The 134,635-nt window shown below is 38.9% G+C and overlaps 3 protein-coding genes across 3 annotated transcripts; 1 reads left to right on the forward strand and 2 right to left on the reverse strand.

Annotated features, from left to right (window-relative positions):
• Nucleotides 1–8,023: 8,023 nt before the first annotated feature.
• cnksr2a (connector enhancer of kinase suppressor of Ras 2a) lies at nucleotides 8,024–77,060 on the reverse strand (the record flags this gene model as incomplete). The annotated part of the gene is made up of 24 exons (XM_079260180.1): nucleotides 8,024–8,221; nucleotides 13,429–13,616; nucleotides 17,275–17,499; nucleotides 19,125–19,266; nucleotides 20,532–20,747; nucleotides 21,182–21,279; nucleotides 22,268–22,335; nucleotides 23,958–24,029; nucleotides 24,152–24,225; nucleotides 25,459–25,634; nucleotides 27,962–28,013; nucleotides 31,991–32,205; nucleotides 35,220–35,309; nucleotides 35,665–35,819; nucleotides 35,944–36,056; nucleotides 38,010–38,156; nucleotides 40,147–40,215; nucleotides 40,488–40,547; nucleotides 43,013–43,132; nucleotides 45,678–45,719; nucleotides 46,137–46,224; nucleotides 56,855–57,057; nucleotides 57,995–58,158; nucleotides 76,997–77,060. 24 exons carry the CDS (start codon nucleotides 77,058–77,060, stop codon nucleotides 8,024–8,026), a joined length of 3,039 nt encoding a protein of 1,012 aa, XP_079116306.1.
• Nucleotides 77,061–94,455: 17,395 nt separating this feature from the next.
• On the forward strand, nucleotides 94,456–122,176 carry LOC306770951 (uncharacterized protein; the record flags this gene model as incomplete). The annotated part of the gene is made up of 11 exons (XM_079259971.1): nucleotides 94,456–94,533; nucleotides 97,355–99,227; nucleotides 100,888–101,005; nucleotides 102,477–102,699; nucleotides 108,528–109,073; nucleotides 109,141–109,417; nucleotides 109,485–109,627; nucleotides 113,531–115,400; nucleotides 118,508–118,625; nucleotides 120,341–120,565; nucleotides 122,134–122,176. The coding sequence occupies 11 exons, from the start codon at nucleotides 94,456–94,458 to the stop codon at nucleotides 122,174–122,176; spliced, it is 5,514 nt and encodes a 1,837-aa protein (XP_079116097.1).
• Nucleotides 122,177–128,022: 5,846 nt separating this feature from the next.
• On the reverse strand, nucleotides 128,023–129,172 carry ccl20b (chemokine (C-C motif) ligand 20b; the record flags this gene model as incomplete). The annotated part of the gene is made up of 3 exons (XM_079259972.1): nucleotides 128,023–128,101; nucleotides 128,876–128,978; nucleotides 129,091–129,172. The coding sequence occupies 3 exons, from the start codon at nucleotides 129,170–129,172 to the stop codon at nucleotides 128,023–128,025; spliced, it is 264 nt and encodes an 87-aa protein (XP_079116098.1).
• Between the last annotated feature and the right edge of the window lie 5,463 nt (nucleotides 129,173–134,635).

Raw genomic sequence — 134,635 nt, forward strand, 5'->3', positions numbered from 1 at the left:
TTTTCAATGTAAGCCATGTTAGCCATGTTTAGCCAGATAAGCACGTAAAGTGGGGTGGGGGGGAGTATTTGCAGTGAAAACAACACCATAGTTAAACAGATAATTCCAATTAAAAGAGGTTTCCATGTTTGAGTAATTTTTATTTACAAGTGGGCTATCTATCTTTTCATAACCCTTACATTTCTTCATTTTGTTTTCATGCATTATCAAATTTGAACTGACACATAAATGGACAGGATAAGTTTAAGCGTAGAAGAGAAAAGCACAAGTGTTTTCTGCATCATTTGTGGGTAACAACCAGGCAATTCTGTCACACGTTAACTAATTTGGAATTTGGAACACCATGTGGACAACACATTTTTAAGCACATTTTAAGATAAAACATTTTATATGAATCGCCTCAATATTTTCTGCTGTCAGTGAAAATACATTTTAAATTTTATTTCAACACTTTTTTGAATAATGTATGGACATTAGATGCAAACAAATAAGTGTAATATCAGAATAGGCACAAATTATTTTCATGTAATTCTAGAAAACACGATTGCATAAAATGTGATTTATTCATTTATTTATGTTTTTTTTTTTTTTTTTTTTTTTTTTTTTTTTTTTTTTTTTTGCAATTTCACATTCCAATTGGTCAAATAAGATCTGGTAGATATTTATTCACTGTGTATTTAGAGCCAATAAAACACAACTGAAAATGTGGTTATTTGTTGTGTCTTTTCAATATTACTACACATTTTATCAAGAGTTATATGGGTATTATTCTGTCGTTAACATTTTCTCAGTTATGATACGGATGTACTGCTTTAAAAATGTGTAGCTATACCTTTAGCCACACTGGTACTTTATCCTTGTTTATTACTATTTCAAATTTTTCCTTCAATGAATAAAAAATCAAGCCAAAATTATCAAATTTGGGAATGGCATGCTGAAACTGCAGATAAAATTACTATTTAACAATTTATTACTGCCACATTCCATTCATAAGTAAAGCACCAATGCCACCAAAGACATGTCAACCATAATGTTGCTTAACATTGTAGACAACCAATATTAAGCTGTAAACCATTTAATTTTATGCATTTGTTCAGATTATTTGGCATACTCAATGTGCGCTACTGACTACAGGAAATTATCCACAGGTTGTAATTCTGACCAACACTTCTAATGTGACTTTAACAAATCTGCAGCAAAAATGCATCTTACTGATGACATAAACTTGATCCACCTAAAAACCCTCTTAGAAAGAACAGACACTTTCGATTCTTCTACCCAATGTTTTCATTTAAGAGGTTTACAGTTTCATTGAACTAGCCCAGTTATCACAATGTAAGAAGACTAAGCCAGTAAAACTTATGATCTCAACAACCCTCAACCTGTGATATTCCTTTTATAGCTCTAAGCTGATGAGGCCATTTCAAGAACCAAGAAAAAACAGGTCCAGTTGAAGTCATTCAAGCTCTTGGTTTAAAAAATATTCTTGATTTTACTGACACATATGCATGTTTATTATGATGTCTCACACATTTTACAGTTTGAAGCAAAATTTCTGCATGTCTTCAGATATAATTTATATATGTTTGCAAACTGCAAACTACAATAAGCAAGGAGCAGTTTAGGGACCAATGTGACCAGATTCAGCTCCAAGGGATCAACAGTGATCAAAAAAATATGTAACGTTTCCAAGACAAGGCGTGCTTGGTTAGAAACCTATATATGACTGGTGGTTATTTTCTGCCATCCAACATCCTCTTTTGTCACTAGGTTTGTCATCTTGTATACATTGTAAAATTTTGGCAAATCTTCTAGTCTGAGCTCTTGAATGTGCCTCCAAATGAAAACCTCCGGTTGGCGTAGTAGAAGAGCAATTATGTGAATGATTTGCACTATGGAGCGGGGTGCAGATCGAGGTTAAAGTGCAAGAATGCAGTTTAATTTGGGCAACCCTGCTGAAGTACAAAATTACTTTATCATACCACACTGAAATGATTAAGATGAGAAAATCCTCGTATTTTTTTTTTTTTTTTTTTTTTTTACTTTTCTGATAATAAATCTATAAAGGAAGACTTTTAATTTAGGGCATATGCTGTAACAATTTGAACCTAAAATAGGATTTGAATACTATCCCTCCCCCCACTGTTGTGTTCTGTCATGATCTCTTTTTGTCTGACTTGCTGGAGGAAATATTTCTGCAGCTGTTACCAGTCATAACAAACCACAAAAAAGACTTTATCCAAATGACCAAACTTTATTGATACACCCTCATCTTCCAACAGAACACAAAGAATGATCACATAAATAAATACTGTTTTTTTTTTTATCATAATTTACTGATTTAACACTAAACAACTTTATTCAACAACAGTCTGCCCATAAAATAAATAGATAAATAAAAATAACCTTGATAAGATTAGAGATCATCTAACACAGTTAGTCTGCACTCTATAAACAGGGATCTACAATATCTAGAGATTTTAAGCACAAAAACAAAAAAAAAGGATTTTTTTTTCTTTTTTAACAACAAAGACATGCTACTACAACCAACCACTGGCAGCAGCATGGAAAGAGCATTTAAACTGAGGGTTTATCAGTGCGTGTACCGACTGCATGTATGATTGCTTTCGTTGTTTTGTGCAGAGTCTGAGTATTATATCTTTTGGCAGCAGCACAGAAGTAGTGAAATATTTATTAGGCCCCATAATTAATTTCCAATGCAAAATATTAATCATATGTTCTATGTCACATGCAGGAAAGAGAGCAAGATACTCAAGGAAAAATCCACCCTTGGAAACTTTGACACTGTTATACAAGTGTTGATCAATGACTTATACTCTGATGATGTCATTTCCTTTATTTAAATATACAATATTAATCCTACTATAAAATAAATAAAAGTTGTCTTTTATATATGTTTTTAAAATAAGTCTTACTCAACTTATCTATATATTTATTTATACTTCATTAATTTATTAAAGCATAGATGTTTTGTTTTGAGCAAAATGTTGCTCAGTCATAAAGTGACCATTTCCCTGGGAATGTACTGAGGATGATGTTTTTACAGTCAGAGAAAGCAAAAGAGGACATTGCAAAGACAAAGGATGCTCCAACAGCCTTAAAGGCAGAGAAAATTAACAGAAATCTGAATTAATTTAAATTTACACTAATGCAAACTTTAATTTGAAATAATTGCCATTCATCGAGTTTCTTGCTTTTACTTATTGACAAAACGCAGAATATATCTCTGTGATGTTGTGACAATTGGAAATGCACTCAATTATTTTTAAATAAAAAATGTAATTATATGAAAACGTCTGCAACCTTCTTCTTTAAGTTAGAGCCAAAGAACAAGCAGTTCAGATTTGAGGTTCTATAGTTTTGCAATGCATACATAGGTTGTTACAAAAACAAGAGTGCAACAATTAAAAAATGTTACATAAAGACAAAAAATGAACAAGTTTTAACCTTTTGCAAAAGCCCCAGCCCTTGGTTACTACTGCTACACCAGTCAAGCTTTCTGGAGCCAATGGCGTGTTTGTGAAAGTCATGATGGGGATAGCGTGTGTACCAGTCAAATCAAATCAAATCGAATTTTATTTGTATAGCACTTTTCGTGCTTAAAAACCATACAAAGTGCTTTACATTATAAAACAATTTACATCAAAATAGATAAAACACTAACACACATACACATCCCCTTTCACCCACCCACAACCACCCTCACGCATGCCCTATTTGCCCTGTAACAGTTAAAAGAAGATGAATGGCCAGGTGCATTTGCACCAGATGTGCACCAGATAAGGAAACGATATTCTCAGGGAGCCTCTACACAAAGGTCTACCCAACCAAGACCACCCAGGCCATCACCATGGGGGCCACCCGGGTCCGGGCAGACAGGACCCACGCCACAACCGTAAGGCTGCAGCGCTGGATCCCAACCCACCAGACAGGGACAGCCCCCACAGCAACACCCATGCAGTCAGAGCAGGGGCAGCCCTTGCTGAAGAGGACCCCAATGAGGAGAGAGCTGGAGTGATAACTAAACAAAAATAAAATCCATAAAAAAAAAATAAAAAAAATCTATACTAAAATGTAAATAAATATATATAAAATAAATAAATCAAATTAACTGAAAAGACGTAAATCAATATTTAAAATATATAAATAAATAAAATTAACTAAAAAGAAGAATATAGGTTAATATAAGAATGTTAAAACTTAGTTATAAGCTAAACTAAAAAGGTAGGTCTTGAGCGTTTTTTTAAAAACATCAACAGTCTCTGCAGCCCTGAGGCCCTCAGGCAGGCTGTTCCATAGGCGAGGCCCGTAATACTGAAATGTGGCCTCGCCATGTGTTTTGGTACGAACTTTAGGAAGAACTAAAAGGCCGGTACCTGAGGACCTCAGGCTCGCGAGGGCTCATACTTTAAAAACAGGTCAGATAAATAAGAAGGCCCAAGCCCATTAAGACATTTATAAACCACTAAAAGAACCTTAAAATCAATCCTGAAATGCACGGGGAGCCAATGCAGCCACTTTAAAACAGGTATAATGTGTTCCCGCCCCCTGGTCCTTGTCAGAACTCGTGCCGCCGAGTTCTGCAGTAGTTGTAAACTAGAAATACTCTACCAGACCAGACCAGAGAGCAGGGCATTACAGTAGTCTAGTCTACTAGAAATAAAAAGCATGCATTAGTACCTCCGTGCTGGCAAGAGAGAGAAATGGGCGGACTCTGGCGATGTTTTTAAGATGATAAAATCCTGTCTTTGTAACATTTCTGATATGTGGAATAAATTTCAGCTCAGAGTCAAAAATAACACCCAGATTTCGTACACACTGGGAGGATTTAAAACTCTGCAGTTTGCATGAAATGATCTCTCTCTTGTCTTCAGGACCGATGATTAAAACTTCAGTCTTGTCCTGGTTGAGCACCATTGTGTGTTACAGACATGTTTAGGAGCAATGGCAGCGCGATATCCTCTACATAGTGGCAAAAGGTGTTTTATATATGGAGTGCAAGGATAACGCACTTGTACAAAACCCACCGAGCTGGGATACTACTTTTCTAAACATTCAGGCCTTCCACATCATTTTTATTCATTTTAGGCATCACTCCGGGTTAGTTTTAGGTTTTAGGAAGGAAAAAAAACATGACTCCCCCAGAGTAACTCCTGGGATACCTGCTGCCTTACATAACCTTGGTGCATCACTTCACCATGTTGGGGAATAACTGACCTAGCTTTACGTAGTCAGAGATGCTAATAACCGTTGACCGTTTGGGGGCGGGGCTTTGGGAAAGGTCATTTTGTCGACTCAAAAAAACAAAAAAAACAAAACAACTCTAAATACATCAGATCTCCTTTGCACCATACAGGTCAATCTCTGCCAAAATTACATATTAATACAGTCACATTTACTCACTGAAGGGTGTCTGAAACTTTTCTGTCTCAATGATTCAACAATTAACATCTGAATTGAATTTCCTTTTGCATTAATAGAATACACATTCACATAGATCTTGTATCTTTTTGCAGCACCCTCTAGTGTGTGGATGCTGAATCTACAATTTGTTTTTGAGAGAAAAGAGTTGCATTTTCCAGATTCATTGACACAAACGGGAAATAAGAAGCTTTGATTGGCTAAAGTTTTGCTATAATAGATTTTGTGTTATTGAATCAAAATTGCTTGTTTTCCATTCATCACTACAAACATAGCAAAAAAATAATAGGCTCACCCCTCAATAAAATAATTCTTATTTAAATATTACTTTTTAAATAGAATTATGTAATTATGCATTAGTTTCCTGTATTTGCTTTATAAAAAAAATAAATATATTTTGAATATATTTAAAATGGCTCTACAAGGTTTACATGGGAAGTTATTTGTATCAACTATAGGGTTCACTTGCAGGGAGATTTACAGTAAAGTTTTTTAACGTTTATAGAATTTATATTTGTAATACAATCATCAGAGAAAAAGTGCTTGGTTTTCCAAACCTCATATACTTGTAGTCAGTTTTGCTCGTCAAGTTGTTTTATCTTGGCTCTCTAAACACTCAGTTCATTGTTGTAGCCTGCTTACACTATACATTATAATAATTATCAGTAGTACTCTATAACTTATGCATAATATTAATGTGATTAGCAAAGATGATGGTGAAAATAAACCCCGTTCAAGCCAGCTTACTAAGATTTAGGGAGGGACATGACAAATGGATGGAGCAAATGAATATAAACTGACTGCAGTTGACTCAGCCATCAAGGTTATGCTTTTAAAATACAACTACAATGAAAATCTTACAGTTATGGCAAAAGCACTCTCAGTTTGTATGTCATGTCCGGTAGAAAGCTGCTGCAACAACAGTCTTACTTAAGTCATTTTTTATAATAATGAATTTCAAAAAACAACCTAAATATAGAGGCCATTTGTTACTTTTACTTTGTTCTGATTCAGTTTGTTTGTATTGTAGAACGAATCAGATATGAAAAAATAAATCCAGCTCCTGCACAAACTTGGCATATGAAACTGAATTTTGATTCTAACTCAGTTTTTGGTTTAGTGGCCAAAATTTCTTTATGTTTCAGAAGTTTGGTTTTAAAACAGCCTAAATTACTCTACATATTTCTGATTAGTGTCAGACTCTTTTGGTTCAGATAAGTTATGTAATGTCATTTGAAGAAGTATGAAACGGCAGCATTTGGTTCTGGTGATGGTCTTTCATTTTCTCTTTCTGGATTACAGGTGTTTGTTAGTGTCTGGATATCAGTGTCCACAATTTATTTACATTAAAAAAGTCTGTTTTTGACTTACATTCTTAAAATACTTTAAACTATACAAGTATTTTATTGAATGTTGCTTTCTAGAGCAGAAACTTGGAAAGAGAAAAACATCCCAGCTGGTAGGATGCTCCCTCTCCACTGTGCTTCAGCTCTGCCTTTGTCCTCCGGTTGGTTTAACCAACTAGTTAAGTTGCAGTAACTGTCTGGATCTTACTGGTTGTTTGCACTCAAGCACAGTGGATTCTTGCAAGTTATATTAAAATGATCAGGAGTATCAAGACAGGGCAATTTGTTTCCCCTTTTTGTCTCTTTTATTTATTTGAGGCATAAATTACTGTAACAGTTTCAGCAAATAAGTCAAAAAATATTTATATACATCCTATTAGCCATGATTCTTCAGTTACTTGTAAATGAGAAGTTATGTTATTCTTTGCATTGAAGTGAAACCATACTGATAATGAAATACCAAACACAAAATCAACCCTGACTACATGTCAGAAACTGTGCTCAGTCGGTTTGGGGTGGATTTTTCCCTTAAATGGCTCCTATTTCAAGAGGATGCTGCATGCTTCGGGTCCAGCCCAGCGCAGTTAGAAGTTACTAAATCGGCACAAACAAAAGCCTCTAAATCTAGATAGTTAGAGAGTGCAAGTGAGACCAGTAGGTTTAAAAAAAAAAAAAAAGACATATGCTCACTGTCATCTGCTGTAACACTCACTGTACAGTAAATATCAATATCATCAAGTATAAGGCTTTATAGAATACAATGCATGTCACTTGCTGGCTATTAGACGGTCTATTAGATACTGTGCACTTAGTATAAACATGGCAAGGCAAGCAGGATGAATAAAAATACACTCTGTGATCCCACTCTGTGTGGAAATGATGAAAATCATCCACAGGAAGTAATGGCGGCTTCTTTGTGTGGCGTTTTGGATGTGAGGGACAGCACAAAAGCGAATACGTAATACTCAAGAATCAGCACATCATCTGGCCACGAGTCAGTGTGAGAGGCACAAACCAATCAGCTTGTGGTGTGTGATGCGACGCTCCTCAGAAAGCTGTCATCTTGCACTTGTTACATCAAGGCTGCTGAATGAGCGCCCTATTCTCCTCTGTTGACGCAGTCCGTCATCATCTGACGCCTCTGATCGCAACTCGAGACGCATGAGAACATCAGCAGCAGTTTGGTCATCTCTATCCAGAAACCAAGCAATCTAAGTTTGTGTGTGGTTTACGCGTCAGACGTGCGTCTCAATGTAGGAGTGTGTGTGAGACAGGGAGGGGGTGAGGGGCGGCCCAGGGTCTGATTCGGTGGATGAGTTTGGCTCCTGAGTGAACAGCTCCTGATAGGCTCTCTTCCACTCCTGGAACTCTGCCGACGACAGCTGGGGATTGGCCAGCAGCCTGTCAATCAGTGCTAGTTCGCCCTCCCTGTCCTATGAGGATGCAGAAACAAAGGAGGGGCGGGTCACTTTTTAATTATTTGTCACCACTACGTTTTGAAAATGCAGACACACTGAAAGCAAGACACACATGGACGGGGATACATCCAGTTTTGGGGAGATTTGAAATTTTTACTTCAATTTGTCTGGTTTGTGTTCTTAAGATGAATTAATTGCTATAAACATATATTTGTAACTTCAGTGCGCTTGATGGTGAAGTTTTGACATACCCAGATTTTATAATATTATTCTGACTGAATTTAAGGAACATTTTGATGCACTTTTAGGGAAAGTAATTAATATACAAAGAAAAAAATATAAATGTAAAAAATCATTATCATAAAGAAGTTATTTAAATATAAAGAAAAAACATTATTATAAGAAGGTCCCTGCAAAAACTAGCACAAACTATTCAAACTAGCGAGACTCTGGTCATGCAGGATTAACCCATGATAACTCACTGTGACATCCCAGTCAAAGTTTGAAACAGAAAGAGAAAATCTGGTGAAATCTGAACAGTGGAAGTTAAGTTATGTCAACTAAAGTACATACAGAACGATTATAACTTTTAAAAATTTAGCATTAGCATTAACTTAAAAAAAATAATATGGGGAGTATTTCAGTAACAATTGTTTTTTTGGGAATTCAGCTATTTTTTTGAGTGAAGTAAATTTTTTATATACGATTTTATTACGATTAAGTGGATCAACGATTAAATGAACGTTGAATCAAATCTACGAAAGATGGCCACCCTATCTGAGCTGGGTTCTGCCAAAAACTTTTCTTCCTGTGAAAAATGAGTTCATTCGTTCGTTCATTTTCCAAACCACTCAGTTCGATTAAAAGTCATAGGGGAGCTGGAGTCCATCTCAGCAATCTTTGGATCAGAGGCCGGGCACATCCTGTCCATCACAGGGCTCAATTCAATTCATTCATTCATTTTCTGAACCGCTTAATCCAATTCAGGGTCGCAGGGAAGCTGGAGCCTATCCCAGCTGGCTTTGGGCGACAGGCAGGGAACACCCTGGACAGCTCGCCAGTCCATTGCAGGGCCACACACAGAGAGACTAACAACCACTCTCACACTCACACTCACTCCTAGGGGCAATTTAGAGTGACCAATTAACCTATCATGCATGTCTTTGGATGGTGGGAGGAAGCCGGAGTACCAGGAGAGAACCCACGCATACACGGGGAGAACATGCAAACTCCACACAGAAAGGCCACTGACCAAACCAGCGATCTTCTTGCTGTGAGGCCACAGTGCTAACCACTGCGCCACCGTGCAGCCCAATTCAATTCAATTCAATTCAATTCAATTCAATTCAATTCAATTCAATTCAATTCAATTCAATTCAATTCAAATTTATTGCACCAATTTATAACATCATCCCATGGCATTTAACTGACAAATCAGTTCGAGGCAATTCGTTGTGATCCAATCAGAATTCAAACAGACAAATTCAGAAAAAAAAACCCTAATTTTTCACCTGCATTGGACTGGCGACCTGTCTGGAGTGTACCCTGGTTTTTGCCTGATAACTACTGAATTACCCGGAATGGGACTGAATGGGGGCTCCACTGTGGCATAGTGGTTAGCACTGTAAGAACGTCACTGGTTCAATCCTTGGGCTGGGGCAAGGTTTGGACAGTGACCTTTCTGTGTGGAGTTTGCATGTTCTCCCCATATGCGCGGGTACTCCGGCTTCCTCCCACCATCCAGAGACATGCATGTTAGGTTAATTGGTTACTCTAAATTGCCCGTAGTAAGTGAGTGTGAGCATGAATGGTTGTTTGTCTCGGTGTGACCTTGTGATGGACTGGCGAGCTGTCCAGGGCATACCCTGCCTTTCGCCCAAAGGCTCCAGCTTCCCCGCGACCCTTCATTGGATTAAGCAGTTAGGATAATAAATGAATGAACTAAATGGTATATAAAATGAATATATGAATGAATTCAATCAAAACATTTGAATTTGGACCAACTATAATAAAATAAACTGGGTCAAGAGGCAGTAAATAAGTTGAATCATCATTCATTGATTAGATGGTTCAATTCAGACAAATTATTACAATAACAGAATTTCATGATATGAAAAAAATAAAAAATGTTTGATGAATACATATTAATCACATGGAAATCCTTTCCGAGATTTTATTTTTATGTTCATTCAAATACATATTATTTTGAGTGGAATACTTCTTTTCTGTCTGCAAACCTTCCAAAAACTTAAGCAGGATCCTGCTGTAGGCTTCAATACTCCAGTATTCTCACTCTTTTGGTCCTTGTTCTCCGGAGCCAATCAGATTTGAGCATGTTCTGCTATATAGGCAGACTGAGCATTTCAAGTTAATTGTTCACTAAAATCATACCTGTAAGGCCTTACTGAGGATGTTTACTCCATTATTGGCATTGAATTGCCACTGTCCCAACTTCCTTTTGTTATTTGTAAAAAGCCTTAAAATGTAGGAATGTACCAAAATGAAATAAAGATCAAACATTAAATGCCAGCCTGTTTTAAGATGAAATCACTTTCCCACATCTCATTGCTTTGGGTTGTAAAAAGAAGCATCGATGTAGTGAAAGAGTATTGTCAAAGAAAAATTAATTTGAAATATTAACCAGCATTTTGCTTTCACTTGCATCCAAAGCAGGCCAAGAATTAATTCCAGACATCCTGGTATTATAAGGATAAAATGTTAAGAAAGAAATTGAGCTGTATTAGATTGATTAAACTGAGTGAGGACCTCAGGATGGTCATCCACCTCTGTCCTAAGCAGTATGCCACGACTGAGAAACGCTGCTTTTCTCTTTTATCACCACGATTTTATCCTGTTAATACAAAAGAACATTGACAGAAAATATGCCTGCCTCTGTTGTTTCCACAGCAACCGCAGCAGATATGTTGAAACTGCCTGATCAGAAAGCCTGCATTAAGGCAGGGTAGATGTTGTAGCTTCTACCAGGGTCATTTTTTTTAGTTCTGCAGGGTATTTTCACCCAAAAACTCCCCAAAGCTTTATATATTCCTTTTGAGAGATGCTAGACATGGACCAAACATGAAGGCTTGTCCACCCAAATACCCAAAGCCACACATCCATCCTTAAGAAATAATTACATAAACAAATAAAGTTTATGCAACGAGCAACAAACCCCCCATGCCTTCACCAGCCCCCTCCCGCCGTACACAGAGGACGCAACACTGATAACAAACTCTGTAATCAGCCACGAGCACTGAGACCAGGAGCAGCAGCATGGAGCCACAGACATGAAGACTCAAACCAAACCCAGGACACACTGTGAGACATGTGACAGAGATAAAACCAACAGGACAGACATTTTGCGTCGTGCGCAGGTTTATGTGTGCACTGGGGTAAGAAATTACAATAAATATATACATTATAATGCTTGTAAACCAGACAAGCTTTCTCAGGAACGTCCATTTTATTCTGGGAAGCATTCATGTGTGAATTAAGAAAACTAATTTAAAGATAAGGCTAGTTCTTTCAGTGGAGTTTAGATAACAAAAGTGGTTAATTTGAGCAAAAAAAACCCAAAAAACAGGGAATCAGTCTTGAGAAGCAGCATGTTATCAATGAAGTGAGCTCTCTGGAAGTTCACTCTTCAGTAGTTTTATGGATAAAGAATAAAAACAAGAAAAATCACAGATTATTTTAATGGTTGCAGAGTGTCAGGCTGCCAAGTAAGATAACATGTATGGAGCTGCCTATTTATAAAAAAAAGGGTGGAAGATGAGATTAATTAGGTTCAATAAAAACTGACCTATCACAATGCTCAGCTCACAACACTTCCTGGAGATAAAAGCCTTTTTGTTGCTTGGCAACAACTCCTCGTTCTAGTGTTAATTTTGGACAGCAAATATCAGTTTAGCTGTGGAAATGACTGACAGGTATCATTAACTCCAAGAGATGGTTAAAAATGTTCCCGGTTGGTTAAGGGTACTCTGCCAACCTTTTATTTTTCATTTCCCTTAGCACATCTGGATATTGTTCATAGTCATAAGTTCATCTGTCTAATTAAGTTGCTTTGCACATGTCGCTCTCACCCCCCCTCCCATCCCTAAAAGGCCACATTTTGAGAGCTCTGTGTGTGCTCCGACAGCGCCCAGTGTTCCTGATCTATGCTGTCTATAGTTTGTGGGTTTATTATTCTTTACTTGGGAAGAACCTGCAATGAACTAATTTCACTTTTAATCCTTTGAGATTTAATCCATGTTTAATAAGAACTTCTGTCGTATGAACATAACAGGCCTTCTTTAGAGGCTTATTCCTTTTTGTGATATATCAAATCCAAACACAGTAAAAGACTGTTTGTTGACCTGTAATCTGCTAAATGTTATTATTTGCTGCCTATTGCTGACATTCCTTTAATTTTAACATATAAAAACTACGGAAATCTGCTATCTTTATCATTGTAATGATTAATATATGTATTGTGGAAAATGAAGAAAGTACATTCTTACGGGATCTACATACAAAATCCGTTATTGTATGTAAAAATACAATTATTATTACAAAATATATATAATACATATATATATATATATATATATATATACATACATATATATTGTAATAATTGTATTTTCACATACAATCTTACACACAGTTTACATACAATAACGGATAATACAATTATTAATACGAAATAATATTTTATGTAAAAACTGTTCCTTCCTATTATCGTTTCTAAATTATTGAGATAAGAAACAATTTGTACTTTCAGTGTCTTGCAGGTGTTTTAAAGGTCTGTAAATGCTCAGCTTTGAGACTGGAGATGCAATCTGATTTACAAATATTCTTACCTTTTTTATCCATCACTAAAAAATTTTTGTGCACCATAATTAGGTTCGTGTCCATTTTATTAGTATTTTCATGTATTTCCACCAGATGCTGCTTTGAAGCTGTAAGTTGTACTACTTGTCTGTTTGCTATATTAATCAGCATGAGTAGATAATGAAACTATAAACTGGCCTCCACAGTTCCTGCATATAAATCTGTGAGTCGTCGCTGCAGCTCGGTACACATCTGACTGACAGGTCTGATTAGGTTTCAGCTGCTCTGCGTGGACTGTCATTTGACGAAAAGATAAAAAAAAGTAAATATTCAGAGCTTTTGGCCGGTTGGGCATGTGTTTTGTGTCTCTATACAACCTTCCTGCACATGTCCTTGTGTGAACCAACCTTCAACGTGGAGGTCAGTATGCGGAGACGGTGCAGGCGCTCATTGAGCTGAGGGTCCGCGGCGCGCCGGAGGAACGACTGCCTGAATTCTGTCTGGCCTTTGGCCTCTGATTCCCGCCCCAAAGGACAGACTCCGCCCTGCTCACATGCACGAAACAGGTCGCCGAGGGACGCACCTTCACTTCCACCTTTAATACAGTCGGAGGGAAACACAGAGACGCACGTTTAATGGTGATTTTTAACTCTTCTGTTCAGATCAGGCACGAGATTTGACACTTAAGAGGCTTGCTAATATCTCAGCTTCACCACTGGAGGACAGCAGTAGATTAACACTTCTACCACACAGTGTAACAGCTTGTATTAGTCACAGAGAGATTACTAATGATGATAAAAAATCCTCTCCTCCCTGTCAGCCTCAGGGACGTTCTCTCCACCATGGCAGTTTATAACCTCCTCCGCGTCAGCATCCATTGTTCTGCTCTCTTAACAGATCATGCATTTACCACCTGATACATACACATATAAATCAGCCTTATCTACTGGTTTAGCCTGGCACTTTCCTCCTTGCACCTCACCTTAGCAACCAGCACACCATAGCCTCATTAGCCTCATTAGAACAGTGTATGAATGCAGTGTGTGTTAATGGAGACTAATGATGATGGTGGAAGGGATATGTGTCTGCCTGAGAGCGGTTTTGTATCTGGCACATTGAGTGACGTCAAAGTCTTCACCTTAAAAAATCCTTCTTTACCGTCTCTAGTGGCTGTCAGTATAAGACACACTTTCTTCTTTCTGCTCTGTCTGTAGCTGGACAGCAGACAGAGTACAAGCCCCCCCCAGGACAAGAGAAAAGAACAATAATCGTGTCTCTCTGCGTGCACTCTTACCTCAAAGTAAGAAGCTTTTGTTGCTGTGATTGTAGTTTCTTTAAAGAGTTTTACAGTCTAAACTGAGACATTCAAGTGTTGTATAAACTAGATTAAATAAAGCAACTGGCACAGTATTAATAGCAACAGAACAACTCACATCACACCTGTCCAAGCGTCATTGGGCTGTCTACATTTTGTTTTTCTTTCCTTTTTTTTTTTCTTAGCGGTTTGTCCCTGCTAAAGAGAATCAAATGTAAATCCATCGTTGGCAAAAAATGATATTTTTTACATTTCAGTTAAATGTTTGTGAAATGTTTTGGTCAAAATACAACAGGAGGTGGTGTTCTTCCTACGCTGCAAAGCTACATATTTGTTATATAGCTGCTATTATCTATAAATATTCACATGTCTATCATTTGTATTCTTAAAGCAAACCAAGTTCAGATCACCACACACTGAAACTAAACAGTGTTTGACTGACAGTTTGTTGGCAAATACTTATATGTCCCTTATTTACAATTCAACAAAAGACAGATTTAGCGATAGCTGAATGTAACGTCCTGCATGGTAGGTGGTTAAAGCACCACACAGTAACAAGCAGTAAACAGTTTACTCCCAATTTAATGATTGAATCATTTTTCTAGTAAAAGTAAAAATGCTGGGCTGATTTGTTGGTCCTTATTTGTGTGTTTTGGTTCAGTTTTTAGAGAATACCATTTTAAAATGTTGTTTATATGATCTACTTTTAATCTACGTTAACAAATTTATTTTAATAATGACAGGGTCGTTGATGGTGCATTCAATGACCACTAGATTAAGAAATAAAATGTCGAACCTTCATATGGAGAAAAATGACACACAAAGATGACTGATTAGAAGTCAGATTTCCTGACTTGGTCAGGAAATATCAATAATCCTTTTAAAGTGTTTTTTGCTGATTATTTTGCAAATAAAAACAATGCAAAAGCTGCTGAAACCTCTACATAACCCACTGACTAAACAAAGAGGTGTGTTCAGGAAGATGCTTCTTCGGCCACAACAGAGGAATGTGCAGGTCATTCTTTCCCACGGCAACAATCTGCATCGTTTTATGGCTAATGCGCAATAACTGCTAATGACTTCATATGCTCCAAAGATAATTACCTTTTTTGTAACTTTAATTTAATCCAAACGCATTTCCATGAATTGCAACCTTATTTTGGTACTTCCATGGTCCTGGGGCATGGTTTGCAAAGACAAAGTCGTCTTGGGGGGAAGGATCAGACAGAGGATCAGACCTCGACAGACTGGCACCAGAATGTATTGACTAACTCACCCAGAACAGACAAACCAATGCACCCTCCTGAGCTAATGCATGTGAAGGGAGCTTGCCTCAAAATACCTTGTGGTTTAGCCTTGGTGTCAGGCCAAAAGGCGGGGAACTTGGTGGCCCAATTCTCAGCTGCAGAAGCTGAGAATTGGACAGCTTTCTGTTGGAGGAGGCGGCTGAGCTGATGGCCGTGGTTTAGATGTACCAGCAGGCTCAACTTTACACATGGCTTAACCTGGATTTATCCTATTTGTTCCCACATAATATTCTATACTTGCGTGAAATCTGCAGAAGCTCTGTTACGGAGTCACTCTAACACACAAGCACTCCCAATCCCATTTAGCACAAACATACACACAAATTCCTTGTTTCTGTCTTTTTAACTGAACATAAAAATATGAATGGAAATAAACATCTGACTGGAAGGAAATTATATTTTGGGGATCTGTTCACACCAGGAGAGGCTGCCACCAAAGAACAGCCAAGATAACATATAGACATATAGACATATAGATATAGATATAGATATAGATATAGATATAGATATAGATATAGATAAACATATAACAGATAGCAGTCCAGGGTCCAAACCACAAGTACTGGGCTGCAGTGCTCGGTCCCCCAACCACCTACACAGCAATCAACATTGCAGATACCCTATAGACTGAGTAGGCATAGTTCCCGGTGCACAGAATCCCCATGCGGACCGCTCTAGAGTTAAAATGTAAAAACAACAAAAAAACAAATAAATAAAAAATGGGAACAACAGGTAATGAAGTGAAGGAGGTAGTATTTGAAGTAGTGTTTAAATTAATAACTAAGTACATACTTAAAGTAGCAAAACAAGTAAAAGCAAAACAGGACCGTTGTGCATTTGTTTACGTTGGAGACTGAAAGAGTTAAAAATGACTGAGCATCATCCATGTAAACATGTCAGCTGGAGTCGCTGGTCAGGCTAGTTTTAATAAGACAGATCCATTATTTGTCTGTGAAAACCAAACTATTGAGGATCTTGATGGAACGACGCTCCACAAAAGGTTTTAGTCTTGACTTTAGGAACAATTAAAAGTCTGGTACCTTCAGACCTCAGGGTCTGCAAGGGAACATAATTTAAGAGAAGGTCAGATAAAATAGAAGGCCCAAGACCGCTGAGACGTTGATAAACTATGGAACGAACATTAAAATCAACCCTGAAACACACAGGGAGCAAAAGTGCATTATGAACAGGTGGGATGTGTTCCAACCTCGTGGCTCTTGTCAGCACAGGAGAAGCTGAGTTCTCAAGTAAATGAAGGCTAAAAAGAGTCTTTTTGGGAAACACCGGAAATCAGGGTGTGTTAGCTCCTTAGTTAAGTATATTTAAATAAAATGAGATTTCCTGCTCTTTTTAAGTGGCCTTGACTAAGCGGATTAAAGGGGAGCAAGTAATAAAATTTTAAAGTCATAATTAATTTGACTTTTTACTTTCTCTCAAATGCATATGGCATCTGATAAAGTATCCATTTGTAAAAACATTTTTCAGTACTGTATACAGTATATACAGCAGGCCTATAAATGTAAATATCTCTTCTTCTTTCCTTCTGGCTGCAAGTGGAAGGATCCGCTCTGACCCGTCTGGTTTCTTATGTTTATTTTTTTCATTAGATGTGTTGACCTGTTAAAACCCACCGTTGTGTGTTTGCTGCTCTTCTTTTGCAGGCGGTGCAAGGAGTGTGTGTAGGTTGCTGTCTCGTGGCAATGTGAAGCTGCGGGGTTTCCCTCCTTGGGTTGCCATAGGAATCAACCTCTGCATCGCCATGGGCAACGGCGCGTTCCTCTGTGGAGGGAGCGTGTAAACGGCTCCAGCCATCATCGAGCCACCACCTAGGCATGGCTCGGCAAAGACGGCGTCCTCTGTGACAGAAAATACAGAGAGAATAACAGTTTACTTGAGTTGTCGATACAGTATGACTCATTCCAGTAGAGGAACATGCTGCACAGCACAGCGTGTTTTTATTCCTGAATCAATATATCAATATGTTCAAGAAGAATGTCAGTGAAGGAACTAAACGATGACATATTTTCTAAAGAGTGCTGTTGAGACTTTCCCACATAAATAAGTCATGATCAAACAAACTAATCTAAACTAAAATAATCCAGTTTTTATTTAAAATGATTTTAATTTCTTTTGCATTCATTTGAAACAGCACAACAGCAAGCAAGCTTAAGTGGAGAAAAGCTGTTCATTGGCATTTATAAACAGCTCCAGATGATTTTATTTTTTATGATTTTTACTGAATTTTGTATTTTGTAGTGTTTTTATTCATTTTTTGTGTTTTATCATGAGCATATGTGCTTATCTTATCTTATCTTATCTGCTTATCTAAGGGTCATTTGGTGCATTGTTTCCTTTTTATTTTCATTTGAGTGATTTTTTTTGTTTGTTTTGAATTTTTTTTTAGTAATTTCTGTGGACATGTGTAAGTAAAGTTGAGTGTTTTATGTTTGCATATTGTGAGGACCTGTCTGTACACTAACTTCCCCATTGAAGACAATAAAAATTACTTGAACTTGAACTCTTTTATCTACTATTTTACAGCCAATATGCTAATATTATGCTGGAAATATTATAAAATTTGTACACATATGCTAAATTCATGGCAATAGCTTGTATAGTATCGACAAAAGAAACCAAAAGCAAGCAGCAACTTCAGGGGCTGAATAGAAGCCATTGTGCAAATCTGCAAACATTGCAGTTCCTTGTAAATCCTGACAGTTTCCCTTGTTAAAATGGACATTTTATAGGGATAGGGGAAAACTGCATGGAGCTTAACATTTTATATTAATTGCCTGTTCAGTTAAGGCTAAGAATTACTCTACAGTCATTTGACACTTTTATCCAAAGCAACTTACATGTGAGAAGTGATCAGTACACAATAGCAATTAACCTAACACATATGTGTAGTTGGCAGGAAGAAGCCAGAGTAACCACGCATACACAGGGAGAATATGCAAACTGCACACAGAAAGGCCACTGTTAAAACACCCCCACCAAGTGTAACTTAATTTTAACAAACTTATACTCTTCAAATCTGGACTGAATTGTATGATATAGACTCAAGAAGTGGTTCTCAATCCAGGTCTTTAAGTACCACTGACCTACTCCAAATTTTATGCAAGTTCTCCTCATTAAATATTCATTTAATCCAGGTGAGCTAAAGTGGGTTACCTCTATAACATGCAGGGCAGTGGTACTTGTGCACCAGGAGTGAGAGACACTGGATGATTCTTGAAAAATATGTCTTCTTTTCTTAACATCTACAGATTTACTGCAGGAAAAGCCATGTTTACATTTTATTTCTATTTATTTACTGTATACATGTTACGCCGTAATGAGAACTTCTTGTTAAAGTCACAACAACATGCCATCAGTGTGAGATTCTATCAAATGAGACAACAAATTCAAGCATTAAATGTAGAAGCATGTTTGGAAACATATGTAGATGCGACACTAAGACGCTGCTTTTAAAGTGAATTACCAAGTGGTCCAGTTTGTAAGTAGTGCAGTCCAGCCTCTGTCAACGGTGTCTCAATCAGGTCCTGCCAGGAGCGTCTCTGAGAAGATGAAGACCGGCCTGGGGACCCTGTCTCACTGCTGCCCCCTGCAGGACTGGAGCGGTACTACAAAAATCAAAATCAGACCAGTGTTATTTTTTTTTTTTCATGTTAAGCACTTTGTTCAGTGATTGCTGTTGTAAAGTGCTTTTAAAAATAAAGTTAGCTTGACTTGTTTTTCAGGATTTACATGAGCAGTTTTTAGCTTGTTATGAGGTTTGACATCAACAAGATGATACGTCACCTTCTTAACTATCAAATAACCAACTAACATGATTGATCTATGTCATCAACAACACCTTGTTTAAGTAAAATCTACTGATAAGTCTAATATCTTTACATGAACATGTTTATTTATTTGGTTATGTTACTTGTTTTGGCAAATGTTCTTTTCATAATAAGAAATAAAAGGCCCCATGAGACTAAAATTCATTGTAACCCCCAATTCACAGCAGTAAACACAGAGTTTTTCTGTCTCGAGGCCAAGGAACAAAGTCATTAAAATCATTCAAATGTGGTAATTAAGCCCTTTAAGGTTGAATGAATATCATGGAAAATAACTGTTTGTGGCCTATTGTTTAAAATCTGACGTTTTTGCCTGAAACTATAGATTCCCTCGAGCAAAGGTTTAAGAAAACAAACTGATAGTCCAGAAAATGAGAGCCTGGTTGTGGACTGGCTGCTTACAAAAGGTGCTACTGCTTTCAGGACCCACAGAGAATCAAAGGTTTTTGGTCAAATACTTGAAAGTTGGGCTTTTATTGCTTGACTCCAGCATGTTTATTTTACTGTTCATCACAGGCTGTTTAGATTTACAAATGAAAGAGCTTGTGGGTACAGTTAAGGGTGCTGAAACTGGTTTCCTTCCATAATAAACAGGATTACAGTCATAGTTGGAGAATAAATTAGGAAAACTAAAGTTTATGTTCATAAAAATAAAAACTTAGTTTTATGAATCCCACTTTAGGAGTCTCATGCACAGCTTTCATTTAGATTTTTTGCATTTTAAACAAACTAAGATTGCGTAAAAGTTGCTAAAACACATTTTAAACACATTGTATTTTTGGATTAGTTTATTGGTAAAATATCAAGTGAGGCAGAATATCCATCTGGTCAAATAACAAGAGCAATGACAGATGAAAAACTCATCAAAAGTTGCATAGTTTCATCTAACAGTACCGATATGTGGTGCAGCAAAAGCATCACAGGAGTCCAGTGCTCCTTCTTACTCCCACTGAACCATTTTATTTTCCTTATCTAAGAAATTAAATCAAAATTTCAAGAAGACAGAGTCATAACACAATCAAATTTAATACTGAATTGTCACACACCTCCACAGGGTCACATCTGTACTGCATATCGCTGCTGCTGCTGCCCCCTGGTTTTCTCCCACTGTGTGTGGTGCCGCCTCCCAGAGGCCCGGGGTGGTACTGCGGCTCTGCAATTGCTGGCGGGGGTTCGCCACACAAGAAGTCCTCCTGGGATGAGCGGGAGCGAGATGTTTCTGTGGAAGACAGGCGTGCCCGGCCTTCCAAGTAGGCGCTCATCTGGCAGAGAGAGAGGGAAAAGCATGAAAATGCAACAGATGTCAACTGATTGCTTGGTTTTATTCTGCCATAATGGTGCGCTTTAATAGAGGGATTTAATCTAGTGAGGAAGCCAGATAACAGAGAGAAAGAAAAATGACTGAACAGAGTAAAAAAGAGGAGTTTTTGAAATGCCAAAGACTCAAATCATAACATATTAAAAAAAAAAAAAAAAAATGCCCCAAGACAAAGTCTTATGTAGAGCAACCAGTTCCGTGTCCAATTATAGCGACAATTACACCAAATATATCCCCATTCCTCCCTGTAGGCGTAAGTTACAATAACTCCAACTTTTATAACAGCCTGTGAGGGAGCATTGAGTCTGAATTTGCCTCAGCAACACGTATTCATTTCACATGAGCTGTAACACTGCCATGCTCTTATGTGTGACTCACTGATGGAGGCCTTGGGTAGGTGTCATACGGAGGAGGAGGGCTATCCTGTTTAGGGCTGGAGGTGGTGTCCTCCTCATGTTCACTCTCACTCCAATAATCTGGAGGACACACACAAATATTAGATATGACAGACAAGATACTCATACTTAAACATTTATTAATCCATTTATTCATCTATTTATCATCAGTTTGTCTGAATATTGATCCATAACCATTTAGACATCCATCAATCTTCACACCAATTCTCCCATCTTTAATCCATCCAACAGCCTACAGTGTTCATGTCCACACATACATTCATGTATATTTTCATGCATGCTGTTTTGTGATTGATCCATCCAGCCATGCATACGTCTTACTGATCATCTACCTGCTTCTCCAGCAGCATTCACTAATTTACTTATTTATATTAATCTATTTGTGTAAATATTTCCACGCATAGCCCATCTTTCCATCTGTCTTCTAAGAACCATCCATCCACCCATCCCCAAATGTATGTTCTGAAATAGAAAACAGGACTATGTAACTGGTCAAAATGGACAAAGACCCACTGAAACCTGATGCCCTGTGGGTCTAAAACCCATATGTCATCTATCAGATTTATTCCTCTTAAGAGAAAAGTTCTCTAACCAGAACATAAAAAATGAAAGGTCTTCAATCATTCATTCTGCAGAGAAGCCAAAAGAGCACATGATAAGATCTTCAAGCAGGAGAGAAAGAAAACACTGGACTAAACTATATCCATGCATCTGAAAGATGCTTTATGATGTTATACCTGAAAAATGTTCCAATTATTAATATATCTGAATAACTTATTATTACTATCTAATATTCAAATGAGTTGAAACAAAAAACTGATTCATCATCAAAAAGCTGTGACTGACTGTAGGTGAGATTAAAATTCATCAAATGGAGGAAATTAGTGGATCAAAATGAGTTGGTTTTCTCAGGGCACTCCTGTTTGGCCATTCTGGAAAAGGTTCGACAAGCAGTGTCATTTTTTTTTTTTTAGCTTTTAAGGACTCCTTTCTGCAGTAGCTATCTGCTAATAACTGCCCTCCATCAAATCTCTGAATGAACCCTCACCCTGCTCCTGACGAATCCTCTCGCGCTCTGCATAGCCAACCGCTGCCATGTTGAGACGACTCAGCCACCTACAAGAAAGACGAAAAACTTCAGTTTCTCACATTTCACAAAACTAATAACTAACTAATTTGCTGTCTCACAAACCAAATTAAAATATATATACCTAATATATATATATATATATATATATATATATATATATATATATATATATATATATATATATATATGTATATATATGTATATATATATATATATATGTATGTATATATATATATATATATATATATATATATATATATATATATATATATATATATATATATATATATATATATATAATATAAAATAAAATTATAAAATTATAATTTCAGAATATAAAATTATAATATATAATAATATATATTATTATATAATAATAATAATATATATATATATATATATATATATATATATATATATATATATATGTATATATATATATATATATATATATATATATATATATATATATATATATATATATATATATATATATATATAATATAAAATTATAATACCTTGATGTAAATATATTAGGTATATATATTAATTAACACACACACACACACACATATATATATATATATATATATATATATATATATATATATATATATATATATATATATATATATATATATATATATATATATATAATATATACATATATATATTATATATATATACATACATATATATATATATATATATATATATATATATATATATATATATATATATATATATATATATATATATATATATATATATATATATATATATATATATATATATATGTATATATATATATATGTGTGTGTGTTAAATAATTTCAATAATGTTAAAAGTTGATTCTAGACATAATGTTGCTCATTTACAGAAACACAGTTAAACACAAAAAATCCCCCTGATTTTAAACCAGTAATCCCCATGAGTAAATATACTTGGGAGATGTAGGGTGGCCATGCCACCCCTGCTGCCACCCCAGCTGGCAACATCAAACTGAAGTGTAAAGAATAATGGTGACTCTGACATTTATGAGCACTGATCTTTGGTGTCTGACTGCACTGAATGCAGCATGCGGTAATACAACAGCGGCCTCAATCTGCTTTGTTTAGAAACTGAGGGGCGAAGTGAGGAGGATCGACTGCAGCAGCGTAGAAGGTACCAGGTAACATTAAATAACTACATCTTATTAGGAAATTACAGTAGCTACTTTTAGATGGAGCCACATGACGTTTTAAAAGCTCTGTCAGACTGAGAATGACCCATGTCTACACCTTATTCTGAATGAAAAGTGTCAAACCGAAGTCAATATGCATGGAAAATTCCTGACCTCCTTTTGCCTCCTCATAAATCTTTTTCTAGATCTGGCCCTTCTACTTCCATATTCAGGTCTGTTCTTTTCAGACTCTAAAACAAGTTAAATTCTTTCTTTTCAATGTTTTGATAAAAGTATTTAACCTTTAACACCAACCGTCCATTTGTAATTTAAAGCAGGAGTATGGAAATATCTTTCAAATCCACCTTTTTTTTCCAAACATAGATTTTTATCCTTAAATAAAATAAACATATTTGTTTTTGGGCTTTCCAGAAAAGCAGCTGGGATCTTCCTTGTTGCATCCTTGTACAGCACTCACTGCCGTACCTGTTCATGTCATCCACTCCATCTGCTGCAAAGTAGAAACTCTTGACCTTGGGGTGACACGCTTTGAAAGCACTAGAGAGACAGAGAGGGTTATTTTTTGCCAGCACACCTTCATGCATTCAGGAGCATGTGAGCTGCACATGAAGGAGATAACACATAAATATGCAATAGACTTGTTTTCTTCAGGCACTTACTATTTCTTTCTGCATTCACTGGCACGGTCAATCTTAAACTCTGGAAGACTAACAAAACCCTCTGCCTTCTCATCCTGAACAGACAAAGAGAAAAAAAAGAGACGTCCAAATGAAAGCGTCCAAGAAAAATGTTCATGTTGATGACAACAAATGTTGATATCATACCGGCTGTCATGGCTCTGTGGATCCTGCATCTTGTCTAGATTAAAAAGTAACAATAAAAACAACAGACTAACACAAAAAAACTAAAATAAATCAGATATGATTCAACCAACCCATGCAGCTTCTTCATGTGTTCGAGACTTGAACATGTTCTGGTGCTGAACTACATAACAATAATGCTCTAGTGTGGTTATCATTTGACGTTTTACTATCTCAGTATGTTCAGTTTTTCTCATAAACACAGAGCTTAGTGATGGGTCACAAAATAATTTGCTCTGCATGGATTTATTCATAAACCAAAGAACTCAACCAATGTTTAATAGATGATGGTGCCAAATGAAAAGTTAAGGGGTACTAAAAATTTTAACTCTTCATTCTACAAAGGCCAAATGAACAAATTTAAGTTAAATATTTCCAGACAACTTGACCAACAGTTGATGTCCTGTTGTTTTAAAGTAATGTAACTTTATTTTATTCTTTATAGACCAGCAGTAGATGAGCATTTTAACTGCACGCATAACTGTATGTAAATTTCATCATCTCTTGCAGTCAAGGCATGTGGATCAATAATAGGCGAAATGTTACACTATTTCTAATAAACATCAATCACTTTCATGATGCTGCAGAAAAATATTGAGGGGTAACAAAATTAATATATGATAACAATATGTAGAGTAATAATATGACCAACAGATATCCAATTATTGTGAGAAATAATTGGATATGTTTAATACACATTATATATATACACATACATACATACATACACACACACACACACACACACACACACACACATATATATATATATATATATATATATATATATATATACATACATATATTATGTTTATCTCCTATAGGAGATAAACAGTGTTTAAGCAGTTTTAGTTAGTGCCAACCTCCCAACAGAGGGGTTATTTCTACTAAATGAAAATTGGTGTCAGGACGTCATGTATCAATTCATTTTCCTGACAAATGGTGCCTGACAAATAACACTTTTCCTTTTATACACACACCAACAAATCATTTTACCTATATTACAATAAAACCAGCTGACTCGTCTCATGTTGGGCCTGTTTTTCTCAGATATTCGTACAAAGTCTGGGAGAAACTATCCACAAAACCTGATGCTTGATTCATACCTCCTCATTGATGTACCAGTACAGGCAGTTGTCTTTTAGGACAAACCAGTACTTCTTCCACTTCTGAGAGAAGTAACCCTTCGCATCCCGCTTTCTCCACAACCAGCCCTCACAGTCTCCTCTGCCCAGCGCCTTGCAGGATACACGCCTCCGACTCAAGGAAGTCAAACCTCGCCCTGGAACAAGACGGAAGAAGCTTACAGGCATAATGTTTGTAACCAGAAAGAATATAAATAATAAAACTGAAAAAAAAAGCTTGAAGTCAAACAAGAAGAAGCTGTCCACAGAAGCCCCATGCAGGGGTTACTGCCTCATTTAAGTGCTCACTTCCTGTCTCTCATGACAGTATGAGGGAAAAGCTGTTACAGAAAGCCAAAAAAGTAAAGCAGTCTCAACTCCTGGCAAAGGTTTAGGCTGGATCCAAGTGTCTGACACAGTGTTGCTGCACTGCAGTACAATAAGAGGTGTTTAATAAAAATAGGCTTTTTTTTGTTTGTTTGTTTTTGGCTTAGAAGCACCGTATCATTTTTCACTGCAGGCTCCTTAACAAAGATTACCAGAGGACAACTCAGCTTCCAGTTGAGACCACAAATAAACTTCTACTGAACTGCATAAGAAGTTATTTAACTCAAATTTCCATTTATCTCTACAGTAGCATATCTTTAAAGGGAACAACTTACCTGCACAGTGCAGGACACACACACACACACACACACACACACACACACACACACACACACACACACACACACACACACACAAAAATCAATAGAAAGCATGGAAAGCTTTTCATTTTGAGATGTAATTAATCATTTATACCCTTAAAATGTGTGTACCATTTTCTTCCTGGAAAAGTACAAAAGTATTCCTCAAAACTGATTATTGTCGTTATTTTTTCTTTCTTTTTGCAACAGCTGCAGGCCACAAACTGACTGCATCATCAATTGGCTCCAAAACAGAGTTGTTCAGTGTTGCAGAAAATGAAAACCTTTCCTCACTGTGGACTGAAACAAGTACTAATATGTAATTGTAAGATTGAAGAATTGTCAATTTGGAGTCACAAATGATTATTATCATATCAATTTAGATACTTTTGTTTAATTGCTGTAAACAAACAAAGCTGTCATCAAATTGTGCAGTCAGAGCTGAAGCTTTTAGAGCTTCTCCTCATGGCAGATGGTACAGCAAGGGAAAGGCCTGTGGGGGAAAAAAAAAAAAGCCTGTCCAACATGTTGGAAAGGACAAATAGATGAAGACAGTAGGATTAACAGAATCCTCCCAATATGAGGGAAAATGAATAATGGAAGAAAAACTGATCATAGAAAAAGATCTTATCTTAAATTCAGTGAAATCTGCCTCATCTGCAGCCCAATCTGCAGCACACTCATCAAAATCTGTGAAATGAGCACGATGTGTTAAAATGCAAACAGAGCTTTCTGCACAGGCTGCATGAAGGTGCAAAATCTAACCCACAAGCAAAACCACAACTAGCCCTTTTTGTCTGTCATTGTGCCATCAGTTACGAATCATTTTTTACAACTACAATGTGACGGAAAATCTTTTTAACTCAAAACATTAATGAGTGATTGAAAAAACAAGAAAAAGTCAGAGGTAAATCTTATACAAACCGTTGCAACACCAGGGAACAAGTCTGACTTAGTGGCTGCAATGCTAACCAAGCTCTGACTCTGACTAGTGCCCTCCACAAGACAGCACATTTCATAATGTACATCACAACCATGCACAATGGTTTCCCAGTCGCTATGTAGCACCGAAGCAACACACCAAGCAAGCGTCAGCATGTTTTAATAGATTTCTTTGGACAACTGTGCGGGAGCTCTGTGCTCTGAATATCTCTCTGACATATGCACAGCACAGGCTGTGTGACATTTTTAATCTTTAACTAAAAAGGATGGTGCAAAAATAGCATCATGTATTCATCTGGAACAATGAAAATGTGACAAGCTGAATTAATAGAGCATATTCTTTAAACTAGAGTCTAGTTTCAGCAAAAGGTAAGCTACTAATCTAATGATCTAATGCTACTTTATGTGCTGCGTTTGGTTGATTCAGTCCAAACTTAAACATGTCATTGTTGCAAACTGTTGCATGACTCTAGCTCTTCATTTCTTTGAATGACATGCAAAATATAATGAAGGTAAAAATCTTTAGCTTAATGTTAAAACAACCAGCAGCTACTAGGTACAGCCATTCTTTTATTGATATCGTTTTGTTTTTTTTTGCTGCATTGACCACCTCAGTTGTGTTTTCAGGTGAGCAAACAGCTAAAAAAAACACGAAGACAAGCAAAAAAATACTCTGAATGTTGTGTCTACTCTCTTATTAATGAAACATAACGATTTTATTTTTTTTGTGCAAAAAAACATGTCACCAAAGTACCTGAAAGTAACTTGTTTTTTAAAATAATGTCATAGCTGAAGTTTTATGGTGGGGGAGAACCACAGCTAGCAGCATCCGGTCAGACTGAACAGGTGGCTCTTACCTTTATTCTTCTTCTTGTTCTTTGACTGCAAAGAGGATGACTGCTGGTGTGTCTGAGAGGTTAGAAAGAAGAAGAGGGAGAGGAAGAAAGAGCAGGCTGTCAGGATGAATCAGTGGCCTTTGTTTGCCGCAGTGAATCTTAGGGTATAAATGTTGACAGATCTCAGGGAGAGCAGAGGCGACAAGGAGATGAGAGCAGGCCTCATACATGGACAAAAAAAAAAAAGAAAGAAAGATGTCTCGTCTCTCATTAGCTCTCCCTCATACGCGCACACAGGAACGGAGAAGTCAACCTCATGGAGGACGTTAGCCTTTTTCACACCTCTAAACATAGAACAGATGGGTGAGAGGGGAGGTTCAGGTGACACAACAGGACACCCAGGTGATGGAGGAGGTGTGAGAAAACAGAGCTCTGGGGGGGTTCTGTGACACACACACAGTCAGCAAAACATTATGGGCTGATTTATATGATATAACTGCATATTTAATATAATAATTCGCTTTATCCATCCTACATACTGCTTCCTGTATGCAACCAGCTTTATTCACCCAAAGCATTGCCAGCTTGATTTCTGCATCCTTTTGGGCTTGAGTTAAAGTTGTAAACTAGCCCTGCAGTCTTGGCTTAGGGGAACATTTGGACAGCTACAATTTCATCAAAATCAGGTGCCTCATCCATGCAAACTGAAGGGTTGAGCCAAAGAACCTGCAACTGTCCCTAATGCATGATGAATTAAAAATGGTGTGTGTTTCGACTGAACTGAAAAGGCTGCACTTGTTTTACTTTTTTTTTTTTTTTTAACCACCTCAGTTACATTTAAGACTTGACCTTTTGACAGGTCAGATGGGGCAACAGACCAGTTTTGATGTCACAATATTACACAGGTCAGAGCCTGGAGCTCAGTCACTCGCAACCCCACGCTCCGTTGGACAGATGACATGAACCCGCCCACACCCACCGACACGCCATCTGCCATCGCAGCACCATGCACACTGTAAACACACACTGCGGCGCGGCCACTCGGGCTCACACATGCAAACTCTTTTAATTTTCAAAGAGATGCTGTCAAAATGGATAAGGTCACAGACGACCAAACCGACTGTCTGGATCGCAGAGCACCGAGCTCAGACAGACAGGCGGGGTGACCAGATGTCATGGAAGTGACAGGGGGTAATAACGAGTCAGCATTCGCTCAGAACACACTTGACTGCAGCGCTGATTTTCGGAGGAAAAAGCTCAAAGGTTTGTCATAAAAACGCTTTTCTGAAATGTCTGACTCAAATCTGAGCTCTGACTATAGATCAGTACCAAGGCGATAAAAAGAGGATTTACAAATTCTGATTTTCACCTGTAGTTATTATGTAACTAAATCATTATGTAATGTCAAAGACATCACCTGCGCCCCCGTTCAAATATAAACATAAGAAGTTGGTCACAGTTTTTTCCTTCAAGTTCAGGATCATAAAAGAATCATTAAAAGTATGAAATCAAGACACTTTGAGGATGTCTATTCAGCTGTTTTGCCAAATAAATAACAAACTTGCAATTAATAGCAAATTTTATTTTTTAAATCAGATTAGGAGACTAAACAAAACAACAATTATGATTTAGTTGCTTTAAGATATCTTGAATTCTTTGAGTCATGGACTCCACTTATTACTTTCCAACTTTCTTGTACCCTGTGATGGACTGGTGGTCCAGGGTGAACCCCACTTATCGCCCAATGATTGCTGGGATGGGCTCAAGCTTCCCCACAACTCTTAATTGAACTAAACGGTTCAGAAAATCAATCAATAAATGAACTTTTCTCTATAGTTGTGGACAAATAAGCTTTGCAGAAGTGAGCTGTCCATAAACTTCCAGTATGATCAAGATTCAGACTCTTTGTTGGTCATGATGGAGCCAATATGTCTTTCTGAAAGAAAGATTTAAATTCCATTTCCTATCTATGATGTTAGGTAATAAGAAAAGTCTCCACATTTGCATGTAGTACCTGTGTATTTACTGGCTGTCATCTCCACTGGTCTGTTATTTAACACCAACTTAATCTCGCCATTGATAGTGGAAATTAGCTGCTTGTTTACTGCAGACAGTCATCTTTAACTGTTTCACTGTACTAAACAAAATGTCCCAGCATCATCTCTTTGCCAAATGCAAATTTGTGATTCATGACTGAATAACATGAATAACTGACATTAGATAACTTTTATCCAGTGAACGACAGCCCATGAGCTCTTCTCTTCAGTCCACTGTAACTGTCTTTTCTTCTGCTCAGATAAGACTGATGGTTTACATGGTTTGCTTTTTTTGCTTTAGCTTATTTTTTTCTAGTTTGGAAATAGATATTGACTCCTGTTTGTTTTTATTTGTTGTCAGTCACTTTTGTTGCGCTTCTCCGTTTATCAGGCATTTTGCTCTGACTTTTCTGTCCTGACATTTTGGCATCTTCATTGGTCTACCTGAATGTTTCCCTCTTAAAACATCCCTATCTTCTTACTTGTAACTTTTTAGACACAACTGACAGGAAACAACCAAAATAAGTTTAATTACCCCCTTAAAGGAGTTTTATAATCCTTTCCATTATTTCTACTCACAGCTCTCTTGTTGGGGCCATTTTTCCAGTCAATCGGCCAGGTGCAACAGCTCATTAAGCTCTGCAAGCCCCCTCTTTTTACTGCAGGATCATTTGCATATTTAGACTTGAGCAGGTATTTTTATTTTAGAAATACACATTACAAACTGATATAGGCTCAGAAGGGAGCAGAACAGATTTCACTTCTGTTACAATTAGCATGAAATTGGAGTTGGCAGCTAGAGTGAAATTAGCCAAAACAAAATGCATCACAGAGCCTCTCAAATAAATGAAGTAAACATAAATGAAGTTTTGATAAACCTATCAAAACATATCAAAGCCAGAAACACACATCTGTATGCTAAATTATAACTCTGTATTTCTGTTTTAGTTTTAGTTTTGGGTTTACAAAAACTGACATTAGCTTATTCAGGCTAATGCAGTGTTAGTTTATGATGTTTCTGACGACTGTTTTTACTCTTATGTCAAATTACAGCGCCATGGTCCATGGCAGGATGAGAGGAAGGACCCAAATGCAAGACTAACAGGGGAGGCAGATGTCAAAAATAATTTCATTTCAAAGCTAGCAAAAAGCCCTGCAGCAGCAAAAGAGCCTGGGGACTCAGTGACAAAAGCAAAGAAACTGGCTGGCATTGAACAAAGAAAAACCTGAAGTAAAACTAAAGATGTTGGTGTGGCAAGAACAAGTTGTAAACATTCAAACGACGTGAAAAAAACGACACAAAACGGAGAGGGTGAGCTTTAAAGGATACATCAGGAAGTAAGGTTACATGAGGTGTAGAATGTAAATCAATAAGAAGTTCACAAAAATATAGAGAAAGGCAAAAATATCACACAAAAACAAGGAAAAGAAATAAAACTAAAATCACAGACTGTGGCATTCAGTTAGCTATAGCTTCATGATATAGCCTCTGAGGGCTGTGGTCAGTAATTCTTTGCTGTCAACTTATCTATAGCATCTAGTTAATAAAGTTGAATATCTATTCTTTTCCTTTTTTTTCAGATCATAACTGAAGATTGTAAGATTATTTCAGCCACTTCAAAAATGAAATCAAAGACCAGAATGCTCTCAAGAAAACTTTTACCTGCTAACTTACATGCACCTCTGCCATTTTTAGCCGAAACGTACACAACCCTGAGAGAGAGCTACTCTTATTGATTGCTGCTCACCATCTTTACGCCAAAGACAAGTCATAAAGGGTTGTGCACAAATCGGAAAGCAGCATCCATTCACTCTCTTGACTCACAGCATGTTTCTTCAACAATTTATTCATTTTATCCCTATGTATCTGCTATTTATAAAAGCGGTAACAAACACCAGGCTGCTGATCAAGCTGAAACAACAAAACTGATTTTAAAGAACCAGAAAAAAAGAACTATTTAAAATGTTAAAGGAGAAGATAAGGAGTAATACTTAATCTAAATGATTGCCTTACGTGATAAATGGAGGCGGGGTCTCTTGGAGGTGAATCCCTTTGGTTTGTCTGAAGAACATAGTGGGATGGGCTTTGGCTGTGATGGCTCCGCCTCTTAGCACGTTTAGCTGTGTCATTGGACCGCTTGCCTGGACGAGCCGTGTGGGAGGAGTACTCTTCAGAACTGGTCCGCTCATCCCCACCCGAGAGTCCAACGTAGCGCATCAATGAGGCTTCTGTGAACCACATCAGCATATAAAACATTTACACACATTCAGCATCATGTTGTCATGCCAGCATGCTCATAATAAGTCTTCACAAAGGTCGATGAGGCATGCTGGGCCAGTCAGACGTTTACAGTGAAAAATGTGGTACCGCTTAAAAGTCTGAACTCTCTTAGACAATCTGTATTTCAGTTGTCTCAGACTCTTAAAGAAATCTCAAAGAATAGGTCCCAAGATTTGTTGATTGATATTTTGAAGCTCTTCTTTGAAAGTTGTTGCCTTTTCATCCATTTTCTATCAAGATGATCCTACACTGCTTCAGTAAAGTTAAGGTCTGAGCTCTGGGGAGGATTCATTGCTCCAACAGACCTGTTGCTTTTCATTTTTAATCCAGTCATTGTCCCATTTGGCACACCTCAACCTTTTTCTGACCATTTCCATGAATTCCCTGGCTTTCTGGCAGCCATCCTTCCAAAAAAACAACTTTTGATTAAGTTTTACTGAAGATGGATTTGATGAATGTCTAGAAGAGCCCAATAGGTCTAATGTCAGATCTTTGTTAAATTTGTCCTATTTCTTCATTTTTGGATACTGGTCATCTGCCCCAGATAGTCCAGATTGCAACTTCTTTATATTTTTAAGTCCACACTGCACACAATGCCAAGATTAGACAAATTTGCAGGAAATAGCTCCTTGGGAATCACACTGTTGCTTCAAATGACTATTTTCAGTCTGTCCATGTTGTTTGGCCATTTTTGTAGATGCAACATAGGAAATGGGAACAAATTATGCGTTTACTGGTAACAAAGTGTCTAAAGATAGTTGCCTGTTATGTGTGGACTTAAAGCTGCCCGTCTTCTTTTTTACACTTGAATAAAAAATGACAAAACACATTCTTCTAAAATGGGAAAAATATGGGGAGCAATACTTTTATCACACTACTATTTATAAAATAAAAATAAAATACAAGTTATCAGGTCAGCATTTTTTTGGAGAGAGAAATTATTAATACTGACCTTTAATCAAAGCATCAACATTGGATTCACCAAGTGCCGTAATTTAAATAAAACGCAAAGCCACATTGTGATCACATGCAAATTTTCCTTTTACCTTGCAAGTTTTTGTCATCAACATTCAGATTAAAACAACTGATGTTACCCATCACCTGCTGTTTTCATTGATTATGTGCAATCCAAAGTCAAAGATTTTTATATTAAATGAAGAAAAAAGGCACTGTGGCTCTGTACAAAGAAACAGAAAGTCACAACCTCTGGTCCTATAATTTCCTGTGGGCTGCTTCATTTGATTTTAGAGACATTTTTCCCAAAGCTGCATGACTTCACTTTGTTTAAAGTGCCATGTGGATGTATTGTGGCTTTACGAGAAGATGGACACACACTCATCCTACAGCCAGTTTCTCTCTCCTCCATTTGGCACGACAAGCATAGAAGGACGGTAAACAGTTAGTCAAAGATTCCCCCATTATTCTACATTTAGTGAAGCAAAACAATAACTCAACCACAATATTGTATCTTAAAAATTTGCCAGCCCTGCAATGGACTGGTAGTTTGAGGGTGTACCCTCACTGCTTGGTTAGGCTCTAGTCCCCAGGACCCTGAATTAGTGTCTATAGAAGATAGATGGATGGATTATAAGTAAATTAAAGCTAAACAAGTTTATTTTAAACAACTCAGAATATTAAACAAAAACACAATAACTAAAATATAGCATCTAAGTTTTCTGTAAGAGGCTGTGAGTCGCAACATACTCATAAATGGCAAATCCTCAGTTAAATTAGTTTTTATGGTTAGATATAGAAGAAACATAAGTGTGTCATGACAATATCATTAGTTCAAGTTTTAATTCAAAATATCATGCAGATTGTTTATTGTGAGGTTGAAAAAATACTTACTGTTAATCACGGGCATGTGTTATCATGATTGCCTTTTGAGTTTGTTTGAAGCATTGTGTGGGCACATCCTTAAAATTTAAAGCAACATGTTTGCAAGCAGAAGTATGCTAGTAACCACTAGGGGCAGTGTCAGGACCAATCTTACCAGTTGCAGCATAAGAGCATCAATAGTAAAAAGGATGATATGCATCAAACGCAAGACTTAGCATCTGTTAGGAGTCATCTTGTTTACACCCTACAATTCCAGCAACTCTGTCAGGTAAAGTATCCAATTGTGTCCTCTTGTTGAGTCTTCTGATAATAAGCTCAGCATTTAAGCAAGTACATGAACAACTGTTAGCCTACGCAAAGGTGAGATTAAAAAGCAAATATATTCTCTTAAAACGCCTACAACACCCTTGGTTTAGCTTTTGTCAAAAAAGGCTGTACAAATGTGCTGGTAAAGTATGCATTTATGTGCATATTTATAGTATTTTAGACATAGGCTATAATACTTTTTTTTTTTTTAGTCCAGAGGCCTTGAAAAGAAGTTCAGTCAAACATAAATCTTAAGACAAGAAGACCAAAACTTTTTGTATTTTTTTATTTATTTATTTATTTTTTTATGTGTGAGTAAATGGGTCTGAATGTTTTTAACTTCCCTCCAAACTCAGGTTTATTTTACCTCTCTTTCTCTGCAGTTCCCTCCCTCCTGTCCTTCGCTGGTTGCTAGGCAGCGACCAGAAGAAAGTGAGACACCGAGAAGAGCTGCTGTCAGAGTTGCTATGGCAACTGTGTGAGTGATTCAGGTGGAGGTCAGCGAGAATGGTCTTTTTTTTTCTGTTTCAGCCTCCTCTTATCCCTCCCTTCCTCTCTTTCTGCCTCTTCTATTCTTCTCTTCACGACTGCCTTTCATTTCCTTTTCCCTTTGTACCAACTGTCTAGCTCTTTTTACCTCTTTCCAGCTCTCATCCTCTCTTATTTAGTTCCTCTGTGATGCTAATCACAGGGAAAATAAGAGAAAAGGCCACATTGATTTGCACACACAACTGATCTCTTTATAATTTAAAGAGACATTGGCGTTTAATATCTCAGAGGCTTCCTCAGGAGACAAGCTCCACATGCTGGTGCTCACCTCTGCGGTTTTCTCTGTTCAGCTTGGATGGGTCCTCATAGTCGCCCACCCAGTTGCACTCCACAGGCATGGAGATGGGCCTCAGCCTGCCTACAAGTGCATAGAAATTACACATCTTAACATCAGCTTTGCAGGTGGGTCAGTGAACTAAATCTTATGAGTTGCATGACAAAGTTTCACAGAAATGAGTTGGTGCGATTCAACTGAAACGAGAAGAAGATGTTTTCATCCTCTGATTGTTTATATTTAAAGAAAAACTTCAATAATAATGGAGTTTAACAACCTTAAAGTTGTTTATGTCACTACAGGAATTTCATCAGGAGTAAATGAGCTCCATCACTTTCTGTTTTTCCACCTTCATGACAGTTTTTAGAAGCGGTTTAGCTCAGCAGGATGAGACCGAAGTCGGCTCTCCCACAAACACTCGATAATCACAAGATCGAACCGTATGTAGGTGTGGTGCAGTAAACAGGCTCCTCCTCTTCTCGCCGGCGAGACTCTTGATCCAGGAAGGAGTTTGGTGACTCAGAGCGCTTAGCAACGCCGACGCCACCATGGTTACGAGATGCCTCATCTCCAGACAAGGCTCCTGTCTCATCTCTATGGCAACATGAGAGGCAGATATTTACCAGCCATCACATCATAGCTAGTCTCTGCTGCCAGTAGTTCCACTTTGTTCCCTTTTCAAGTTCAAGGTTTTAAGTGCAAGAAGCAGACAAACTACCTGGGTGTGTAGGGCTCAGCAGGGGGCGGGGGGATGTACAGGTCCTGGAGGGCGGAGTTCTTTGTGGGTGTGCCTGAAGGTGTGGCTGAACCGCTGCCAGGGCTTCTGGTTGGCTGTTAAGAGTAGATGAAGTTAATGAAATTCATCTTTTCTTCTTCATTTTTTCCCCAAGTCAGTCATATATCCCATGAATCTTACATTTGTAACAGAACTTCTAACCTAAATTACACTTTTCATGAAGTGTTTTTTATGCTTCCTCCGCTTCTCTCTCCTGCAGACTGAAACATCATTATGCCTTTGCTTTCCTTGAATATATATTCTATCTCTTCAATGCACATAAAGAAGATAAAAACAAGGAATAAAGTAACCTAAGATGTAAATTTTACCCCTCCACACAAAGCACTTGCTTACACATTGTTTTACATAGTCACTAATGGACCAAGGATTTCGCCTTTTAGCAGTCATGGTGCTTTGACACATGCATACTTTGCCACCTGAGTGGAGTCATACATAGTGCTTTAACAAGGAGGAACTTATATGTATAAGAAAGTGGCTATAAGTGCCTCAGACAACCTATGAATGTAACCTGATGGATTAGATGTAAATACATATATATAGTCCATCCTGAGTGAGTTCTCATCTGCACTTAAAGGGTTGCTATTATGGTATTTCATGTTTTCTGAGCTTTCTACAGTGTTACAGTGTTGAATCCTCACCAGACATGTCAACGGCACTGTTTTTTATCACCTAAACGCATGTTTGAGTTTGAGTTTGAGTTCCAGCACGCTCTCCGTTCGGTTTCCATGGCGACGAAAAACGCGTCTTTTTAGAGAGTTTTTTCTACTTGGAAATCCTTGTAACGTCCCGGGGGATAAAGTTGGGTGATTGGTTACCTTCTACTGGTTAACAAGGGCATGTACAAATACATCAGGCGGGTGGAAAACGTGGGATAAAGTTATTTCCAACGATGGCTGGTGAGTTTACCAAAGAGAGACATCCTGCTGCATTCGTTGCTGTGGGTTGCTGTTTTCCACTTCGTTTTCAGGGTCTGATTCAGGTTCCAACATGTAGGGCTGTATGCTATATGTTGACATTGTATTTTGTTTTTTTTATTGAGTTCATATTAGCCTAATCCTTCTGTTTATGAGACGTTACAATGACAGCGAAAGCAGTTGGGGTGCGCGCTCCCGATGTGGTGCAGTGGCGGGAGGCGGGGCTTAATGCGGAAGAGTCTCAATCCACTCGTTTTGCCCACAGGCTGATCTGACAGCCTACGGAGAGGGTCGGTCTGAAGTAAATAAAGGGATTTGTGACAATAACTCGATCAATCCCAGCCCTTCTGGGCTCAGAAATAGAAATAAATTAGCCTGAAATGCACAGAATAGTTCCACTTTAAGAGTATCAACTTGTGATCAGGTCTTGCAGAACTCATGCTGGTATTAGGTGTAAACAGGATATGATTCAAATCCAGAGATCCCTAAAAAAGAATGGATTTAAAGGGTCTTTTCTGGTGCTACTTTGACAAACAATAATTATGTTAAGATATCAGGGATAATATATTTAACCTAAGCTGGCAAAAAAAAAAAAACAACATTAGGTAACTTGGAGACAGAGTAATATATTTTTTTCCACTCCCTAAGCATAAAAAGTGATTTAGAATGAGTGATAGGAGGTGCAGGTTATGACTAAATAGTAAAAAGAGAAAATAACTGTTTTCACAATGTGTCACAGTTATTTTTTAATCCTCCAAATGAATTAGTCATCATGTTCACAAAGCTTGACAATAACTGGTGTACTCTGTGTTGTCATTTATGGCTAAAATGAGACCAGCTGTGATACACTGGCACGATGTGGGTTATGAAAGGTGTGAAGGGTGCCGATCATTTCCCCTCTTCCCATTCATTCCGGTGCATTTTAGCTAGCAAACAAACCCGTGCTGAGCCACATCTTCCTGACCCAATTACACGCTTTGGTTGCGTCCGAACAGAGGAGGGAGTGCTGCAGGGGAATTATGTGGGCCAGTGCAGTGCTTTAATAAAGTCTATAAAAGGTAGAGCTGGTCCCACCTGCAGAGCCAGGGGTTTCCAGCGCATGTTCTTCAGCAGCGCGGGGGCAGAGCTGAGTGTGCTTTGTGGACGCTTCTTCAGGGTCAGGGACACGACGCCTTTATCGGCCCTCAACGAGCCGACGAGGTTACGTAACTGCCAGCCCACCTGTGGACCGGAGAGCATGGAGAGTCAGAGAACATGCTGGGCAAGAGCAGCTTCTGGATAATGAGCAAAACAATCACAATCTCATTTATACTCCGATAAGTATCATTTATATGCACCCTGAAGTTTGAATTCTGTCCACGTCGTGATTGCTTTTTGAGCTTTCTGTGGAGGGTGTGGAGGTGGTGAATCTATCTATAGAGCTTACATGTGATGTAACCTGCCCTCATTTTGAAAACAAAAGCATCTTATCATCTTTTTACATTTTTTTTACCAACAACTTGCAAAAAGCCACGCCTACGCTTTTTGCCTGTAGGTCATTTATGTTTTATAAAAACACGCCGTAAACAAACATAAACGGCCACTGGGATCCAATACTGGAGGTCTCGTAACTGCATTTATGAAGCTGGAATGTGATTATGAAGCAAGAGAAGTTAGTGAGAAGGTTGGATTATCTGATTACACCATTTGAAATGTGTTGTGCTGGTTTCATCTATATTAGACACAAGATACAGAAAAAAGTTAGTAACTCATTCTTATGTGAGACAAAGATTTAAAGTACATTATTTAAATCATATTAATAAAGTTTTATTGTGCATTTGCAAGGCCAAATTGTGCATTTGTACAGTCAGACTGCAAAACTAGGGCATCATTTATAAACCCGGAGAACATATTTCCACAAACTCTTATTTATTTATTTATTATTCATTTCTATCATGCATTTATTTATTTGTTTACTCTGTTTTTTCATGTATTGTCCAGCAGGAATGGGACAGTCTATTGATAGTTTATTGTTTCCGACTATACAATATGATTTAACAAAGGTATATATTTACAGAATGATTAGGAGAAAACTAATTCTCAATTCTCAAAATTTCATCATAATTATCATTGATTTTTCACCTGTAAGTAAAAATATCTTTCCTATAAATGCAGCTTTGGTTAGGTAGTCTGTATATAATAAAGACTAGGCAACCAATAAACAACAAACTGATTTGAAATGGTGACATTGTGGGAACGATGGGTGCTGTGCCCTGTGGACTAAAGAGGAGAGGGACCATCCAGCTTGTTATCAGCTGGCAGTTCAACATCAATAGTGAAAAATACATTTGGATTTTACAGCAACAGCTTCTCCCATCCAGACAACATCTGTTAGTTTTTTTGTTTTTTTTTAGGCCTTGCAGATTCCAGCAAGACAATACCAAATCGAATACTGTATACATCACAACAGCACAGCTTCAAAGGAGAAGAGTCCACGTGCTGAAGTGGTTTGTCTGCAGTCCAGACCTTTCGCTAAAAGAAGACATTTGATGCATCATGTAGTTAAAAAAAAATCCAGAAAGGAATGCCCAAGACTGTTGAGGAACTGGACTCTCGCATCAGACAAAAGTGGGACAACATTTCTCTCCTGCACCTCCAGCAACTGGTCTTTTCATTTCCCAGACATGTACGGACAGTTGAAGAGAGGATGCTGGATAATGGTAAATATCTCCCTGTTCCAACTTTTTGGGAAATCTGTTGCTGCCATCAAACTTAAAATAAGATATCCTTTTCTATGAAATGGTAAAATAACTCATTGTCAACATCTGACTTGTTATTTACCATCTATATGGTAAATTCATAAAATAAGGGTTTATGAAATTTTCACATCATTATGTTGGATTTATTTGGATCTCTAAATCCTAGGAGTGATGCTGGCATTGAAGATAAATTGATGAATGGATATTGGTAGATATATTTTAATACTAATAAAACAATTGTAATAATTACCAGAAAAAAAAAAAAAAACCCACCAAAGGTAGATAATTCTTAATCTGCTGAGAAATTTAACCTGTTACTGTATATGTGGATACACAGAATGAAACTGATGAAATAGGCTTTAATTTTTACATTTTCATTTCACTATGATGCAAAAAAACTACTAATAAAACGCTTACACACTGATACTTTCAGAGCATGCAGGAGTGCAAACACACTCAGTAAGAAAACCCACCACAGTCTGGTGATTGACTTGAATGACTTCATCCCCAGCATGGATCTTCTTACAGCGATCCGCCGGAGACTACAGAGACACACAAGTCAGAGAAAAGGAAAGCAAACAGACGGCTATGAATCGATCAGAGCTTATTGATCCCTGTGTGGCATTGTGGAGAAGTTTCACAACAAAATGTTCTTAAATAAGCAACGATCATGATGAGTCATCCACATGGAATCTGATCGGCTGTTGTGGAAACAAGTGTCGTCAGATTTGCTGATATTCTGAGCAGGAATTGATTTTTCTCCCATTTTACTGGTAAGTGAATGTGTACGAAACAGGATTGTAGAATCTCTCACCCCTTCAGTGGTTCCTGTGATCACATGGAGGCCATCATAAGTTGACTTAATGTACATCCCCTGATGGACAGAAAAGCAAGCATATAAAGGTGAAATATTTTTTGAGTGTTTTTTTTTCCCTTTATTTGTGAAACAACAATAAGCACAGAGAGACTCCCAGTGCTTTTTGACTCACTGTCAGGTTGAAATAAAGTTATGGTCACACTAAGCTCAAACCAGATGGGACTGAGTATTTCTGCAGGATGTTGTGGTGGCAGTGCTGGTTAAATGTTGACTTAAAGTTAAACCATCATCCCTGCTCAAATAGCATAATTTCACCATTCCTTCTCCACACACATCAGACCAAAGCCCAGGTTTTCCCACTCATCCTTGGTCCTCCCAGTTCGTTTTCTATAGCGGCTTTTTGGAAACATTTTGACCAGCAAGTGATGTTTAGATGTCTCAGCTGCTGAATTCTAATATGAACTGGTGCTAATTACTGATTGACAGCCAGTTTAACCTCACAGTGTTGAAATGATAGTGAACTGTTGCTATAATATTACTCATGTTCCCATCCAGTTCTCATGTATCCATTTAAATATATATATACATACATATATATATATCTATATATATATATATATATATATATATATATATATATATATATATATATATATATATATATATATATATATATAGATATATATATATATAGATATATATATAGAAACCATTACTTTGATTGGCACAAATAAACTGTTTTTTGTGATTTCAGGCAGCAGACAACAGTAAAAGCTGCATGCATGTAACAAAGCTGCAATATATATCTTGCATATTGGTCAAAAAGAAGAAATGTGAGGCATCTTTATAAAATCTTTTTGATTTTTTTTACTTTTGATGATTGATGATGAAGCTGAAAGCCATTAATGGAAGTAACATGTTTGTGACAAAAGCCATTATTTACAAGTAGATTTCCAACTTTGCGATTTGTTTTGACCTTTTCTAATGCGCATCTGCAACATGAATACAAAAAAAAAGCTTAAAATAACTGACAGAAGCTGAGAAATCTTGTCTTCTGCAGATGTGTTTTTTTTTTCATGATCATGAAATGATTATTATCGGCTCAAAAATGAGAGCGTCCTCAGTTAACATCCAATTTCATACATCTTTATTGCTGTCACGACAGTGGGGATTCTCCTTATAATAATTCTGTTTTTAATATTCATAATTCTGTTTGATGCACCGGGTTTAATAAATGTAATGTTGAGCTAAAGCGCGGCGGGTGTTTTTGGGTGTAGATACAAGTTTAACCAACTTCACTTCACATAACCAACAGCTAAAAGCCACCCAGGCCAAACAAGTTTGTTAAAATCAGCCTTTTCTTTGGTTGAAATAACATAATATCAAGAAAACAAGAAAATAACCCAACAAAATCTTCCATTTTGCCAGCACAAGCAGGCATAACAAGCAAACAAACTGAACATCATATTTCCAGATATCAGTCAGCCTTTTCTTTTTTTTTTATTCAAATATAATTGTGATATATTCTCATAATAAATATGCATTACGCAACTTTCTGAGCATAAATCTATGCACAGTGGCATATATCATGTGCATTTCCAGAGCCTGGCCCAACCATAACCCAAGTCAGCAGCGTTCCGAGGCTGAAAAACCACAACATACAACATTTTCATGCTGAGTGATGTTGCAGTAGAGTTCAACTTCACACACTAGAAATAAGAAAAACACACCGGCTGTTTTGCACGTGCGCCATTATTGATTCAGCAAAGAAAGAGAGCAGAGAAAGATTATAAGAGAGAAAGGGACTAAACAAGATTCATTGTAAGACTGTCTTCTTCTAGCTGGAGAGAGCTAACAGGTCAGGTAGGATGCAAGATGGATGCTTAATTGGGGAAAATGACAAAAGTTCTGCAGCGTGTCTTTAAAGTTATTCAAATGCTGCATGTACAACCCTAAAACACCATATTTTTACAGCATTTTAGGTATTGCTATAAATAATAGATTCATTGCTGGAAATATTTAGATTTTACTCTTTATGTTCTTTAGCCTTCTGCCTGTTTTCTGCATCCTTTGTGTGAGTATTTTGGTCCATTTTCAAATACTTTGGAGTTGCATAGTCAGATGTAGCAAATAGAGCAGTGCTAGTGGAAACCACACGGGGAGTGTGAAGGGAACAAATAAAAAAATAAGGTTGTGATGTATTTAATGTCTACACAGAACATTGCAACCTCCTGCACTGCCTATGATCTCCTACTGTTACCATCTTAGCTATTGTTCGAGACTGAGTCTGCAAATGGAAGCGAACTCTCCGCTGCCCTCTAGTGGATTGCCTAAGAATCATGCCGATGACATGGACACATGCATGGGAGCAGAGAAGTTTGACAACATGGATGTACCTATTTACATATGTAAAGGGAACATGAAAGAGGTTTAAAAGGCAACATGTTATGTGGCAAGAACTGAAAAAAAATAAAAAATAAAAAGGACTGCAACAACTTCAGCCAGAGAAGCAAAAGCATTACCAGGCCATCAGACTGTTTGATGTTGGTAAGATGAACCAGCTCAAGGTGGGCCGATTGCGAAACCAGCGGGTCCGATGACACACACACAATGTGCTCGCACACCTCCGACAGAGTCTTACACTGCAGAGAACAAGTAAGACAAACATAATTGGTTGGTGGTGTTTCTTATCAATTTTGGATTATATGAAACTTTGTTCAAGTTAATATTTCTCTTCACTTATTTATGCTCACATCTATTTAGTGCAAAACTCTATTACAAAACAGCACTGCTGCCTCAAACAAATGGGTGGATTTATTCGAGCAGTCATAATGTGTTATCTTTTTTATTTTTTTTATTTTTGTAAAATACAGAAAAAAAACAATATAGTACGATTACAAATATGAATTTGGGTTTATTTCAGTGATATCATCAAATTCTACTGAATAAAATGTCATTTTGGTACCCAAGAGTAAAGAATTTCTTGGCAGACACAACACTTCTGCGTTCATTCGCTGTCAACACTTTCAAGTATTATCCCCCTGCAAGACAGATGTAGCAATAACAAACTGCTGACTGTGTTTTTGGAGGATTTCCATCACAGGTTCCCAAACTTTTTTTTTTAAGAAAGTTTCCTGCCAAATCAACAAAGAACTCTTGTTGAAAACTTAATATAGATTTGCAATTCCTTCTTACCTGCAAAAAAGTCAGTCCATCTCCTGCTTAATGTGTCATTTTGCTGAATAAGTCTCAGTGACTGAGTCTCTACTGCCTTGCTGGTATCACAGCCCATCCCTGTTCCCTGATTAGTCCCTGATGAATTGAACTTAAAGGTCCGCATCACAGCAGATGAGTTGATTTGTAATAACATGGTAAGGCCGCGTGAAACTAATGACATTAATGATGCCGCCATTCCAGCAATTACAGACGCCATCTCACCTGTATCTGACGATTTCAAATGGCTGCTGAGCAGAAGGTCCATTTTCAGCAAACATATGTTGCAGATAACCACTTTAAACACCTTTTTATTTGCATACCTGAGGAGGAAGCTACCGTTGTACCAAAAAGCCTATAAATATTACCGCAAAGGGGTTTTGTTTCTGTGACTCAGCAGAGGTGTGTTTGCAAATGTCATGCTAAATATACACTTGTATGAAAAAGGTAACACACCTTCTGTTGACTTTCAGAAGACGTCCACCCTCACTGCTTCCAAAGGAATTAATCAGTGAAGAAGCAGCCAGGTGCTGCTTGTCAAAAGACTACTGATCATTAAGAAGTGTGCACAAATCTCTACAAGTTATGTGGAGACTTCAGGTGTGTGTTTACACAATGGCAAGAAGGAAAGATATCAACAATGATGTTGCTCATCAATCTGGGGTTCGAAGGTCTTTTTCCAAACAACTGGTGCTTTTCAATTTCATTTAACTGTATGGTGTCAGCTTAACACACTTTTTTCCCATTGAATGGAGCTGATATTGTCCAATTTTTATGGTTCACTGACACACTTTCTTGTTCATTGAGGCGCTTTGAACCTCTCTGGCTGATTACAGCTATTTGAGCAAATAGATGGCAACTGCAAGCAAAGCCAATAACAATCTGAACATGTTTTTTTTTTTTTTTAACTTTGAGCTTTGATTACAGATGGGGTTTTTTTTTTTCTGAGTAACTGTCAGCAGGTGTTTAAGCCCCCCCTGAACAAAAAGACCAGAAGAGCTGGAGCATCTGGAGCAAAAGCTGCAGACATCTTTTATTCTATTCTGATCTAACTTTCTAAATGAAAGCCAGAAAAACTGAAAGTGAAAGTCAGAAAATCAGTTGGAGGTACATGCTATTGCAAGACTGCTGGAGTACTGAAGCAGCATAACTACACCATAAAGGAAACAAGTTGTCCAGTGTTGCTTCTACAAGCTGTCGTATTGCTGGGTTTTGTTGTTATTCACTGCATGTGAATTTCATCTTAGTTTATGAATAAGTAATAACAATTTCATATGTCATTTATTGTTTACATGTCATTATATTTACTTCATTTTAAAACCAGATTCCTTTTTTATTTTCTTAATACAAAAACACTAAGTTTAAACAGGTTTTACATTTTTTCCAGATACATCTGTAGGTATACATTTAAAACTATGACAAATGCAGTTGAACTGTCCAGGGTGTACCCTGCCTCTCGCCCAGTGACTGCTGGGATGGGCTCCAGCTTCCAGCTAAGCGGTTCAGAAAATGACTGGCTGGCTTGCTGACTGACAGTTGTGGTCGAATATGTTAGATTGAGTGAGGCTGCAAGCAGTGTGAAGGGTGTTGTTAGTAAGAACTCTTCCTTCTCGGGGATCAAACCCTTTGTTGGATTCGAAACTGATTCAATCCACTGCAAGAAGCAGCGGTGAGATGAAGAACGTCCTCAAACAGCAATGTTTTTTTCTTCATGTAAACAAACAGCAAGTTTGAGGAGAGACAGGGTTGCAGTTTCCTAGCTTTACGCTAAGCTATGCTAATCACACCCAGCTGTAGCTCCCAGCTTAACACACAAACACGACAATGTTGTCGTTATGCATGATTCTTTATTTAAAAAGCTACTGGAAACATCATTAAAACTGGTTTGGCTGTCTGTGTTTGTGGAGTATTTCTTCAGTAGATCGAGGGGATTGAGACAAATAAGCGACAGCTGGCTGAGGAAGAGGAACTCACCACATGAAGGATTTTGTTCTCGGTCTCAAACACCGTACAGTCCTGAGGGAAAAGAGAAATTTATTGTAGCACAAGCAGAACATCCTGTCTTGCACACAATCACCATCTCAGGCTGCAACAGTATCTCTGTAAGCTGTCTGGGCTTCACATTACTGAACCCCAACCACCTGCACAATCTAACCCCTCACAGATAAAAACACACCCACACAAACAGACACATTCATCTTTTATTTATACACACATCACTCATACAAAAGACAGACTGTAAAGGACATAAATAGCAAAGAATCGAGTCTAGCTCAAAGATGCAGAGTCTAAGGCTGCTGCATCACACCCACACACACACCACTCTTAGGGGGATATGTCAACCCACAGCAGCTCCCCTCAGCCTCACACTTCAAGTGGAGGAGAATAAAAGCTATCAGCCTTCAAAACGCACACACAAACAATTCCACACACCTGCTGTACAATGGTGGTAAGCTCCAGGCAGAGCTGAATGACATTATTTCGGGTTACCGAGTAGTCTGCCACTGCAGCAAAGGGAGACCTGGGAGGAAAAGATAACAGCAGTATGTCTTATAATGTTGCCTCTGCATTAGATGATGTGCAGGCGAGATGGACAGGAGCATTGTTGGAGAGAGGGGAGGGTGGAACGACACAGACATCGAGTTTACACCAACACTAATGTGAGAATTCTGAGAAGAACATGTTTCTATATAGTTCTAAGTAAAATCACTGGTTAAATTTCCATTTTTTTTTAAAGTTCTGAGACAGTAAATAGAAAAGGAAATCAGATTAAGGCAAATGTCTTAATTAGCATCTAGTCCTTTTGGCACCCCCCCCCAAAAAAAAAAAAACATTTCAAAAACAGCTTTAAAGTTTTTCTTCCATTCATCATACAAAAGGTTTTTCTTTCTGAGATTCTTTGGCTGGTTTGATGATTTGAGATTCATTCACAGATGTGTGATTTGTGAAAAATATTGACCTTGTCCATCTTTGGATTTTGAGTTTTTAGGCTAATTTTTCTATAAAAGACATAATTTCATTAGGAAGCAGCTATGTGAATGCACACTGCTATCTTCTTCTAGCCTTCTCCTGATTCATTTTCTAACTGGCTAATGGCAGAGACCCCCAGCATGCATGGGGGCTTTGCAGAGAATTAGAACCAAGTCTGAGGCAGGATTAGCCCCTCCAGGGAACAGATGCATCAAACTGTGTGTAGATTCATGAAATAAAAGCACAAATGTGCAGAAATGTGCATACATCCCTTACAGCGGATTTTTCGAGCTGTGCATTAAGCTCAGTCATCATGCAGCAATATGCATGCACACAGACCTGTTTTCTACTCTCATTTCTAGCTGTTTATGCTCACAATCACTGCATCGGTTTTTTGCATATAAAATATTCTGTGAATAACAGCTGGCATGATGAAGAAACTAAACTCACCAGTGAAGTATAAACAGACAAATCTGCTGAATAAATAATGGAAATATGAAAAGTGAAACAAATACAAGTGATCACCTCTACAGAGTCTGTGAAAAAGACCCTGGACAGGTGAAAAATAATAATTAAGAAGATGTGAGTTTATCAAAGAGAGGAAATGCACTTCAGGTCAAGCAAGAACTGCATCAGGGCCTAGTCATTCATATATGTAGCCTTACATGGATGTGATCAGGAGACACAGGTCAAAGTTTTCCTGTCTTCATATATAGCTTTTGTAAACAGTGGATTAACCAATCAAATGCCACCAGTTTTGAAAGTTTCATTTCCTTCATTTTCCAATCCCATCACACTTTAGCCATCTATGACTGTGGCTGAAAAGCAGTAGAGATAGAGGACCTTAGCGTAGCTCAAAGATGCTCATTGTTGGAATAAGAATTTAGGGCTCAGTGTTATGAAGCTCTGATATTTACTCGATTTTGCCTTTTAACACTTTGGGCCTTTTCCCTGTTTCTTATGTCTCTGCTATGATATTGCATACCAAATATGAAATAAGTATGTATAAGTATTTTAAATCATGTTGGAGTAAATGGAACACTTGTGAGATTTGTATGAGCAGTATGTGTATTAATGGTGAAGAAAAAACAAAGATGGCACATAGCATAAATGGAAAAAGTTTCAGGCTTTATACAACAAAAGAGAAAAAGTTAATCAAGCACTTTCACTATAAATGTGAACATGCTTTTGGAATAAAGGAGCTCTAAACATCGATCATATTGTTATACAATGTGTGAACATTATTCTTGCCAAGGCCAACTATAAAGTGAAAAAGAACAAAAAAAGACGTTTTGTACAAAATTTCCAAAAGGACCATTTTGGCAGTTTGGCACCATCTGTTGTCAAAGCCCCTATTTGGGGAACCATGTTTTAAAAAGGTTAGCTCTGCTGTCATTAAATGTTAAAAGACATAAAGCTAAATGAAAAATAATAATGAAAAAAGAAAACAGACATTATTGTGACATTATGCGTCATGTTTCTGTATATCACAGCTGCAGAAAACAGTTGATTTTTTACATTTCATAACTTTCTTTTGACAGAAATGGTGAAAAATGTTCTTCGCATTTTACAGTCGTCACGGTTACCACTAGCCATCTGTCACTGAGAGGTAGCCAAACATCAGTAAAGCAGATTTTATATCCTCAGAACACTTTTGTCAAGCGTCTGTCTTTGTCTATTTGTTTCTAAATGAGCCAAAACCAATGCAACGCTCTCTTCATGTTGGCAGTCGTGTTGCTCATATTTGCAGTGGCTTGTCAGTAAGTGGTACAGCTGGAAAGCTCAGTGGTAATTAAAACATTCAAGCCTGAAAACCCATCAATTCATGATCAACAAGAAACAAAAGCAGTAAATTCACACATTTCTGCGGTTTAAGAGAAAATCACCCAGTTTATGTTGCATACACTAATTTCCCCTGTGTTTATTAATAAACTCACATTTTTGTTGTCAATTTTGTCCACTCAACCACTAATATTGATCACAATACCCCATAAATTACTATTGACATGTAAAACTGGTGGATTTTTTAGCAACCATTTGGGGAACTCATCATGAAGAGTTTCCCACTGAACAATAATCTTATTTACATGGAGATGAATGCATCCTGGCTGACGGCTTCAGGGGACGTTTGCCAGAGACATAACTGGTGTTTTTTTGCTCTCAGAGTAAAAGAGGACAGTAAACAGATGAAAACACTGCATTAGTGAAAGAACATAGGTGGTCCTTTTCTGAGTGCATCAGTTTTCACACCTCATATGGACTACACATTTTTTCAATCCAGGTTTAAGAAGCAACTCAACAAAGATGGTGCACTTTTTGCCAGGTTGTCGTTTTAAAAGCTTCTTTCCATCACACTAAACAACATTTATGAGAAGAGCTAGACCAGTTTGGATTTTTTTTTTCATGCTGTTTTGTGACAGGCTTTGCCAGTTCCCAGTGTTTCCCTAACGTTCATGCTGCCTGCCTGGTCAGAGTTTCCACTTAGCGTGTACATTCTGCCAACAAATTAGTTTTTCTACAACACAAAGGCTTTTAAATACTCTTTTTTTTTTTTTTTTTTTTTTTTTGTCTAAACACAATATTTATAAGTTAAAACCAGCAACAATTCAGGTCTGAATAAAGTGTTACTTCTAAAGAGCATGCTGCAGCTAATGAGGTGCTTATGATTCCATAAACATTTACAAAGCAGAGTTAAAAATCACAAAGTTAGCGCACAGTCATGACATACATTACGTTCGCAAGAGAAACAGGCACATTTGCTTCATTGTTCTAAAGACCCAGATAAAAATTCGGCCACAGCCTCTGGTGTATGATTTATCAGTGGTGTGTCTGATTTGGGTCATCAGTATTGAGGCTGACTGCTATATATACATGCAGGACCTAAGGCTATACAGGCTGTTTGCTAACGACAATTCCAAGCCTCAAACAAGACTTTTTTTTGTCAGGAAGAGTCATGTAAGACAACACACTGGTGATGGCCAAGTTTGTGACCCTACAACTCTCAAGGTCATAATTCATGCTCTTTTCCAGAGATGGTTTCAAATTTTCATCATGAGATCATTGACTCCTATGTCATCCTGTCCTTCGTAAGTACAGTCAAAAAATAAATAAATAAATAAATAAATATGGAAACATGGAAAACAAATTGGAAATTGATTTGGAGTTAATGTCCTTACTTGACTGGTCCCCAATGTGCACTGCAAAATTTTAACGGACGTAAAAGATTAAAGAAAAATCAAATACTTGTCGTAAATTCAAGAGATACCGCTATCCAACTTTACCAAAGCAAGTTGGCATACATTTATTAGCTTTTATTCAAAAAATGGAAACAAAGCCAAACAGTTTATTTGTAGCTCTGCGATGGACTCAAAGACAGCTGGGATAGGCTCCAGCTCCACCGCGACCCTTAATCGGACTAAGCGGTTAAATGAATGAATGAATGAGTTCATTTGTAGACGATAGCTTGGTTGATTAAATCCATGTAAATATTGTCAGACAGTTAACTCTGGGAGAGTTTCACTTGAAAACCCTTTTGTTTTTTCTGTTTTTCTTTCTCAGCAGTGGAGAAGCAGGTAAACAAGCTAAATCTACCATTTTTAGTCATTTCTGAGTCACAAAATGGCTTAAAATTGATTCAGTGTTCTTTGTATATTCTTTTAATGTCAACACTTTATCCGAGATCAGAATTTTAAGAATAATTAGACCAAGTCAGCAGGACATTGAATATGTTGGCTTCTAGGTGACTCAATTTATGAAATCCTTCAAAAAAATTAACTTTGAAAATTATGTATAAAAACAAGAGACAGTTATATGTTTAATTGTGTTCTCTTTTTTTTTTAAGTGACAGTACATACATCCTACACCTCCTTCTGTTTTATTTGCAGATGTTTTATTATAGGCAGATTTTTCTTTTGTTCACCTTCCAATGTCTTCATGCTTACTTCCTCCACTATTCAGATCATTTTACCAACAGCAATTTTGTTTTTCTAAATTTCCTACCATATTGCTGTAGGCCATGTTTGCTTCATCAACACCTCAAATTCCTCAGGGTCATATGTCTGTTTGGGCTTTCTCTCCAACCTCACTAGTTACAAACCATGAAATGTGCAAAACCCCAATATAACTAGGGAGTCTCCAACATGTTTGCATCTGCCAACCATTAACGGAATCACTCTTTGTAAATCACCCACAAACCATGGTTTAGACCCACTAGAACATTTTAGATTGCCATAGTAAATTAATACATACAAACTGGAATGTTAGTCAATCTGAACCTATCTATACTAGCCAACAGGCTGACATGTGCAGATATGTTTCACTGTGAGGACATCAAATCCTGAAAAAAAAGTTCAGACTACAGATTAGAATTTTCTGGAAGTTCAGGGCAGCAGCCTCTAGGATAAAGAATATTGTTGGACATTTATTCCGTAACACTTTACAATAATGGTACAAATCATCGACTTAAGTAATGTGTAACTCATGATGAACTAATGTATTTATTAATGAAGACTGTATCATGAATTCCTGTTGCTCATTATGAACTATTGATTATCTCAACGTTGATTCATTCGTTTACTTGATCCTAAATTGATAATCAGTTAATTAGGGCTACAAACTAACAATTATTTCAATAGTCAACTAATCTGTAAATAATTTTTTCGATTAGTTGATTAGTCACGATTATTTCTGTCCCGCCCACCATCTGTGCTTCCAGTTGACGCAGCTCTTTTTACAGCCTCCAGTATGTTTTAGCCCACTCTCTTGATTTGAGTCATATGAATGTCCCCCTGATTCCCAGTCAGTCACAACATAATGTCCTTTAGTGAGTTAAAAGAACGACTCCTGAACCAGTTGAATATTAAATTTAAGTTCAACAGCTTACTACTAATTTATTTGGAAACATTCAAACTTAGCTATAGTGTCATGTCCAAGCTGTAGAAAGGAAAACAAAAAAATATATATTTTAACATCTTCATTTTCATAGAATTGTATAGAAATGATTATTCACATCTTGAAAATGCCTGTTTTGAAAGGTAAACAAGGGCCAGAATCCTTTTAAAAATTCCTGAATCCAAATGGTAATCTGGATCATCACCAAAATTTTGAGTTATTTTGAACCCAAACAAACAGATAAACGCTGGTAAAAACATGACCTCTTTGGCAGAGGTAACAACAGCACATCACTACTCGCTAATGCTAACTTTGCCATCCGGAACGCTGGAAACCATGACTACAGGGTGCTTTCGTTTCAGATGCACCCCGTCGACAATTTTCATCGTCGACGTTTTCGACAAATCAGTGGAGCCTTAAAATGAATGAAGATTAATTCACTGTTAACTCATCAATATGATGACATATTTGCCAGTTTAAATAGAAACATATTAAATCCCCTACTACTGATTTTCTTTTCATTTTTATTTATGCAAGACACACTCAAAGAAGTTAATTTGAGTGAACATGGATGTAAAAGCCCTTTGACTGACTATTATAAAAGATTTATTATCGTTTTTTTGTTTGTTTATCTTTTGTTTTGTTGTTACTAAAGCAGCTATGTATTTGATATATAGCATTTCCTTAATCTACCAGTTTCTTATCTTTATTAAATATACTGCATTAATACAGTGATATTAAAACCCTAATAATCACTCCAAGTGCTTTTACATATCCATGTTACCCAAGTGAACTTCTTTGAGTATGTCTTGCTTTAAATAAAATTGAAAAAAAAAAAAGTAGCAGGAAATTAAATCATATATTTGTATCTAAACTGGCAAAATTGTTGACATATTGATGAATTAACAGTGATCTAATGTTGATCAATTAGGGGTCAAGCAATTATATGAATCAACATTGAGATCATCATTAGTTCATGATGAGCAACAGGAATTCATAATGCAGTCTTCATAAATTAATGCATTTGTAAATCACGAGTTACACATTACTTAAGTATGATTTGTACCAATATTGTAAAGTGTTACCATTTATTCTATAACTCTGCAGCCAATGCACATTTCACTTTATAATTTTTAAAAAAAAAAAGATAAAAAGTGGGGGGAAAAAATAATAAAATGTTCATTCATTAAAATGGTTCAAATGGGAACACTAAAGAGATCTTGTAAATGTAATATGTGCATTTATCAGATAATCAATTCATAGGTAAATGCTTTTTATTCTGCGCATAAAGAGTGAAGAGAGTATTCAGAGAAATGTACACGTTAATGCAAATTTTAGTCGTCAAATAACTAAAAGTGATTCTCAAATGAGCAATATAAACAGATGCAGAGAGACATAAGAAATAGAAAAACGAGCGCGCTCTCAGCCCCTGTTGTTATTTTATACATGAAAAGCTGCTAAATGTCTTTTCGAATCATTTCCAGAACAAGTAGATGATGCTGGCTGAGAGCTGAAGTGCTGCTGTTTTTCCCTCCTTGCCTCAGAGGTCTGATAACCAGCAATCAGTGTGAGATGAAAGTTCAGTCTTAAAATGCTTTATGCCAAATTGCTTCTGTTGTACACCTTCAGAGAGAAGTCATTCCGTGGGTAGTAATTCAACATACGCTAACCTTTTACCCAGTGTTAGAGGTCCATTAAGGGATGCATACATATTATTACAGCCTCTCCTTAGCAGCAGAACAGAGAATGTCATGAAAATTCGAGGAGTGATCTGACCATTTGCATGCTGAATTTACTCTTGTAGCCTTGCACAGCTGGTAAACGCTCTTTCCCACGTATTTTTTATTTGTTCACTATAAAGAGGAAACTTTGCCAATATTAAAACACACTGTGTCAGGAGTTCATCTCATGCTTTGTGTCACTCGGCTACTTGGCACGGGTGACAATTGCGTGTGCACTTGTGTGAGTGTGCTTCAGTCCATGCTAATGTGGCTGCGTGTCCTCGAGCGTGCATTTGCACAAGCATGTGGGTGTCTCTATGGGATTGTAGCTCCATGTATTCGTGTGTGCATGAGGTCTAGATGGCCTAAGGGCAGGTGTGGGTGTCTGGCATTTGAAGAACTGATGTCAAAGACTTTCAGTTTTCTATCTGATGTGTGCGCTGTGAGCAGAAGACCATGTCACGTCATGAATAAATAGAATAAGCGGAATGGATGGGTGAGGCGAGAGAAGTGTTGAGAAAAAGATCAGACAGCGCATTTCTCGAAAGATGTCAATAGGCAGCACCTGCAGGAGATGAGTGTGTGTTGTGTTGATGTTGGAGTTGCACAAACAGAACAGGAACAGCAAGAAAAGCCTTTTTAGCTGCTCGATTATGATAAAAATTCTAATCACGATTATGTTGACTTAAATTGAGATTTTGATCTGCGTGTCATGGTGTTCTCAACTCCGTGTCGCGCATTATAACTGTCTAATGCATGGTTCTGAGTTGTTTAATCCGCTTTTACCGCTGATATAGGAACTATTTTATGTTGGCCTCGATGTACATTTTATGGCAAACAACCGCTGTCAGGCTGCAGCGCGTTTTTTCTCATTCACCTGGTAAAAGACAGCTGATCTGAACCAGCTGATAAACGCGTTGCTATGGTAACGCCCCATAACAGAAGGATAATACAGTGATTTAACTCACCAAACTATGTATACGAAAATAATGCAGCCAGTTCTCTCTGACAATGGTATAAACTATGTTTAGGTGAACTTCCACAACCTACTGCAGTTATTCTACATTGACCTGCAGCCGGAGCCGACTGAGACTGGCCGCCTGGGAGTGCTTTAGGACGGGACTCCTTCCTTACAGTAACTGCAGAACAATATGTGTCTTTAAGTCAGTTGCCAAAACACCAGAAAAGTCTCTAATAACTCCAGTAAAAGTTGCTAGATTTGTCGCTTTTAACAATAAAAGTTGCCAGATTTAGCGAGAACAGTGTCTGAATGAAACCAAAGCGGCTGTGGGAGGAGTTTACAGCACAACGCTGCAATGCCAGAGACGCTCGATTAGCAACTAAGGAGGGCAGGAGAGGAAACTGCAGAGAAAAATAATCGCACCCTTTCATTTTTTGCTGAAAACCCAGATCGTAAATGAGATTAAAATCCGATTAATTGCCCAGCCCGACTCACAATTACAATGATTTTTGTGTAGCTGAATTCTTGTTTTATCTAGAGAAAGTATTAGAAAATGCATATAAAAGGGAAACAGGTAATGAACCCAAAAAATATTTCATTCACAGAAGAAATCAGATTTTTTTTTTTCCCTTTAAGTTTTATCTCAAGTGCTTCTAAATTAGCTTTGAACCCACAACTTCAAACAGATTATGATCATCTCAGGATGATTGACTTCTTCCTTCACCGTCAACCTTAAAATAAGAGTATTGAGGAAGGTCATTGTAAACAAATGAAACACATTTTAAGTTTTCGAGCAAAGTTTCCCCATATGCTGTTTTCCATTTCTGGCTGCTTGGCTTACTTGACAGCAAGAAATTATTCATGCGACAGAAAAATAAAGGATTCTTTACAGAAGTATCTGCAATTAAAAGACTTACAATTAGCATCATGGTGCTCTGCTGAGTGACATAATTCAGTAGGTGAAGGTGAACACCTGTATTTTATCCTGCAGGCAGCTGCTGGCATGGTGAGAAGTCTGCAGTAGGCAGGAACCTGCCTTAATGCCACCAAACACAGATAAATAGCCGCAAACACCCATCGAGAAGGACCCAGCACTGGTGACTAATTGTTAATGCCTGCTTGTTTGACCTGAGAGGCAGCCATTGCTGTCCTCCAAGTTGGCGTCTTCTAATGGTTTTCACTGCATTTTTTTTATGTCATATATTCTGTACAGCGCATGTTCAAGAACTGCACGGTGCCACAGAGTCCAGAGCCACTCGCTGCAGATGAAAACATCCTCGGCACAGGCATTGTGCCCCAGCACGCTCCAGCTGGGGCACAATGCCTGCAAGTGTGAGTTTGAAACTCCTTCTGCATAACAATAGAGGAACATGAATCTCTGTTTCAAGCTTGGGGTTATGAGCGATGGTGCATAACACAAGACTGGAGATGTGTTAAGTCAGGAAACATGAAAACTATTCCACAGGATGTTTAAAGCATAATTAAACTATTTTTAATTTGACCAAGTGTTTCATTTCATTTTGTCAACATGTCAATTAGAGAAAACTACACATCCCTTTGCCTGCAGCACCCATGGTTAAAAGCTTCTTGTATTTTCTAATATTTAAACTTTCCTGCATTGCACTTTCAGCACATTCAGGACATATCTGGACTAATAATGGTTTACCAGTATAATGTAATATTTATTGCAGTAGCCTAATGTGGATCAAACTATTGGACTAGCAGCTCTGCAGTAACCTGTGGTGACTTGCTGAGGTGGAGAAGTGTGTCATTAGTTCCAAAGAAGGTATCGGTGCACATTGTTCTCCATTTTCCAACACTGACAACAGGCTCATGCACAAAAATACTGAAATGTGAGTTTAAAAGCATGCAATTTAAACAATATTCAGAAACATAATACTCTAAATTTTAATGTATATCTGTCATTAAAATGAAAACTGAAATATTGAAGCTAATCTTCAAGCATAAACAACGACAACAAAAAGAAAATCAATAACTACAATCTGGGATATGAATTGAGAAAAAGGATGTATTACTGTAAATAATTTCTGCTAGAATAATGTATGAGATATCAGCTAAGCACCACAGTACCACACGACACTACTACTACTACTACTACTACTATAGTACCATCAGAGACACATTTGATATGTGGCGTCACAAAGAACCCGTTTCAGCCACATTAAGAACAAGGAGGCCAGCAACAGATGGTCTGACACCCACAGAGTCCTGCTCTCTACATCAGGTAGTCAGTCTGGGATACGCAGAGACAACCTAAATCCACATAAGATGCGCAGAATAACCAACCTGATGAGTGTACCAAGGAGAACAGGAGATGTTTAAAAGGAAAGTATTGATTCGATTTAGATTTAGGTTCAACAATCCAATAAGTCTGACATAACCCTATTATGCATCTGAGTCAAGTTGTCCAGTTACATAAACAGTCGCAGTCTGCCAACATGGGAATTGTCTGATTTCTACCTGCTGCCGGTGCAGCCAGCAAGAAGGCGAATAACTGCAGACCTAAACCTCAAAGCTGCACATATTCCTACATGAATTAACGCTGCATGTTTGCAGCAGATGAATTTAGAGTTAGGAGAAGGTCTAACCTGTCCAGCCAGGCCAGCAAGCTCTTGGCAGCGGTGATGAGGTCGACCACAGATGTCAGCAGATCATTCGGGAGCCTCCGTGAGCTCCTGCTCTCAGATTGGCTGCTTCGACGGCGGCCAGAGATGAAATTCTGCAGGTTCTTGGCCGAGGCGCCAAGTTTGTGAGCCAGAGTCCTGACACTCTCTGTTTCCAGACCTGAGTTCTGGATGGAAACAGACATAAACTCGGGTTAGCAGCAGGGAATAAACCACCATGATTGCATTTATTTGTCAGTGTATGTACCACCTTCGCTGAGGGGCATAATGACGACTCATCCAGGAGGAGGGAAACTGTATTGTTTTAGACTGTCTTTTGTGTTAGAAATCTTTATTCATAAATGATGAAAAGGATATCACTGTCAACATGGATAATTTGGTAATCACAATGATGTTTAACAGAATTTTACTGCTTTTTCAGAACAATTATAGAGTAAATATTTTAAATACTTAAAGGCAGAGTATGGAAGATTTCAAGTTGATTCTTTCCACCACTAGGTGGCAAACACCAGGTCGTGAGCAAAACCACAAAACTGCTACCTCCACAAACAACCACAGGTTGGCAGTAATGAGCAAAACTCACCCCTCACCCCTCCTCCTTGCCAGCTCCAATGAGGGCAGGAATTGCTTGTTTAGCTGTAGCTCAGAGCTGCTCTGCAATAAATGGGCTTATACTCACCCTACTGGTGGAAAAAAAGTACTTTTTTTTTTTACTGGTCAGAAAACATTCAAGAAGGGTCTTTGTGATAAATTAAACTTGTAATTTGATAACGCATCAAATATGGACAGACTGGAACCTACATGTTTAAAAACTATCTAATTATGATTGTAGTTATTTTTTTAGTTCATTTATTTTGAAAATATTGAAAATTTTACATACTCTACCTTTAAAGTTATGAGTAATGAACAATAAAAAAGAGGTCATTCCATTTCTTATTTATGGAAGGAGTTTTAACATTCTTAAATATTTAGCTTTTTCCTTTTATTTTAGGATAGTAACATTTGGGAAACATATGGATTAGATACAGGAAACTAACAGTTCCCACCCAGTAATTTGTGACTTTGTGCATATACTGGTCCATAAAACAAACACACAAAACTCACCAGAGCACAGAGCAAGTCAACAGCCTCCAAAATGAGCTCCTGGTGCCCGATACGAGAGACTCCCAACTCCTCCAGCTCGGCATGGCTAATCCTCAGCAGCCGCTCTCCACACACACCTCCGCGCTCAAACACGCTAACATACTGCTGCAAGCAGTCGTCCAGACCTGTAACGGACACACACACACACACACACACACACACACACACACACACACACACACACACACACACACACAGAGTGTCAGTTTTTTCTCTTAAGTAAAGTATAAAACAGAACATTTTTCTTGTAAACGTTCTTTCTACTGCTTTCACAAAAGAAAAGCGCAACTTTACATTTATGGTTCAGAACAAATTGTCAGTTTAACTAGAGTAATGGGATTTTAGTAAATGAGTTTTATATGGTAGAACAGGGGTCCCCAACCACCGGGTACCGGTCCATGGATCATTTTGTACTGGGCCGCAAAGAATGAATAATCTTGATTATTATATATAAAAATATGTTTTTGCTTCCGGGTGTCATATATTGAAAGACAACCACTTCCACCCTTGCCTAACTTCCGCTTGACTCTTTGGCGCGTATCAATCCTGCATCAGCAGTGCAAGCTAGTCCTCAAGGGCTGCAGTCCTGCAGGTGTTTCCCTGCTGCAACACACCGGACAACCATCAGACAATTAGCAGACTCAAACTCTGAACAAGTCTGCTGATTACCTATTGATTTGAGTCAGGTCTGTTGCAGCAGGGAAACTCCTAACTCTTGCAGGACTGCAAAGATCAGAGTTGCCCATCCTTGTGCTAACATATATCCAGTCTCTCATTTTTTTGGCTGTTTGTACTGTCTCTCAAAACACCATGACTGGTTTTGACAGCAGAGAAGTGCTGTAGGAGCATGTAGAGCACCGTGACTGGATTCAGTCAAACTTACCCCGTGACCAAAGAATCTGCATCACATGAACAATAGAGCATAATTTGACTTTGTGAATGCATCCAGTATTAAGTGGTTATCCTTCTGTCCTGGATGTTAAATCTTTACGTCAGACAGCTAATTTTAAGTGTAAAGTATTTGAGCATTTTTAATTTGTTATGTTTAAAGTTTATTTAACCAGTTTGTGAGTGACCTTAAAAATGTGAAACGAAACTCTAAAAAAGCAAGAAAAGAAATAATTAAGACGCTTAAAGATTTTGATTCAGACAAAAAAAAGTATCACACACATAATTTAAATAAAATGTTGGTATTTGACATTCAAAGGCTTCTAAATTTTGTAAAAATGCACATTTCAACACACTTGCATTGTCTGAGAATCCCAAACAATCACAACAAAATTTTACTGTGCTTTCACATGTTTAGCCAATAAAGTTGATTTTATTTCCCTTTCATAGAATGTTAGCATATTAGCAATAGATGCTTATCTTACTGCAGAATAATTCAGCTAAACATGGTGATCTTGGTGAATCTGTATACTATTCTCTTGATGTTAGCACCTTTCGCTGCAGTGCCTCAGAAAGACAGCTGTGCAAATCTAATTAATCATTAGTTGTCAAGTGTTAACATGCTAATATGCTGAAACAACAGCATATTAGCATGCTAATATATCTGTAGCATGTTCATTATAAGACTTGGTCGAGTCCAATGCAAGACAGAAAGGTACCAGAGGTCATCCCTGCAGCAGCCACTGCTATCCAGAGCATACCACTATTGTCTTCTAACTATTCATTATGGTTTTTATTTCCAAAAACATGTTTTTTATTCAATTCCATGTCACACTAAGATTAGCATGATTATTTAACCCATTAGTCTAACAACGTGCAACTTATTTTTTTTAGTCTGATGGTATCAAATCTTCTTTATACAAAAAAAACTTTTCAGTAAATAAAAACTTACAATTTATAGTAACCCTTACAATGTTTTCTGCTAAAGAAATATTTAAATAATTAAACAGTTATAGATGTAAAGTCTCCAAGTTGTTAGACATAGTCTAACAACATAGTCACAAATAGTCACACATGAAAAAGTCTTTCTTTATATAATTTCCTGTCAAAAGTCATTCTTGAATTTCACAGCGTTCTGGACTTAAACAGGTGTAAGAGTTAGTTTGGTGATTGTTTTCATAGATAAAGCGGTGGAAATAAACATGTTTGAAATGGTTTTAAATTCTTTTTCAACAGTCTAACGTAGATTAGTCCGGGATTGGGAGATTAATAAAGTATCTATCTCAAGATAGGTGCTCCTGATGATTGTCTGCTGTATTTTCTTACAGAGGCCGTAGGATGTTTCCCGTCTCTTTACAGGTGTGGCAGCTTATATATTTTTGTCTGTGGTTATTTTTTCTACCCTTTGCATCTTTGTCTCCCCTTTCGATGTTTTGCTTCTGCTTACTCTCCTTTCTTCTGTCCCCTCTGTCAGGTACAGCATTAATATGGAAATTCAACAACCCACACACACACCCACACACACACACACACACACACACACATACACGAAAAGGCACCACTAAATGTGTTAATTCCCCAATCAATAACAACACCCACCTTTTTTAAATTACAGATTTTGGGCTCCAATCCAGAATTACTAATGAGCTTTTTGTTATCTGGTGGTTTTCCTCATTAAAGTGTGCCTATAGGGAGGGAAGATCTGTCTAAGCCTGAACAGAAAAATGCTGTTTTAACAAACTGCTTGTTTCAGTTTGTTTTGCTTTGAACATTTACCTCTTTCAAAAGCTGTACAGAGTTAGGTAAAATATATCACAGGGCTTGTGTTAAGAGACACCTCCAGGCCACAAAAATCATTTCACTATTCAGGTTGCTAATGTGTTACTTTGACACTTCTTTTAATGTGCGACGGAATTGAAGGGAGAACATTTTGACATAAATGGTCTTTTTTCCTCTGTGATAGCAATAAATAGACTGCTGATTTTATAACTTTTAAAGTTAGAAGAGGAATTGAATTTAATGTTGAACAACTGTAAACAAGAGCTCTAGGCATTTACTTGTTTTTATGGCTTCCCTTAAAGAGTGTAAAACAGTCGTTTTAGCGTGAGAAGATTGTTATATCTTTTCTGCTTTTGGATTTTAGCTGCTTCACAATCTTGGGTCTGTTTTGGTCAGTAGTGACTTTTATTATGTCACAAAAGTTTTCTTTTTTTTTTTTAAAGGTCTGGATTAGAGGCAGCTAAGTCCAACATCTGGACAAAATTCATGTTGTCATTGAAGCACAAGGTTTAGCAAAGTCTTCCTAAAATCTTTAAGACAATCTTTGAAGAAGACACCACCTTAATGGAAGCTTATGAAATGAAATCAAATTAAATTAAACAAAATAAATTAAAAGAAAGTGAAAAGAAAAGCTTGTTAAATCAGAATTGATAGTCCCTTTCCACATGAGTGTGTGCTCCATGTTTACACCTGAAGTCAGTTCCATCAGGTCCCAATGCACCCCTATACCACCACAAATGCCAAGGTGGATGGTTCCTAAGATCATGCAGGGATTTCCATGACAGAATCATGCCGGTCTTTAATGCAGTGTCACGTAGAGGCAACAAATGGCTGGAAAAATGAACATGGGACTAATAAGAGCAAATTGTCAACAGGACATAACATACTTGGATTTAAACAAGAGCACCTAAGAGAGGTAGAGTCTAAGAAGTAAAGATGGACCGAGACTTAAAAGTCAGCCAAATATAATGAGAAGATGTGGAGAAATTTGTGATTGTAAACAATCTATAACCCGGTATCATCTAACAATTCAGAGAATCTCTAAACATATCTGTGTGCCAGAGATGGAAAACCTTGACATTCAATGCCTGCGAATATTAAAAGTTGTTGGATATTTATGTCGTTTTGTAGATATGGGCGTAAGTATGTGGATGTCCGTAGTATATCTGTGTGTATGTGTGTATATGCATGTTATCTATGTGAAAATGTGTGTGTATGTGTATATATGTTAATGTAAATAGTAAACTGAATAAGTATGTTGTGACGTGCTGCAACACAGAATATAATGAGTAGAAAGGGTTGGGAATACCAAATAAGTACACACTTCTTTCCACTCCTTATTTTCGAAATCCATCGCTTTACTGAATTTATCTAATTAGTGAATTGATGAGCATTATTATAATAGTTATTATCAATAATATTAATATTATGATTATTATTTTCTTCCTTAGTGTGTATATGTATGTAGAAGTGTGTTTATGTACACATGTGTGTATAGGTATGTACATATATGTTTTTCTTTTCTTATCTTCTTTCATACTTTGGTTCGAAAATAAAAATATTTAAACTAAACTAAAACTAGGGGGTTTCAGCAAGCATCCTGTTTCAGGTATGCTGGGGCTTCTATACATGTATTGAGAACTGGCATTGCTACCTAGCCAATGGCCAATTTCTGTAAGACTCTGTGGAATTTCTTGCTTCAGTTTAATAAAGAAATTCAAAGAACCAAAAATGACTTGCATTTTAATGGAACAGAGCATAAATTCCTTTAAGACAGTATGAAGCAGAGACCTAAATGTTGCCTAAAAAACACACCTGTCCTGTCAATTTATTAATCCCTAAACTTGAAACAGAAACAGGGATTTTTCTCATTGAGGGTGGATTCAGAGCAGAGTCAACATTCGTAAGGCTTTATTAAACGCTGCCGTCAATGGAGGATAAAATCAGTGATACGTCAACTTAGTGTGAATTTCCATTTCACAATGTGTCAAGAATTCATTTTTATTTCACAAAGCTCTATGTGAGGTGTGTAGTTACACCTTAGTACAGCAAAGCTAGGTACAAGTTCCCTCTGGCCTGTCTATATATATATATATATATATATATATATATATATATATATATATATATATATATGTATATATATATATATAAAAAAGTTACATTAATTAATCATAAAAGTAAACAAAGAGACAGAGATGTGACCAACAGAAAAGAGCACAGCCATTTTTGATTTTGTTGTGATGGGACATGGGAGGGTTTAGCCCCTGTAAAATATAAAAAAATTCTCATGTTTTATGAGATTTGCTATCAGTCTCAGTCACATTTCAACTGCAAACTAAAATAAGTTAAATTTTATATTGTTTGTGTTGGTTTAATAAATTTTATGGTGCATAACTTCTATTTACAAACACTCAGGTGGACAAAATGAACCTTTTTTTTTTCTGTCCAAAGCTACAGTAATGAAAACAATGCATTACAGTATTCTGAAGATTTACAATGTCTGTAGAAATATAGTGGTCTCATTTCAGGGCAATTTAAGAGTTTTTGTACACTTCAAAGCCCACAAAGGAGCCAAAACAAATGTCGAAGCTCTTACAGGAGCAGAGGGCAGTAATGGCTGGCCAAACCAGGCTTTTTACTGGACTTTGTGTAATGTCTGTGAGTGTATGTGGGATGGTCTCTCTAGATTTACTAGTGCACGAGCATGGAAGTAGGTTGGTGCGTGCATTGTTTCTGTGTGTGCATGTCTGGCCAGAGAGCATTTGCTGAGTCAAAGAAAAGCAGATCAAGACAGAGCAGTTCGGCTGCAGCCCCTGACTCCCAAAACAATGAGCGTATCCAACTTCTAGCTTCCGAACAAACAGGCAGCTGTGAAAGACACACACTTACACACACACCTCTGAGGAATAAGCATTGATTTCCCCCGCTTCACGTCCCAGCTTTATAATACACTCATCTATCATAACCACACTAACAAAGATGGAAAGGAAGGGAAAGTGGGAGAAAAGCAGAGGAAGGAAGGACTGAAAAAGAGGGAAAAGTGGCAAGAATGAAAAAAAAAAAAAAAAAAACTCAGAAGCCAGCTGCTAAATTGCTTAAAAACCAATTCACACACACAAATTCCTTCTTTCATCAGTGACCGGCTAATGGTATTTGCCAGCTTTTGCACCCTCCCTCCTCATCCTCTCCTCCACTGACACTAAATCTGAAGTCTAAATGAAGTATTCAGTCTCAGAAAACCACATTTCAAGTTAGGAAAAAAGCAAAGCCAAAGGCTTAAACCCCTTTGAATTTAAAAACGATTTCATTTTACCGTAGAAAATCTAAATAAATGCAACTCTTGTGGCCTTGAAATGAAAGACTATCTATTCTAATGATAAGATGATGCCTTTTGATCAGTTTTTGCAGTTTGGAATACACTAGCTTCAGTATCTGGACCTCAGATCACTGCAAATCAATGCCTGATATCTCAGCTCCCTGCCTCCAGCAACAGGCATGAAAGGACATGATGAGAATAAAGACATCACACTTAAATGTTTTAGCTTTAATGTTGAGGTAAATATCTTGCAGGGTTCTTAGGATTTAGTCTAAAACTGTAGAGTCCGACTACAGTAGAAGCACATCTTTAAATATTTAATTGCTGTTTAAGTGTATTTAAATGACTTTACAACTATATAATATTAACTCAGACTGGAAGCAGTCAGAAGAGCAAGACTGATATATCTTTTTTTTGTTGTTGATTTTTGTAAAGAGGGAAAAGTTTATAGTGTGGAGGAAAAACGCTGGGTTATTCTGGGATGGTGGCTGGAACTGATTACTTTGTCAGCACAGATTGCAAATTAACAAATACTTCATTCTGAACTGCTCAAACTGTTACTACACTTTGTATCCTGATACTTAAATAAAGTTGCATCCAATTGCTTGAAGTGTCAAATCAAGTAAAACTCATGCAACTTGCATTCCAATTCATACATTTTTAATACAGCCCTTCACAAAGCAGTAACATTTTGTTAAATATAGCTTACATGCTAATTGCATGCTAATAAAAGTATTTGAGTTAGGTATTAATCTCAAAACTTAAAACATTAACATGACTCTTGCAGGGCTTTTTGATACCTAACTGATTGTTTTTAAGAGTCATGATGTGTTCCTCTCATCTAAAATATTACATTACATTACAGCATTATTCAGCTTACAACACATACGTCTCTTCTGCTAAAAGAAGAAAGAAAAAACAGCAAACTTGTGTTTTAATGAGTCTTGATGAGAGTGGATTCTTTATAAGAATAAAAGAAGTGAAGCTGATTGAGACAGTGTTGGCTTTCACATGCTGAGCGTTACTGTTGCTGAAAGAGGCAACGAGATGCACAGAAGCAGAAGAGGAAAATATACACTGAGTGGCAAAAGTTCTGAGATAATCAGCATCACTGGCAGTGAGGGAGAGCATGAATGCCCTGAATACTGATGATTCAAATTTCAAGTGGCATCAGCGCACAGACGCCCACGCTGTATGAAACAGACAGTGAAGCAGCGGCACACAGTAAATATACGTACTGTACGGCAGTAATGACGGCTCTATAGGGTTCGTTCATCAGCTGTCAAATAATAAGTAGCGCTCTGAGCTGTGCTTATAGTGGGAAAACAAATTATCCATTACTACCCGGCCTATATTGTCCATTAGCTTTTACTTCTGACCTTTAAATCATTGCTTTTAGCGAACCATTTTAACCAGGGCACACGCTTTCTAACAGTCTTATGGCACACATTCATTTTCTTCAATTCATAATTGAGAAATTTGCAGGAGACTGGAGCTGCACAGACAGACACGACCGACTCGCAACGCCGTACAAAAGGAGCAAGTTCTTTTAACAAAAGCAAGAAACATCCAAATCTATTTTAATCCGTGCACATGCATGTGTGAGAAAGAGCTAAATCATGTGTGTGCATGTGTTGGACGATTTGAAAAAAAAAGAAAAAAGCATGATTCATAGCTGACTCACACACTTAACTCCCACAGAGGCACACTTTTCACAACAGCAGGCGAACAAAACTCCCACAAACACCCTCTTTCTCTCTGTCACACACGTCTAATGAAATCAGACTTTGCACTGCCTTCTGAAATGTTAGAGTCCTATAAAAGAGCTGGCCCTCCCATCAGGTTGTGTGTCATCTGTTCCAAGAGCTGTGAAGCTTCGCTAACAATAAAACCTAGAAAAGTGCCTGAATCTGTCTCTGGGATTTGTAAATGCCGGATGCTGAAGATGTAATAGCTCTTACAAGCTAAGTTTACAACAAAAAGCTTGCCAGTTTGAATCCCAGTCCTGTCTGAAAAAGATTCTTGGGAAAAAAAACAACCATGGGAACTTCCTATTTGTAACTGCTTCCCCTGCCCTTAGTGTGCATTTAGTGTGTTGCAATTCTTAACTTTAAATTATGGTGTTCACTGTGTGTTTTGACTTGTAAGACACTGATATAACATCGTACTGAGTCAAGGAAAACCTGACAACAATAACAAAAAATGTGAATTCCCCATACAGAAAAACAGGGGAAGGAGACATTTAAATTAAGAGTTCCACAAAGCTGTTTGTGGAAACATAAAGGCAAAAAAAGTCACTGAAAATTTGCACGAGTCGACAAAGAAAACAACAACCAGGTTTGATCACTAATTTACAACATATCCAAATGTTTAAAAATGCTTTTTTGAAGAATACCAGGAGCTCAAATAATAAACCTAATGACATTTACTCAAAACTAATGCAAGACAGGAAAAGTTTAGCTGTTAAACAAAGTGAGTGATTTAGCATCTCAAAAAAAGAAATTTCACAAAACTAAAACTGAGTCCACATCTGATGTAAACAGGTATGACCAGAAACAAATGTATCAGATGTCTCCAGTCAATCAAAAGCTGAGTTCAGAAACTTTGTCTGTAAAACATCCATATTCAACAGAAAAGTGACTATTTTCAGTAAATGTTTTCATGACAGCAGCAGATGGAGAATGCAGTGTTTTTGCAAAAGTTTCCACAACTACGTTTTGCTGCATTACAGAAAAGGGTGGAACAGTGGCACCAAAAAAACATCCCTGCCAAGAAAGAAATGGAGATGGATAGAGAAAAGTGAACAACTCAGCAATGACAACATTAATAAGAAAAGTAATAAGGACATTAATGGTGAGAAGAGCTGCAGCAGAGATCATGATGTCTCTGCAGAATCAGTATAAGACACACTCCATAAAGTGAGACTGTATGAATGTGTGTGAAGAAAAAAAAAAAACAGCCACTAAAACTAAAACATTAAAAGCCAAAGAAACAATAACATGAGAAATGAAATTCTGAATAAGCTAAACGCCATGATGGAGACAATGAAAGGAAAAAAGTACTCTGATCAGATTAAATTGAAAAAATGTAAACTCTCTGTTTGGTATAAATAATATAATGTCTTTAAAAAAGATTTAAATATTGCTGTAAACCAGCATGACCAATGCTTGGAGAGGTTGGAGAGGCTGGGAAGACTTTAGCATTAAAGAAAAACAGCGGCTAGCTGTGCCAAAGTTATAGAGACATGAACCAAAATAGTCAACGCTGAAATAGCTGAAGAAAGAGCTCCACAAAGTACTGCCTTTGTGTGGGCTGATACTTATACATGCGCCAGCTTTCAGACTTTTGTTTATGTTTGTTTCACGATGACAAAGAAGAAAAAATGTTTCCTTAACTCACCAAAATCATTATTACCATCACTACTACCTGTATTACCATAACTGTGATGCTAATATGCTAATATTAATGTTTATATACTGTCTATCTATCTATCTATTTGCCTCTGTAGCTAGTTAGCTAAGCTAATATTAGCTCGACGAGGTAAATAAAATGAAAACAATATATATGGTTGACTATTGGAAAGCTTTACACTTGTGAAAAGCTGTGTTGTTTTACAATTTCTTTAAATAAAGCATAAAAAAAATCATGGTTAACTAATGAATTTTATCTGTTAAACCCTGTTCTGTTTTATAAAACCCAAATGTTTTGTTTTTGTTAATCTGTGCAGGACCGCTATAAAAATACTAATATGCATTGCTAATGTTATTATTACTACATGGTATATTATCAGTTTGCAGCAGAAGTACCTTCAAATCGTTTTTTTTTTGTTTTTTTTTGGGTCATTTCTGTTGCTGTTTTTTTTCATAAACAACCAATCTTTAAGTTCAGGTGCGTAAAGGTGAGCTACTAATTTCTGGCTCCAACCACTGATTCTGCAAGCTGCTACTGTTGTCCCTGGCTGCATGTTTAGTAACATGCAGCTTCTCCAGAACTCTGCCGCTCAGATCATAACCCACACCTCTTCTTTTGAACACATCACACCTGTTCTTCAACAGCTCTACTGGCTCCCAATAATATACAGAATCAATGCAGTGGTGTAGTCCAGGGTATACGCGGGTATACGGAGTATACCCACTTTTTTTTCAGTCAGCATTGAGTACTCACTTCTAAATCCCCTGTGATGCTGCTTTTACAATTACAAACATCCCGACACACATACTGTACCTACATGGTCCAGCAGCTGAGCTAAGGTTACCTGTGTTACACTGGTGCAGTTAGCCATCAGCTGCATGACGTTTAGACATAATAAAGATATATGTATATATGTCTACTAGCCTGTGTGCTACTAGGCTGCTGGTTTAGTAATTTCATAACCCTTCTTCCCTGAAACTGAAGAGCAGAAATTGTGTGACATTAGATGTCACTCTTTCTGAAAAAATTCTGGGCTACTTTTTTTTCTGTTTTTAAAAAAAAGGACAAAAAATTGAGAGTATGCCCACGTCATGAGGGACCACTACACCACTGCTCTTATGTCATCATCCTCCATACATCTTAGGGCTCTCTCTGCCCGTCTCACCATCATGGGGAGCAGAGCATTCAGTTTCTCTGCCCCCCGGCTCTGGAACTTACTCTCATCTGAGCTCCGAAACACTCTCTATCATAAAAAAAATCTGAAGTCAAAACCCTCTTGTTCTAACTGGTCTGCTCTCTCTAACTCTCTGTCTGCTTTGTTTGTTTTATTTAAAGAGTTTAATTTTTTTATGTAATATAATTGGGTTTTTTTTTGTTTTGTTTTTTTGTCTGGTAAACTTGGGACTGCAAAGGCATCAAGAAATAAAATGTATTATTTTACTTTATTTTATTTTATTATTGTTGTTGTATTAATATTATTGTTTTTGTTGTTGTTATTATCATTATTATCATTCCTACCACCATGTAAACCTTACATGACAGATATCTGTTATGACGCTAAAACATTTAAACTTTCTCGCCTTCAACACACTGAATTTCCACTCGGGGATGAATAAAGCATCTTTGATTTGAGTTGATTGATTTATACTGAACTGTTTAACTTCAAAATGTTGGTTCACATGGTTTTGCAGCAATAGTATATTATAATTGCGATATATCTATGTTTAACCAGTCTTTATGCCTCTTTGCTTGTTGAGCTTTTTCATAATATGTGCCCCAAGACCCCTGTTTACCAATGTACTGATGGCAAAATGATAAACATCATGTCTCAGTATAAAACAGAAAAACTAGTTCATACTTCTGTTTCTTCAAGATTGGACTACAACTTCCTTATTACTGGGCTTTCCCAAAACCCATCTGAAATATTTCCTGTTGATCCAACACGCTGTTGCGAGGGCTCTGGTCAGGATTAGAAGGAAAGATCATATTTCTCCTATTTTAGTCAATTTCTTCTCATATTTAGAGCTTCACCTAAAAGAAGCTCGATTGCATCTTCAGAATTTCCGAGCTCCATAATCATTAAACATCTTAAACAACTTCACGTTGTTTTTTAAATTGTGTTAATTAGTATTTTATTCTATTTTTGTCGTATTTTCTGCTTTTTTATTATTATCTCAGTTGTATTTTTATATCTTATTCTGTTTACTTTATTTCATTTTTCCAACAATGTTTTTAAAGTCCAATTATCAGTTTTAATGTATTAATCTTATCGTATTAACCACATCTCTAGTTTTTCCCCACTGACAGTCCTTTGTCGGTTCAGTTTTATACGGTGGGCTGAAAACAGATTTTTTTTTTGTGCGTTTGTGTGCATTTGTGTATGTGTTGTTATCTCTAGAAAGCACTTTGAGTTGTAAAATTATCTGAAAAGTGCTATAAAAATGAAGTGATTGACTTTCCCAGAAAAGCACTTCCCTCAGACTGCAGGTTTCTCTGTTGTTCTGAGAGTTTTTAACATTACAACGGCAGACAGATCCATCAGTTATCAAACCTCTCTCTGTGTGGCCAGCTTCAAGTTTGGCATCATGAAGAAGACCCACTACCTTTTCAGATTAGACTTCAAACTTTCATTTTTGATCAGGCTTACAGTCTGGCTGACAATGGTGGGGGACATGCAGTGATGCATTGCATACCCCCGCCCCCCCCCCCATTTCTCTCTCTGCACTCTTTTCTTCATGTATAAATATACAACATAATTATTGTCATAAACTTTAATTTTTTTACTGAGAAGCTATCCCTGTTTCAAAGAGTTATGGTGCTTGCTGACCCCTTTGTCCTGTAGTCTCTCTCCTGAATCGCTTGAGGTAAACGGCTGCTCTCCTTCAGCTTCGTTCTGTTGGAGGTTTTACTTCCTGTTAAAGGGAGTTTTCCATCTCTACTAAACCTACCACCTCATGCACATACAGGATGGAAATTTAACCAAAGAAGACTCAAAACAATGCATTAGTTTCTTTAAGAAAGCAATCATTATCATAAACCTGAAATGGCCTGGCGAGCAGTCCAGGGTATACCCTGCTTTTCACCCAAAGACTGCTGGGATAGGCTCCAGCTCCACCGCAACCCTTCATCGGATTAAACGGTTAGGAAAATGAATGGATGGATGGAATCAGTTATAATAAACTGGACTTATGTCAACCACAACATAAAACTGTTATAATTTATCATAACTGTGCTACAACGATTTGTACTAAATAATACGGTTTCTGTAGAAGTCTGCTTGTTGTGAAATGGAGCAACAAGAAAAGAAACAAAGTGGGAAATATAGCTATGTTGATGTTGATGTAATATCTAAGTGAAAATGTCCTTGTTTATTCAGAACAAACAAATCAGACAATGTAGCATCTGACTTTTCTGATGGAAACTCTTCACCTGTTTCAGCTTTAACCTGAAATGATCCAACCTAAAGACTGTAAATCCTCTGATTCTAAATCTTATAACTATCTCTGGTTTATTTCTCTGGTTGGCAGCGGCGTCATTAGATCTTCTTGCATCCTGTCACACCAGTTTCACTGCTGATTTTTTATATCTAGCAATCATATGTATGCCAGAGAAATTAGGCTAATTCTGCCCGACTCTCTGCGTGAACAGATGATCACACATGTGGGAAAAATTCCCAAATATGCTCGCTTTACCTTCAAAGTGCACCACTCCCATATCGTTTTAACATCAGCTAACAATGCTGCACTCCTGCCATGTGCAAAAACCAACAATGTGTGAACCTTTTGGCCTCACATGTGAACTGTACACATTACTGTGCACACACACACATACATACACATAAATACAGTATATCATATTTCCCACTGTCGCCACAGACACACCCGAAAGCCAGCATGAGCCGAATGCCACATTAAGGCATGTCACGTGTGCATGTGTGTGTGTGTGTGTGTTGCACAAAGTCCGAGGACTCGGGTGGGGCCTTCTGTTCAGAGCCGGTGTGTAAGTCTGTCAGCTGTTGTGCACAGACGGTCTGAGACCAACAACTCACCATCCACCCACTCACACAGGAGCACATATAAACACATGCCATATGCACATGACCAACAACCAACCTGCGAGAAGCTGACACTGTTCATCATGTAAATAAAACTTTGTCATCGTTCACATTTTACTGACTCATGAATTAATAGACCCCCTGACCTGCTTTTTAAGCATAAAACAGACATCATGAATAATAAGCATTGCTAATATTAGCATTTATTAGTCATCTGTCACTGTTATTGTAAGGTGTGTTTTTATAATAAAGTGTGGGCCTTGTTTTGTTTTGTGCTTTTGTTTTTAATCCCAGCCAGGTGAAACACAAGAGTAATGATGTGTCTTTGCTAAAGAAAATTGACCTAAATATGATCTTATTAAAAACTCATTCATTCATTATCTTAACCGCTTAGTCCAATGAAGGGTCGCGGGGAAGCTGGAGCCTATCCCAGCAGTCTTTTGGGCGAAAGGCAGGGTACACCCTGGACAGCTCACCAGTCCATCACAGCTTATTAAAGGCTAAAATATCTAAATTAAAGTCTTCACAGAGTCCAATTCAGTTTTTAAGTTCCCGGATAGCCTGCGTCAGCACAACTGGCTGCTTGAACTATAACCTTTAGGTAGAAGGTATAGATCATTTAAGACCAAGACAAACAGATTTAAGAATAGTTTTTACCAAACGGCAGTCATTATTTTAAATCCTGCCAATCATAGATGATTGAGCTGGGGCAGCAGACCACTGTTGCGTTGTGTGTGTATTTTATTTATCTTTATCTTTTTATATTATGTTTTATTTAATGAATGAGGCATCAGCTGAAATGGCACTTTAAATATCGTTGTACTTGTGGCAATGACAATAAAGTTTATTCTATTCTATTCTATTCTATCAGTGTCACGTATATGCTTCTATCTGGCTCAGCAAATGCAAAAGAATTAGTTTTGTTGGCGTTTTTGACAGTATTTTGTATTTTATAATCTACGGAAAGGGTTTAAATTGTTCCAGACTCATCGCACCTGTACGGATGTGTATATTTTTTTGCATTCAGTAACAAAAGCTGTTTGTCTTTAGATGTAAATTCAAACAGCAAACTTGGATTTTCACACTGGGTGCAGCCGCTTTGGCTTCTGATTTTACAAGATGAGTAAATATCTGGAGGCGACTAGCACGCTTTCAGAAACTTCATGGAAACTTTCACACTGCTAAGAACTGAAGCTTTCACACCAGGAGTGTGGCATGTGTGTGGCGCATGCTTTGCTGAGCTGCTAAATAGCTGTTGCGTGTGTGTACTCACACCAACAACCTTTCTGCTGCACAGCAGCTGCAGCGCAGCAACTGCCTGCATGAGGGAACCATGGCTGACATGAAACAAAGAGGAGAAACATAAACAATGTCCACCAGTAACATCAGTCACGCTCAGATGCAGAAATGAACTGAAAAGGATTCATTTTCATCTTCATTTGTCATAAAAAGTAAGACAACTGGGACAAGATGCTTACATCCTGAAACTAAAGGAAAAGATTTATTGTCATTCATGTGAGGTTAATTTGATGCTTTGAACTGTGTATTTTGCTGAGAACTGGTTTCTGTATGCTTACCTCATGCAGTAAAAACAATCATACCAAGAGTCTGGATGTTTTGCAGTTGTGGTGAAGCTAAAGACGCAGCTGAGATGTACATCTCAAACAGCCACTGTTAACCTGTTATCATGCAAGCTGAAATAAAAACCATGACATTCCACACACATCACACTCCCTGTTATGGGGTGGCGGTGAGGGATGGTGAAGGTGTGGACCCAAATGCAGAGATGAGAGAAACAGGGATGCAGATTCCAGAAGGTTTATTCAAACCAAAGGCACTCAGGGGGCTAACAACAACTACAACAAAGTAGCGCAACAAAATGATCCAGCAACCAAGAAATGAAACTGAGGGGGTAAAAATACACTGGGGAACCAAAGAAGAAACATGTGTACGGAATGAACTGAAACAAGACCAGGTGAACTCAATGAACAGGAAATCAATAAAACTAAACAACAAACAAGGGAACCAAACAGGAAACACTACAAAATAAAACAGGAAACCTGAACTAAGGAAAACACAAACCACATCATGACACTCCCAGAATCAGCTGATGAACTTAAAGGACAGTTATTATCATTTCTAGTCAAATCTGGATTATTTCATACAGAAACTGTTTTTCAGTCATAGCTGAACTTAATTATTTGTATTTTCATTTACACATATATAAAACAACAAAGTGTGTTCAGTGAGAGGCTTCTTCAGGTCCGATGCAAGACTGAAAGATACAGAAGATCATTCCTGCCAGCAGCCATCAGCCTCCGGAACAAGACCTCTTCAAGTTAATTCTATACTACAATATTGAATTTCCCTTTGGGGATTAATAAAGTATTTTTTTCATTTCATATAACTCTAAAATGTTTAGTTTCCATGGGATTTCCTTCCTTGGGGCTAAATTGCATCACAACTAAAGGATACAGAAGACAAAATGTGCTCCGGACATGTGGCATATACACAAAAAAAAACTAGTTTATGTCTGAATATGTTAGAAGCCACATTATTGATTCGCTTTGGCGGCAAATTCTGCATCAAGATGAGTAAAAGTGGAAAAAAACTGCATTATTGACTGACCAGATGAAGTTATTGCTAAAAAAAAAAAAAAAAAAACAGAAAAAAAAACAAACAAACAAAAAATGACGATAAATTCATTTCACCATGCAAAGGTATGACATTGATAAGTATTTCTGGTATCCTACCACATTAACAATGTCCAAATATAATTACAAATGTTATGTTTAACCCTTTAGAAATGTATCATTTCCATAAAGAGTTCATTAATTATTATAATATTTATTGAGCAAACTAAATTCTTACAGCCTGCATTAAGCTACTAATATTACAAATCCAGGTTTTATAAGTGGGCATTGTACTTAAGGACTTTTTTGTTTATAAATCAAATAATACCAGCCAGAATCCATAAATCTCCCAAAAACTCATCTATAAACTGCGTTACGTGTCTGAGTATCATCATCTGCAATGTGATGTGAACATAGCTGCTACCAATCTGACATAAATCTCCTGTCAAGCTGAAGTCCAAAATGCTTTTACAAACTGGACAGTCCCAGTTTATGACGTCATGAATGACCTTGATGGGGTTTTTTTCTTTATTTTCTGAACCAAGCATAAATCATTCTCTTAATGGAAACATTGCTTGAAGCACTGACATCTCAGTAAAATGTTGGCACTTGATTCCAGCGAAATTCTTCCAGATAATAAATTAGATTTATGGATTAGTCTTTAGTGAAGCATGTCTTCCCTTGGCAGGTGGTTTAGGGATGCCAGGGCAATACCGGTGCTCCGTGTTTAGCCAAAATTAGGTTTCACTCATTTACAGAATGTTTCATGTTATTTCAAGAGAAAAACCTTAAATCTAAAGGAAAAGCTGTTTTCACGGGCCTGACATTGAAACTTCATCATATTTTTGAGCATCTAAGATAACTGCACTTGTGCAGAAAAGATATGAAATGAAGAAAACATGATACTTTCTATTCCCCTTTCTCCCAGAATGGGGAATATGGAATGAGAACATTATTTGCGCCCACAATTTCTTTCTGTCTCCTAAAGAGTTTTACAATGTTTCACACAGGCCCCTGGGTACAGACCTAATCAGCCAGCTGATGAATTATGCATGACAAAATCTCTATTCTGATCACTGCTAGGTATCAAAGACACTCTCAAAAACAAAACGGTTGCATTTTCAGGCAAATACTAATGTTTTGTGGGTTTTTTTTTCTTTTTAGTATGTCTCCAATTATTCTCTTCACTTTGATTAGTGAAAGATTATCATTAGATTATTTGATCATTATTTTCTAATTGTTTGATAATGACAGACATTTACATCCTTAAGGCTGCTCCTGAGAAATGACAGGTTCACTCCTGCTCTTAGGGCTTCATTTGGAGAATGTTGCGCACAGTAACAACTTGGCAAAGGTGTGCAGAATGAGCAAAAGGTTCAGATTTGTTGGACTATGGCCAGAGCTTGTGGCTGGACCCAACCAATACTGTCAAACTGCCCAACCTTAATAGATATCTTCAGATTCAACATATATTTGATTTATGTATATATATATATATATATATATATATATATATATATATATATATATATATATATATATATATATATACTTATGTATTTTTCTTTATTTATTTTATTTTTTTAACCAAAATTAAACTTTATGTCCACAAAACTACAAATTCTACAACTTCTGCAACTTCTATGGGAAGGACAAAGATGCACTTCTGGATGCATTCTGCATGTATTTCAATAATATGCAATACGTCTAAATACATAGAATATGTTGTGTGCTTTGGAATAGTCTTGTCCACCAACTGCATCCCGCTATGAACCAGGATAGGTGCCACCCCCTCCCATGCATACGGGCAAAACACGTTAAAGCCATAAAACCTCCAAAACAACAAAAGTACAAAAATCAGGTTAAAATCATTTTGCTATGTAAAAAATAAACATCTGGACAACTATGCAATTAAACAACTTAAAAATAAGACAAAAATTAATCAAATTAAAACAAAATGATACAAATAGTGAAAAGGGCACAAAATATCACCGAATGCTCAGTGTCACTGATTTGTCTTTTAGTTAACAGTTTATATTTTGTCACAGATTTTTAAGGCACTTTTTTCCCAATAAAAATCCAACTGTAGACTTATTTTAACATCCATGCAGGGTTGAGTAACAAATTCTTGAACCAATCATGTTTCTCGAAGCTTCCTTCACTTCCCACGGCAGCATTAAAATTCTACGACCTAATTCTGCTCATACATATGAGAGAAAAACAATTTTTTTTTTTTTTTTTTTTTAAAAGAAAAAAAAAGCACCAAATTTAATCGGGATGCCCATTTCCAGCATACTAGGGAATACATGTTATTGGCTGACAGTCCATATCACAGAGGTTTCAACGTTTCTTCCATATTGTTTTCTTTCAACAGTCAACAGCAATGCAGCCGAAAGTGATGAAAAGAGAAATTTCCATATCTGAAAAGGTGGAACTGTGACATGTTGGTGTTTTTATACAGTAAATATTTCAATTGGCGTTCATTGATATTTTTTAATGAGGTAAAATAAAATTAAACCTATCATTTCACATTGTGACACACATACACAAAATGCAACAATTAAGCCTTCAGATAGCTATACCCATCTACCCACCCCATGATTGTGACCCGCTTGCTTAAAAGTTTCTAAACACGCCCATGTTCTCAGCAGTGAAGTTTGACTGTCAGTCACACAGCAGGCTACATCATCCCCCAGTGATCATCAGGTGCAGCATGAAGCATGGACACTCACACAAACACACCTCCCACGCAACATATCAGCTTTGCCTTGTCTCTCCTCCGTACCTGTGAAGTTGTAATCAGTTTCTGCCAGTGTTTCTGTGTTTTCAGGTGCGTGATTTCTAATACTGCCGCATGTGTGGGTGTTTTAGTAGCTCACCTTTCATCCATTCCACCACCTGGCTTGTACTCCATTTGCTCACCGGCTCCATCACCAGCGCCATCGAGGAAACTTTGCGCTGACTCCGCGTAAGCTTGTGTCGTCACCCCGAAAGCAAAGCTTTGTCAGCCCCCACTTGGCGCACTTCCGTCCCTAAACCCACCCACCTTCCACCCTTGTGCAGCCAGGTGACTCCCTTTTCTCTGTTTTTTTTTTTTTTTGTTTTTTTTTTTGTTGTTCTTTTCACACCATCCAGGTCCGGTACCGCCCCCGTCTCTGTCTCACCCCGGCGTCGTTCCCCGTTAACGCAGCGGAGCCCTCAGTGCGGTACATTCCCCTGCTCCAGCCGCTCTGGCATGTGTCGCTTCTCTCTGTCTCTCTCTTTCTCTTCCCTCCCCTGTTCCCAGTGCGCTAGTCTACTTCTGCGCTCTTGGTGAATGTGTGTGTGTGTGTGTGTGTGTGTGTGTGTGTGTGTGTGTGTGTGTGTGTGTGTGTGTGTGTGATAGATATCAGGGAGTGTGTAGGTGTGTGCGCAGCCGCTCCGTTACCGACAGCAGCAGTGTAGGATAGAGAAGTCACACCGGACTCAACACCAGGCATCATATCTCTATCTCTGTCTCTCCCTCTCTCTCTCTCTCACACACACGCACATATTCTTTTTTTTTTTTTTCAGATTTCATTTAACCGTGCATGCGGACCGTGGGTGGCTGCGCGCGCACACGTCGGTGTATTCCCTTCTGGAGGGATAGTCATGCAGATATGATGGAGGGGGGAATACTCAGGAGAGATATTACAGACATAAAAACGTGGGGTACCTACACTTTGCTGTTCCAGCTTCTCTGGGAGAAACTGAATGAGTCCTCACTCTGCCTCGACCCACGCTGCTCCGTGGGTTCCCTCACTTTGAGATTCGTGGCTGTTGAAGCTACACCTGGGCAACAAGGCTCATCTTTTGAAGTTTGCAACCATTATTTATCCTCTGTTACTTGGATCATTGGTGGATTTTCAAATGTTAAAATGAATTTTATTGATTTTTTAAAAAGTTGGATTCATTACTATCCATCTATCCATAGTCTTAACCGCTTGTTCCAAATAAGGGTTGCTGGAAGCTGGAGACCAGCAGCAAGTGTAGGGCGAGAGGCAGGGTACACCCTGGAAAGGTCCCCAGTCCAACATAGGGCCACACAGAGACATTCCCACTCACACTCAGGGATAATTTAGACTAATCATGCATGCCTTTGGATGGTGGGAGGAAGCTGGAATACCTGTAGAGAACCCACGCATAGGGAGAACATGCAAACTCCACAGAGGACACTGTTTGAACCAGCCGAAGCTCAAACCGACAAACTTCTTGATATGAGTCCACAGTCCTAACCACTAAGCCACTGTCCAGCTTATTATTATTATTATTATTATTATTATTAGTAGTAGTAGTAGTAGTAATAGTTGTAGTAATACTAGTAGTAGTAGTAGTAGTAGTAGTAGTAGTAATACTAGTAGTAGTAGTAGTAGTAGTAATACTCACAATGGACTAGGGGGCTGTCCAGATATATTTCCTGCTTTTAGTGTGTACTAGTTCTGCACAACTTGTGTTGCACTCAAGCGGCAACCTCCGGTGGTTAAAAGTGAAGCCTATGTGGACGTGCATAAAACTGCAGTTCCCCCTTCATCCACTAGGGGCTGCAAAGCAGAGCAAATTCCCATAGACTCTCATGTTAAAAAGACCAACTTCACGGCAGAAATAAACATGTTTACAGCCTGGTTCAAAAATCCATTTTCGGTTTATAGGTCAGGTTTACCTTCATGACAACTCTGGGGGGAGTGAATTTTTTTCTAACTCACCCGTTTTAAAGTAATTTAATCTCAAAGTTCGGCAAAGTTAGGGGCGTGTCCTTTTGATTGACAGGTACCAATCTCCCGCTTCAAGTAAGAAGAACGTAGAACAACCGCGGTTTTCAGCCAGTTAACAACGTGACTTAGCTTTAGCCCGCTTACCTCCATTAGCTGGTTATCTCCTGTTATCTTTGGGTTAGCTCGGTTAGCTCTTAACTACAGAAAGCTCGGCGTTTGCTCGATGTCAATCATCCCCCTCTCACAGCTCACAGCCCCCCTCTCAGCTCCACCTCTTTGCCCATATTTGTATTTTCCGAGCGAGACAACGTGCATGACGCTGCCAAGATGGCGATTCAATTCAGTTCTTCAGAAACCTACGGGATTATTAAGATCAGACACCAGAAGAAAAGTAATTCATACTGTCTTGCCATTTTGTAAGAATGAAGATTTATGTTCTGTAAAACAGTGATTTTTTTTTTCAAAAAGAAAAAAATATGGTGCATTTTCTTTGTTTTAATGAACAACAAAAAGAAGAAAAGCATCATCAACAGTGCCTCCTTGGTTAAAATTAGCATATATTAAAACTATTAATTTCTACATTTTTGTTCTCTCCTTCTGGAGGAAAAGATCGTATAAAAATATCATGTGATTATGAATATTAGTATATCACTTGACCCAGGACACAGACCAGTACATCCATACCACCCATTAAGTTTTTCAACTGATTTTTTCAGTTAAAGAGACAGAAACTAGAAATTAGCACCGTGTTTATGCACAGAGTGGGGTTGGAGGGGGAAAGGGGGTACTATTTAGGCGTGTATGAAATGATTTGTGTGTGTGTGAGAGAGAGAAAGAGAGAGAGAGAGCAATGATCACGTGTGTGTTCTTCTAATCTTTTGTTTTATGTATTCATAATTTGTGTTTATCATCTAAAGCACTTTGCACTGCTTTTGCAAGAAAAGTGCTGTATTAATAAAGTTTCCTATTTGATATAACGGTGAACAGTTTAATTCATTTCTGTGAGCTTGAACACCACCACAGAGCTAACTTCCAATTAAATCATGGATTCAGGAGAAAATCCTCTTTGTCTGTATGGCCTTGAACAAAGTGGCTCCAGAATAAAAACAGTGAACTTTGAATGCCTCACATTCCCACCACACTCCCTCAGGTTTTCTGAGCCTGTCGCCCGACTGAGTGTGTGAGAAGACTGAGTGCAACAACACAGCTTAGTATGTAGGATGTCATTGTACACCTTGTACTGTCTGTGCTTGAGATGACAACCTGCCCTGCACTTTTACTTCCATGTTTATTTTTTGGTGGATGAATTTAGCATAAAAAAAGGCACACAAAAAGCTTTGGGAGCACAAAGATGACATGCAAATTGAGTCTGAAGTGGTGTGCTAATTGTCAGCAATGCCACGAGGGCATGCCCCTGGCATTTTAAAAGACAGTTTAAAACTAATGTCTTTGTAAAGATTTTGCATATGACTAGTCTGAATTCAGATTTTAATTGCTTTAAATGTTTTTATTCTGACTCTGTCTTTAAAAGGAGTGCATAACAATAAGAGTTGTGAGGTGAAAAAAAAATTGATTTTTAACCCCTTCAGGCCAGATTGATGAAAAAGATAAGAAAAGTCCTTTTTTTTTTCTAATGTGAGGTCTTTATTTGGCCCTGTAGCAAAAAACCAGAACATTTTTGGGAGGGATATTTATATTCATTATATGTGATATAACCAGTTCTAGTGTAATCTTCTGCGTCTTGGTATCAGCAGGCAGAAGACAAGTGTCGTATTATTTTGGCACTCAGTGATCCTAAAGTCTCAGAAACTTGTATCAAACGTTTCCCATTGGACTATACAGGGTCAAAAATTAAGCAATTGTGTTTTCATCCTTGTAGAATGAAATATGTATCTTATTTTCATAAAAGACATGAAAGTTATGTGCAAAATATTGGTCAGAAAGGAAGAAATTAAATGAGTCACAAGTTGTTCATTCTGTTTTTAGGTATAGTTTGAGGGTAAATATTTAGCTTGTTCATCTTATTGGTGGGACATTACAAATAAATGTCTTTTATTCTGTCTTTTTCAAGTATGCACATTATTCACCGTTAAAAAGCTGAGGTTGTTGAGGTGATATAATACACAAGCATCATTGGACAAAATAACTTTGACAAATGGTGATCAAGGGGCTAAACTACACTGCTCAAAAAATAAAGGGAACATCACAGTAACATGTTGTAGATCTGAATGAATGAAATATTTTTATTAAATACTTTGTTCTTTCCATAGTTGAATGTGCTGACAACAAAATTACACAAAAATGATCAATGAAAATGTACCAACTGATGGAGGTCTGGATTTGGAGTTATACTCAAAATTAAGTGGAAAAACACACTACAGGCTGATCCAACTTTGATGTAATGTCCTTTAAACCAGTCAAAATGAGGCTCAGTAGTGTGTGTGGCCTCCACGTGCCTGTATGACCTCCCTACAACACCTGGGAATGCTCCTGATGAGGCGGCAGATGTTCTCCTGAAGGATCTCCTCCCAAACCTGGACTAAAGCATCTGCCAACTCCTGGACAGTCTGTGGTGCAACTTGGCGTTGGTGGATGGAGTAAGACATGATGTCCCAGATGTGCTCAATTGGATTCAGGTTTGGGGAATGGGTGGGCCAGTCCATAACATCAATGTTTTCATGTTGCAGGAACTGCTGACACACTCCAGCCACATGAGGTCTAGCATTGTCTTGCATTAGAAGGAATCCAGGGCCAACAGCACCAGCATATGGTCTCACAAGGGGTCTGAGGATCTCATCTCGGTACCTAATGGCAGTCAGGCTACCTCTGGCGAGCACATGGAGGGCTGTGTGGCCCTCCAAAGAAATGCCACCCCACACCATTACTGACCTACAAACTTGTCATGCTGGAGGATGTTGCAGGCAGCAGAACATTCTCCACGCCGTCTCCAGACTCTGTCATGTCTGTCACATGTGCTCAGTGTGAACCTGCTTTCATCTGTGAAAAGCACAGGGCACCAGCGGCAAATTTACCAATCTTGGTGTTCTCTGGCAAATACCAAACGTCCTGCACGGTGTTGGGCTGTAAGCACAACCCCCACCTGTGGATGTCGGGCCCTCATACCACCCTCATGGAGTCTGTTTCTGACTGTTTGAGCAGACAAATGCACATTTGTGGCCTGCTGGAGCTCATTTTGCAGGACTCTGGCAGTGCTCCTCCTTGCACAAAGAAGGAGGTAGCGGTCCTGCTGATGGGTTGTTGCCCTCCCACGGCCTCCTCCATGTCTCCTGATGTACTGGCCTGTCTCCTGGTAGCGCCTCCATGCTCTGGACACAACGCTGACAGACACAGCAGACCTTCTTGCCACAGCTTGCATTGATGTATCATCCTGGATGAGCTGCACTACCTGAGCCACTTGTGTGGGTTGTAGACTCCGTCTCATGCTACCATTAGAGTGAAAGTACCGCCAGCATTGAAAAGTGACCAAACATCAGCCAGAAAGCATCGGCACTGAGAAGTGGTCTGTGGTCACCACCTGCAGAACCATTCCTTTATTGGGTGTGTCTTGCCAGTGGCCTATAATTTCCACCTGTTGTCTATTCCATTTGCACAACAGCATTTGAAATAGATTTTCAATCAGTGTGGACAGTTCAATTTCCCAGGAGTGTGGTTGACTTGGAGTTACATTGTGTTGTTTAAGTGTTCCTCTTATTTTTTTGTGCAGAGTATTTTGAATAGACAAATGTTGGGATGTATCTTTTTCTATGTAGAAATTTCTGCAGAGAACAAAAACCTTCGAAGCAACACTGGAGTTTATATTTTCTTCTTTTTTCACAACAGTTCATTGAACCTGCTGGAAAGGAGGTACTTGAACATTCCAACGTGAACTTGATCTTGTTCAGGTATTTATGTTTAGTTTGGTTTTTGTTTGCCTTTATAATTTAATCAACTAAAACCTGGTTTACAAGGTACTTTAAAAATGGTGATGTATTTTCTTTATTTGAGAAAAGAATTCTTTCATCTTTTTTTGTATTATTGGACTTCTTGCTTGAAAGGATTGATAAAGTTTTACAGGAATAAAAAGATAAAATTAAAAATACAGTAGTTTCACTGAATCCTAGTACTTTGGGTTCAAGTTCCCGAAGGAACCACCCCCAGGCCTAATGGAGGATGTTCATTAATAAAACAGGCTGTACTTAGCAACAGTAGCAAAACAGGGCCTTACTAAATTACTACTGATATGCCTTATAATACTATCAGTTTATTGAAAGGTGTGTGTTCATACTCATTTTCAGAAAACACTGCAAAAAGTGAAAGAATCACATTCATTTTATTTTATCCAGGGTTTATCAACATATATGAACAGAGATTCTGTAAATTTGAAAGCAGTTTTAAATTAAACTGTATAAATTATTAAACAATTTGAACAGAACCAAGGATTGATAAATAATTTGAAAGTTAATTTAGAGTTTTAGTTATCATATTAATGGTAAAATGCATACTAGCGTAAGCTTAGCCAGGATGTAAAGACAACCAGTGATCCTGTTCCTCTGGGACTAGTATTATTTATCTGCTGTCCTTGGGATCAGGTAACAGTTGGTCCAATTGGCTTTTTAGTGGAGGTGGGGTTTTTTTTCATGCTAGGGAAAGATTTTCCCTGATCCATGAGCTGTAGGCGTCTTGTGGACCATCCCACCCAGGATTAGCATGCAGTCTTTGACTGCTTCTGTCGTACCAAGCAGCCTTAATGCATCTTCTATAAATCAGTGTGAGTTTTTCTTGGTCATGATGTATTGAATCTAAGGACGCAGACGGAAGTCAAGAGGCAGACAGGTGCAGGAACAGTTTAATGAAAATGTAACCAAATGACCTACACTGGAGCAACACTTGGTACACATGACAGACGATCTAACAAACTGACTGACCAAGTGGGATATAAATGGAAAACAACTAAAGAGAAATAGTTCGAGTGGATTAAAAATCATAACCAGGTGAGCTGATGAACAGGAAACTGGACAGAGTGTAAAATAGAAGGAGGAGGAACTACAAAGTTAAACAGTTAAGGGAAAGTTCATTCATTCATTCATTTTCTGAACTGCTTATTCCAATTCAGGGTCGCGGGGAAGCCGGAGCCTATCCCAGCTGGCTTTGGGCGACAGGCAGGGTACACCCTGGACAGCTCGCCAGTCCATCGCAGGGCCACACAGAGAGATGAACAACCACTCACACTCACACTCATTCCTAGGGGCAATTTAGAGTGACCAATTAACCTATCATGCATGTGTTTGGATGGTGGGAGGAAGCTGGAGTACCTGGAGAGAACCCATGCATACATGGGGAGAACATGCAAACTCCACACAGAAAGGCCACTGACCAAACCAGCCAAGGATCGAACCAGTGACCAGTAACCAGCTAACCACTGTGCCACCGTGCAGCCCTTAAGGGAAAGTTTTGACTCGATTATGTGATTTAAGAAAAGTCTGATTTGTGATCTGATCTGAACAAAATAATCAGCGCAAACTCAACACAAAAGATAAAAGATGAAATGAACAAAATTATACAAAAAATTAGGATTAAAGACAAAATGACTCAAGACAAAAGACTAAAAAAACAGACTCTACAAGTGTGTGTTCTGTTGTTTTTTAAAAAGACCCGCCTGTAACCTGGCTCAGCCAATCAGAGGCTTCATCAGTTGTGCAAAGTTAGAGTGAAAGAGGGGGTGGGGCGGAGTTGCTGAATAGGGCATATGCTTATGAAAGACAATTATCTCCATCCCTGTTCATGTTTTAAATCCCACCTGAGTAAAACATTTCACTTCACCTACACTGATGAGATACAGAAATTACCAGCAGATCAATTCAAACTGATCACCACCTGGTGGTGAGTTAGCTCAGATGGTGGCAGGTCCAAACAGGTTGTGAGGGTCTGCTGGGAACGTCTGGCTGAGTCCCCTGTCAGAGCGAGCTTCAACTCCCACCTTCAGCAGAGCTTCAACCATGTCCCGAGTGAGGCAGGGGACCGTGCCACTATTTCTGAGATGGCCAGCCGGAGCTGTGACTGTAAGGTCGTTGGTGCCTCTCGTGGCGGTAATCCCAGGACGCGTTGGTGGACACCAGCAGTGAGGGAGGCCGTCAAGCAGAAGAAGGAGTCCTATTGGGCCTTATTGGCCTGTGGGACTCCGGAGGCAGCTGATAGGTACCGACAGGCTAAGCAGCATGCGGTTTCGGCTGTCATCAAGGCAAAAACTCGGGCATGGGAGGAGTTCGGTGAGGCCATGGAGAAAGACTTCTGGATGGCTTCGAGGTGATTCTGGTCCACCATCTGGCGGCTCAGGAGGGGGAAGCAGTGTTCCATCAACACTGTGTACAGTGGGGATGGGGATGGGTCAGTGGAAGGAATACTTCGAAGATCTCCTCAATCCTACCAACACGTCATCCGATGAGGAAGCAGAGCTGGGGGACTCAGGGGTGGACTCTCCTATCTCTGGGGTGGAAGTCGCTGAGGTGGTCAAAAAGTTCCTTGGCGGCAAGGCCCCGGGGGTGGATGAGATCCGCCCTGAGTTCCTTAAGGCTCTGGATGCTGTGGTGCTGTCCTGGCTGACACGCCTCTGCGGCATCACATGGACATCGGGAACAGTACCGCTGGATTGGCAGACTGGGGTGGTGGTCCCCCTTTTTAAGAAGGGGGACCAGAGGGTGTGTTCCAATTACAGGGGAATCACACTCCTCAGCCTCCCTGGTCAGGTCTATTCAGGGGTCCTGGAGAGGAGGGTCCGCCGGATAGTCGAATCTCGGATTGAGGAGGAGCAGTGTGGTTTTTGTCCTGGTCACGGAACAGTGGATCAGATCTATACCCTCTTTGGGGTCCTGGAGGGGGCATGGGAGTTTGCCCAACCAGTCTACATATGCTGGAGAAGGTGTTCGACCGTGTCCCCCGGGGGCTCCTGTGGGGGGTACTCCGGGAGTATGGGGTACAGGACCCCCTTGAGCGAGCTGTCCGGTCCCTGTACGACAGGTGTCAGAGCTTGGTTCGCATTGCCGGTAGTAAGTCGGATTCATTTCCGGTGAGGGTTGGACTCCGCCAAGGCTGCCCTTTATCACCAATTCTGTTCATAACTGATATGGACAGAATTTCTCGGCACAGCCGAGGTGTTGAGGGGATCTGGCTTGGTGGCCTCAGGATTGGGTCCCTGCTTTTGGCAGATAATGTGATCCTGTTGGCTTCATCTGGTCATGATCTCCAGCTCTCACTTGAGCAATTCGCAGCCGAGTGTGAAGCGGCTGGGATGAGAATCATCTTGTTTTTGAGGGGGTCCAAGGAGCTGAGCCAGAAGGCAAAACTCCTAGATCGATTTACCAGTCGATCTAGGTTCCTGCCCTCACCTATGGTCATGAGCTGTGGGTCGTGACTGAAAGAACGAGATCTCGTATACAGGCGGCTGAAATGAGTTTCCTCCGCAGGGTGGCCAGGCGCTCCCTTAGAGATAGGAGGGGACAGATGTCTGGGTTGATATGTTTTAGTCACTTGACCTCTGATTGGTCAAGTTTATCATCTGTGGAGTGACAGAATCTTCTTTCACTGATAGAAATCTTGATGTTAAGCAGTCTTAACCCCAACAGAACAATCACTTTAAAGTTTTTTTTTCTTCACAAGAACAATAAAACAGAAAGAAGGGGGAGGGAGGATTTCAGTCAGATGCTACATGTCTTCAACCCCAAGCCTATCACAATAAGCTCCTTTTAATGAGTCCTAAAAGTTGTTCATGTGTTTACTTATCCAAAAACAGTCTCTCTAATACTTCCATTAGATGAGATTTTCATAAGATGTTAGGGTGACTGGTCTGTAGTCGTTTGGGTTTTTAGGTTTTGGGATGAGGCAGGATGTTCTCCACAGCACAGGAACTTTTTCCTGTCTCAGGTTGGTGTTAAAAAGTTGTTAATATTTACTGTTCAGATAGATCATTCAGCTGTTAACTAAGTCATCTTAAGTCTTTAAACTCTCACAAACACGGTGTGAAAATGTCCCCCCTAACAAATCAGCAGTACAACAAAAGGAGACTTTTCATCAGCTAAACCAGAAAAACACAAAGACAATGCACACGATGTGATTAAAGTTCAATCCAATACTAAATCCTAAAGCAGTCTCATTTTTGTGTGTAGTGATTTGTCTTGTTTTGACCTTTTCATGGAACAATTTTCAGCCAAATATCAGCAAATCTGTTCCTGCAAAAGGTCACTTAGATTTTATTTTCTGTAAGTTGAACAAATACTTTAAATAGCTTTTCACTTCAAGACAAAGAACCCTTAATGACAGTCTTCATTTCAAGTCTACTGCTTCAAAGCAGAGTCAACTTTAATGAGTTACTGCTGTGTTTGCAGATGTTTCCTTTACTGGAAACTGCAGGAATAAATTCTAATTTGCACTTATTAGTGGTGTAAGTTGAGTCATGTAGTGACTGGAGCATCATTTAGTTTAATCAAATCAGGTTGGACAGGCTGTGTTGCATCAATGTGAGGAAAATTTACTCTCCTTTCCAGCCTTTCATAACCAATGTTAACACATTTCAACATTACATACACACCGTTGTGGTTTCATTTGATTTGATTCACTCATGCATCATTCACCTGTGGGTGGAGGTATTTACATGCTGCCTACTGTAAGAGGATGGTGGGTTTTCCATCCTAACAGAGACCTCTGCTGGTGAAAGGGATCATGTGGAGGACTGCAGCCTAGATCTCACACGCTGCAGCTATAGCAAAGACTTGAAGTCAGTGTTCATATTTTGTATACTTTGCAGTATATATCTGCACTTTTCTCTCAACTCTACATGGATATAAAATATCTATGATACTCTAACCAGTAGTGTAGTCCAGGGTATACACTTGTATATGGAGTTTTTTTTTTCAGTCAGCATAGAGTATACCCACTTCTAAACTTCTAAGCTCCCTGTGATGCTGCTTTTACAGTTACAAAAATCCCTACACATGTAGCTACATCGCCCAGCAGCTCAGCTAAGGTTAACGATGCTACATTTGTGCAGTGAACCATCAGCTGCATTAACTTTAGCTTGAACATAGTCATAATAAAGATGTATGTACATAAGTCTATGGGCCTGTCTCTCACCAGCTCTATGTGCCAGTATCGGTTTAGTAATTTCATAACTCTTCTTCCCTGAAACCGAAGAGCAGAAATTATGTGACAATGAGAATATATACTGATGGATTTTTGGGGTGAACTAAATGGAGTAGTCTTAAATGTCACTTTTGATTAAACAATGTTTTTCTGGCCTTTTTTTTTTTTTTTTTTTTTTTTTTTTTTTGTGGTGTTTTTTAAAACAAGGACAAAAAAAAATCAGGTCCACAAAGCACATGTAGACTGGTTGGGCAAACTCCCATGCCCCCTCCAGGACCGCAAAGAGGGTATAGAGCTGGTCCACTGTTCCACGACCAGGACGAAAACCACACTGCTCCTCTTCAATCCGGGATTCGACTATCCGGCGGACCCTCCTCTCCAGGACCCCTGAATAGACCTTACCAGGGAGGCTGAGGAGTGAGATTCCCCTGTAATTGGAACACACCCTCCGGTCCCCCTTCTTAAAAAAGGGGACCACCACCTCAGTCTGCCAATCCGGTGGTACTGCCCCCGATGTCCACGCGATGCTGCAGAGGCATGTTAGCCAGGATCTCCCCACAGCATCCAGAGCCTTAAGGAACTCCAGGCGGATCTCATCCACCCCCGGGGCCTTGCCGCCAAGGAGCTTTTTGACCACCTCAGCGACTTCAGCCCCAGAGATAGGAGAGTCCACCCCTGAGTCTACCAGCTCTGCCTCCTCATCGGAAGACGTGTTGGTAGGATTTTTCTACCAACACTGAACTACTTTCTGAACTCATGGTCACAAAGTAGTTGAACAAGTCAGTCGCTACCTCGTCGTCTAACTTTGGCATTGAATCCCAATACACATGCAGAGGATGGTCTGGAAAAGGTATAAGGTTTGTCCAGTGGTCAAAGCGACTTACTGAATAAAACACTGGCAGCGTGAACCTGATTGATCACATGCTACTTTTCGAAAAGAAGGCTACTTGCACTGTGGACAAGATGGGCAGTTTTGTCTTTTCTTTTTATGATCTAACATCACCAACATATGGCTTCAGTATCTTCAGTATGTCTGCTCACTTTGGGGGGGAAAAAACACTAAAATTCCTCGAATTAAATTAGCTCCTTGATGAGCAGTGGATCATTCCTCCTCAAGTAGACATTGTTGAATGTGACTGCATTTTACAATTAACAGCTTTTCTTTTGTTTTTCCAAAAGGTAGTATCCTCATTAGTATCTAAATAATTGTGGAATTAAAGAAATATTACTTGTCAGAAGCTTAAAAGAAAGAAAAACAAAAGAAACATGTCAGCAATAAGTGGGAAAAAAAAAAAAATTATAGGGCCTCTCATACACCATTCCCCTTTTAGAGCAGTTTGGTTAACAGTCATTGGTTTATTAATACTCGTGACTTTTTTTCATCAAACCACTCTTGCACATTCATAAATACAGTAAACTGAAGGAATTTAACCGCTTTTCCATTTACAATCAATCTAATCAGTTTTACAAAAGAGTTTAACAAAAAATAATTTGCAGATAAATGGCACAAAACTGTCTGGTTTGTAAAAGATAAAGCATGCCACACTTCACCTTCAGACAACTGCTGACAGAGTCACAGTCACATTAAAGCATGAGAAGCACTGACAAAGTCAAGCAGAAAGTCACTTCTCAGCTGAGGAACTGCTAACGCAGATGAGGATATGAAAACTATTTAGGGAAATTTATGAGCTTGAACAAAATGCTTTCCCACATTATGGTGCTGGCTTTTAGTTTTATTTCCTCAGCAAACATAACTTATTGTTTTTATTGGTGTGTTGTCACATTTTGTGGATGATGGCTTCATTTTTTTAATAAACAATTTATGACAATAAATACAAACACATGGCCCACAATAGTACACAAACCAAAACATTCACGAGACAAATGCAGGAAAACAAAAGACAAAAGCAGGAATAATAAAGTAGTGTGGATTGGTACAAGGCATTACTGCAGAAAATTAAAATGACAATAACTTAATGTGTTTGAGTGTTCTCAAGACAAGATCTGATAAAGTTCTAAAGAGCATCAAGTTTATCAGGAATGACATAATGTTGGCGAGTTAGAGTAACTTGTTCCATCAACAGTAAGTCTGTAAAGTTGCAGGTTTTTATGATAAAACAGTTCAGTTTATATTGTTTCCAGGTCAGTGTGGAAGAATTTTACAATTCCTCTCAATTAGAAGGGTGCATAAGAGTGGAGGTGTCCAGAGAGAGACTCTGCTCCATAAACAAACCATATGAAAGTAGGGGGTTCCAATCACATTCACTCACAACAACTCTTGAACAATGCGTAGAGTCCGATCTGATATATCAAAGGATATTTATTTACATATATACACTGCTCAAAACAATAAAGGGAACACTTAAACAACACAATGTAACTCCAAGTCAACCACACTTCTGTGAAATGGAACTGTCCACTTAGGAAGCAACACTGAATAACAATTAATTTTACATGCTGTTGTGCAAATGGAATAGACAACACGTGGAATTTGTGGTTCTGCAAAGAGGGAAGCATAGTCAACAGTGTTGGCATCAACTGTCAAAAATACTTGAGGGACTAACCCACTTACATTTTTAGTTTAGGCTACCTTGCTATCTCTCAGGCCCAGATCAAAAAAGAGATGTTCTACCTACAACATCCTCCAGCATGACCGGTTTGGCAGTGGGTCGGTAATGGTGTGGGGTGGCATTTCTTTGGAGGGCCACACAGCCCTCCATGTGCTCACCAGAGGTAGCCTGACTGATAGGCTATAGGTATTGAGATGTGATCCTCAGACCCCTGTGGGACCATCTGCTGGTGCAGTTGGCCCTGGATTCCTCCTAATGCAAGACAATATGCTAGACCTCATGTGGCTGGAGTGTGTCAGCCGTTCCTGCAACACAAAGGCATCGATGTTGTGGACTGGCCCGCCCGTTCCCCAAACATGAATCATGTCTCGTTCCACCACCAACGCCAAGATGCATCACAGACTGTTCAGGAGTTGGTGGATGCTTTAGTCCAGGTCTGGGAGGAGATCCCTCAGGAGAACATCCACCACCTCATCAGGAGCATGCCCAGGCGTTGTAGGGAGGTCATACAGGTACGCGGAGGCCACACACACTACTGAGCCTCATATTGACTTGTTTAAATGACATTACATCAAAGTTGGATCAGCCTCTAGTGTGTTTTTCCACTTTAATTTTGAGTATAACTCCAAATCCAGACCTCCATGGGTTGATTTGATTTTCATTGATCATTTTTGTGTGATTTTTTTGTCAGCACGTTCAACTATGGAAAGAACAAAGTATTTAATAAAAATATTTCATTCATTCAGATCTACAACGTGTTACTTTAGTGTTCCCTTTATTTTTTTGAGCAGTGTATATATCAAGGTTACAGAAGCAGAGGGACAGAAGCACAGAGAGCCGGGCTGTGAGCCGTCTTCTCCCTGGTTCTGCCTTTTAGAGAAGTTCCATACCCCTCCATTTCCTCTCTGTCTCACACACACACTCTTATTCCCGGACGGATCCTTCCCACTCAACATCTCATGACACGGGAATGGGTTTTGTAGCCTGCTTCCCACACTAAACCAGATTCATCAGGAATCCTCCAAAGTTCGTCCTAACCTTTAAACTATTTTCTGCCATCTGACCTCAAATGATGCCATCTGAATAACTTTGTTTTCATCACTTCAACAAGTTATTCCCCTTGGCGGTAAGAAATGTCACTGTTACAAGGATGTGGGCAACTTTTGATTGTGCAGTGGGAGTTTTTGTTGCCAGAATTCCTGTTAAACAGGAACAAAATAATGAAGCAGTATTCTATGGCAACAAAATTAATTTATTTAGGGTCCGACAGCAATTTACTTTCCCATCCAGCGATAAAAATTCTACTGAACTCGAGCAGTGCTCTTTTCTTTTTGTAGAGTAATATGATCCCAACCACTAGGGCTCAAAGAAACTGATCACAACCTTATAGTCACACAGGTTAGTGGAGGTGTACTCATAGACCATATATGAAAGATGGACGGAGCCTCCGGTGGTTAAAAGTGAAGCCTATGCAAAAGTGCATAAAACTGCAGTTCCCCCTTCATCCGCTAGGGACTGGTTGCAAAACAGAGCAAATCCCCACAGACTTCCATGTTAAAAAGACCAATCTCACAGCAGGAATAAACATGTTTACAGCTTGGTTCAAAAATCCATTTTTGGTTTATAGGTTACCTTCATGACAACTGTGGGGGGAGTGAATTTTTTTTTCTAACTCGCCAGTTTAAAAGTTATTTAATCTCGAAGTTCAGCATATTTAGGGGCGTGTCCTTTTGATTGACAGGTACCGATCTCCCGCTTCAAGTAAGAAGAACGCAGAACAACTGCGGTTTTTAGACGGTTAAAAGCGTGACTTAGCTTTAGCCCGCTTACCTCCGTTAGCTGGTTATCTCCTGTTATCTTCGGGTTAGCTTGGTTAGCTCTTAACTACAGAAAGCTCGGAGTTTGCTCGATGTCAATCATCCACCATGACGCTCACAGCCCCCCTCTCAGCTCCACCTCTTTGCCCATGTATGTATTTTCCAGGTGAGACGACGCGCATGCCTCTGCCAAGATGGCAATAGTGGGAACCGCCCACCGAGCTTCAAGTCAGCTCTTTAGAAACCTATGTGTGATGTCACAGAGGCTACGTCCATCTCTATATACAGTCTATGGGTGTGCTTCAGTTATGTAACTAAATGCAGTGAACAGTTTGTTCTGTCATTCACATGTGAACACAGTTAAAGATTGAGTCATTTTCTCAACTCAGAAACAACAAACAAAAAAATTAGTTCAGCTGTCTTTCACAAGCAAGGCAAGTTGCTCTCAAGCAGAAAGTCAAGCAATAGCTCTCCAGCAAAAAAAAATTATATATATGCACATATAGAGCTCTTAAAGAAAAAAAAAAAAAAAGATCTTGTATGTGGATCCAATACTTAGCGTTCCAAAAGAAGAGAACGGAGCAGCCAAAGTAGAAGAGGATGATGAAGCAACTGCCATTTCTTCTCCACCAGAAGATGAAATCCCTCTCCACAATCTGGCAGGAGGATATTAGAGGTTGCAAGCATAGTAAGGCTAGCAGGGGAATATCAGAGGTTGAACAGGTGGCATGAGACTACGATCCGAACAGGGTAACAACTGGCTCACACACACAAAGTTTTCCCTGCTGCAGCCACGGCGAACTTTCTCTCTCAAACAACATGCCGCTAAACATTTAAGTGTGCCACTAAAACTTTTAAACAGTAATTCAAAACACATTACTTACTGAACAAAGAAATACAATCAGAACTCACACAACATGTTGACTCACTTATCTTGAACAGGACCAGTCAATCTGTTTTTCTGTTTGTGTTCAAGGTAACTTAAGAAGTTATGTACGGATTTTCATAAAATTTTCAGGACTCGTCGGAAACGTTAAAAGGATGAATTGGTTTATTTTTGGTGGTGATCCAGATTACCGTTTGGAACCAGGAACTTTTTAAAGGCCTTGGTAAAGGTTTGCGTTGTCAGTGATTTTCTGGGTAACTTTTGAATCGTACAGTTTTGACACAAAACTTTATTTTTCTGACTTTGTACAACTGTATATATATATATATATATATATATATATATATATATATATATATATATATGTATGTATATATATATATATATATATATATATATATATACATATATATATATATATGTATATATATATGCATGTATACTCTGTATACATCTCCTGTAAACTTGGGGGTGAGTTCATGAAGAGTTGCCTGAAAGAAATTAGAAATTTAGCTACCTTATTAAAAAGATCAAGATCATGAAAAGTACTGCTGTACTATTTATACACACAATACAACCCAACAAACAGAAATATCTCATTGTGTGTATTCTTATGACGGAGTATTAGGGCCACAATGAGAAAAAAAAATAGTATTGGATTATTATATTTTCCTCTGCATTACTAGAGAATAAAGTCAAAATGATGATATTAAAGTCGAAATTGAAAGAATAAAGTCTAAATGACAAGATTAAAGTCAAAATGACAAGAATAAAGTCGAAATACAGTTTCGAGATTTAAGTCAAAATGTCGTGAATAAAGTCGAAATGAGAATAAAGTAAAAAAAAAAATAGAAAAAAAAAAAAAAGACTGAGTGACCACATGCCGTGTAGGCTACAACGTGTGTGCATGCAACTTCTTGATGTAAAAGTGAGTAGGCTACGACTACTAGGCTACATTATTGCATAATGCAATTTTTAAAAACCTGTCATTGTATCTCTTTCTTGTGATTATAATTAGGTTTATTAATTCATTCATTTTCCGAACCACTTTGTCCGGTTTATCAGTGTGCAAATTACATGAACTTGATCAGGTATTATTAGCTAAACACATGCCATTGCTCAAGATTACCTTAAGTTTACCTGACGTTACTTATGCTATTTTTGATAGTTTCACAAGCTGCCTGCAAGACTGGACCGCGCAAAATGTCAATGTCCGTGACAGACTTTCTTCAAGGCCGGAGTTTACCAGAAGAAGCTCTGGCGCTAATAGAGGAGCAAAAGGTGTGTTATTGCAGCTTATTATTTAAATAAGTGATATCTGATTGCCAGAGTTTCCCCCAGAGATGTTCCTTCATGAATTTAAGGAAAGAAATCTCAAACATAAACAAAACTTTAGAATATTATATTCCTTTTAGAGAGATATTGAATAGATGTAAGCAAAAGCATTTGTTTCCATTTTGGGTTAGTCATGGAGCTAAGTTATTAAGTTTATTCACCACTTAGATGAATTGGTCATATTCATTTTGCCACTCATGTACCTTACACTGTTAAGATATTACGTTGTGTCCATCATGACCATGGCTAAGCCTTTGCACATTACAGAAGCATGATTTCTTCAAGAAAATGATCTATCATCCCTAAAATAGGAGAGCAGGAAAAAGAAAGACATCTGCAAATAATTCCACGTGGCTCATACTGCAGCTGGCAAATTAATGAATACTTTTCTGTTTTGGGGATGGGATAGTGCTAAAAGATTTAATATTTTCCTGTTCAACTATTTGTTGACCTTACTGTCTGCTGGGGTTGTATTTTTGAAGAACAAGTAATATTTGAAAGTATGTCCATTAAATTATTTGTTTTTTAAATTATTTGTCTAAATCAAGATTATCCTTTTCCCTTTACAGATTGACATACATGTCATTGAATCTGTCCATTGCCAGCTAGTTCTGCTTGCAGGAATGCGGCCACGTCTTCCAAGTTGGTGTGGTTTCTCCTCCTGAAAAGTTGCAGCTTCTGACACAGTCTCTTTAAAATACGAATACTTATTATAATGCTGTGTTTGTGTGCTAAAAGGTAAAGAATCTCCTTGTTGCTAAAACCCACTCTGAAGTACAAGGTCACTAGCTCAATGACACAAGGCACTGTGTTTTAAACCTGTTCAAATTCATCATAAAAACTCGACTTTAATATTAGTATTTCGGCTTTATTCTCATCATTTCGACTTCATTCTCATCATTTCGACTTTATTCTTGAAACTATGTTTCACCTTTATTCTGGTCATTTCAACTTTAATCTCGTCATTTTGACTTTATTCTCTAGTGAAGCAGAGGAAAAAATAATACTCCGACACTATTTTTTTTTTCTCATTGTGGCCCTAATACTCCGTTGTAGTATACTACTATGTTCAAACACATTTTATTTATTAAACACGAAGAATGAAAAGAGGAAGTCAGAATTATGAGAATAAATGCAAATGAACAAATGGGCCAGAAATACTATGGTTTCATTTTTTAGAAAATCGTAGCAGAAACACATGAACTGTGTGTGTATTCCAATACAACACATTTGTGAGTTTTGCAGAAAGAATTTGTCTATTGTTAATCGCACAACCCAAAGGAAATGATTTGTTTCTTTATTTATTGTTTCTTAAAACTACTATACAGTCCTTTTTCACTTTGAGCATGAGAAGGTATGCAAATAACTCAGTGGGCGAATGATCATGAGACAGCAAAGAAGAGGAAGTGCTGGCTTGACTATTTTTGCTTTGGTTACACAAATTAGTTCATATTTTTCTTTTAGAAAGAAAGTGTAAAAAAAAAAAAAAAAAAAAACACAATTCCTGATGGATAGTAAGTGCGTAAAAGGTAATCCTTTCAAGTACAGCAAGGAATCCAAAGTATTAGAATAAAATGGTATCTTTTCCAGAAATACAGATCTGCATTCACTATTATGAATACCAAGAGCATCAGCAAAACCCTGTAAAGAGGGTGTAACAGGACACTGAGGTTTTATTTTTACTGATTAAAAGTGAAAGTAATAAGGAAATAAGTGATCATGAGTTGCAGGCCACTCCTCCCTCCTCTCCAGGCAAATCTTACTTCCTTGATGGAAACATTAAAAAGAGGGTATTAACTTTTTCTGCATTCCACTTATATATTTTATATCACAGAGAAAGACACAGTAAGTATCTGAAATCATTGTTACTCCTACATTTTTAACAGTTTTTGGACTTAGAAAGCTGAGAAATACTGCCTGAGAAAAGGTCAATATTTTTTTACTTTAAAATAATTGCATCAGAATATGAAGATAACTTTCAATAATGTTGTAATTATTGGTATTGTTGTCTGTTTTGTTGAATCTTCAGGGTCCAAGATCAGTTATGCTCATTCAGTGGACTATGTAGAGGAAAACTATAATATAGTGCTGGCTGAACTCTTTAGTTTTTGACAGACATCTGAAAATGGGCTTGCAGGATGACAAAGGAAAGCCAAGAGGAGGACGAAAATGCTTCGAACTTTTCCATTTATTCCTATTTATATGCACCATCAGCTGCATTATTTCTGCCAAAGGATTTATCGTGAAAAGTTGTCACATCAGCAGCAATACGGCCAAATGTAAAGGTAATAAAATAAAAACTATTCCTCAAGATGTTCCCCCAACCCTGACCGGCTTTGATTTATCTGCCAACGAAATCCAGAGAATACAAGCCTCAGATTTCCCACATCTGCCAGTTTTAATACAGCTGGACCTGAATCACAACAACATCTCGCAGATAGACAGTTCTGCTTTTAAAAGTTTGATTTCCCTCAAAATATTAAACCTCAGTTCTAACAAACTTGATCGACTGGGAGAGAATGTTTTTGATGGCTTGAGCAACTTAACTGAACTAAGACTTACAAGCAATCGCCTCAGAGTCGTAGCGTCCACCTCCTTTAAGTCCTTGACAGGCTTAACATTTTTGGATCTTTCTAACAATACGCTGGGTAACACTGAAAATGTCCGTCTGATATTGCAGCATCTGCCTAAATTACAGTCGCTCAAAGTTAACAAAAACAACTTTACAACTTTTCATTCGTGGGAACTAACAAACGGCTCATTACAGCTTGGTGCCATTGATATCTGTCAAAATTTACTGATTGAATTTAACATCTCAGCCAATGTTTTCCCAAATCTCACATCTTTTAATATAGGTGGCTTTTCAAGTAGAAAACCAATGAAATGGGACGTGCGTAGTAAAACATTCCTGAGTCAAGTGTCCAGGCTTGATATCAGTGGTCTCCCCATGGTTCTTGATGACATGAAAGCTTTACTTGGAGCTGTGAACTCGTCACTAACTTTACTGAGGATGAATGGAATGAAACAAAACCTGAATGCACTCATAAATATTTCCTGTAGCATCCCGACAATGTCCACTCTGCATTTGAAAGAAAATAACCTTAAATCTATTGATTCAGTCATTTTTAAGACATGCATCTATGTGACTGAATTAGTTTTGTCAAAAAATAAAATACGTTTTATCCATGAAGATGCCTTCAGATCCCTTCAGGGTCTGAAAATTCTGACTCTCAGTCAAAATTCACTTCCCTCAGTTCCATCCGCCACAAGGAATCTACCATTTCTTTCCCAGCTAGATCTCAGCAGCAACAAAATCAGCACAATCCACTGTGATGATTTCACCAATCAAAGTCAGCTGGAAGAGTTAAGCCTCCAACAAAATTCAATCAAAGCTCTGATAGACTGCTCTTTCAAAGATTTGGTACAACTGCAAGTTCTGAAATTACAGACTAATCAGATATCTAAATTAAATGGTACTTTCACAAAATGTTTGCCAAACCTTAAACAACTGAGTTTAAATGGAAATCAAATATGTCAGATTATAGCTAGGGAGTTTGAAGGCTTGAAGTCTCTTCAGACATTATTATTACATCAAAATCAAATAAAGAAACTTGATAATACGAGTTTTGTCGGACTAACGAACCTCAACAATCTTCTATTACAGTCTAATAAAGTCACAAGCGACAGCATGGATGCTTTCAATGTTCTTATTAATCTGAGAAGATTAGATTTAAGGGAAAATAAGATCTATTATGGTGAAAATATAGTTTTGACATCTCCACCATTTTCTAAGTTGTCCAATCTGAAGGAGTTGTCCATTCCTGCACAGCACCACAGGTTAAAGTCGCATCTGCCTGTCAACTTTCTGCAAGGTTTAACAAATCTTTCCCTTTTCAATGCCAGGAACATTCAGCTTCTGTCTCTGCACAAAGACACATTTAAATACACACCTAATTTGGAAAAACTTGATATTAGCTCGAACGATTTTCACACACTCTCTCCCAAACTATTCTTTCCATTGAGAAACCTTAAAAGCCTCTACATATCCACAACAGATCTCAAGTCACTGGATTTCTTTGTGGACGCCAATCTGACCAAACTGGAGTTCCTGCAGGCAAGAAAGAATCAATACTCGGTCATCACTGAGAAAGTGATAAAGTCTCTTCCAAGTTTGGAGTATGTGGACTTTATGGGGAACAGTTTCACATGTGACTGTGATAACGAATGGTTCCGCAACTGGTTAGAAAAAAATGCACAAACACAGGTTTACGATGCGTATAATTTTGAGTGCAACTATCCAGAAGGATTTAAAGATAAAAAACTGTTGGATTTTGATGTAAAATCCTGCTTGGTGGACACTGGCTTCATCTTTTATGTCAGCACCTCTTCTATAATTCTCACTTTTATGGTGGCGACGTTCACCTACCACTTGATGAGGTGGCAGCTGGTCTACGCCTATTACATCTTTTTGGCTTGGCTCTTTGACACCAAGCAAAAGAACAAGCAAGCTCCAAGTCAATATGATGCCTTCATCTCTTACAATACCCACGATGAGCCTTGGGTGATCGGAGAACTCTTGCCAAAACTGGAAGGGGAGCAGGGCTGGAGGTTGTGTCTGCACCATCGAGACTTTGAACCAGGTAAGGATACCGTTACACCAAATGATTCACAAATGGGGAGTTTAGAATTAGATTTGGGGGAAGTATAAACATTTTCAGAAACCTAAATCTGGGTATCTAATCGTGCACTTTAATCCAACCATGGAAATATTATATAACTATCATACCATGTTAAGTAAGAATTCTAATGCAACTGGGTGCATTATTTTTGTATATACCCACACGTAGGGAAGTGAAATTACTGGTATATCACTCCACTATGGCCGTTATAGCAATGCATTAATCAACTGATTCAGATTAGCAGGTTTTTGACAGGTGAATGAGAGAAACACCTAACTTGTGTAGCATAAAACTACACTAAGGTCTACAAAAAATAGTTCCAGTGTTTTAGCATTGTAACAAGCATATTTAGCAAGCTTTGTAAAAAAAAAAAAAAAAAAAAAAAAAAAACCTTTGTTAGAAAATGTTTACCATGTGGGACCATGATACTAGCGGATTAAACAACTGATCCGTGCATTACATTGTTTTAATGCTCTTTGCGGAGGAACACCACAATGTGAAGCAGTGTGGTGTTCTAGGCTCTACATTGTGCATTAAAATTGTGTAATGCACAAGTATTTTACAACATATAGGTCTTGCTATGAAATAAATGTCCACATTATCCAGAAGTGCAGTTAAACCCAAACAGCTCAAATGGGTTCCTGCAGAGGAACATCCTTGCCGTCTTCCGACACCATAGTTGTATGAACCACAAGCATGCTGCTCTTATACACGATGCAACACATGCACATGAAATGAAGACGAGAATATTTATACTATCATGACAGTCTGCACTATTTGCTACAAGGATAAAGCAGTTATTTAAGCACTGATCAGATCTGCTGCATGGTTCTGCCTCATATCCTGCTGGTGTCTGAGTTTTTTTCATTGTTTTTTTTTCTCACTTGCTTTGTGCTGCAGCACACTTCTAGACTTCATACTTTTGTCTCCTATGAACTGGAACAAATCTCTGTCTTGTTCACATGCTGACCTACTTATACAAATGGCATTTACTCTTCAGAAGGGCATAGAGACAGGCTGTTGTTGATGCAGTTGGGATGTTACATGACTATACTGGCATTTCATAAGTATAGCGCAGAGATCCATTCTATAATAAAACATAAACAAAAGTTGTCTGGATGGTTACATCAAATATGAGGAGCTGCACAGCAAAAGTTTGCCTTCCTTGGGAGAAAAAAAAAGCTAAAATTTTCTTAAAAACCACACAGTAGCAAATTGACTGTAGGTGTTATTATATAAAATTCTTTTGTACACTAACAATTAAGAATATCTAATGTACTTTTTAAAATATCAAAATAGTGAGCTGTAAATATAAATTACCCCAGCTCCTGAAAGCCAACCCACTTAACATGAGTCAACTTTTTGGAAACTACAAGGAAGTGTTTATTATTTGTGGCTCATACTGTAGGCTGTAAAAGATATTTATACCAAAGATGAATCTTTTTCAGTAAAGCAGAAGTGATAAATGGACAGATCTGGACTTATTTGTCCAAGCAAGGAACAGAAACTGTCGTAATGGCCAGAGGATGTCACCACAGTTATCTTCCTTAATGTCTTTGGGAATAATATAAACATCATGATTCATTATTGACTCCTTCTTAATTCCTATCCTCCTCCTCAGGGAGACCCATCATAGAAAACATCACAGATGCCATCTACGGAAGCAGGAAGACCATCTGTGTCATCAGCCACAGATACCTTGAGAGTGAGTGGTGCTCCAGAGAAGTCCAGACAGCCAGGTAACGTAGTGGCTGGTGCGGAGTAACCATAAATAGATTTAAATGTTGTGGGGTCTACAACAGAGATTGAAGATGTTCTGCCGGAGGTTTTTTTCCTGTTAAAGGGGAGTTTTTTCCTTCCCACTGTCGCCGCATGCATCCTCAGGATGGGGGATTGGATCGAAGTCATGACTCGATGCAATCAGTTGGTTTCTATTATAGGATATGTATGAATTGGCTTGAAATGATGTGTATGTTGGTTCGTGTATGTAAAGTGCCCTGTGACAACATTGTTGTGAAGTGGCACCATACAAATAAAGTTAAAAGATGTCCAGACTGAATGTAATGCAGAATGATTTCTCTCGTCTCAGTCTGCTCGTTGTATTTTGTACACATATGTGATGACTTTAAATAACTGTGTTTCTTTCTCTCTTTTTTGTATGTTTTTTCTGCTGTTTTAATCTCTATCATTACGGTAGAACAGAAAATATAAGATGCATGACTTACCAACCAGGCTGAAATAAGAAGTATCCTTTTCCTTCATGGCTGCTGGCTGAGTGGCCACTTTTTGTTGGTTGGATCAGTAGCTGATTTCGTCTGGGATAGAGTCTCATATATGAATATAGATACACCCTTCAGAGTTCTTAATAGTCTTAGTTTTGACCCTTAACAACATATCTCTGAAGGTGTTTCGTGTCTCACTCTATTCCCTTTCTTTGTAAGTATTTTTTGTCTGAGTTTTGTTTTACTCGTTCGCAGTCAGTTTTTCATTTGGATATTGTCATGGCTTCTTCTTCACATCAGTGTAAATTATTTGTGTCCTGGTTATTCCATGTTTCCCCAAAATTTTATGTTTGTATAGCTATCTGACTGCTCTTTGTAGCCCTTCTACAATACCAACTCTTTTTTTGGGGGAGGGGGGCTTTTTTAACCTTTCTTTTTGTTGTTTTGTTTCTTTATCACTTCAAATCTCATAGGTCTGTTTGTTACTTTCTTTCCCTTTTGCAACGTATTTATTTACATGGCCTTTGATGTCTGTCGTCTTTAACAGCATTTTATTGTTCGAATCATTATTATATTAATTTATCTTATTGAATTCATTCATTCATTATCCAAACCGCTTCATCCAATCCAATGAAGGGGGGAAGCCAGAGTCCATCCCAGCAGTCCTCGGGCGAAAGGCAGGGCACATCCTGGACACCTCGCCAGTCCATCGAAGGGCTTATCTTATTGAATTGATATGTTATATTGTTTAACTTCTACACGCATGTTTTATATTAGCTCTTGCATCGCTTTCCCCTTTTCTTACAGTCTTTTCATTTTTATCAGTTTCATTAGGCCCAAGCACGGAAGGCGGTGCGAAGGTCTATTGAAATGGAAGCATTTATTACTATTATTATTATTATTACTATTATTATTATTATTTGTCAGACAAATGAATTGCATTTTTGTCTCAGTTTTATTTGAACTTGTTCCCACTTTGCTTTCACAGTTTCCGTCTGTTTGACGAACAGAAGGATGTGCTGATCCTGGTGTTTCTGGAGGAGATTCCGACTTACCTCCTGTCACCTTACCACCGCATGAGGAAGCTGCTGAAGAGACAAACCTACCTGAGCTGGCCACAAGCTGGACAGAAACCTGATGTGTTTTGGGAGAAGCTTCGAAAGGCTTTGAACACTGGCGAAGATTTGAATGAGGGCAGTTTTCTCTTGAACGCATCAGAAACACCATGACTGAAATAATGTTAAAGATTTGCAGCTGGTGTAAATCACTGCATTGCTGGTGATGTTTTTGGAGGTTGAAGATTATCACGTTCAGAGCTTCTTGGTTTCAGAAATGAATATTTGGAATTTTATGTGAACATGTGTTGGACTGAAGGCCTGTACAGGGCGTGCAGAACTACTTACCTGCTGACTGCTGGATGACAAAACCCTCATGATCCTGCACTGGAATAAGTAGGTGAGGGATGGATGGATTGATGGATGTACTTATTGACAACATCTTGAGCTGGGATGAGCTAGTTGAAATGTTTCTATACTTTCAAACTACACTGTAAAATGATAAATCAGTATATGTATTTGATACTATTCTGGTAGTTTGGGTGTCAGAAAAAACAATGGGGAAAAAAGGAAATCAATTGTAAAATTATTATACAGTAAATACCTTTACTGCCGATGTTTAATGAGTAATGGCAGCTTGCTGAATTGGTTGATAGTATTATTAAACTTAATACATGTTAGAAGAAACTTGAATTTCTGTAGTCTTTTGGTATTTGCCCACATTTATTAATTACAGGGAAAAATTGTAAAACAATATAGAAAATTTAGTTATTGTATGTATATGACTACATTTTAACAGTGTAAAAAAGCACAATTTAAATCAAATCAAACTGAACTTTATTTTTAAAGCAATTTTCCTGCCAAAGGCAAAACAAAGGGCTTTCCATGACAAAAACAAATTATGGATATTAAAGTAAAACAAGTGTTCATGCACCGAAATAAGCAACATAACAATTAAAAACACACTGATTATTCCCTGTCTTACATGCAGTCACACAGCCGTCCACACACAAACACACACACACATACACAGAAACAAAGCGGCCCCCTGCCTCTTTTAGAACAAACATTCATTCATTCATTCATTTTCTGAACCGCTTAATCCAATTCAGGGTCGCGGGGATACTGGAGCCTATCCCAGCTGACTTTGGGCGACAGGCAGGGTACACCCTGGACAGCTCGCCAGTCCATCGCAGGGCTAGAACAAACATGAACTTCATAATTTCTGTATCATAGTATAAAATAGTAAAAGTTATATAAACTTTGCTTAAGGCAAAAATTACAACATCTGGCTGTGAAAACCAAAGTTCAGCTTTAAAATCATTGTCACGACCGGCACAGAGAGCCGTGACAACAATGAGTGAAGACCACGCTGTAAATACACACAGATGTATTTATTTAAAGAAATAACGCAAAGTATGTGAATGCAGCGTGTAAACGTGGACAATCAGTGGTGTCAAGTGGTTGCAAGTCAGTGTCTGATCAAACCAAGCTGTGGGCTGAGCGAGAGGGAGAGCAAAACAGCTCACAGCCTTATATAGGCAGGTGCGCTACAGCCAGATGCTCTGATCACTGGAACCGCCCATAGCACACCTACCTACGAACAAAAGAAAAACAGTTAAGCCGGGCCGTCACACTTCCCCCCAAAAACATAATACCTGGCCACAAAAGGTAAAGTCCTTCACCACTTGGAGCAGGAACATTTGAAACACAGGAAGATATAACCTCAATGCTGTGGTGTCAACAACCTCCCCATCAGAACACAGCATCTCCGGTACCTGAGAAGCACATTTAAGTCTTCGAACAGAGTGGGCTGAAAACAACAGCAAAAAAGATTACAAACAACGACAATGTCAAACGTTTGCGTTCAGGGCAAAGGGGCACGAGACAAAGCATCAGCCATTAGATTTTCTGTCCCCTTAATATGCCTAATATCCAGATTATAGGCTTGCAGAAACAGAGCCCACCTCATCAACCTCTGGTTGGGACATTTCAGGGACTTGAGAAAAGTCAAAGGATTGTGGTCTGTAAAAACCACCAGAGGAGTTGTAGCACCCACGTACACCTCAAAATGTTGTAGTGCCCAAACCAAAGCTAAAGCTTCCTTTTCTATTACAGAATAGTTCTGTTGATATGCATTGAACTTCCTAGAAAAGAAGCACACAGGTCTTGCCAAACCTTGGTCATCCCTTTGAAGGAGAATTGCACCTGCCCCAACCAAGCTGGCATCTACCTGGAGCTCAAACGGTCGGTCAAAATGTGGCGCCAACAGCACTGGAGACGAACACAACAGAGACTTTATATTGTCAAAAGCCTGTTGGCAGGCTGCTGACCAAATAAACTTAGCCCTCATTTTCAACAGCTCAGACAACGGGAAAACCACTGTGGAGAAATTACGGCAAAACCCCCTGTAATACCCTACCAGCCCCAAAAACCTCTGAAGCTCCCGTTTTGTAGTTGGTTGAGGAAAACCTGCAATAGCTTCCACCTTTGCAGCGACGGGTTTCACTTCACCCTGTCCAACCACCCGACCAAGATAAGTAACGGTGGCCCGGGCAAACTCGCACTTAGCCAGATTGACAGTGAGGTGTGCCTCTGACAGCCTCTCAAACAGTGCACGAATCCTCTGAAGATGGGAATGCCAAGTATCACTATAGACAACCAGGTCATCTAAATAGACAGCACAGCCATCCAAACCAGCCACCACTCTGTTCATTAGCCGCTGAAATGTTGCAGGGGCATTTCGCAGCCCGAATGGCATGACCCTATATGAAAAAAGTCCAGAGGGAGTAATGAAGGATGCTATTTCCTGTGCATGCTGGGACAAAGGAACCTGCCAATATCCTTTTAACAAGTCAAACTTGCTAACAAACCTGGCAGAGCCCACTTGGTCAACACAGTCATCGACTCGCGGCAACGGAAAAGAATCTGCCTTCGTTACTGCATTTATCCTCCTAAAGTCGGTGCAAAACCGTGGAGTGTTGTCAGGTTTTGGCACTAAAATACATGGAGATGCCCAACTTGACGAAGAGGGACTAGCAATATCATTCTGGAGCATGTAGTCGACTTCACGCTCCAACAAAGTCCGTTTTTGAGGAGACATACGGTAATATTGCTGTTTAATCGGTGATGCATCCCAACATCAATATCATGTTCTGCCCAGCTTGTACATGAAGGGACATCCCCAAACAAACCAGGATAACGGCGTATCAATGCCCCAAGTTCCTCCCGTTGCGGACCTGGGAGATGCGACAAAAGCATCTCCAGATTACCAAGTGTCGCAGAGTTCCTCAGGCGACCAACAAGTAATCCATCCTCAGGTTCAGGCACCCCGTCATCCTCGGTGTCTCGACAAATAGCAACAGCAGGACTAAATCCATTCGGGTGAAACCAAGTCTCACGTTGATAATAAGGCTTTAAAAAATTAATGTGACACAACTTCCTGGATTTTCTGCGCCCAGGAGTCTCAATCACGTAATTCAAGTCTGACACTTTTTCTGCCACCACAAAAGGACCTGTGTACCTCGCCTGAAAAGGGGAACCAACAACAGGCAGCAAAGCCAGCACCTGATCACCTGGCTCAAACTCCCGATGCTCAGCTTTACGGTCATACAGGCGTTTCATTATATCCTGAGCCACGTCCAATCGCTCTTTTGCTAAATTGCACGCCACAATCAGCCTTTGTTTAAACCCGTTCACATAATCCACCAAGTTCTTCGGAGGATCCCCCTGCACCCAGGTGTCTTTCAAAACACCTAAGGGACCTCGAACAGAATGCCCAAACACAAGGTCATTAGGATTGAAACCTGTGCTTTCCTGCACCACCCCCCTTGCAGCCAGCAGTAGCCATGGCAGTCTTTCCTCCCAGTCACCGTCCAACTCAGTGCAATATGCACGCAGCAGAGACTTCAACGTCTGATGGAACCGCTCTAGGGCCCCCTGGCTTTGAGGGTGGTAGGCAGCAGACCTGCGGTGATCAACACGCAGCAGCTTCAACACCTGTGCGAACATGTGAGCAGAGAAATTAGTTCCTTGATCGGTCTGAATGATTTGAGGAATACCAAAGATAGAGATGAACTGGGTTAAAGCCTTAACCACGGACTTAGTGGTTATTGACCGCAAGGGATATGCGGCAGGATAACGCGTGCTGAGGCACATCACCGTTAGCAGATACTTACACCCAGACTTAGAGCTTGGCAACGGACCAACACAATCAACCATGAGGTGTTCAAAAGGGTTGCTTACAGCAGGGATACGACGTAAAGGGGCAACATGTTCATTTTGGTTAGGTTTACCAGTCATCTGACACACGTGGCATGTTCTAATATATTCAGATATATCATGCTTCATGCGAGGCCAAAAATAGTGCCTAAGAATGCTGTGATGCGTCTTTCTTACACCAAAATGACCACTTTCATCATGCGCAGTTTTCATCACCAAAGGGCGAAATACCCTGGGGACCAGCAACTGAAAAACCGGGGTCCCCACAGCCTTGTCGCCTAAAGGAACCCACTTCCTAAACATCAGATTGTCACGCACAAAATAACCACATGCGGCACTTCTTATATCAGATGGTGACATTGCGCTGGCAAAGAAACCTTTTAACGTCACATCATTGCTCTGCTCACGTCGCAAATCATCCCCAGACACAGATATGGGGAAATCGGACAAGTTTAAACTGGTCTCACACGCATCATCCTGGGAAGTCATCTTTGCAGCCCTGCTTGCTGCGCGGGTGACTGCACAAGCAGAAGAGCTAGTGTCCTGATCGGATGGAAAAATGGAAACAACAGGTGCACAGGACGCCCAGCTGACAGACACATCGACGTCCGTCTTAGTCCCATCGCGCACTTCTGAAGATACATCAGTCCAGACGCGGCCACCCGCCAATCCGTTGCCCAGAATAAGATGTATGCTGTCCACAGGTAACCCGGGACGAACCCCGACAGAGACATTACCCCGAACAAGGTCACAATCTAAACAGACTTTGTGCACGGGAATAGGTAAAATTGTTAAACCCATGCCCCGACACAAAATGCGCTCCCCGGTATCAGAATCCGCATTCAACCGTAATACCGAGTCCAACAGATACGAATCAAACGCACCAGTATCCCTCAAGATCTTAATGGGAACTTTGGTGTCATTACCCACCAGCGACACAAATCCGTTCCTGATGAAGGGAGCATAAGCAGCAGACACATCAGAACCGCACACTGAGCGTTCCCCCATAATGGTGACACGCTCATCAGAAACAGACGCTGCTAGCGCAACCGGGTTAACATTAGTCTGTTCGGTCTTACGTCTCGCTTTTAACACAGGACACTCACCTTTCCAGTGACCCATCCCATGACAATAATGACATTTGCTGCTCCGATTTACACCTGTTACAGTAGAATATGGTGTACCGGGGAAAAATGTCTCCACTCTCGCGGGTCTGTCACAACTCGTTAAAACACGGCGCATAGGCGGAGACCCCCGCCTCCCAAACCTGGTCTTATGGATGAGCGTGAACTCATCTGCGGAAACCGCCGCATTTTCAACAGTGACGGGTTTATTCTCTTTAATATATGTAGCTACACGCTCGGGCAGAACGCTCTGAAACTGCTCCATCACAATTAAGTCGCATAAACTGTCAAAAGTGGTTACGTCAGATGCTGATAACCAGCGTTTGAAATGCGACGACAAATCACGCACAAACTCGACATAGGTTTGTCCAGCTTTCTTTTCCCATGTCCTAAAACGCTGTCGGTAGGCTTCAGGCACCAACTCATAAGCCTTCAACACAGCTGCCTTGATTTTGCCATAAACGATGCCGTCATCGGGTGACAATGCAGAATAAGCTTCCTGCGCTTTTCCTGTTAACACACACGGGAGCATTAAAGCACATTCTTCTGGCGACCACTTCCTAATTTCACTCACCCGCTCAAACAATACAAAAAAAAAACTCGGGATCCTTCTCATTAAACACCGGCACCCATCGCAAGTTATCAGATGACAACGATCGCGACTGTGATTCCCGGTCATCCCCCGACCGTTCCTCCTTACGCAGGGTCAGGCGCAGCACCTCAAACTCCAATTTATCTTTCTCCGCCTGCTGGCGCAAGCGCTCCAACTCCAACCGTCCCCTAAGTTCAGATTCCTTTGTAGCCCTGTCATGCTCCAACTGCAACAACAACAATTCTTTCTGTTGCTCAAAGGACAAACCCGTCGCTGGAACAGAGACCTTAAAAGGTTCCGAACCATACCCCCGGTCCCCCGAAGCAATTGGCAAAAGACCCCGACCCAATAATGTCGTCCGCAAAGCAGCCTTAATGTCCACCTTCAAAGATTTATCAGGCAAATCAACCTCAAAATGTTCCGCCAACCGCAACAGCTGCTCCTTCCTCAATGCGTTCAAAGCGTCCTCAGATGGATCAGCAATAAACGCCTCCACATCCGCCATAACCAAAAACGATTTTACAACCGCACACCAAACACCCAAGAACAAGAACCACAGTAGCGAGGCGAGCGCGCCCCAAACACCGCACACCGTATGGAGCAATCCCACTAAACTGCCTACCCCAGGCTCTACGTAAGCTCCCCCTAGTCTTCATGCAGCTCTGTGGGAGGTATTTACGCACTAAAGCCCGCTGGAGAGGGAACAGGCGACTAGCAAGCCAGCAACCCGCCCTACAACCACGGATGTGCCCCCAAGCAAACGCTTCACCCACGCGGCCACAACACTACCCCCCCAACCGCAACGAATCCAAAGGGATACGCCGCTACACCTGTCAGGGACGCCCCACACAGCCCACCATCGACGCACTCGACTCAAATCACCAGATCAGACCTAAACCACACGCCAGCCAAATCAAGCCCACCAAGCCCCCACACGGTAGCAATCAACCACAGCAGACCCCACAACCGCAGACCAAAACATAATCAAAACACGCAAACCACAGACCTTCCCCCGCCGAACAAAACCGACGCGCAGAATCACGCCAACAAAAAGAACGCTGCCACGCCAACAACAACAAACGGACGAGCCCCCAGTTTGTCACGACCGGCACAGAGAGCCGTGACAACAATGAGTGAAGACCACGCTGTAAATACACACAGATGTATTTATTTAAAGAAATAACGCAAAGTATGTGAATGCAGCGTGTAAACGTGGACAATCAGTGGTGTCAAGTGGTTGCAAGTCAGTGTCTGATCAAACCAAGCTGTGGGCTGAGCGAGAGGGAGAGCAAAACAGCTCACAGCCTTATATAGGCAGGTGCGCTACAGCCAGATGCTCTGATCACTGGAACCGCCTATAGCACACCTACCTACGAACAAAAGAAAAACAGTTAAGCCGGGCCGTCACAATCATGATACCAGAATTAAAAGAACGAAGAAACATTAACATATATTTTAAGAAGTCATTAATTTGCCTTAATTATTGTCAGTGACTTAATTTTTGTTTTTTTAAGTGGCAGTTTGGTCCGCACAATGTTACAATCCAGAGCCATAGCGAAATTTTTGCACACCCACGACTCTGATGAAAAACAAGGACTTCTGTTGAGAATGTGAGATCACAGATTGGCCAATGGATGGAAAAGGAGGGAGTAAATTTACTATGCAAATTGTTGACACCAGGCTTTGCTAAATTATACTGTAAATATTCTGATATCTCCATTCAGAAGAAGAATTAAGCTGGTCAGTAAGATAAAATGGACAATAAACATAGTCAAACCAGGCCTCTCCTGTTAGACTCAGGAAGAGATTTACTGCATTGACCTTTCCAATTGATGCCATTTAATTCTCACGTTAAAATGTTTGCAGCTAAATGCCAGTTAATTGGCTGGTTTGTAAAATTGATTCCTAATACACCTTTAAATTATCGGTGGTCAGTCAACCAGAGTTTTACATGAGCATCAACAAGCAGAAAGTCATATGCCAGCTCATGAAAATACAAAAACAAATGAGGATGTGAAATTAAGTTAGGGAATTTATCAGCCATGGCAAAAGGCTTCCTCACATTGTGGTGACTGTCTCTAGTTCCTCACTTTAACTCAGTGATGTATAGATAGGGGCGGTGTTGGTCTGTCATTCTGATGAGTCAGACCGACTGTCGACACCGCCTCAGTGAAGATCAGCAGATATAGGCACATTGTGCACCATCCAAATCTGATAAAGGCAGAATATTACTGTGAAACATGTCAGGTAGGCCTACATTATAACCCAGTGTTTGATAACACAAGAAAACTAAATAAGCTAAAGAAATAAAGATACTATTAACCTTATTGAACTAGTTGAACTCACGGTTGATAAACATTGGGGATGGCTTCATATTTCCTTAATTGTAAGACAAAACTTAAAAAGTCTCTGTGTTATTAGATTCATCATATTGTGCCATTACTTAAAGGTGAAGTATGTAAGATTTTCAATATTTTCAAAATAAATTAACTAAAAAAAAAAAACTACAATCATAATTAGATAGTTTTTTTTAAACATGTAGGATCCAGTCTGTCCATATTTGATGCGTTATTAAATTACAAGTTTAATTAATGACAAAGACCCTTCCTAAATGTTTGCCTACCAGTAAAAAAAAAAAAAAAGTGCTTTTTGTCAAAACAAGTTTTGCGTATTCTTATTATTTTCCAACTGAAATATTAACTACTTCACTGATGTGTAAAAATGTGTAAAAATAGACATTTTACACATACCAAAAGAAAGCAGGTTTTTCCTGAAATAAACAAGACTTGACTTATATTCTGTGGCATCACTTGTACAGACAACAAACAGGTTCCTTCAATAATATTATTTTTACTGTTATTTTTGTTGTTGGGCTGCACAGTGGTGTAGTGGTTAGTACTGAAGCTCAAAGCAAGAAGGATCACTGGTCCCAGTCTCAACTGGGTGGAAGTTCAAACAGTGACCTTTCTTGTGTTTGCATGTTGTCCCCCGTGTATGCGTCGGTTCTCTCTGGGTACTTCGGCTTCCTCCCACCGTCCAAAGGCATGCATGTTAGGTTAATTGGTTACTCTAAATTGTTCCTATGAGTGAATGTGAGCATAAGATTTTGTTTGTCTCTCTGTGATGGACTGGTGACCTGTCCAGGGTGTTCTCTGCCTCTGACCCAATAATTACTGGGATAGGCTCCAGCTTCCCTGTGACCCTTTATTGGCCATTTAAAGAGAAAGAAATGGATGGATTGTTGTTGTTATTACTATTGTCGTTGTTCAGGTAGTATGTCAGCTTTTTCCAACAACTTGGCAAAGTCATTGTACTTCTTCTTGCAGCCAGAGAAACAAAAAGGTCTTTAGATCCAGAAGATTTAAACAGAGCTTCTTTTGTATGTTACTGCTAAACCTGAAGTTATGTGTACCCAAACATCATGATATGGTTCACGTACCTAAACAGCAAATAAAAGCCAACAGTTCTCTGGTCTACAACACAAAATACTACAACGTTGGAGTATAAATGATTTGTTTAGTTTTTTTCTTAAAACTGGTAACTAGTCCTTTAAAATGATGATTTCACTAACTGCAAGGTAATGTCCTTTGTTAAGAAAAATGATGTTGTTAGAACACAATCAATGGATTATGTTTTCACAATTTTGCCAAATATCATCAGACTATCTTGATCCTTGGTATGATAATAAATAATTATTAGATAAGATAGCATTAACTTGGCGGAAGTTTGTTCATGAGGCAGCACAGATGAAGTGCTGGCAATGCCAGTCAAAACTGGGTAACACTGAATCTCCCAGGATGGCACATAATAAGCAATGGAAAGGGAACGGCTGGCATTCAGCAAAGGGGCATAACTGCATCTCCTGTCACAAATATAAAGGGTGTGAACAGAGCAGACTGACTTGACACAAAGGTTTGATGAACACTGTGTAAATACACCCCACCTCCCCAGACTGGTATTACTTCTACAGTGGATTCATAAAAAGAGGACATGGCACATTTCTAACCACACAGTAAGTTTCCTCTCACTTCCCCACGGAGAAAGACTGTTTATTCACTTTGATCTAAAACAATCATTTTTCGGAGGCAAAGCAGTTCAAGAAGTAAATTTTGTGGCGATCTGGGAGCTTTTTGTGTGACGCAGTAAGTACTAAAAAGCACCATGTTTTATAGATTTTGATGAAGTTTAGCAATTATTCAGTAACGTTAAAGAGACTGCTTGAGATAAGATTTGTTGTTCTTTTAATTACACAGTAATGGCATCAGAATAAAAACATAAATTTCAATTCTGTTCTAATTTTTGCGTAATTTTCTGTTACAGACCATCTGCTTCAGTTGCACTCTCTCTGTGAAATATGAGGTGAAAAATTTCAATAACTTACCGGTTTAACTATTTTGTTTTTGACAAACATCTAAATATGGGCATGCAGGAAGACAAAGCAAACCCAAATCGAGGAGCAAAATGTATTGAACTTTTCTTCTTTCTGTGCACAGTCAGTTTCATTACTTTGGCTCAAGGATATATACTAAAAAGTTGTCACATCACCAGCAATACGGCCATATGTGCAAAGAATAAACTAAGAGCTATTCCTCAAGATGTTCCCCCAACACTGACCGGCTTTGATTTGTCTCTAAACAAAATCCAGAGAATACAAGCCTCAGATTTCCCACATCTACCAGTTTTAATACAGCTGGACCTTATGCACAACAACATCTCTCAGATGGACAGTGCTGCTTTTGCCAGTTTGACGTCCCTCCAGATATTAAATCTCAATTATAACAAACTTAATAAACTGGGAGAGAATGTTTTTCATGGTTTAAGCAACTTAACCGTACTAAGACTTACGAACAATCACCTCAGAGTCGTGGCATCCACCTCCTTTAAGTCCTTGACAAGCTTAACATTTTTGGATCTTTCCTACAATAAACTGGGCAAAGTGCAACATATCCGTCTGATAGTGCAACATCTGCCTAAATTACAGAGACTCCTACTGACAAGGAACCACTTTACAACTTTTCATTCGTGGGAACTAACAAACAGCTCATTACAGCTTGGTGCCATTGATATCTGTCAAAATTTACTGATTGAATTTAACATCTCTGCCGATGTTTTCCCAAATCTCACCTCTTTTAATATAGGTGGCTTTTCAAGTAGAAAACCAATGAAATGGGACGTGCGTAGTAAAACATTCCTGAGTCAAGTGTCCAGGCTTGATATTAGTGGTCTCCCCATGGTTCTTGATGACATGAAAGCTTTACTTGGAGCTGTGAACTCGTCACTAACTTTACTGAGGATGAATGGAATGAAACAAAACCTGAATGCACTCATAAATATTTCCTGTAGCATCCCGACAATGTCCACTCTGCATTTGAAAGAAAATAACCTTAAATCTATTGATTCAGTCATTTTTAAGACATGCATCTATGTGACTGAATTAGTTTTGTCAAAAAATAAAATACGTTTTATCCATGAAGATGCCTTCAGATCCCTTCAGGGTCTGAAAATTCTGACTCTCAGTCAAAATTCACTTCCCTCAGTTCCATCCGCCACAAGGAATCTACCATTTCTTTCCCAGCTAGATCTCAGCAGCAACCAAATCAGCACAATCCACTGTGATGATTTCACCAATCAAAGTCAGCTGGAAGAGTTAAGCCTCCAACAAAATTCAATCAAAGCTCTGATAGACTGCTCTTTCAAAGATTTGGTACAACTGCAAGTTCTGAAATTACAGACTAATCAGATATCTAAATTAAATGGTACTTTCAAAAAACCCTTGCCAAACCTTACAAAATTGCATTTGAACAACAATAATCTTTCTAAGATTGTATCTGAGGAATTCAAAGGTTTACCTTCTCTCAGGAAATTGTTGTTGTATGAAAACCAACTCAAAATAATTTACAGTAATAGTTTTGTTGGACTGACAAATCTTACACTTCTTCTATTACAATCCAACTGTGTCTCAGCAAAAGACTTAAACGCTTTCAGTGTTCTTATTAATCTGCAAAGATTAGATTTAAGTAAAAATAAAATTCATTACGCCTCAGAAGGTTTAACACATGCACCATTTTCTAAGTTGTCCAATCTGAAGGAGTTGTCCATTCCTGCACAGCACCACAGGTTAAAGTCGCATCTGCCCATCAACTTTCTGCAAGGTTTAACAAATCTTTCCCTTTTCAGTGCCAGAAACTCCCAGTTTCTCTCTCTGCACAAAGACACATTTAAATACACACCTAATTTGGAAAAACTTGATATTAGCTCAAATGATATATACACTCTCTCTTCCGAACTCCTTTCTCCGTTGAGAAACCTTAAAAGCCTCTACATATCCACAACAGATCTCAAGTCACTGGATTTCTTTGTGGACGCCAATCTGACCAAACTGGAGTTCCTGCAGGCAAGAAAGAATCAATACTCGGTCATCACTGAGAAAGTGATAAAGTCTCTTCCAAGTTTGGAGTATGTGGACTTTATGGGGAACAGTTTCACATGTGACTGTGATAACGAATGGTTCCGCAACTGGTTAGAAAAAAATGCACAAACACAGGTTTACGATGCGTATAATTTTGAGTGCAACTATCCAGAAGGATTTAAAGATAAAAAACTGTTGGATTTTGATGTAAAATCCTGCTTGGTGGACACTGGCTTCATCTTTTATGTCAGCACCTCTTCTATAATTCTCACTTTTATGGTGGCGACGTTCACCTACCACTTTATGAGGTGGCAGCTGGTCTACGCCTATTACATCTTTTTGGCTTGGCTCTTTGACACCAAGCAAAAGAACAAGCAAGCTCCAAGTCAATATGATGCCTTCATCTCTTACAATACCCACGATGAGCCTTGGGTGATCGGAGAACTCTTGCCAAAACTGGAAGGGGAGCAGGGCTGGAGGTTGTGTCTGCACCATCGAGACTTTGAACCAGGTAAGAATACCTTATCTTAAATAATGGTTTCTGTAGTTTCACTCTAAATTAAAATACTTGTGTCTTCTTTGAACACATTTTTCTTAAAGGTGTTTCTTAATCATGTGCCCAAGAAGATCAATTTATCTGATTTCATAGCGCCTCTGACATTTCCTCATGAAGCTTCTGGAGGTTCAAGTAATAAACTGCTCTCAGCAGAAGAGTTGATTGATTCATAAGCCATGTTTTTGCCAAAACAGACAAGAAATTATCAATACTACTATTTTTCAAGCACTTATTTAATTGTGGGGCTCCATGAAAGCAGCTTTACATGGCTAACAAAGAATAAAAAAACTCTTGATAATGAGCTTTGTTTGTCTTTACACAATACATGATATTTACTACAAACAAGGGACACATGTCCATTGACTCTCTTACAGGTCAGGTCTAGGGTGCGAGCCCACAACAGGGTTATCCTGTATGAAACAGGGGAAATACTTCTGAATGATAACCAAAATTTTCACATCAACAATCGGCTAATGCCGATCCAAATGTTATAGGGCACACAGAATTACACATTCTCCATTGTGCACTCTTCAAGTCACCAATTGTCTGTATAATATTATACAAAATCGTGGTTGTTGCTGTCTCATACTAATGTATGTGAATACAAAAGCACGTGTTTACAGTGCTAAAGGAATCACCAACCAATCAGGGTTATTTAGACTGAAAAGCCAGCACTTTTTTTTTTAACTCTTGCTCTAATACTTTAACAACATTAACAGATGAAACTTGTACATGCCATAGAAGCAAAATAAACGTGTTTTCATTGCATCATAATCAAGCGGCAACCTCCGGCAGTTAAAAGTGAAGCCTATGCGGAAGTGCATAAAACTGCAGTTCCCCCTTCATCCGCTAGGGGCTGGCTCCAAGACAGAGCAAATCCCCATAGACTCCCATGTTAAAAAGACCAACTTCACGGCAGAAATAAACATGTTTGCAGCCTGGTTCAAAAATCCATTTTCAGTTTATAGGTCAGGTTTACCTTCATGACAACTGTGGGGGGAGTAAATTTTTTTCTAACTCGCCCGTTTTAAAGTAATTTAATCTCGAAGTTCGGCAAATTTAGGGGCGTGTCCTTTTGATTGACAGGTACCAATCTCTGACTTCAACTAAGAAGAACGTAGAACAACCGCGGTTTTTAGCCGGTTAACAATGTGACTTAGCTTTAGCCCGCTTACCTCCGTTAGCTGGGAAGCTCCCGTTATCTCGGGGTTAGCTCGGTTAGCTTTTAGCTACAGAAAGCTCGGAGTTCGCTCGATGTCAATCATCCACCATGACGCTCACAGCTGCCCTCTCAGCTCCACCTCTTTGACCATATTTGTATTTTCCGGGCGAGACGATGCACATGACGCTGCCAACATGGCGACGGTAGGAACCGCCCACCAAGCTTCAATTTAGCTCTTCAGAAACCTACGGGTGACATCATGGAGACTCCGTCCATCTCTTTATATACAGTCTATGATCATAATACACAAAAATAAAGTTCGGAGAGCCAGTATGAGAGTTCGTAATGTAAACACACACAACAGATGTGCCTTCTTAAATGCATTCACATGTAAGAATGTTCATTTCACATTTAACAACTTATGTAAACAAAATACTCTTGTTTAACAATTTGGAGTTCTAACGAACATCTTAACACACATATTTGTACAGTGTTCCGTGTTGTCCGACCATATTAACCTGTATATAAAAGGAGAAATAATGAGACAGGTGGCAGTACTTTCTAGTGCAGCTTCGCTCAGCCAAATGAGGAAATGGCGCAAGACTAGACGGTTACACTAGAAGCGGCACATGAGAAGCAAAGCGCCACACTGCCCTCTGCTGGTGACAGCAATTAATAGCTTGACTATACCAAACTTTTCATTCTGTAACTTGTTTATCAAACACAATTTAAACAAATAAAAATAAAACCAAAGTGTGACCACGCATTGTATGCATCACAACTCATTCGGGTTGGTACTTGACTACACAGGTATCTATGGAGCTGGTATCCAAAAGTTGACGGGATAGTTCCACCAAAGATGAGATGATCTAGAGCATAAATTGTAATCACCTCAACAAAGATTAAATATAAATTGAGGACACAATATGCTATTTTTCTTTATAATCAATCAATCAAAAGAAGACTGACACTATTTGTGTTGATCTTTCATAATTGTTTATTTTGGCGTGGGTTAAAGCTTCTAAAAAACTCATTTTGACTTATTTTGTGACAAGCATTGTCCTAAGATGGATGTGACTTTTCAATTAAAAGTCAAACAGCAACACAGAAAGTCTATCTCACAGCAAAATGGACCCTGATTGAGCAGACAACGCCTCCCTAACCTTAGTCTCTTATAGCAATCTTAAGTTTGGTTCTTATACATATTTGATGTCATCCTGCTCCTGAGATTCATAAGCTCGGCTAATAATCCACTTATTGCAAGTAAGTCATAGCAGTGGAAGCTACAGGGAAGCTTTTCATGTTTGTGGTTCATTTTGCAGACTGGGCAAGATATTTTTTAGTGTTGAAAGGGGAAAAGTGTTTAGAGAGAAGCAGAACTGATACGCAGAAATCTCTGCTTGGTCCAAACATGAAAACAGAAACAACATAATCTACAGGATACATTTTACATGTGTGTGTGGTCAATTTGAATTGTGTATTGTACTTAAAAACACGTTGTGAGCTGGGTTGCACAGTGACGTAGGGGTTAGCACTGTGGCCTGGCAGCAAGAAATATACTGGTTAAAGCCTTAACTTGGGGAAGATTGCATGTTCTCCCAGTGTATGAGTGGGTTCTCTCAAGGTGCTTATTGGTCACTTTAGATTGTCCCCAGGAGTGAGGATGAGTGTGCATGGTTGGTTGTCTCTCTGTGTTGGCCCTAATGGATCCACAACCTGTCCTCCCTGCTAATTGCTGGGATCGGTTCTAGCTTCCCCGCTAGCAGTTTAGAAAATGAATGAATGCACATGTAGTAACTTCTCTAATGGCCAGAAGATGTCAGCACAGTACCTTGCTGCACTTCATATGGGAAACATACATACATGGTTCGTTACACACTCTTTCCTCTCCCCTCCTCAGGGAGACCCATCATAGAAAACATCATAGATGCCATCTATGGAAGCAGGAAGACCATCTGTGTCATCAGCCGCAGATACCTTGAGAGTGAGTGGTGCTCCAGAGAAGTCCAGACAGCCAGGTAATGTCATAGCTCCTGCAGAGGAAACCATGAACTAAATATAAAACTGTGGCTCCTGTATCGTCTCCATGAGGTTCACAGAGGACGTTCCAGTCTGTAGCCTCAAAGCCTCCTCTAAGAGCATCTTCAGCTTCAGCAGACCAGATTTTGATAGTCTTTGTGATGACTGGTTGCTGCTGAATGATGGGCTTGTAGGTGGAGGTGAAAAGAACCAGATTATGGTCAGATCTTCCTAAAGGAGGCAGGGCAGAACAACTGTATCCATTATTCATATTTGCATAAAATAAGTCCAAGATCTTATTTTCTCTGGTGGAGCAGCTGACAAACTGCTGGAATGTTGGTAGAGTTGCAGAGAGGGAGACGTTGTTGAAGTCTCCGGAGATTGCCATGAATGAGTTTGGATGCTGTGTTTGTAGCCGAGCAACAACGGAGCTGATGACGTCACAGGCTGTGTCTGGTGCGGTTCCAGGTATGATATAAACCGCTACCAGAATAACACAGGTAAACTCTCTGGGTAAATAATATGGACGGAAGCTCACAGCTAACAGTTCGATGTCCCTTGTGCATATCTTCCCCTTGACAGTAACATGTCCAGGATGACACCAATGCTGGTTAACCAGCACTGCAATTCCACCACCCTGTAGCCTTCTGCTGTGTTGTATACTGCGGTCTGCACGGACTGTTTTAAAGCCCGGTACAGAAACATTACAGTCAGGGATGTGTTCATGCAGCCATGTCTCTCTGTATTCTTTCTGAGACCTTGTTAGCATCTCGAGCTCGTCCGTTTTGTTAGCTAGCGATCTCACATTACCCATGACGACAGTCAGGAGAAATGGTTTAAATCTCCATCGCTTTCTCCGCTCTCTGACTCCCGCTCTGCATCCTCTTCTCTTTCTTTTCAACTCCATCGGGATTTGATGTGTTGTTTCACTGATAATCCTAATTTGGGAGAGGTTAATCAGTTGATCCCGATTGTAAACAAGTCTTTCGTTGCCATGGAGACTCATCATAACAAGCCTTGAAAGAGAAAAAATATGCAGAAAAATCTTCCTTGCAGCACACCCTCCGAACCAGCATGAAGTCCTCAGAAAAAAATACCTAATTTGAGGTAATATCTATGTGAGAAGACTTTGTACTTTGAAAAAATCAAGATAGCAAGTCAGAGCTACGACAATTTGCTGCCAACAGACGGCGCAATCTAGGTTTATACCTAGATTAAAATACCTAAATTATAATATATAATATAATACAAATAGATTATAATACAGTGAAAGAGACCAAACCAGATAAAACAAGGCATACCAGCCAAAAGTTGCCTTTTCCTTTTATGTCCACTGGCTGCTCTATTAAAACAGGGGCATAATTTTTCTCCCATGGTTGTTGCTTTTGTGTTGCTGTTTGACAGCTGTTTGTAGTCATTCTACAAAAATAACCTTTGATTTTTTTTTTACTATGTTATATTGTATTTGTAAGTCTTTTTCACTGTTTATTTTGTTTACCTCTTTACTGTCCCCTTTCTTTCATTTTCCAATTTTTTTTTATTGTTTTACCTGCCAGTCAATGTCCACTAAAGTATTTATTTTAATATCTTGCTATTTAATGTGCTATTTTAAACCCTCTTTTTTATATAAGTCGTTGTTCCTCTTTTACCCTATCCTGATACCTTGTCCTTTCTATCAAAATCATTTCAACTTGTTCCCACTTTGCTTTCGCAGTTTCCGTCTGTTTGACGAACAGAAGGATGTGCTGATCCTGGTGTTTCTGGAGGAGATTCCCACCTACCTCCTGTCACCTTACCACCGCATGAGGAAGCTGCTGAAGAGACAAACCTACCTGAGCTGGCCTCGAGCTGGAGAGAAACCTGATGTGTTCTGGGAGAAGCTTCGGAAGGCTTTGAATACTGGCGAAGATATTAATGAGGGCAGGGTTCTCCTAAATATGTAAGAAACACAGTGACTGAACAGACATAGGGGTTTCCAATCAGTAGAAATCAATGCATTGCCCATCCTTTAGGATGTTTAAAGGCTGTCACATGCAGTTGCACTATGATGGACTGGAGACCTAGTCAAGCTCTACCTCTTGTCTAGCAGCAGCCAGACTCCAAACCTCTACAACCCTGCAATAGGGCAAGAAAATATCAACAAAAGATGGATGGAGGTTATATCAACTTCACCTTAAATTGATCTCAAAAACAGGGAAATGTAAGTTAAAATGTTTCCATGTAGTCAAACTGGAAAGGCATATACTACTGGTGAATTAAGCTGATTTGGGAGGTCAAATATACAACAAACTGTAAAGCCAGCTCATTCAAAATTTCTTAACATTGTTAGAACAACTAGTGTTTTTTGAGTACAAAGTAGAGTATAGATGTGTATACCTTGTCTGTATAGTAGGTGCTTTTTGGACAAATTATTAGTTGCATCATTACCTCTTGAATATTAAATAACATGCATGTCTTGTAGGACCTCGCCTCGAAATGATCAAGCCTCAATACTTTGATTAGATTATTATTTCATGCTCTCCTTTTCACAGAGATTGTTTCTGAAATGTGTTTTGTGAACTGTGTAGAAATCAGAGATGCTGGAAGAAGATATATGTCCCATTTCTGTTGAAGCCTTTTGTGTTGTCTGTAATGTGTTTTCTTCTCACAAATCTGGCTAAGTGCTCACTGTAATTCTATATATTTGAAAAATATGCTTGAAAGGTGTGTCATCTTTCTTGAGATTGATCTCAATATAAAACATAAAATACACCATGATATGCTCCCTGACAGTTAATGTGGATTTACATCAAATAGTTCAACATCACTAGCACTGATGGAGTCAATCACAAAAGCTATTTATCAGAAGCAGAATGCAATTGGAATAGTTTTGGATCTGAAAAAAGCCTTTGACAATGTTGAACATGACATATTAATCACTGAACTGAAACAGTATGAGATCAGGGGTGCGGTGTTACAATGGGTGTTGAGTTATTTACATCACCTTTATGCTTGTGCATTACTCATGTTGTCCTCCAGAGGTCAGTGTTGGATCCCATATAAATGACTTTATCATATATCAGATATTTTAAACATTGTTTGCAGTTGATCGAAATAATTTTTGCTGTGGAGAAAATCAATAGAAATTACTACATGTAGTAACATCTGAAATGTCAAAAATAAAGATGTGGTTTGATCAGAATAAACTTAATAAATTTAAGTAAAACTAAAAGCATGTTGTTTGTACATTGTAAAAGATTTGCGCGTGTACAGCTGTATATAGATGGTATAGAAATAGAACAAGTTGATTAAATTTAGTTCAATTTAGGTTTAATAATGGACAATAGGTTCAGTTGGAAATCTCATATAAACATATATTGTTGAGAAATTGTCTCTTTGTCCAATTCTCAGCACAATCTTTTGCATTGGAAATTAGTATTATGTAGTATGAATCAGTTTTATCATATTTATTACAGGTTAAAGTATAAAAACACAGATCTGGGTTCAGAATTCCTCCCCCTGTTGCAGACTGAAGTGGGTCGGCTCAGGCAGTCAGAAGTCTGAACCCTAATGACACGTTCCTTGAACCCTCCTACGAGCGCTCCTGCCTCCCATAACTCTCTCCATTCATACAACTAGAAAGAATAAAGCAGCAGAGAAAGGAAGGGCTGAAAGGGATGAGTCATGAGGAGGTAACAAACACAATGTTTAACTTGGAAATCTTGGCCTTCTGAAAAGGGAGAGAGCCTTGGTGAGCGGAAAAAAGTCTTTATCAATTTAATTAAAAAACTAAGTATTTCCAGACGTCTCAGTTTGTACTCCTTAGCAATTTGAAACTTTTACTGTGATGAAAGACTCACTTTTAAGTTCACACACACACACACACATATATATATATGTATATATATATATATACATATATATATATATATATACCGCTCAAAAAATAAATGGAACACTTAAACAACATAATGTAATTCTAAGTCGACCACATTTTTCTGAAATCAAACCGTCCACTTAGGAAGCAACACTGATTGATAACCAATTCCACATGCTGTTGTGCAAATGGAATAGACAACAGGTGGAAATTATAGGCAATTGGCCAGACACACCCAGTAAAAGAGTGGTTCTGCAGGTGGTGACCACAGACCACTTCTCAGTTCCGATGCTTTCTGTCTGATGTTTTGGTCACTTTTTAATGCTGGCGGTACTTTCACTCTAGTGGTAGCATGAGATGGAGTCTACAACCCACACAAGTGGCTCAGGTAGTGCAGCTCATCCAGGATGGCACATCAATGCGAGCTGTGGCAAGAAGGTTTGCTGTGTCTGTCAGCGTAGTGTCGAGAGCATGGAGGCGCTACCAGGAGACAGGCCAGTACATCAGGAGACGTGGAGGAGGCCGTGGGAGGGCAACAACCCAGCAGCAGGACCGTTACCTCCTTCGTTTTGCAAGGAGGAGCAGGAGGAGCACTGTCAGAGCCCTGCAAAATGAGCTCCAGCAGGCCACAAATGTGCATGTGTCTGCTCAAACAGTCAGAAACAGACTCCATGAGGGTGGTATGAGGGCCCGACATCCACAGGTGGGGGTTGTGCTTACAGCCCAACACCGTGCCCCAACACAGCCCAACACCGTGCAAGATTGGCAAATTCACCACTGGCGCCCTGTGCTCTTTACAGATGAAAGCAGGTTCACACTGAGCACATGTGACACACGTGACAGAGTCTGGAGACGCCGTGGAGAATGTTCTGCTGACTTCAACATCCTCCAGCATGACCGGTTTGGCAGTGGGTCAGTAATAGTGTGGGGTGGCATTTCTTTGGAGGGCCACACAACCCTAGCCTGACTGCCATCAGGTACCGAGATGAGATCCTCAGACCCCTTGTGGGACCATATGCTGGTGCTGTTGGTCCTGGGTTTCTTCTAATGCAAGACAATGCTAGACCTCATTTGGCTGGAGTGTGTCAGCAGTTCTTGCAACAAGAAGGCATTGATGTTATGGACTGGCCCGCCCGTTCCCCAGACCTGAATCCATTTGAGCACATCTGGGACATCATGTCTCACTCCATCCACCAATGCCAAGTTGCACCACAGACTGTCCAGGAGTTGGTGGATGCTTTAGTCCAGGTTTGGGAGGAGATCCCTCAGGAGAACATCCACCACCTCATCAGGAGCATTCCCAGGTGTTGTAGGGAGGTCAGGCATGCAGAGGCCACACACACAACGTGTTACTTTAGTGTTCCCTTTATTTTTTGAGCAGTGTGTGTGTGTGTGTGTGTGTGTGTATATTTATATTTATATATATATATATATATATATATATATATATATATATATATATATATATGGCCATCTGTAAGAGAAAAATAAAGATAATAGTTATACTAATAAATATTATAGTTTCATAATTGCAACTGTTTTCTTCTGAATAATATTGCAAGCATGCTATGTGAATCATATTCTGTGCTGTGAACATCCTGTACTTTGAATATTATATTGTAACTGGGGGATGATTTTGGAGGGTGGGCTTGTATGGGTTGGGATGTGGATGTGTGTGCCCGTGAGTGTGTGTGTGTTGGTGTGTGAGTGCGTGTTATGGAGACGGTGGAAATGTATGGATGTGCTGGTGTGTGGGCGAGGAGGGACTGCGGCATGTCCTTGGGTAGTGGCGTCCCTGCAGGTGTGGGGGAGGTGGGCCTTTGGTCTGGGGTCTCTGTCCGTCTCGCCTTCCCCTTCCCTGCCTTCCCGCCCCCTTTGCGTGTGGTTGATTGGTGCCTTCTGGGGCCGTTGGCGGCTCCCTGGTTTGGGTTGCTGTGTGCTCTGGTTGTTAGGGCGACTGCCCTCGGTTTGTCCTGGTCCTTCCAGGCCCCGGAGATGGGGGGCTCATCTTCTGGAGGAAGAACCCACTTTCTTCTGGACAAAAATCCCCAGTCCCTTCTCCTTCCCCACTCTCCATCACACACAGGTAGGGCGTTGGGAGGTGGGCACATTGTGCTGGGTGATGAGAAAGGCCATCAAGGTGGTCTTGATCACTGCACCCAGTATCTGCTCACCTCTCAGTTTTAATCACATTTAGTCACCACAACACAAAACACTGACGACTCATGGTCAAGTTTTGGGGGGCGGGACATGCGGTGTACAGCGGGTGGGGCTGCTTAGGCGGTTCCTCTCCCAGCATGGTGCAGTTACCCCCCTCAATTTTAATGGCAATTAACAGACACTTCCCAATCATTCATTGGCGGGGAGGGAGGAAGGGGCATCGGGGTCCTATCATGCCCCTATTTCCAGGGCCTTGCCGGAGGGGTTTGGGCGGGGGGGAAGGAGGTGCTGTCCGATAGACCTGGGCCCCGGCTGGCTTGGCTGGGAGAGGGCGCTGCTGGCCCTGAGGGGGTGCTTGTCGGCTGCATCTGTGGGGGAAGGGGGGGCACTGGGGGTGGTAGGCGGTGGTCATGGGGGCCTTTGTCAGGGCCTGCCTGCCCACTGTCCCAATGGGGCGTCGCACTCGGGGCATGTTGGGGAGGAGAGAGGAGGGTGACTGTGAGTGAACAGGTGAAGTTGTAAATGGAAGGTGAGAGTGTTATGTGTGTGTGTGTGTGTGTGTGTGTGTGTGTGTGTGTGTGTGTGTGTGTGTGTGTGTGTGTGTGTGTGTGTTGTGGGTGGGTGTGTGTGTGTGTGGGGGGGGGGATAAGGGGAAAATAATTCAGTTCAGTGGGTGGGCAATGGGACGTGGATGAGAATGGCTGGGGTATGGGAAGGGGCATGTTGGGGGGGACACAATGAGATGGATGCGTGCATGATGTAGTGTGTTTGTGTATAAGGAATATGAGGCCGGATGGAAGGGCGGTTAGGGGGTATGTATGTGTGTAGAGTGGAGTATGTAATGGGGTGTGTGTGGGTTTATAGAGGTGGAGCGAGGTGAAGGGATGGGGTCGGAGTGTGGGCATGTATAGGGGGACAGTGTATAGGGGGAACTGGGGTGGGTTGAGTGTAAAGCAGAAGTGTGTGTGGATGGGGACTGAGTAGGAGGTGCGTGATGAGTGTGAGGGTATGTCGAGGGGAGCGTGTGAGGCGGGATGTTATGGGGTGTGAGTATGAATGGGGTGGGGGCAGAGGGGCGGGGGAGTTCGAGATGGGGTGTCTGTAAGCAACAGGATAGAGAGTGTGTGTGTGTGTGTAAGAAGGGAATGTGTGCGCACGTATGTGAGTGAGTGCGTGCGTGTGTGTGAGTGTGTGTGTGTGTTTTTAAAGGATTCTGGCCCTTGTTTACCTTACAAAACACCTCACGAAAATTAAGATGTTAAAATATTTTATTTATTTTGTTTTCCTTTTGAGGCAAATTCTGTATAGCTAGGATATGGCAATATATAGCTAAGTTTGAATGTTTCAAAATAAATTAGTAGTAAGCTGTTAAAGCTTAAATTTACTATTCGACTCGTTCAGGAGTCGTTCTTTTAACTTACTAAAGGACATTATGTTGTGACTGACTGGGATTCAGGGTGACATTAATGTGATCCAAATAAAGAGCGTTGGGTAAAACATACTGGAGCCTGTAAAAAGAGCTGCGTCAACTGGAAGCACAGATGGTGGACGTGACAGAAATAATTGTGACTAATAGACTAACTGAAAAATTTATTTACAGATTAGTTGATTATTAAATTATTGTTAGTTGCAGCCCTAATTGGTGATGAGTCTGACAACTATGCAAGACCTTCTCCAGCACAGAGATTCTTAACAGGGTTCAGGTCTGGCTTCTGCAGTGGCTAATCAATGTGTGGAAATGGTGGGTCATGCTTGCTAAACTACTCTTTCGCAATTTGAACCACATTAATCCTCCCCTTGTTATCTTGAAATATGTCATTAGGGAAGAAAACGTTCATTAAAAGAAAACCTTGGTCCTTCAGCTTAGCTCACCTCATCATTTGGGCATGTAATGTTGTTAAACCTGAACCACACCAACTACAGCAACCCCAGATTATAGACTGCCTCCACAGGCATGATGGCTGTATCCCTTCATCTGCATGTCTTCTTACCCTCTGACCATGCAGAGTAAATGTAAATGCTATGTCTTGTCTGTTTCTTTTGATCATGGACAGTCAATCAATTTGTTTTTTAGGAAAACAGGAACACTCAAGGCAGTCTTAATCCAGAATTATTCCATCCATCATTCTAAAATGGTTGAAAAAAACCTTCAAATGCAAATCAGACTGGGGAAATGTGTCTCTCGTGTCTTCTTTATCTTTGTCCTCCATCTACTCTCGTCTCTCAGCATTATTTCTGAAGTTTGTCCTAAATCTTATCAGTGTTTTCATAGAATCCTGTAAACTGGATAATAGAAAACTTGGAAGGACGATGGGAGTTTTTGAGAAATCTAGGAGTGAGCTAATGTTACTTCTTTGTTTTGAAAAGAATGAAACACAATAAGGGATACATGAAACCTGAACACATGAATTGCAAAGGTTCAGTCATAAAAAATAGGTTTTGACTGCAGATTCTATGTGATAGCTATTATATTACAAAAAGTCCTTTTGATGGACACTTTTGTAACACACCACATGGAACACATTTTTCTTAACATTGGATTTAACACTTTCATGTTGGCAACAGACTACAGGAGCTATTTCTTCAGTGTCCGTACGATAAGTGAGACAAGAGTGCACAAATGAAGATTAAAAGGAAAAAAGTTTATTAAATTGCTTATTTTCCCATTTTCTTGGGGGAATGATGGGCAGAGGCAAGAAACAAATGTCCAAACTTCAATGAATGACACAATTTTTGTTGTTGGTTTTTTTTTTTTTTACATTCAGCTTTTAACATTACTCTGTGTTTTAGAAATACCTATTTCATACTTATGCCATAAGATTGTCCAGTTAGTGTTTTTTTTTTGGTTTTTTTTTTTTAAAAAAAAAAAAGAAAGAAAGTGAAATATTTGACAAATATCAGTTACAATCTGAAGATTTACCTTTTGAAAACATGTTTCATACTTCATCTCTCTGAGCAATAAAAATGTCAGAGCTGGTAAACATAAACACAAACCATAAGAATTATAGCACTTTCTGAAAACCTTCAGCATTTTTGTTTTGTTTTGTCGCTGTACCTACAGCTGCAGCTTATTGTGTATTAAGAACACTACACTTCCCTGTTCATAAAACAGATACAAGAAAAACATGTTTCCTCTTCCAGGTATTTACAAGCTGCGTAGCAGAGAAGAAGTTTCACCGTGTCGCTTTTTACTCTGGCAGATTAGGCTTTAGTTCGCTGGTCAGCAACAGCGATTGGTTTTCCTTCAAGGCTTTTTTCAACTTTCCTTCTTCTGTCCCTGCAAGCAACAACATGGATTTGGCTCAGTCAGCAGCCAAAAGTAGTCAAATATAATAATGATGGAACATTTAAAACGTGCATGAAATATATGTTTTTTATACTCACTCCAGACACTTCATGCCTCTCTTGGTCCAGTCCTCTAAAGGGTCAGCACACACATACCTGCCTGGAAGGTGGAAACTGTGGGAGGAGAATAAAACAATCACATGACTGCTCTACATTTCACTCAGTCTCTCTGCATGAGGTCTCATTCCTGCAAACCAGCTTAAGTATTACCCGTGTGAATACCTGCGATACTTATCACAAAGCTGCTTCTGCTGATTTAGGGTCATGGCCAAATCTCCCGTATTAAACACCTTACACACACACACTGTTTACTTTTGAATGAATCATGTTCAACGGGCTCATGAAACCACACTCACATAAGATTAGCTATTTTGTACTTTATAACGCTGCTGTCACCTTTTGGTTTGGATTTTTCCCCATTTAGTTTGTCTTTGCATCTTTTTCTTTTAGTCTGACTTCTTTAAAAAATATCTTTCTGCAACGTGTGATGAGATTAAACAGTTAACTGGACAATTAACCAACCTGTTAAAAGCCAGACTTTTACATCTGTTAGGTTGACATTGTTAAATCTACAGTTTTTATCAGCTAATTAAGTGTCTCTCAAGTCATTAGAGGACACTGTCAGTAGAAACAAACAATAAAACAGCAATAAGAAACAATAAAATATAACATACTAAAATCTTAAATGCTAATGCAAATCCTTCTAAGTTTCTATAATAAGACACAACACAGCCTTACTTTTTGCTTCAGACTTGTTTTGCTGTGAATTTTTAAGAGTTGAACAAACTAGAAGAATTACTAAGTATTATTGGAAGTCTTAAATAATCGTTATCAGTTTGTTTCTACCTGCTTCTGTCAGATGTAGCAAGAGCAGAACTGTTAACTCACATGACAGCATTGATGTCACAGGAGCCAGTGATGTTCTGGATGGTGTAGCCCAGGAGCTGTCTGCAGCGTAGCGGACGTTTGGAGTATCTCATGCAGCAGCTGGCTGTGAACACACAAACCAACAATAAATTATAAAACAAAGGAAATGAAAAAAAAATCTAAAGCCATCAGAACTTGGATGTAGCTGAAATGAAAATCCTGTGTAACCCGCTTACCTGACTCCGTGCTGTTGATAAAGGTGGTGAGAATAATGAGGAAGCAGAGCACTGGCAAGAGACCTGCTTTGCTGCTTGACATTGTTGCTCACTTGGTGCTCTGTCTTTCTGATAATGTGAGACTGAAGAGGTTTCACACTTCTGAAGGATTTCAGCGATACTGTGGCACCTCGTGGAATTGTCTCTTTTAAATACGCCATCTCTGGGATTTTCCTAAATGGGAGGATGAAGTGATGGCATGTGCTATTGTTAATGTTAACCAGGAAATGGTGCAAGGTTCACCTGATCAAACAGCAAGTGGGAGGAAAAAAAACAAAAAAACAAAGCAAATGCCAAAGTTTATCAGGCTGAACTGGAATAGTATCTTATTCCAAACTTCAGAGTAGAGTGTTGAGTTTCAAACATTTTGACAGAAATGCTTACAATGCACACCACAGATCTGTCATTTAATCATTTAAAAGAACCAAGCTTCACCTGTATATGATCATGTTTATCGAATGGTCTGCTGGCTTAGTTGTTGTTTTGTTTAAATAAGCAAATGACCTGAATAAAGGAAATTTTATTTGCGGTGGCGCAGTGGTTAGCACTGTGGCCTCACAGCAAGAAGGTCACTGGTTCAATCCTTGGCTGGTTTGGTCAGTGGCCTTTCTGTGTGGAGTTTGCATGTTCTCCCCGTGTGTGCGTGGGTTCTCTCTGGGTACTCCAGCTTCCTCCCACCATCCAAAGACATGCATGATAGGTTAATTGGTCACTCTAAATTGCCCCTAGGAGTGAGTGTGAGCATGAGTGTGGTTGTTTGTCTCTCTGTGTGTGGCCCTGCAATGGACTGGCAAGCTGTCCAGGGTGTACCCTGCCTGTTGCCCAAAGCTGGCTGGGATAGGCTCCAGCTTCCCCGCGACCCTGAATTGGAATAAGCGGTTCAGAAAATGAATGAATGAATGAATGGATCTCCAACTGCTTGTTGTCAGGTTCTGCAAAGGTCTGTCAGTGGAATTAGATCTGTTGCTGCAAGGAAACATCCAATACCTGCACACTGGTTCAAAAGGACTGGGGTTGGGGAATCACAAGAAACTTGGCCAAAATAATTTTAATCTGTCACTCTGAAAGTGTGCATACATGGAGGGACAGTCATCCAGTCGTGGCATGCAAAATACAGTGGTGTGTGCAAGTTCCACATCCAGTAAGTACATAAGTGTGTAGTTTTTCTTAAGTTACTGATCAGCGGTACTAAAACAACTGATCACCATAATCCAACACAGGCAAGAAAGTAACTGATGTTTTATGTGTCTGAAGAGAAAAGCTTGTTTTTCACACTTAATTGTGTTTGTCAGAGGAGTTGGAGAACTTAACCCACTTCATTCATTCATTCATTCTCCTAACCACTTAGTCCGATGAAGGGTCGCGGGGAAGCTGGAGCCTATCCCAACAGTCTTTGGGAGAAAGGCAGGGTACACCCTGGACACCTCGACAGTCCATCACAAGGCCTTAGCCCAGTTCCTTGCAACAAATACTGTGATACTTCATTCTTTGTATTTAAACATAGGGAATGTTGTGGGGTGGGAAGAAAAAGAAAAGCACTCCATGTCCAGTTGCGAGTCCAACAATTATACACACAGGTGTGCGTCCAACTGGACTCGCAGCAGTCCACCAGCACCTTCCTAAGATGTCCTCTACTGTTTGATTTCATGCTTTGCTTTGGATAAAAGGGTCTGCTAAATGACTGTAGAATAGAATAGAATAGAATAGAATAGAAGCTTGGCTTCTATTTAGAAACAATGTTTTTAAATGTCTTAAATGACTCATAGTGATCAGTGCTTATACTTAAATACTTGCAGGCTGTAACTTGTTCAGTTTGAACCTCTTGATCTGTTGAAGGCTCAGGACAATCACCTTTATGATCACCTTTATTTAAAGAACATAATTTATTTAGATTTTGCTACTAGAAGCACCTGTTTAAGTTGAGTTACGTCAATCCAAATAACAATAAAAGCAGGTGGAAGATATTTTATTCTTTTAATACTGAGAAAATTGAACAGTAGATGGCTGTAAAATCTGCATAAAGATGATTAGTAGCATTGCATAAATAGACACAACAATTGCTTATATACTGCATGTTTAAACTGATATATAGAATGCTCACAGGCACATATTTTGCATTTTCTTTGTTGCTTTCAAAAAACCTTCACCTTGTTACATATTACAAAAGGAAAGAACAATTGCAGACGTCTGTTTTGTTTTGTTTTTTTCTTTTGTTGTTGCTGTTGCAGACCAACTCTCTGGGTGAGATCTGGGTGAGATTTTAGGACAAAAGCAGTTGCAAACATTGGTCCAGTGTACTACAAACTCAAGTCGTTCACATATGAAGAATTGCACAGCCTTCGTGAATCTTTTGTTTTCTTGCCACAGATTAATGAGGAGGGAAGTTTGTACAAGCTTCCGAGAGCATTGACCTGAACTGGCAGAAGTGTTGTTGCGTAAGGTCTATCACACACAGTTTGGCATCTCTCTATACACAGCTGGGAGGAGCTAAAAATAGACAATGCAGTTAACCCTTTAAAGCCCATCCCATGAAAAAAATTGGTTAAAAAAAAAAAACAACAACAATATGAAGTCTTTATTTGACCCTTCAACAAAATGTGACAAAAGAAAAACAAGCACGTTTTTGGGGGTAAAATTATTATTTATCATCATGGGACATGTCAAAATTATTAGTGTATTTGTCTGCTTCCTGATATCTATTAAGGAGCAGAAGACAAATTTTAATCCTTCCTTTTTTTTTCTAATAAAGAGATGATAATATCTCTGAAATCGCATGTAATTCAAATATGTCGCTCTACAGGGCTCTACGGGGTTAAAAGAGTTACAAAAATATGAATGGGCTGCAGGTGGTGTTTATTGCAACGCTGAGGTGCGGCGTTTCCTTGTTGATGATGCAGCTTGGTGAAGTGAAAGCATGTTCCGTTTTAAAACAGCGTCATTAAACTTTGCAGCCTTCAAATTGTTCACGCATTACAAAGCTTAAGTCATTTGGAGGTTATGGGCTTTTTTCCAGTGAGGAAATAAAAAAGTCAACAACTGCATTATTAAAGCTTTTGTCAGTGACTGTTTGAAGAGAATATGTTTGTGTAAAACCATAAACATGAAGTTAATGTGCATTTGTTGGAACGATAACACTGTCAATTCCATGCAGTCTCATGTTAAACGATTTCTCTGAACATAAACACCACCATGCAGTTGAAGGGTAAAATGTAAAGTAGAACAAAGTTTAGACATTAGCAAGTCTAAAATAAGAACAGGAAAGGGGTGAGATCACTGAGTGAGAACCATTAACTTTGGTCATAATCACACAGTGGTTTCCTTGAAAAATATAAATAAATGTCTTACTGGGAACAAAGTTGTGTTTTATCTATCTGGCAACTTAAGACTATTGCTCACAAGAAGTAAGACACATATTTGCTGTTTGTCCTGAATGACATTTGTTGCAGAATGAACCCTCCAGTGCATTCCTGTAATCTAAAAAGGTTCATTTTCTTGTCTAATATACAAGTTTTTTCTGTTGTCTGGATGACAATCATGAGTAAGTAAGCTATTGTTTGCAAACAACTGCGTAGTTTTATGTTTCACGTTCATTCGTTCATTCATTCTTTAATTTTTCGAGCCGTTCAGTTTGATTAAGGGTCGTGGGAAAGCTGGAGCCTATCCCAGCATTCACTGGGTGAGAGGCAGGGTACACCATGGACAGGTCACCAGTCCATCTCAGGACCATGTCATAGCAGCATTTTAAATTTGTCATCATTTTAATTATTTTGTATTTACTTAGGTATAAAAGTAGCTTTAGGGAGGTTAATAATAGAGCTGACCTCATGCATCAGATATGTTTTCCACATTTACATTAGAACTTCTCTGCAGAGCATCAAACTTCAAGTATTTGATCAGCTAAGATAATTAAATCATGTGTTAAAATATTTAGACAGATTAAGTGTCAAATCATTCTGTATTTGGGCATTCAAAAAGGAAAATTATGAACAGCTTCACTATCAAACCTCAAACTTTCAAATTAAAACACGTTACATATCAACATTTTCCCATCAAAACTGGAGATTTTAATGGATGTTAGGCGTTACTGCTACAGCTTTGTTAATGAATGAACATTTGTACAGACTACAGAGAGTAATGTGACCTGATGTTGATATCAGAACCGTAAATATGGAAAGCCTGACACACAGTTTGTCACCTATTTAAAAACCACCGCCTACAAGGACTAAAAATAGAAAGCATGCTTAAAATAGAAGCAGACTGCGCAAAAGGAAACTGCCATGCGTGGTCAAACATGCGGATTTGTGTTTACAACCCCGAGGTGTGCTATTTCCTTCTTGATGATGCCAATTAGTACAGTTAAAGATTGATGACATTGCTCAGGTGAGCAGGTGTAAAATATGGCATCTTTCCACATTGTTTCCGCACTATAGGATTTGAGAGGAGTGGTTTCCTAGTGGTTCTAAAAATAATTTTTGCAAGTTATGTTGCTGACATTAAATTCTAAAGGAGCTTATACTTTCCATGAAATGGTCAACACTCAGCTTCAACATTTGATAATCTGCCCATGCTCTGTTGGGAATACATATACAGTTTAGAGTCTTTTTTGTGTAATTAATTGTATTCTGTTTTTATTTTAATATATTACTGTGGTATTTTGTAGAGCTTATAGTAAGAACTAGACAGAGAACTTCTCCATGCTTCGCTTCGTTTATCCTTCTTCTTCTCTCCTTACAATCACACATCCTGCTTATTGCATGCAACTCTATAGCGCCCTCTCTTGGTGCTCATCCATATCACAGAACACAACAGTTACTACATGTATTCTACTGGGTTTTTTTTTTTTTTCCTGTTTTAATTTGAACAGTTTTTATTTATTTATTCATTCATTCATTTTTTAAACCGCTCAATCCAATTCAGGGTCGCGGGGAAGCTGGAGCCTATCCAAGATGGCTTTGGGCGAAAGGCAGGGTACACCCTGGACATCTCGCCAGTCCATCACAGTAGTTTTTATTTAAATTTTTATGTATTTTTTTTTTTCAATTTGTCTGAATTCTCCTGTTTATTATGTGTCCAGTGTTGCCCTGATGACTGAATGACTATGAAGTAAGAACAGGAATGTTATGAGCAGGGCTGCCGCTCTGCATTTAGGCAACCTGTGCACATCTTATCTGTGGTGTCCCATGACAGGCCTGTGCATAAAACTCTTTGAGATTAAATTAAAATTTAACTCTAAAATTTGCGAAAAGAGACTTTATTACCAAAAAAAAAAATGTGCAGAATGATGCATGGCCTCATGTCGTCTTTGTACTCTCAGAGTTCCAGATGTGGTCAGTCACACTAGTTATCACAAAATTATACCAAAGAACCGTAATATGACAAGAAAATTTTTGTTTTAAATGAACAAAGCTGCCTTTGCATATACCACTATACCACCATGTATATAATATATGAATAAAATAAACGGGAATTTAATACAACCTTAACAATAATAACAACAACAATAATA

Source organism: Telmatherina bonti (genome assembly GCF_933228915.1).
Source record: "Telmatherina bonti genome assembly, chromosome: 20".
Taxonomy (NCBI): domain Eukaryota; kingdom Metazoa; phylum Chordata; class Actinopteri; order Atheriniformes; family Telmatherinidae; genus Telmatherina; species Telmatherina bonti.